The 144,179-nt window shown below is 44.7% G+C and overlaps 1 protein-coding gene across 1 annotated transcript; it reads left to right on the forward strand.

Moving 5' to 3' along the window:
• The first annotated feature begins 22,418 nt into the window (after positions 1-22,418).
• On the forward strand, positions 22,419-101,600 carry KISS1R (KISS1 receptor). The gene is made up of 5 exons (XM_069964462.1): positions 22,419-22,656; positions 56,669-56,793; positions 61,235-61,370; positions 99,696-99,934; positions 101,244-101,600. Exons 1-5 carry the CDS (start codon positions 22,419-22,421, stop codon positions 101,598-101,600), a joined length of 1,095 nt encoding a protein of 364 aa, XP_069820563.1.
• Positions 101,601-144,179: the final 42,579 nt, after the last annotated feature.

The raw sequence follows: 144,179 nt of genomic DNA on the forward strand, positions 1-144,179 counted from the left end.
GTCGGGGAAAATAAAGATCTTATTATTATTAAACTTAATTTCTCAGATTCCTCTTTTAAGTATGGAGTCCCTATCTCTGAAACTCAACAACTTAACCGCCATGGGTCTAGGGTTGTCTCCCTGGAGGGGGAGGTTTTCAGGGGACCCTATGTGCACGTTTATTGCAAAATTGTGCTGATATATTTTCCTGTCCAATATTCGTCAATATTCATTTATGTAGGAATGACACCAGATCACTCCCTTCAGCCCCCTCATTATCAGTTTTATCAGTTTGTACCACATCCTGGAGGCCTAGCGGCATTAGTATCAGCCATAGATGGGATGTGCAGCTGTTCCTTTCTCTCCATGTCGTGTTTTACAGTTCTCCCTTTTCTGAACAGCTCGCACTCCTTTATAAGACCCACATGACCAAAATTAGCAGGATATGTCTGTGCTCACATGTCAGTACCTTATGTCTTCCTCATTCTGTGTGAGCAGCAGTGGTGAGTGTAATACCTTATTCATACTTGTGTTGTTTGGAGGCAGCCTTCCCTGCCGGTGGTGCTGGCCGGGTTCTGGTGGGGCATTTTGGGTTTGGTCCTGTGACATTGGGGTTGCAGGGCCATTCCATGGCCTCCCTTCCCTGCATGTGCACGCTCTGCAGGGTTGGCGGTCACTGACCGACACGGTGTGGCGTTAGCGTAGGGACCCGTGTGAACCAGGGGACCTGCACGTGGTACACGGGGCTATTAAGGTTTAATAAAATTATATACAGACACCCTGGTGTTGAATTTTAAAATAGGCCTAGCGGCATTAGTATCAGCCATAGATGGGATGTGCAGCCGTTTCTTTCTCTCCATGTCACATCCTCGAGATTGATGATTCTTTGTTCAGCTTCCCCAAATCTCTCCCGTATTTTACTAATGTCATTCCTAATCAAGTACTTCTAGCCTGGCGGGGTGTTCTGAGCCTTCCTTTTCATTGTCTCTGGGAGTCTAACAACCCGGCTCACTAACTCGGGCAGTCACAGGATTCACACGGCGGTACCATGAAAGAGGTATGTCTCAACCTTGCCTCATAGTCTGCAACCGCAATATTTAAATTCAATAATTAATTATATACTGGGGACCCATATAGAAATTATTCACTGTGCCCCTACATATTAATGAATTATACACACTGCCCCATATATGAATTTTTTATGCATTGTGTCACTATATGTAAGTTAATGATACAGTATGCCTCCCTCCCTCCCTCCTTTGCCCCCAGCACCTCTGTATAACATATTTAAAGGGGTTATCCAGCTCTACAAAAACATGGCCACCTTCTTCCAGAGACAGCCCCACTCTTGTCTCCAGCTTGGGCGGGGTTTTGCTGCTCAGTTCCATTGAAGTGAATGGAGCTTAATTGCAAACCACACCTGAACTGGAGACAAGAGTCGTGTTGTCTCTGAAAGAAAGTGGCCCTGTTTTTGTAGCACTGGATAACCCCTTTAACTGTCCTGTGATTGCTCCCATACTGTCCTCACTGGGTGCTGATCTGGCCACAGTTTGCCAGGTCTAGCCCCTAGATATGGATGGAGGCAGTGTGATTACATTACCTAGGTCCTGGAGGGAGTGCTGGCTCAGACATAACATGGAATAACATAAGCCAATTTTTTTTTTAAAAAGTCCAGTTTTGTACCACCAGAACAGCTCTGACCCTCCAATGTTATTTTATTTTATTGTTATGGCTGATTGATAAATATATTCATAAATGCAAACAAATGTGAATGTCTCTTTTCAATAGCACATGAGTTACAGATTGAATAGCGGCGGCATAAAACCCTGTCAGTGCACACTATGGGGCGAGCGGCTCCGGCTGCACGCTCCATAGTGTTCAGTGGGGAGTTCTGATGCGAGCGGCATGGATGTATGCAAGGGGTGCGGAACTCTGCTAAGGGACAACCGAGTCTGCTGGCTAAGTGTTAACTTTATAATTTTTCAATTAAGTTAGTTTGCTGTGCTCTCCCGGCGGTGTCTGGATTCTGCGGTTAGTATAGTGGTAAGATATAGTGGTGGTGTAAGTAAACTGGGATATACTGATGGTAAGGGGAAGATTTTAGATTTTAGATAGTACCTGGTAAAGGGATGGATTGAGCCCCCTGGTAAAATCCCCTCCGGACCATAATGCTGTTTGGTTATGTTTTATAAGGGATGGTAATGAACTAGACCGGGTATTTTTAGCAAATGGAGATTGTATGGGGTAGGATGTGGATAATTGAGGTTTTAACATGACTTTGTACTATGAAAAAAAAAAAAAAAAAGATTATCCAGCCATTACTGCAGTACCGGCAGGGATGATCTTTTCTGAGACCGGCCGTTCTGTGAACCAGCCGGGTCACGGAATGGCCAGTCTCATACTAAGTGTGCACATAGCCTTAAACAGAAAACACAAGCTTATTATATGTCCCACACATTGAGTTTCACAATATACTGCCATTAGAGAAGAGTCATGTGATTTTAGAATCTTATTATTTTGGGTGATAATATAAAAGTGTGCTATTTTATCTGTGAAAAAAAATATTTTCAGTCAATGCCAACAGAAAGAAGTATAGAAGAATATAGGAGAACATTTTTAATTAAGCTGTACCCATTCGACTGTAGACTCGAACTGATATTCTCTGTAAATGAACCCTCTCCATTTAGACTTGCCAGCTGTAAATCCCTCAATGCTTTGCTTTACAATTGTACAGGCTTTCAATGGCAAAAACCTGAGTAGGAAATGTCATTTCTTGTGTTAAGTGCTTACATCATTGGAATACTGATGTAACCATAAATCTCCCGTGGAAAGTGAAAACACAATGTACATGTTACAGATAACCTGCTAATGCAAAGCAAAAGATTGTCTCTTAATCCCCATAATAATTTTAAATACCAATATAAAATTGTCAGCTTTTATATAGGTTCTTTGATATCTTCTTCATTGTGTTGTTCAAGTTTTAATATAAAAATTTCACATGCATAAACAGATGTTCCTTTGCAAGATTTCACAGGACTTACCATACCATACCATATAATTCCACCTGAGTTTATTCCATTTCTGTTTTCCAATATATCTCTTGTCCCTTTCAGGTTGTTTTTTTTAGGACAAATACATTTAGTATAAAAGTCATATATAGGCCATGACCACACAATGGGGGATATTTATGAAGTCCGGCATTACGCTGGGCTTACAAATGTCCCTGCAGCTCCGGAGCTCAGGGGTTTTATGTAGAGGCGCATTGCCTCTACATAAATCCCGATTGCAAGGAGCCTGCCGAAAATTTTGAAATCTATGCCAGCTCACAGCTGGCGTATTTATCAGTATCATTTTTGCACAGAAAAATTATAAATGCAGCGGACACAGAGGCCGGGCCCCCTCTGCTTGCTGCCACAGCCCCCGTAACACTCCCTCTCCCCCCCCACTGGCAAAGATAGGGCAGATGCGAAATTTTTTTGGGCAAAAATACCATATGCAAATATTCTGCCCCAACTGGGTCTAAAAAATGCATTTACGCCTTTTATACATGTCCCCCAATGTCTTTTTTTGGCCGTTTGATGGATGGACGTAATTTCGCAGCAAAATAACATTCATTATTCTAAATAATGCCCATTAGTTCATTAGTTTGAAATATGTCAAATGGCCCAAACAAGACGTTGTGTGGTCATGGCCATATGTTGAAACAATAGGAGTAATTATGTCTAAGATAGGATTTTACTAAGGTCTGTTCTTACACAGTAAAATACCAAAATATGCCCATAATCTTAAATAAAAATAAAGCAATGTGTGAACAACTTTTTTTTTGCAAAAGCAGGTGTCTTTAAAAACCTAGGTGTAGATGAGGCTGTCTGTGCAGCAAGCACAGAGCTGGTGTAGATTTCCACTACAATTGCACCAGCTAGCAGGCATACATTTTATTGAATTCAGTTAGTGCCGTGCCACAGCCCCCTTATGCAAAGCCACACCCTACCAAGTCAAGTCACACCCACTTGATTAACAAGGAGGAGATTGGTCAAAGTTTGCTAAATTCGGCTGAAGCTAAAGAGTCAAAATGTTTTGGATTTTGGCCATTTTCAAGAGGTTTTCTTTAGACAAAAAGTAGAAAATAATCTGTTTTGCATAATACTATGTAGTGGCTAGAATATGTATGCTTTGTTTATTTATGTGTGTATTGCTTGCACTCATTCACCAATTACCCTAAAACAGGGCCGGATCAGTGCTCCCCAGTTCTCTAAATGACCTTACTAGACACAGTATTAAACTGAAAAATACAAGGAAACGGGGCAGAGGATGAAAGTAAAAGACTGTCATAGAATCCTAACCAAAATCCTTAAACAGTTATTATTAACAGAGTGGTTATTATCAATGTTTAGGGCAGCATTTCTTATTGTGCTCTTACAATTCAGTGGATGTCAAAAATACTCCTCCTCATATTTTGTGCACTGACAATGCATATCACATATGAGGAGGGCAGATAGGCATGTCATAAGTCACTGCTCTATGATCTGAAAAAGGCAATAGTTTTTTTTGTGCAACTGAAACATTGCAAGAGTGAAATAAAGCATGGGGATTTTTTTTCAACTGGTTATGCTGCCTACTCTCTTTTGGATTCATGGACATTTTCTTATAATGTAGCGGTTAAACTCGATGGTAATATAAAGTGTATGGTTACTAATGCCAGAAGTCTAGCCAGCAAGATGGGGGAGCTAGAGGCCTTGGTTCTGGAGGAGTACATTGATGTGGTTGGTGTAACTGAGACATGGCTGGACTCCTCATATGACTGGGCTGTCAATATTCAGGGATTTGCGTTGTTCAGAAGGGACCGGGTGGGCAGAAGGGGAGGAGGAGTATGTCTGTATGTCAGAAATGATATTAAAGTAAGTGTAAAAGATGCAATAGTGGGCGATGACTGTGATGATGTGGAAGCATTGTGGGTAGAACTACAGAAGGAGGTAAAGAGTGAAAAAATTATTCTTGGTGTAATCTATAGACCCCCCAACATTACTGAGGGGGTAGATGGTCAGTTGAATAGACAAATAGAGCGGGCTGCCCAGGAGGGGACAGTAGTGGTAATGGGGGACCTCAACTACCCAGATATAGATTGGGGTCACGGTTCAGCTAAAACCACAAAGGGAAGGGAGTTTCTTAACCTCCTGCAGGATAATTTTCTGGGCCAGTTTGTGGAGGAGCCAACTAGAAGTGATGCCTTGTTGGATCTGGTTATTTCTAACAACGCTGAGCTGGTTGGGGATGTCACTGTCCATGAACACCTGGGTAATAGTGACCACAATATAGTGACTTTTAGCTTAAAGTGTATAAAACAAAGACATGTTGGGAGGGCAAAAACTCCTAATTTTAAAAGGGCCAATTTTCCTGGGTTAAGGGCTGAACTTCAGGGCATAGACTGGGAGCGGCTGCTATCACATACTGATACTGCTAATAAATGGTAAATCTTCAAATCCACATTAAATAACTGTACTGCCAAATATATTCCTATGGGTAACAAATATAAACTGTTAAAATCAAATCCCACATGGCTTACAACCGAGGTTAGAAAGGCTATAAATAAAAAAAAAAGGGGCATTCAAAAAATACAAATCAGAGGGGTCAGCTGTAGCCTTTAAACATTACAAAGAAGTCAACAAAACCTGTAAAAATGTAATAAAAGCAGCAAAAATTCACAATGAAAGACAGGTAGCCTTAGATAGCAAAAGAAACCCTAAAAAATTCTTCAAATATATTAATGCAAAAAAACCAAGGTCAGAACATGTAGGACCCCTAAATAATGGTGACATGGAGTTAATAACTGCAGATCAGGAGAAAGCTGAGTTACTTAATGGCTTCTTCAGTTCTGTATATACAAAAGAAGAGGATGGAGCTGTGGTGGGTGGGGCCAGTACTGAGGTGGGTGGGGCCAGAGCTGCTAACACATGTAATGTACTGAACTGGTTTACTATAGATATGGTCCAAGATAAATTAAATAAACTCAATGTAACCAAAGCTCCAGGGCCTGATGGATTAGACCCCAGAGTTCTTAGGGAACTCAGTTCTGTAATTTCTCTACCCTTGTATGAAATATTCAGTGATTCTCTGCTTACTGGTATTGTGCCGAGGGACTGGCGTAAGGCAAATGTAGTGCCGATTTTCAAAAAGGGCTCTTGAACTTCCCCAGGTAACTATAGACCCGTAAGCTTAACGTCCATTGTGGGGAAACTATTTGAGGGGCTTATAAGGGACTACATCCAGGAATATGTAGTGGCTAATAGTATTATAAGTGATAGCCAGCATGGTTTTACTAAGGACAAAAGCTGTCAAACCAACCTAATATGTTTCTATGAAGAGGTAAGTAGAAGCCTGGATGGCGGCGCGGCTGTGGATATCGTGTACCTGGATTTTGCAAAAGCGTTTGATACAGTTCCTCATGGACGTCTGATGGGTAAGGAGAAGAGATGTCTAGGGGGAGATATGATTAATTTATTTAAATATATAAATGGCCCCTACAAGAAATATGGGGAAAAGATGTTCCAGGTAAAACCCCCTCAAAGGACAAGGGGGCACTGCCTCCGCCTGGAGAAAAAAAGTTTCGATCTCCGGAGGCAACAAGCCTTCTTTACAATGAGAACTGTGAATCTGTGGAACAGTCTACCGCAGGATCTGGTCACAGCAAAAACAGAAGAGGGCTTCAAAACAGGGCTAGACTAGTTCTTAGACCAAAATAATATAAATGCATATGTATAGAACCTATCATCCCTCCCCCTTCCTTGTATCCATCCCCTCCTTGGTTGAACTTAATGGACATGTGTCTTTTTTTAACCGTATTAACTATGTAACTATATATAACTATGTTACATACTATGGGACCAGGTCTGAATGGGCATGCACCCTACCTAAAAAACTGTTTCTCTGTTTGAGTTCTGCTGTTGTACTGACCTTTAGAAACAATGGTCTAGATTAGTCATGTCAAACTCTGGCCATTATTTTTGGTCCACCAAACAATTCAAGTCCAAGCTAATGGGACAATTTGTCAAATCTCGACAGCCACCCGAACACACCCTACCTCTGGATACAGCCCCCCATACTTACATAAGAAGATGAGTGGGCATATCTCCGTGGAGGGATCGGCATCATGAGCTGGACTGGCAGGATGGGGTAAGTATGAGGGGCTGTATCCAGGGGTGCGGTGATTTTGAGGGGCCATCCATGGATGACAGGTTCCCTTTAACAATTGTTCTAGGGGCTCGCTACTATAAAAGAGTCTATTGGGGAGAGCTGGCTACTATATGAGACTATTAGGGAGGGCTGGCTACTATATGAGACTATTGGAGAGGGCTGGCTTTTATATAAGAGACTATAGGGGAGGGCTGTCTACTATATGAGACTATGAGGGAGGGCTGGCTAATATATAAGATACTATGGGGGAGGGCTGGCTACTATATGAGACTACAGGGGAGGGCTGGCTACTAAATGAGACTACTGGGGAGGGGGAGGGCTGGCTACTATATGAGACTACTGGGGAGGACTGGCTACTATATGGGACACTTGGGGACTGGCTACTATTTGGGCACTATTGGGCTGGCTTATATGTGGGGCAATTTTGGTTGGGTTGGCTACTACATGGGGCGATATTGGGGTGGTTGGCTATTACATGAGTTGTGGTTAAATCATGTCATAGCAATTTATCAAGTCATTTATCATAGTGCACAACACTGGGAGACGCACACCACTGACTGTCTCAGGAACACTGCACGCTGTTCTGACAGTGCCAGATTGGCCCTCGACTTTTTTTATTTTGGCCCACTGTACTTGAGTTTGACAATACTGGTTTGCTAGATTTGCTAAAACTGATTCCTAGACATTCCTTGACTAGAGTGTTAAAGAGGACCTGTCACCCCCCCGTGTCGGGGTTGACAGGCTCCCGACCCCCCGCTGGAGCACCCTATACTCACCTGATCCCGCCGGGTCCCGCTTCTGGAGGTGGTCAGGTGACTGAGATACAGTATGAGCGCCCGAAGCCCGGCGCGCTCTCCTCAGATGAGTCCAACGCTCATAGAGAATGACAGACGAGTCCGACGCTCCGTCATTCTCTATGAGTGCTGGACTCATCTGAGGAGGCTTCGGGCGCTCATATCTCAGTCACCCGACCACCTCCAGAAGCGGGACCCGGCGGGATCAGGTGAGTATAGGGTGCTCCAGCGGGGGGTCGGGAGCCTGTCACCCGGCACGGGGGGTGAAAGGTTCCCTTTAACTGCACAACTATTAGTTAGCGTACTTTAAGCCAGAAAATCATGCACCAAAATGTTAGCACATTTTTGGTGTATTTGGGACATCCACTGGCCCAGACTGAAAAATAGAGACAAGCGAACCGAACTTCACAAAACGAGATTTGTTTCAAATATTTCAAAAAGTTTGGTTCGTTAGCAAACAAATTAACTTCAAAATCGCGGCCGCACATGTAGTAGTACTTTGAAATAAGAGAGCGGGTACAAAGGATTAGCCATATCGGCAGCAAGCCATCCCCCCTGCAACATCACATTTTCTCCTTCCATATATATGCAAGAGCGTGCTGTCAGCCTGCCATTTATCTCCTAATAAGTGAGCTGAACACATACACGCACATTGTAGAGTAAGAAATAGGTTGAGGCAGAGAAAGGCAGGGAGGCAGGAAGAGAAAAGGTTGATTAGGTAAAGGAGAGGAAAGATAGAAGAAAGTGTGAGGAAAGAAGTTGTGTAATTTTAGTAGCTGTGAAATTGCTCCTGTCACTTTGTGTGTCACTACATTGTGTTCACTGCTGTCCACAGCTCTCCTCTGTTATTTTAACCCTTTGAATCAACTGTCAGGTTAACTCTTCAGTGCTTTCTTAAAACATGGGCTGAAAGGATAAAAAATTTAATTTATATGTCAGGTTTAAAGTGACTCTGTACCCACAATCTGACCTCCCCAAACCACTTGTACCTGCAGATAGCTGCTTTTGTGATTTAAAATTTTTTTTTAATTAATTTTCAAACTTTACAGAAATTTACATTAATAAGGTATATACCTTATACTCATGATACAAAGCAAACACATAAACAATTATAAGCAATACACTAAGTCCCTCCCCCCCCCTCCCCGACATCTGATTCTCTATATTAGCCTATTATTTTATATATCACTAATTCTCAGTATATTTTACCTTAATTTTTATGTCTCTTATCCTAACTTCTATTGGGGTAAAGCTGCAAATAGTACATGCACCATTTTTGCCAATGTTTATGGGATCTTATAATCCCATCCATTCCTACAGCTATTGCAGTTTCCATCTTATAATTGTGTTGTACCTTAGCTATAACCTCTAGTGTAGATGGGATTTCACTAGATTTCCATCTTCTAGCTATGCTGCTTCGTGCTGACATTAATACATGCAGCAATATTACCCTGTCTTGGGGTGGAATGTTCTCAGTTTCCATTGAAATCAATGCCAGACCTGGACCCCAATTTGGTTGGTAGCCAAGTATACTCCGTATGAGGTCCTCTATTTGGGACCAGAACATCTTAATTAAATGGCATTCCCACCATATATGAAGCAGAGTGCCATTACTCTCATGGCACCTCCAACATACCGGGGACATATTTGGAAAAATTTTTGCTAACTTATATGGTGTTCTATACCATCGGTATAATAATTTGTGGGATGCTTCTAGGTGTCCAATACAGTGTGATACTCTAGATGGAATACTATATACCGTGTCCCATTCATCCTGTGTAAATATATGATCTAGGTCCTCTTCCCATTTCTTTGTAAATCAACCTAAAACCTATAGATAGACGAGTTATGGCTATCCACCACGTCTTTGACGTTCATGGCAGAAATCGCTAGCATGGACAGTATCCATTATCCTAATATCAGGTCTCCTGGGGATTTTAGGAGATGAAACGCGTTGAGACCGCTACTGAGGGTGTTCAGATGAGTATAACATCTACACACATCTGAATTGTCTCCTCCCTACCTGTTGTTTATTCGGTTGCAATTTGCCTATACTGATTTGTTGGTCCTCTATGCCGGTTTAAACCCGTGGAGCCGTGGTTATGTTTGGCCTATACATCTCATTTGCCATTATGCGGTTCACATGCAGTTTTTGAGATTAAGTTATTTCATTTTTTGTGACTGACTTTGTGTTCTCTGTGCTTCACTGCTCTGTTGCCCTGTTGCCTCTAAATATCAGCGGCCATATGCCGGCACATATGCAGTTTTTGGTTGATGAACTATCAATCAGCGGTTTTGGTGACGCACTTTGATGTTTGGCTATAGATTGCTCTGTATCACTGAATCTGTGTCCATCCATCAGAGTGACCATATTGCAGCTTGCATGCGTATTTTTGAACAAGGGAGTATTACCTGGTGTATACGCCTTGTGTCTTTGCCGAATTTGTGCTCATCCATCAGAGTGACCACATTGCGGCTCGCATGCGTGTTTTTCGAACAAAGCCGCATTATCCCGCTATTATACTCTATTTTACCCTGCTTTGTATACTAGCGTGTTATAGGACAGGGCTTACACTACATCATATCTCACTCCACAACACCTTATTTTGCTGGGATTAATACTGAGTATATCTTCCCAAAACATCGAGGTGGTTACAGGAGATTCTGACTGCCAGGAGGCAATAATTACTATTCTAGCAGGGTCAGTTCATCACCCTTAATGCATCATATTTAACAGACATTGTTTTGCTTTTGCTTTATTGTTATTCTTCCTGCATGTACCATAGCTTCTAGTATAGCTGCTGTCCATTAGTACATATCAGTTTAGACAGACATACGTTTAGTGAGTCAGTTAGTCCCTATTATATATATAGAACCCTTAGACCTGCAATCATCGTTATAGTTTTCTCACCTTGCCCACATACTCACAGCACTATCATATATAGGGCCAACCAAGGGTAGGTTTATATGTGCCGATTACCCCGAACGGGGTGAAAATTTTTTTCTTTCTGTGATAGTCTTTTTATCTCGGACTTGATCGTTATATTTTTTGTTCATACCTTGTTGCAAGAGTGTTTTAATATTTATGAATAAAGGTTACATTTTATTTCCATTTCTGTGATTAGCTGCTTTTAATCCAAGATTTGTCCTGTGGTCCGTTCGGCAGGTGATGCAGTTATTGTCATGAAAAACAACTTTTAAACTGGCAGTCCTGTGCCCTTTGGCCGTGGCTTAGGTTGTGTATGCATTAGACTAGCACAACCTCTGCGTCCCTCCTCCCCGCCCTCCTCACCATTTTTCCTATTCCTCTGCAGTGAAAACTACACAGGTGTCTTAACGATTCAGCCCATGGCAGATTCATTGCGGCAACGTTGGTCCAGAGATGGCAGCTACCTGTGGTCAAGCTTGTCATATCACTGACTATTTGCTGGTTCTTCCTTGGCTGCAACTGCATTCTCCCACTTTAGACTGGAAGACCAGGGAAATTCTACGTTGGGGTCCGGATTGCTCGAACCGGTCTCTGAAGATCAAGCCACTATCTGGCCTCCCGGCTGAATATCAAGATCTGGCGAGCGTGTTTTCTGCTTAAGAGGCTGACACACTCCTCGTGGTAGAGTGTATTCTCTCTCCGTTCCAGAGACTGAGGCCATGTCCTCCTACATTAAGGAGAATTTACAGAAGGGCTTTATCCGCAAGTCCATGTCTCCTGCTGGCGCAGGATTCTTCTTCATTCGGAAGAAGGACAGTTCTCACCGCCCATGTATCGATTATCGGGGCCTTAATAAAGTGACTGTGAAGAATCAGTATCCACTTCCGCTAATTTCTGAATTGTTTGATCGCCTCCACGGAGCCCGGATCTTCACCAAGCTGGATCTCAGGGGAGCTTATAACTTGATCAGAATCCGTGAGGGTGACGAGTGGAAGACCGCCTTCAACAACAGGGACGGACACTATGAGCAATGGCGGATTATAATGTAGGCGGTTTGGGCGGCCGCCCGGGGCCCGAGGCCCCGGGGGGCCCATGCCTTGCCGCCCACATTATAATGCCGCCCGGGAGGCCCCCTTCCCCCCGCCACTGCACTCTTGTGACCGCAAGCATTGTTTCGCTTGCGGTCACAAGAGTCTCCGGCTGATGCGCGGCTGCCGGGGGTGTCCCGTCCTCTCCCCGGCAGCGCGCGCATCTCACAGCTCCTAGTGCCGCCTGGGGCCCTGACTTCCGGTACTGGGAGCGCACGTACCGGAAGTCAGGGCCCAGGCGGCACTAGGAGCTGTGTGATGCGCGCGCTGCCGGGGAGAGGACAGGACACCCCCGTCAGCCGCGCATCAGCCGGAGACTGCAGACGGAGAGAGGATCGACGGGGGAACGCAGGGTAGGTGAGTTGTATTTTGTTATTTGTGTGTTATTTACTGACTGGGGGGGCTTCTATAAAGGGGAGAAGAGGGGGACCAGCTATAAGGGGGGGGGGGGGAAGAGGGGGGCCAGCTATAAGGGGGGGGGAAGAGGGGGACCAGCTATAAGGGGGGGGGGGAAGAGGGGGGCCAGCTATAAGGGGGGGGGAAGAGGGGGACCAGCTATAAGGGGGGGGGGGGAGAGGGGGACCAGCTATAAGGGGGGGGGGGAGAGGGGGACCAGCTATAAGGGGGGGGGAAAGAGGGGGACCAGCTATAAGGGGGGGGGGAAGAGGGGGACCAGCTATAAGGGGGGGGAAAGAGGGGGACCAGCTATAAGGGGGGGGGGAGAGGGGGACCAGCTATAAGGGGGGGGAAGAGGGGGACCAGCTATAAGGGGGGAAAGGAGGACCAGCTATAAGGGGGGGGAAAGAGGGGGACCAGCTATAAGGGGGGGAAGAGGGGGACCAGCTATAAGGGGGGAAAGGAGGACCAGCTATAAGGGGGGGAGAGGGAAGAGGGGGACCATCTATAAGGGGGGAAAGAGGGGGACCATCTATAAGGGGGGGAAGAGGGGGACCATCTATAAGGGGGAAAGAGGGGGACCATCTATAAGGGAGGGGGGGAGAGGGGGACCATCTATAAGGGGGAAAGAGGGGGACCATCTATAAGGGGGGGAAGAGGGGGACCATCTATAAAAGGGGAAAGAGGGGGACCATCTATAAAGGGGGAAAGAGGGGGACCATCTATAAGGGGGGAAGAGGGGGACCATCTATAAGGGGGAAAGAGGGGGACCATCTATAAGGGGGGGAAGAGGGGGACCATCTATAAGGGGGGAAAGAGGGGGACCATCTATAAAGGGGAAAAGAGGGGGACCATCTATAAGGGGGAAAGAGGGGGACCATCTATAGAGGGTGAAAGAGGGGGACCATCTATAAAGGGGGGAAAGAGGGGGACCATGTATAGAGGGGGACCATCTATAAGGGGGGAAAGAGGGGGACCATCTATACGGGGGGAAAGAGGGGGACAATCTATAGAGGGGGAAAGAGGGGGACCATCTATAAGGGAGGGGGACCAGCTATAAGGGGGGAAAGAGGGGGACCATCTATAGGGGGGGAAAGAGGGAGACCATCTATAAGGGGGAAAGAGGGGGACCATCTATAAGGGGGAAAGAGGGGGACCATCTATAAAGGGGGACTATCTCCTATAGGATTAGCACCCTCCTCTCCTGACATCCTCTGTGCTGCTGGGACCTCCCCTATAGATCAGCACCCTCCTCTCCTGACATCCTCTGTGCTGCTGGGACCTCTCCTATAAGATCAGCACCCTCTTCTCCTGACATCCTCTGTGCTGCTTGGACCTCTCCTATAAGATCAGCACCCTCCTCTCCTGACATCCTCTGTGCTGCTGTGACCTTGGGGGGGGCAACATCAGGGGACCAGGTGAGGTGGCAATATGTTTATTGGGGGCAGTGGAGGTGGGATTGGCAATGCTTACTGGGGGTAGCAGCAAGGGACCAAACATTATGTTTATTGGGGCCAGCAGGGAGGGGAGGCAGGCAGTGTTTATTGGGGACAGTGGGGGGGGGGGGAGGCGCAGTAGCAGATTATAATGTGGGCGAATTGACTGGGGGGGGGGGCCCAGGTTGGGTGGACAGCCCGGGGCCCAGGGTACATTTAATCCGCCACTGACTATGAGTATCTGGTCATGCCTTTTAGCCTATGTAATGCCTCAGCGGTTTTCCAAGAATTCGTCAACGCTATATTTCGTGACCTCCTCTATGTCTGTGTCATTGTGTATCTGGTTGGCATTCTTGTCTTCTCCCCTGATCTGCAGACCCACGTGACTCAGGTACGCCAAGTGCTACGACGACTGAGGGCCAACCACCTGTATGCCAAGCTGGAGAGGGGCATATTCCATCAGCCTAGCCTTCCCTTCCTTGGGTACATAGTTTCCAATCGTGATGCAGATGGATCCAGCGAAACTCTCAGCAGTCCTTCAGTGGCCACGACCCGTTGGACTCCAACTATTATCAACAGTTTATTCCGCATTTTTCCACCCTGGTCGCACCAATTGTGGCCTCGCTAAGAAAGGAGCGGACCCCAAGCGATGGCCTTCTGAGGTTGAGCAAGCCTTCACTAGATTGAAGTCAGCCTTCGCTTCTATCCCATCCAGATCCCGCCAGGTCATTTTCATTTGAGGTCGATGCGTCTTCTGTGGGTGCTGGAGCTGTTCTATCACAAAGGGACTCTTCAGGCAAGAGTAGGACCTGTGTTTTTTTCTCTAAGACCTTTTCCCCGGCTGAGAAGAACTATACTATAGGGGAACAAGAGCTTCTGGCGATTAAGTTGACCCTGGAGGAGTGGCATCATCTCTTAGAAGGGGCAAGGCATCCAGTCAACATCTTCATGGACCACAAGAATCTCTTTTACCTCGAGTCAGCCCAGCAACTTAATCCCAGGCAGGCCAGGTGGTCTCTCTTCTTCTCTCGATTCAATTTCATCATTCACTTTCGTCTGGCAGAGAAGAACGTGAAGACCGACGCCCTGTCTCGCGCATCTGATGTCCTGGGACAAGTCAAGTCTCCTCACCACATCGTACCTCCTGATCGCCTAATGCCAGTCGCCATCTCAGTTTTTCTGAATATTCCTCCCAGAAAGACCTATATACGCCCCGCACTCCGAAGAAGAATTTTGAAATGGGGACATTCTTCTTTGATTGACGGGCATCCTGGTACCCACAAGACTGGACAACTGATCTCCCGCCACTATTTGTGGCCGAATTTATCCAAAGACGTTAAGGACTTTGTGGCTTCCTGTACAATCTGTGCCAAAAAAAAATCCTCTCGTCTAAGACCAGCCGGGTTGCTGCAGCCCTTGTCTGTTTCGGATCACCCCTGGTCCCACATTGGCATGGACTACCTGTCACCGATCTACCTCCTTCTGCAGGAAACACAGCCAATTGGGTAGTTACAGACCGCTTTTCTAAAATGTCCCACTTCGTGGCTTTCCCTGGTCTGCCGTCTGCTCCTCGCCTGGCTCATTTGTTTTTCCAACATATCTTCCGTTTGCATGGGCTTCCTCAACATATCGTCTCGGATAGAGGATCACAATTTATTTCCAGATTTTGGCGTGTACTCTGTTCTCAACTTCAGGTGAAGCTAAACTTTTCTTCTGCCTATCATCCTCAGACCAACGGGCAAGTTGAGAGGTTCAATCAGATCCTAGGAAATTACCTACGGCATTTCGTCTCTGCACGCCAGGACAACTGGTTCAGTCTGCTTCCCTGGGCTGAATTATCATACAACCATCTGGACTCGAGCTCCACAAGCAAGTCACCCTTCTACATTGTCTACAGTCGTCATAATCGTTCCCCTTTACCTTTCTCTTCACCCTCCAGGGTTCCAGCCATCAAAGAATTAGTAACAGACCTTAAATCTGTCTGGGAACAGACTCGACAGTCTTTTTGTGTGCGTCCGATCGGATGAAGACCCAGGCAGACAAGAAGAGGAGACCCACTGCGATTTTTTTTCTCCTAGTGACAAAGTTTGGCTTTCCGCCAAATATATCTGACTCAAAATTCCCAGCTACAAGTTAGGCCCACGATACCTTGGACCTTTCACAGTACTAAGGCGCATCAATCCGGTCACCTATAAACTACATCTTCCTCCTACAATGCGGACCCCGAACTCCTTCCACGTCTCCCTCTTAAAACCAGTGGTCCTCAACCGTTTTTTCCAGTAAGTCTTCCTTCACTTCTCCGCAAGCCATGTCGGGTGATATCTATACCGATAAAGATATCCTGGCGATGATGACTATCAGAGGAAGACGCTTCTTTCTGGTTGACTGGAGGGGTTTCGGGCCTGAGGAGAGATCCTAAGAACCCGAAGCTAACATCCTGGATCGAGATCTTCCGATCCACCGCCGCACCCGCTCTCCCTCCCCTCACTCTGATGCAGCCCCCTGGAGCCCATGTGCAGGGGCTTGGCGCTGCTTTAGCTTTGGCCCCTGGGGGGCGTCTTACCATCCCTCGTGCCTGCTCCAAGCTGTCCCGGATTTATTGGGACAGGCCGCCCTTAATTGGTAGTTGCACCAAAACACACTGACAATATAAATATTCCCACCTGTCCTGCCCTGGCCTTGTTGGAGCCTCTGCATGTTGCGTGTGGCCCAGCTCTCTGTAGTTCCTGTCCATTGTTCCTGCCCGTTGCTCCTGCCAGTAGTCTCTGCCACTTGCAGTTCCGCTTGTGACTGCTATCTGTGTGACCACCTGCCTTCCTGCCCGGCTGCTTGCCTACTGTTCCTGCTACACCTCATCCGCGATCACTAGCAAGCCAAGCCAGGGGTAGCGACCTGGGGCTGGGGATCGCCTGCCACAGCAAGTCCATCCCGCCTTGCGGTGGGCCCTGGTGAAGACCAGCGACACCTTAGACTCCGCTCCCTGGTGCGGCTTACCCATCACAGGTGACGGTGCGGTGGATCCAAGACTCCAATCATTACATTCCCCTCCATGATATTAAACTTTCTCCTTCACTATACAATATATGTTTGAGCAAGTCAGCTCTTGTACAGTGAACTGAACACATGCATTTACACTAGCTAGAGAGAGATAGCTGGAGGCAGAGAGGTTTATAGAAGGTTGATTAGGTATAAGGGAAAGATAGAGGATAGTGTGAGGATAGCATTGGAAGCTGTGTAGCTGTGAAATTATTCCTGTCACGGGCCGGCCAGCAAGCACGGCTCCCGACACTGCTGGAGCGCCTGGGCCAGTTGCTAGGGGTGCACCAGTGGCAGCCCTAGTTACTCCTTGCCACTGTTGGGACTTCAACGCCCTCCCCCCCCCTGCCCCGGGCTGGACGCCACAGTTGCAGTCTATTGTTAATTGCTGCCTGGGGGCCGGCACCGCCACTCAGCTCTGATGTGCTGGGGGCACCTTGCATGTCAGTACACACTGTCCACAGCTATCCTGGGTGATGTCATCTCTCAGGTTACCTCAGGTCAATTGTTCTTAAATCGTGTCTGGCAGCAGCATAAACAACTTCACCCAAGGATAGCTGTGGACAGCTATGGATCACTAGCATACAATGACATCCTTGATGTTGGTAGGGAGCAATAGAAATCAGGCAATAGGAAAACTAGGCATTATCTTTCAACAGTGACTTTACTGGAACATCAGGTACAAGGGGTAAAAGTCTTTTATCTGTGGAGTACCTTAAAAATGGCCACCAGATAAAGGTGGATCAAGAAGTGCAGATTTCTCTCCTTTAAATACAGCACACACACCTATTCTATGCAATATAACAGCAGTATGGGTGAATATTTACAAATAAAGTGCAAAAAGCATAAATATTACAATAAATATAAATAGATAATATATACATTGAAATGTTCTTCTGCCCTATGGGAAACACTGTTAAAGGGGAACTCCAGGTAGAGGTAAAAAAAAATGAAACTTCTGCAAAAGCATAAAGCATTACTTACCTATCTATTCCATTTTTTGAAACTTCCAAAAATCCATTTGTTTTGGGGGGTTTTGTTCTGTTTTGTGTTTCTTCACTTCCTGGTTTATCAGTTGTACACAGTACTACAGATTCCAGAGTGCAATGATTTCCCTCAGCTGTTCATCACAGTCCTCCACCCTGCGTATTCCCCGACAGCTGTTGCAAAACATCTAGGCTGTGTTAACACATTGCTGTTTCATTGAATTATTTGCAGTTATTTATCATTTCATTGTTGTCCCACCCACACAGCACGCTGTATTCTCTACCTGTAACACCACACAGCACGCTGTATTCTCTACCTGTAACACCACACAGAACACTGTATTCTCTACCTGTAACACCACACAGCACGCTGTATTCTCTACCTGTAACACCACACAGCACGCTGTATTCTCTACCTGTAACACGTCACAGCAGGCTGTATTCTCTACCTGTAACACCACACAGCATGCTGTATTCTCTACCTGTAACACCACACAGCACGCTGTATTCTCTACCTGTAACACCACACAGCACGCTGTATTCTCTACCTGTAACACCACACAGAACACTGTATTCTCTACCTGTAACACCACACAGCACGCTGTATTCTCTACCTGTAACACCACACAGCACGCTGTATTCTCTACCTGTAACACGTCACAGCAGGCTGTATTCTCTACCTGTAACACCACACAGCACGCTGTATTCTCTACCTGTAACACCACACAGCACTGTATTCTCTACCTGTAACACCACACAGCACGCTGTATTCTCTACCTGTAACACCACACAGCACACTGTATTCTCTACCTGTAACACCACACAGCAAACGGTATTCTCTACCTGTAACACCACAAAGCACACTGTATTCTCTACCTGTAACACCACACAGCACACTGTATTCTCTACCTGTAACGCTGATATTGGAATAAAGTAAAGAACTTTTTGAATTTTTTTTCTTTTCATTTCCACGCACATATTATGATCAAGCATCTGTTATCTTTGAAGTTGAGCCCCACAATAAGGCTCTGATCCTCTCTGTTGTTTAGCATCATTTACTTGTGTAACTGCATCATTTTTGTGAATACGCTGCAGTACTGCAATGACACTCCAACATGTGTGAACACAGCCCTAATTTCACTGCACACTTCAGCACAATTAGAGAAAATAATGCAACACCTGCTACTGGCTGGTCAGAGATGGTGAATCACTCAAGGGATTGGGGGATCCAGCCAAGCCTCCTGGAACATCACGTCCTGCCCCCTGTCTGCATCATCAGCCTGATCTCAGCAAACACACACAATGTGAGACAGAGGCATGGAAGATTTGTCTCCTAAGGGGGAATAGCAGAAGAAGCAGGAGACAATGTGGATTTGCACAGGGGTAATTTTTTTTCACTTCCTGGATTTCTATCAGCTACCAGTGTGGCAGAACCGTACAGATACGGTAATACATTGTATAGACACATATATTTAACTTTTAGGCTATGTTCACACTTCGTATATTACTGGCCGTAGTGCAAACCGCGAATATACGCCCGTAGTTTTAAGGTTGATGCGTACGCTTGAAAGTATACAATGTACAGCCGCACAATGCACACTATGTATGAGCCTACGACCGGATCGTATACGGCGCCGTAAAAAATGAACAAGACCATTGTTTGCGGCCGGAACTGTTCCAACTCACGGCCGTGGATTTCAATGCGGCCCCATACGGAATACTTTTTTCAGCCAAAACGAACTTGATTTTTATATTAAAAGGTTCTGTGTGGTTTATTGGGCTGGGCGAAGATTTCCAAGTAAATGACCTGTTTCAGACCGCTTCGAAACAAGCTAGGAAGCATAACTATACTACAGGCATATATTCGCGGTTTGCCCGCATGTCTATTTTTCACACGGCCTTAGTTTCAGCCGCACATTTCCGGCCGCGTACGAACTACAGCCGGACATATACGTAGTGTGAACATAGCCTCAATGTAATTTTAATCAAAAACAAGTTTTTCTTATCTGGAGTTCACCTTGTAATCAGCATCCACTATGGTTCACAGTACTCCTTTAGCATTTAAGAGTCACTTTATACGGTGCCTGTATTACATTTATCCTATAAACACTTGTGATCAAGAGTCTGGTGACTGTCGTAGTGGTGACAAGATAACATAAAAGTCCTGGCACTATAAATCTGTATAGTGCCCTTTGAGTAAGACGTACATTTTTGTAGATAGAGGTCCCCTAGCACATAGCAAGTAGTGCCCATCTAGGCTATAAAATAGTCATGAAACATGATACTTTATTTTAAAAAAAGAGACAGCAGTATTAATCACAAAAGTAGCAATCTTAGCAGTGGTGTGTTTTTAACACACTAAACTCCAACAAATTTGATTCCTGGAGGCTGGCAATCAGCTGCATGCGGTAATTTCTGTCTTGCATGCTTCCCGAACTTCAGTGATTAGGAAATGAAAGTGCTCTTTTGTATGCATATTCTGCAAAAAGTGCTCATCAGCTAAAGCAGGCAGTGGACTGAGAAGACCATCATTCATTTCTGTTTCTTATTGCAGCAATAGAACCTACTTTCTCTCTCCTACCTTCTTTCTCCCATTGTCTCACTACCCCTGGTGGGTCATTAATAGCAGCCTGCATGTGTGCCTGCTTCGGGGTCTGTAAGGGGAGAAGCTGCAGCTTGGGAGAGAGTCCAGTCCCTATCTCTGAGTGGAGTTTGGGGGGTCAGTGGGGAACAGTGCTGCTGCTCTGCTGTGAGGGCGAGTGTGAGGCTCACAGTACCCTGAAATGGTGGCGTGTCCGGTGAGTTAAGGCCTACTTCCGGTCCCATCTCTATCTTCTGTCTTGGAAGTCTGAGAAGATGGACCCGCCGAGATCACTTGCTGGCTGGCCCTCAATAGAGGAAATTGAGAGGATCCAGGAGCGGGGAGCCCGAGTCGGAGGCTCTGTGTGCGCGATGGTGCCATGTTGGATTCTCCCGGGAGCTGCGCTTAGTGCAAGTAAGTGTCCATTGTCCCCAGATTTGAGCCCATCTGCAGGGTAGCATGGGTAGCAGGCTTCTGTGCGCTTCTTTTTCCCCATCCTTGGGTAGTTTGGTCCAGGTGTGTCAGGTAAAAGACTGCAGGGCAAGGCAGTATAGAGTGGAGCTCTGCTTTATGCGTCTGCTCTCATCTGCTTCCGGACACGTCCCCCTGAGATTGGTATAGTCTAAGGGCACTATTCCACAGGAACGATAATCTGCCGAATCGGCCCCATTCGGACCGATTCGGCCGATTATCGCTCCGTGGAATAGAGAGAACGATCATCCGATTGTGTCATCGGCTGATCGTTCGTTTAGGGCCAGACCTAGGGTCCTATTACACCAACAGATTATCTGACAGATTTTTGTAAGCCAAAGCCAGGAGTGGATTTGAAAAGACAAGGAATTTCAGTCTTTCCTTTATGACCTGTTCTCTCTTAATAGTCCATTTCTGGCTTTGGCTCAAAAAAAATCTGTCAGATAATCTGTTGGTGTAATAGTACCCCTAAAAAATCATTGTTTCCCCACCGCGCATCGCTACTGTGGAATAGCATTGCGCGGCAGGCGACCGGCGATTTGAGAAGCACAATACATTACCTGCAGGGATTCTCCTCCGCTCTGTCTTCCTCCCCGGGTCCTGTGCGCTCTAGCTTCAGAGTGGCCTGACAGAGCGCTCAGCCAATCAAAGGCCGGGACCGCCTGCTGTCAGATGACAGGCCATTCTGAAGCTAGAGCTCGGGACCCGGGGAGGAAGACAGAGCGGAGGAGAAGCCCTGCAGGTAATGTATTGTCCCTGCAGCCCTCGCTCAACAATCATCAGGCCGTGGAATAGGCCCAGGAAACGAGCAGTGATCTAGCAGATCGGTGCTCGTTTACATCGTTGATCGGGCCCTGCTCGGCCCGTGGAATAGGGCCCTAACATCCATTAGAAATGAAAGATTATTTCAATGCAGACAGTCAATATTTACGAATACTAGATTCATGCATTCTTCTAGTGCCTGAACTGTCATAAATAAAATGACTGTGAACCTTGTAATCGCCCTATAGTGTGCAGCTATAATGCATTTGTCAAAAGGCTAAGAGAGATATATGTGTATAGTAGCAGGGCTGTCCACAGTAGCTGCTGAAGTGCTGTAAATAGGAGAGAGTGGGAGTTGTATTTTCCAGTCTACAGTCTGAGCTCATTACTGTAGTGCTGAAAGGACAGCTCCTAACTACCAGCCGTGCAGCTCCTGCTATTCCTGCGCCTTATACTCATTACATTTACGCCAAGGCAAGAGAGGATAATCTGCTTCTCCTGGGAGTCTAATGATAAAGCTTGTGCATTCTCACTTCAGTGTAACTATCCAGATGCAGTGAATCATCAATCGGCCAGCGAGTCAGGGCTGTGAGACATATGGCAATACCAAGAACCAGGACAAACAGACTCCAGAACCTGCAGTGACTGCAGCCATCAAGTGTCACCCAGGTTCCTTTAGACCTCTTACTGGATAAATGTCCTTATCATCATAACATTGCTTGGCATAGTACTGCCTGAAATGAAGCAAGACTTCTCTATTGGCGCTTTGATGGATAACTATTCTGCATTATTCTTAAATGACTCTTGTATGGGGTTCCTGCTGTACTCATGTGTCAACATCTCAAATGAACTAAGCGAGTCCCCTAAACCACCCCAGCTGGTGGATGCCTGGCTAGTACCCCTCTTCTTTGCTATGCTCATGGTAGTAGGACTTGCTGGAAATTCTTTGGTTATTTATGTGATTTCCAAGCACAAACAGATGAGGACTGTAACTAACTTCTACATAGGTAAGTGAATTCATAGAATGACTCAATAGTATCCAATGGATATCTTTAGTTTACCGAGTGGATGGTTTGAGAATGGATGTTATTATTATACAAGGAGGATAAGATGATCTGTTGAGCATATAACTATTTGTTGGGTGCAGTATATGTATGTATGTATGTATGTATGTATGTTGTTCCATAGGTTACCCAGCTGCCTACTACAAATTAAAATATCTCTAAAGAAATGCAAATGTCCCTGCATGTATTGGGGTGCAGTACTTGAATTTTCTAGGCAATGGTCAAATGCAATAATATTGCTTAAAATATAAAATTGTTATCTAAATATAATTAAAGACACTTGTAAAAATAAAATCATGGGTCTTTTATTTACAAATACCAGTTTTTAAATTATTTTTAAAGTCCAAGCCTAGGAAGAATTCAACTGTCAAGTGGCTGTGATTCCTGCTGCTGCATAGCAATAGGTACTAAAACATACATAAAACCTACAAATAACTCACACCAGTATGACAAGAAAAGAATAGCCATATGCTGCTTCAATGTCGAAACTATACTATAACGCTAAATGTGGGGACAATGATGCCCAGCTTTCAATAGGGTATTACAGAAACTAAAATATTGTCCATTTAAATAATTAGGCATGGGTGAAAACGTGTATAGTTAAAAATAAATTTCTATTTAATGATATGTAAAGTTTTTCCCAATTACAGTCTACTGATACCCTACACCTCCGGGAGATTCCATAGTTCTAACTTATTTGTGTGACTATTTAACCTTCACCTCGAGGTTGACTCTTCCCATCAAATAGGCAGGTGTCATCATCATCCTCCTTCCTGGGGTTTGGCTTAATAATGTCTAGCACCTGCATATAGAGCAGAATTGTGATGCGCATTTTACCTGATGGGGGGCAAGGGTGTTAATCAAGCAGAACTGTCAGGTTGACAGTTATAAAAAAGGAATTACAGAGCCTCAGAGGAACTAGTTAGGAAAGGGCTTACATATAAAAAAAGAAATTTAATTATATCAATAAAGAGCTTAATTATGCCTAATGGATGAATAGTGTTGGGTCCCTGGAATAACATTTTAATCTTTTTTATATAAAAGTATTCTGGCTAGGGATGGTCCGAACCTGCTGAGGTTCGGGTTCGTATGAACCCGAACGCTCGGCAGCAGATTCTGTGGAGCGGGCGGATCCAGCGGGAGTAACGCCCTGAAAACTGGGATACATGGCTGTATCCCAGTTTTCCAGGCGGTCCTCCCGCTGGATCCGCCCGCTCCACGGAGCGGGCAGACAGCGGGAATCATTGCCGAGGGTTCGGGATCGCACGAACCCGAACCGAACTCGGTTCGGACCATCCCTAATTCTAGCACTTTCTGTTCATTAAAGTAGTCTGTATGTAAATGGAAATTCCAGATTTACTTCATAACTAACTGTGCATGGAGTGCAGTTAAATACAATAAAAAAAATCCTATACTTCATTTCCTTGTTTCCCCACTGCCACTGTCTCAGTGTTGGTGTTGGCACTTAACCAATAGCAGAATACAGATGTATTCCAGAATACCACTTTTTGAAATGTCCCAGTGCTTTTCAGTGCGGGCAAACATCTATTACTAATTCTGTAACCAGGCTTTAATCCTATAAACTCTCCACATATATAATAACCCTTTTACAACCATGGGTCATTGATGCATCAATGCCGAGGTTGTTTTAGGACATCAGCTTATGGGATCATAATGATCCAATAAACTGATGTCCCTAAGTCTGTCCCCTCTCTTCTTTCCCCTGTCGCTGTTACAATCTTGTGGCAGCGGCTGGGGAGAGAGGGAAGGGGGCCGAGCTCACTGGCCGCGCCCCTTGCACCCAGCCTTCCCTTCCTCCCCCCGCCGGCCTCCGTAGCCAGGAAACCGGATGTCTTAGGCTTCCGGTTTACATGGCTACCATCAGGGCTCTGCGATCCCTTTGCAGAGCCCTGATGGACAGCAGACAGAGAATTCTCCCTCTGTAAAAGGGAGAATTCTCTGTCAAAAGCCCTATAGATGCTGCAGTCGTGCTGGGTATAGTTGCAGCGAGTCTCCGGCTATCACTGATAGATGGGATCCGCCGCGGATGACACAGACACAGCTCCTGCGCTTGTGTCATTCTGCGGCTAAATTAACATCGCTGCAGCATCAGGCATAGGCTGCAGAGAAGTTAATTTACAGTGCAGCGGCCGGAGGGGGTTAATATATTAATTAGGCTGGACAATGATGATGTACTCAAGGTTCTTCATGTTTACTCTTATTTGGAGAAATCATACTCACACCACAGGTTTTGTGTATAACTTTCTGTAGTTTTTAATTTGTATCCATAGTTCAGCACCAAACATTGGTTTAGGGCTGATGTGTCCCCACACATCCCCTAGCCTTAAAGGGGATCTCCAAGTAGAGGTAAAAAAAAAAAAACTGCTGCAGGAGAAAATAGAATTGCTTACCAATCTAACCCAGTTTTTTTTTTTTTGTTTTTTTTTGGGGGGGGGGGGGGGGGCTGTTCTGTATTGTGTCACTGTGCTTCCTGGTTGAGCAGTTGTACACAGTACTACAGGTTCCATAAAGCAATGCTTTCCCTCAGCTGTTCATCATAGTCCACCACCCTGCCCATTCCCCGCCTAAATCTGTTGCAGAACATCTAGGCTGTGTTCACACATTGTAGTTTCATTGTGTTACTGAATTATTTGCAGTACTTTATCATCACATTGTGTACTGACCCGCCCCCCACAGCACACAGTTACAACCTGCAACACCACATAGCACACTGTTACTACCTGTAACACCGATATTGGAATAAAGTAAAGAAGTTTTTTAATGTAATTTTTTCTTTCTTCTCATCTTCACAAACATATTATGAGCGAGCATCTTTTATCTTTGAACATGAGCCCCATAAAAAGGACTTTATCTGGTATTATGTTATGGGATATACTGTTTGTGACTTGTTTTTTGTCCAGGTGGGATTGGTAGTGTCGGCCCTGATCCTCTGTGCCTTTTGGCATGACTTAATTGTGTTACTGCATCATTTTTGTGCAGACGTTGCAGTACTGCAATGAAACTCCAACAGAGGGAGGAGACAATGTGGATTGGCAAAGAGGCCAGTTTTCTTCACTTCCTGGATGCCAATCTGCTACCAGTGTGGCAGAACCACACAGATATGGTAATACATTATATAGACACATTTATATAACTTTTAATTTACTTTCAGTAGAAAAACAGTTTTCCGTTATGTGGAGTTCCACCTTAAGTATCAATGTGCATGAGGAAGGAGGCGTGGTCCTCCAAAATGTTGTGCAGCAGAGCGCCGTGTATGGGTCATGTACGGGGATACATCAGCCTTGAGCCTCTGTTTGGTGCAGTACTATAAATGCAAAATAAAGACAAAGTATAGCATCTGTGAGTACGGTATGATGTGAGTATGGTTTCTCCAAAAAATAAGTGACCTGTATAAAGAACTTATCGTGAGTACATCATTGTACAGCCATTGTACATGTCTAGTCATTCCCATCTGACTAGTAGAAGAAAAACATCTGCACTGCACAATACCAAAGAGAAACTGGATATATTCTAGAAATAGGACTAGAAATGTAGCAGAAATCTTTTAAAGAATACAAGTGGTGCCTTGGATAAGGAGCATAAATCGTTCCAGGACTATGCTTGTAATCCAAATGACTCTTAAACCAAAGCAAATTTTTTAAGAAATAATTGAAATGCAAACAATTGGTACCACAACCAAAAATAATGATTTTTTTTAATTCTAAATGACATGTAAAACAAATGAAACAAACATTTATAAAGCTGGATGTGTCATATTATAAGTTACTGTACAGCAGTGCTTCTCAAACTTATTCTACTGGAGCCTCACCCAACAGACCAAGGCAATGCCTGGGCCTCACCAGACCGACCAAGAGGATGCTTGGCCTCACTATCTGTGGTGAAAGTCCATTTATAAGCTGAAAATAATACTAGGGCCACCTTTCACCCATCTTCCAAGCTCTATATGCTAATAAAGTAAGTACAAAATAAATTAATAATGTTGCTAAAATGGAGATTTTTGCAAACAGCCAAAGGACTGTGCAGATCATAGTTACTTTGTGAAAACTGGCTCCCCAGCTGGGCCTCACCAACAAATAGGGGGCGCCTCACTGGTGAGGCCCGCCTCACAGTTTGAGAAGCACTGCTGTACAGTATAGCAATCAGCATGTGGTGTGTAACGTATAGTAAGTGCATAAACCTAAAAAAACAGCAGCAGTTTGTAGATACAGGATAGAACTGCAGATCCCCATAATGCAGTAGCATAGTACAACAGGCTAGAATAGAGAAGCAGGGCTGCTGTCAGAGGTCTGTGTGGTCACATGACAGCAATGGGGAAGGGGTGCGTGCTCAGCATGGACCAATCAGGAAGTGTGAATCTCAGAGCTGTTGTTAAGACACCGTTCAGCCCGGTTGCTAGGGGCGTGCCAGCGGCGTCCATAGCAGCCAGACTGCTTCTTGTTTTCTGCTCAGCTATTCCTTAATGTAGCAGTGGCCAGGGTGTTACTTCCCCGGCCCATTAGCATTAGGTGTTGGTGATCTCAGTGATTTTGATTGACAGCTGACACTACCAGTGAGCTGTCGGTAACTGGGCCGGGCTGTGACTTCTAGTTCCACTAGTACCTGCACTTGTATCAGGTCCAGTGCCTGTGAAAGAGCCTAGTAACCCTAGTGTATCTTGACCTAGCATTCCTCTTACCTGTTTACCTGTTTTCCTGACCTCTGGCTTTTGGACCGTGACTATTCTTTTTGGACTCTGATTTTGTACCTGACTATACTAAACATTGCTGACTTGGATTGCTGACTACCCTTTATTGTGTGTATTCTTCTTGTCTTGTTTTGTGTGTTTCACTTTACCGCAGGTGGTGGAACGCCAGCAAGTTGTCCAATGGCGCCTAGGGCAGAGTGTGGCAAGCAGGTAGGGACAGCTGGGGCAGGTGTCAGCGACAGGGACTGCACCGTCTATTTGTCTTCCCAGTCTCTGTCCTAAAAGCTGTGCAGGAGGACAGTGACAGAAACTTTTCTATACAGCAATGTGAATCGCTGAGTGTAAGTGGAGGCAGATTATAGCAGCAGTGTCTACAGCAGAGTATAGCAGCAGGAATGGAGAGGATGGGAAACACAAGGGCTGGCAGAGACTGCAGGGAGCATGAAGGAACGGGCAAGGCATATGTGGGCACAGTATAGCAGCACTCTCTGTCCAGGGAGAGAGGGGTTACAGCTATGAAGTGATTACCTCTACAGTCCTGTCCCCTGATGCAAGCCCCAGCCTGAAGTAGCCATGCTATGGTTTGGAAGGTGAGGGAGACTTCCTGGGTCAGGAAGGTACAGTGCTGTAGACCACGCTATGCAGATCATGCCCCTCCCCGACTTTCCCTCCCACCCAGTACAGTGAGCTCTTAAACCAAAGCAATGCTCTTAAACCAAGTTACAATTTTGAAAAACTGTAAGCTTTTCTTGCAAAGCGCTCTCAATCCAAGTTTCTCTTAAACCAAGGTACCACTGTAATGTGAAGCCACTAGATTTTGTCTTGTACTACTGAAGTAACACAAGAGAATTCCAAACAATATAGCATTTCTTTGTTCACTTTCTTGATGTACTTTCTTGGTGAACCTATCATGATAAAACACCATCCCTCCTTTGCCAACTATATGTATATAAAATTGTTGTCAGTTTCTTTACATTTGCTCTCTCCGTGTTTGCTGAATGGGCAAGTCTGAGCCCTTTTCAGAAGACTGTGGTTGACAAGGTATAGGGACTGGCACTGTTCAGAGGTATGAAGTCATACTGTTGTTGGAATTATATGGAAGGACCACTTTGGTAGCTTTATGTAGGGGCATATTCTAGGTGGTACTGTAAAATATTTAAAACATTTCTCAACTTGACCCCATTTTTAAATTGTTTGCTTTATTTATTTTTGATTGACATGAAAAATTACTTAAAAATAAGTTCTGCAGAAGTTGCAGTCTTTATAAGATGCAATAGGGTATACCTATAAATGATTAAGGATATTAGAAGCAGGACCATATTTAGAAAAAGCTGGCTCCATTCTTATACTAAAATACATTAAAACATACTTGCACATATATGCATAGACAGTTCATGCATGCAGCACTACATAAAAACATACATTATCTTACTGTACATATATGTTACATACATGAGTAGGCTCTTAATGTACATGTAGACACACATACACCTTACCATAGACATAGACACATGCCAGATTTACCATGATCTACCCCTGCTAGCAGAAATCTCAGGTTTAGATTTCTGTACCAGATGTGCTGCAGGTGCAGATCCTGCCCTATTTACCAATGAGGTGTGTGTCTCTTAGTAAATCTGCATGGGAAAAGGAGATGGGGCTTCATCTAAGACTAGCATACGAATATGCCAGTCTTGATAAATGTTCCCCAGCAGGGGAAGAGAAGAAACTAGCAATGAAGCATTGCTTACCTCTCAACATGCCCGCCATGCACCATCTGACTGACACAGGAAACCCCGCTAGAAGGCATCCCGCCCCAGTGACTGACTCGCTGAGCAACCAGTCCATCAGCCGGGTCATGATGTCTGCTCTGTTGGAGATCCTGGAGCCCGGCAGGGGTCCAAGAGTGGTGATCCAGCGCTGAAGAGGCACAGGGAGAGGTGAGTACCATTTGTTATTTTCCCCTTTGTGCCCTGCCATTTCCCATAAAAAAAACTTGAGGCTGGACTTCTCTTTTAAAAGCTGATTCACCTGCAGTGCAAAAGGTGAATTTTAAGAGAAAGTGGAGGTGTTGGGAATAGACCTGAGAGTACAACTGATGATCCCAGCACTTCAAACTATTAAAAACTGGATACTTTATTGCATTACAAAAACATAAAAGTGATCACCCAAAAATCACTCATGGTGCTGTGATGTATAACCAACACTTTTATGCGCATGCATGCTTAATAGTGATGAGCGAGCATGCTCGTCCGAGCTTGGTACTCGATCGAGTATTAGGGTACTCGATGGTACTCGTTACTTATTCATCTTGCGATACTCGAGAAAACCTCATCATCCATTTCCTGTAAGTTTGGGCACTATTTCTCAGCCAATGAACATGCAGGAGACTCTTTGGAACATCCTGCGATCACATGGGACCCACACATGTCGATAGCTGCGATTGGTTGCCCAGATCAGATGACCCTGCCATATAAAACGTGCAGCTTGCAGTACTCATTTCAGACGCATGCTGTGAGAGATTAGGGACAGAGCTGCTGCTTCTCAGGGAGAGTGTCAGTGTAGGATTTAGCGTTCCAGTAGGCAGGGAATACTAGCAATACAAACAAACAGCCCTTTTCAGGGCTTCAAATCGTTATTTAATAGTATTACTACAGACTGCTGGCTGGGACTTGCAGTGTTGCTACCACGATTTCAGCAGCACACTGTGGTGATCGGCTGCTGGCAGAAAGGGTGTTGCATACAGGTGTTGCATACACACCCCTAAGAAGTGCTCAGTGTACTCTTTTTTGATTTTGGAGCTGGTGGTCCTGCTGTACTACATTGGATTGCTGGGATTTGTAGTACACCTTTATAAAACTTCACTGCTCATTGGACGGGGGTATCACAGCGTGTATCTAGGTCCAGCCAGTACCAGATAGTACCGTACAGCCCCCCCGCAGCAGTGTGAACAGGTGATCACGTGGATAGCGGATAATGTGTCCAGTAACTTATCCAACATCCAGTCTTCCACACAGTCCACCCAGGCTACACAAGGGAGTGGAACCCTTGTTCCATTAGCTCTGCCTCCTTCCCCACAGCCTGGCCCCTCCAGGGAAAGAAGGGATTCAGATCCACCACCATGCTCCCAGGAACTCTTTTCTGGACCTTTCCCTGAGTCAGAGCAACCGGAGCAGTCGATCTGTCCCGATGCCCAAACTATGCAGGTCACACAGTCAGTGGGTGATGAGAGTAGGAATTGCAAGCAGGGTTGGAAGAGGTGTCTGATGATGACGATGAGACCCGGTTGTCAGACAGTGAGGTTGTTGTCATGGATGTAACTCAAAGTGAGGAGAGTGAGGAAATGGAGGAAGAGCTGGTGGATGAGGACAAGGTGACTGACCCGAGCTGGGTGGATAAGCCTAGTGAAGACCGTGCTTCTGAGGGGGAGGCAAGTTCACCCACAGGACCGGTTGGAAGAGGAAGAGGGGTAGGCAGAGGGAGAAGCAGGGGTAGAGCGAGTAGATCAGCAACTGTTTCACAGAGTCAAACTCCCGTGGCCAGGGCTAGATGTTCCCAAGTCTGGAGGTTTTTCAAAGAAATTGCGGATGACCGACGGAGTGTAGTCTGCAATGTTTGCCACGCCAGGATCAGCAGGGGAGCCACCACTACCAGCCTAACCACTACCAGCATGCGCAGGCATATGAGTGCTAAACACCCCAATCAGTGGAACCAAGGCCGTTCAGTGACTGCAAGTCCTACACCTGCTCCTTCCCCTGTGTCATGTACTGGCTCTGTCAGTCCCCCCGCCCAGGCCCCAGGCATGAGGGCCTCCCGCCCTACACGCACCCCGTCAAGGTGTCCAAGCGCAGCATTCAACTGTCCCTGCAGCAACTGTCCCTTGCCTCCATGTTGGCTACTGCTGGGCCTTAACTGGCATCCATGTTGACTACTGCTGACTACTGCTGTGCCTGCCCTTGCCTCCATGTTGGCTACTGCTGGACATTAACTGGCATCCATGTTGACTACTGGTGTGCCTACCCTTGCCTCCTTGTTGGTGGGCCTTAACTGGAATCCATGTTGACTACTGGTGTGCCTGCCCTTGCCTCCTTGTTTTTGGGCCTTAACTGGCATCCATGTTGACTACTGGTGTGCCTGCCCTTGCTTCCTTGTTGCTGGGCCTTAACTGGCATCCATGTTGACTACTGTTGGGCCTTTACTGGCATCCATGTTGACTACTGGTGTGCCTGCCCTTGCTTCCTTGTTGCTGGGCCTTATCTGGCATCCATGTTGACTACTGGTGTGCCTGCCCTTTCCTCCTTGTTGCTGGGCCTTAACTGGCATCCGTGATGACTACTGGTGTGCCTGCCCTTGCCTCCTTGTTGCTGGGCCTTAACTGGCATCCATGTTGACTACTGCTGTGCCTGCCCTTGCCTCCTTGTTGCTGGGCCTTAACTGGCATCCATGTTGACTAGTGGTGTGCCTGCCCTTGCCTCCTTGTTGCTGGGCCTTAACTGGCATCCATGTTAAATACTGGTGTGCCTGCCCTTGCCTCCTTGTTGCTGGACCTTAACTGGAATCCATGTTGACTAGTGGTGTGCCTGCCTTTGCCTCCTTGTTGCTGGGCCTTAACTGGCATCCATGTTGACTACTGGTGTGACTGCCCTTGCCTCCTTGTTGCTGGGCCATAAAGGGGTAGTGCGGCGCTAAGAAATTATTCACAAAATAACACACATTACAAAGTAATACAACTTTGTAATATATGTGAATCGCCCCCTTTCCCGTGTCCCCCCACCCCCACAGGTGGACCCGGTCTTTAGCTGCTCAGCCGCGATTGGCTTAGCACAGTTATGCTCAGCCAATTGTGGCTGAGAAGCCGAAGACACGGCAGAGGGGGCCAGCAGAGGGGACGGCTGCAGCGATTTGGCCAGCCTCCCGAAGATGACGTCGTTGACAGAAGATCGGGGACAGGGACGACACGTGTCAGGTATGTATGGTACACTACACTTCGGGGTCCACGTGCGGGGGTGGGGGAACATGGGGAAGGGGGCGATTCCCATACATAACATACATTACAAAGTTGTATAACTTTGTAATGTGTGTTATTTTGTGAATAATTTCTTAGCGCCGCACTACCCCTTTAACTGGAATCCATGTTGACTACTGGTGTGCCTGCCCTTGCCTCCTTGTTGCTGGGCCTTTACTGGCATCCATGTTGACTACTGCTGGGCCTTAACTGGCATCCATGTTGTCTACTGGTGTGCCTGCCCTTGCCTCCATGTTGCCTACTGCTGGGCCTTAACTGTCATCCATGTTGACTACTGGTGTGCCTGCCCTTGCCTCCATGTTGGCTACTGCTGGGCCTTAACTGGCATCCCGGGTTCATGTGTAATTAGCAGTGAGCTTGGTTGCGTGCGACAAGGGGCGAAACCTGGTGGCGGCTCTGCAACTCGGCAGCCTCACACATGTACCATGCCTGGCCCACGTCTTCAACCTAGTGTTGCTGCGGTTCCTTAAAACTTACCCCAATGTCAACCAGTTCAACTAACCCCAACTACTACAGTCAAATTCAAACTCAAAACAACGGTGGTGGGAGAAGTGGGGAGTCAAATGATGCAGGGAATGTTACCCCAACTGCTAGAGTCAAATTCATAGTCAAATTCAATTTACCTTCCTTGTCTTATCTATTTCGAAGCATATTATCTGTGGAAGCCATCTTATCTTAGGGGTGTCCTCTGCCATCCTTTCACCAGTACCTTCTACCTTTTTTCAATGTTGTAGCCGTTTTGAAGGCAGGATTGACCAGACCTTTCACCAGTTCCGTCTACCTTCCTTGGATGTTGTAGCCTTTTCGAAGACAGGGTTGACCAGGTCTTTTTAATGGACACTTGCCCTCTCTTAGAGACTCTTTAAAGGATTGAAAGTGTATTCATTCGTTCAAATCAAATTCAGGGGATTCTTAAGAAGACTGTATTGTTATTCTTCGTCTCTACCTCCAAAGATATGCCTCTCACGCACAACTGCAAGTGGGTGTGAGGCTAAATCTAGCCATAATTGTATTGTCCATCTTGGTCTGGGTCTGTCGTGTCAGGCTAAGTTTTTGGGTGGTCCATATGCTACCGGTGTTTGAATAGTTCCATGTGTTCTCACCACCATGCTGTGTCAGGCTAAATTTTGGGTTGGTTCAAATGCTAACTCTGCTTTAATGAAACTCTGTGTCCTCACTGCCATGCTGTGTCAGGCCTAATTTTTGGGAGGCTCACTTGCTACCTCACTTTTAATGGTTCTCTGTGTCCTCACTGCCATGCTCTGACTACATCTGCGGAGGAGCGGGACTGGTTGCCGGGGGCCCGCTGATCACGCCCTCGCCAACCAGCCATCTGTTTTATTTTATTATTATTTTTTTTTGTCTAGCCGTGGCCAGGGCCTCACCATCCCCCTGTCGAGAGTCATCAGGTGTACCCTTGATGGTGACTGACAGCTGGCCTAGCCAGTTAACTGTCCGCAGGTAGGTTTGTGTCCACTAAAAATCCCTGCCCCTGGACTCACTCCAATTTTTGGGTGGGCTCACTTGCTTCCTCACTCACTTTTAATGGTTCTCTGTGTGCTCAATGCCATGCAGTGTCTGGCCTAATTTTTGGGAGGTTCACTTGCTTCCTCACTCACTTTTTATGGTTCTCTGTGTGCTCACTGCCATGCTGTGTCTGGCCTAATTTTTGGGAGGCTCACTTGCTTCCTCACTCACTTTTAATGGTTCTCTGTGTGCTCACTGCCATGCTGTGTCTGGTATAATTTTTGGAAGGCTCACTGGCTACCGCTTCTACCTTGTTCACACTGTCCTCACCACCATGCTGTGTCAGGCTAAATTTTGGGGTGGTTCATCATATGCTACCTCTGTTCTCACGGCCATGCTGTGTCAGGCTGAGTTTTTGGGTGGTCCATATGCCTACCTCTGTTTTAACCAGGCTGTTGCACAGAATTAGGCATAATGGTGCCATCAGGCAGCCTCAGAGGCATGCATACATGCTGCCCCTGCTGTTTCCTGTCCATTTCCATTGTGTTTCCATCGATTTCTGAGGTTGACAGGTTTTCACACGACCTTCCCTCTACCGAACTTGAGTCTCCTGCAAAAAATGCTCGAGTCTCCCATTGACTTCAATGGGGTTCGTTACTCGAAACGAGCACTTGAGTCTCGGGAAATACTTGTCTCGAGTAACGAGCACCCGAGCATTTAAGTACTTGCTCATTACTAATTATCTGCCAAAGATTTGAAGCCAAAGCCAGGAATTTATTTCAGAAGAGGAGAAATCTCAGGCTTTCCTTTATGACCTGATGTATGTTTATAGTCTGTTCCTCGCTTTGGCTTCAAATCTTTGGCAGATAATCTGTCAGATAATCTTTCTGTGTAAATGGACCCTTGGTTTTAATAATTAGGCAGGCTAACAATCTGGACAGTAATCTCACAGTGTAACACAAAAAAAACTATATTACATAGTACATGCAATATAACAGTATTATATAGTATACTGATACCATCAGTGGTACAGTATACACATTTGTATACTGTTCTACATTTTGTTTTATTGGAATATGCGGTAGGGTTACTAGCATTAATATGTAACTACCCAGAAGTGATTTTAAAGACACAAAAGAAGAAAGAATCTGTCTGATATACAGTATAATATACCAGTATTAGATTATTGACTTTTACCTGATAGTGGTACAGTGTACAGGCTAGTACAGCCAGGACAGTATTAACAGCTGCTGCTGCCCTAGGCACTAAACCTGAAGACGCCCCCATCTTGGGGAGCGTGGGGGAGAGTGGTTTCGGCCACACGCATCTCTCTATATGTGGAAACATTGTCTAAATCACATTTTTTTGTTTTTTTTTAACGGCTTTAAACATAAATGAATTTGCATATTGTCTGATGGAATTCTCACCACTGGATTAGTAGGTAATAGCTTCAGGCATTACATTTAACACAGCCATACCAGACCTGATTAATACAACCATAACTCAACACCCCCCCCCCCCTTGAAAAGACACCAGATTTACTGGCAAGTCTGAAGGGGAGGTTGGAGACTTAAAAAAATAAAAATAAATAAAAAAAGGTGTTTCCTTCCCCCTGCTCCCTGGTGCTGCCCCCCTGCAAGGTGCTGCCCTAGGCACCAGACGACGGGTGTCTAGTGGTAAATATGGCCCTGAGTACAGCTAATACAGCAGCCTGGGAGTCTTACATGTATCCATATACTCTCCCTCAAATAGGAGCTCCTGCAAAAATGCTCTAATCGATCAATGACTTTAATGGGGTTTGTTCATTCGGGTATTGAAGAACACTTGACACAAATAATGAACATTTGAGTATTTTAGTGCTTTTCATCCTTATTAATTAACATTCATTCTAAATTGTCTGTGTTAATTTTTTTACATTATGTAGAGAGCAGCAGTTTGTATTTCTGCAGCAGACAGTTTTTGTTTTCTATGAACCCAGTGAGTGACTTTGTTCAGTAGTGTAATTACAGTACTGTAACTGATGCCTAATGGTGCGTTTATACAGAGAGATTTATCTGAAAGATTTTTGAAGCCAAAGCGAGGAACAGACTATAAACAGGGTGCAGGTCATAAAGGAAAGACTGAGATTCCCTGTCCTTTCAAGTCCATTCCTGACTTTGGCTTCCAAAATTGGTCAGATAAATCTGCCTGTGTAAACGCACCATTAACCATAGATTTAACAAGTCTGTTTTATGTTGTTGTCTTTCCTTTTTTATAATCCCTATAGATATATAGAATTATTAGTGCAAAAAGCACCTCACATTGTCAGAAAAATAGAGAACTGTATTTTATGTAATAGGAATATATATATATATATATATATATATATATATATATATATATATATATATAAGGCTTGTATTTTTACGTTCTGCGCAGTTAGGTGCATAATGCCTTTATGAATCATGCTTATTATTTTAGTAAAACGGACTGGCTAAAAAACTACTCCGCTGGGTAGGATTGGAGTACTGCTGCAGATTTTTGCGCAAAAACTGAAAAAACGCAAATGCCTTAATAAATCTTGTGCAAATTTGTACTAAAATTCATTATTAGACAAAATAGTAGTGCAAATTCAGTGATACATGTGTCCTCATTCCTAACTACATGGCCTTCCATCTTTCTCTGTACTGCAGCTTCTAATGATTATCATTTGAGGCTGCACCTTCCTCTCTACTGCAGCCTCTAGTAATTATTACTTGATCACTACAGACTGCAGTGCAGAGTAAAATACCGGGCCTTACAGGCAGAAATGAGAAGGGATGAATATTTAGGTTGTGTTTCAATAAGAAAACTCCTGATTTTTTGTCACTTACTAGAACAAAATGGAATATAAAGTGATTGAAAAATCTCAATTATGGCAAAATGCTATGGATTAATGGTATGGATCATGATGCAAAAAAATAACCCTCAAATAGCTCTGTAGGTGAAAAAATTTAAAAGATGTTATAGGGTCTCTTGCCAATGTCATCTCTGTATTTCATAGTTCTGTTTTGGTGGGTATAATTATGTCTTTGATGTCTTTTATATCCGTTAAATATAATTTTTACATAAAATCTCGTTTTTATTGTTTTTGCCTGTGCCTTCAGTAGTTATAGTTAGAGATGAGCGAAGCGAATCTGGGAAATCAAGAGTCATTGCCAATCAAGCTGTCAATTGGCTTTGTTCAGCAGAGCGAATTCCTGCCGATTTGATAAGGAAATTAGTAAAAAAACTAAATGGCAGCCACACATGCTGTCTGGAGCATCACTGGGCGGGAGAAAGGGATTAATCATAATTCCTAGCGTCGGTCCAATTAGTTGCAGGCCCCTCTGTGATGTCAGCACCTCACCTTCTATTATAAGGCGGTTCATTAATGGAGGTAGCCAGTCGGCTGCATGTGGAGAGAGCAGGATTGCAGCAGGCAGTAAGAGCAGAGCAGGGAGAAACTAACAGAGTGATTTAGGGACAGAGAGGAGAGGACAGGAAATAGGGCTGATTGTGGGTGATGTCAGCACCTCCCCCTGTATATAAGTTGGTTCGTAAATGGAATAGGCCACTCGGCTGTGTGTGAAGAAGAGAGCAGGATGGCAGGAGGCAGTTAGAGCAGAGCACAGAGAGAGACTAACAGAGCAGTTTAGGGACAGAGAGGAGAGGAGGGCTGATTGTTGGTGATGTCAGCAACTCACCCTCTATATAACGCGGTTCATTAACATAGGTGGTTAGTCGGCTGTGTGTGGAGGGGAGAGCAGGATCGCAGCAGGCAGTTACAGCAGAGCAGGGAGAGACTAACAGAGCGATATAGGAACAAAGAGGAGAGGAGAGCTGATTGTTGGTGATGTCAGCACCTCTCCCTCACCCTCTATATAAGGTGGTTTGTTAACGGAGGTGGCCAGTCGGCTGTGTGTAGAGGAGAGAGTAAGACTGCAGCAGGCAGAGCAGAGCAGGGAGAGACAAAGGGCCCTTTTCAATGGGACGATTATCGTTCACATAATCCTTAACGATAAACGATCCAAACGACCGCTATTACGAAAGACCTGAAATCGTTTACCCATTTACATGGAAAAATAATCATTACTTATGATCGTTCTTGCGGTCGTCTTGTCGTCGCTATTGCGTTCACCACTACTGCGAACGACCGAATGACTTCTTATTCATTGCGAACGATTTGCAAACGAGCAACGATAAAAATAGGTCCAGGTCTTATTAAACGATCAACGATTTCTCGTTCGTTCATCAGTCGTTAACTGCTATTCAACCGAACGATTATCGTTTAGATTCAAACGATTTAACGATAATCTGAACGATAATCATCCAGTGGAATAGGGCCCTAACAGAGTGATATAGGGACAGAAGGGGGAGGAATGACGGAAACTGGATGATTGACTGGCTGATTGACTTTTTTTTTTAAATTGTGATTTTCCAATTTTTACACTTTTACAACATGCTTTTTAAAAATGTTCCATTCTGTAAAAGTCCCAGTATTGTAGCTACTATAGTTTTGTCTGTTTTTATGAAATTCGTTAAGATTCGATTTGCAAATCTTAACGAGTTTGACCGAAAATATGCGACGCTTGCGAAACGAATTTCCGACTACTTTGCTCATCTCTAGTTCCAATATTTTATTTTGATTTTGTTTCTCTAGCCCAGATGTGTCAAACTCAGGCCCTCCAGCTGTTTTAAAACTACAATTCCCATCATGCCTGCACAGCCAAAGCTAAAGCTTTGGCTGTCCAGGCATGATGGGACTTGTAGTTTTGCAACAGCTGGAGGGCCTGAGTTTGACATCCCTGCTGGCATTGAGCTGCAGATTCTATAGTCAGGTTATTTTTCAGGCTCTTTATTTATAATGCCGATCCTTTGTATGCACACAAATTGTGTTATTGTCTTGAGCCTGCTTTTGTACATTGTATTGTATTGTATTGTATTGTATGTACCAGTACCGTATCTTTTGCAATTCTTTTGACCTTTTTTTGCTTTCTGTACCCTTCTTTATTTAAATAAAATAATTATAAAACTTCATACAAGAAAAAAGTTAGGGTAGGTGTCAAAACTGTCTTACTAAAAAAAAAAAATGTAAATTATACAAATGTGGTATTGTTGTAATCATATTGACCCACAAGATAATCATGACATGTAAATGGTACCAGTAAAGAATACTACTCCAATACTAATTCCAAAGAATCACTTAAATGTTTATTCACTTACAGCTGTAAGAATTACAAAGTTGTTAGAATAATTGATTTATTTTACCCTTGTAAACTTCAGCATTTACATTCCAGTGAACTTTCCTAAGTAGAGTTCTGATTTCCACCTTAGTAGCATGTCAGCCAGCTATTGTTTTATTAACAGTGCAGTCAACGAGAGAATGACCTTGTATATGACATTGACTATTTAATTTGTTGTACGCAACATTCAGTTCTTTCATAATGCCATTGAAGGAACATTTACATTAGAATTGGACAGCCCACCAGTAAAGGAAATAGAAAGAATTTTCCATGACAACAGCATAAGGAAACATTGCATAGAAGTGTGGAAAAATAGAAATTACTTGTCATTTAGCAGCTTTACCCAACCAGTGTGCAGCTGGAAAATTGAGTAACCAATAGAGATGAGTGCAACTCGAGCATGCTCAAGTCCGATTCCTCAGCATTTGAACACCAGTGACTAAGAATGTTAGATGCATCCCTAGGGAGTCCAGGAAAACATGGATACAACCATAGTCTGCACTCCCTAAGGCTGCATACAAAATCTTCAGACATTTATATTCAAATGCTTGACAGCTAGACTTGGGCATGCTTAAGTTGCTCTAATCTCTAGTTACGATGGATATTTCCATGTCGGGTAATTTCCTTCTATGAGCCCCAGTGAATCACAAAAGCAAGCCCTGGACACTTACCACCAAACCTGGCACTTGAGGAGCTCTTCTAGAAGGAGGTGGTATAGTCAAAACTGTGAGTATGAGTATCTTCTATCAAGTCACAATTATTCACTCTCAGTTGCCCCAGCAGACTTCTTTACTAATAGACAAGGTCCCTTAGCCTTCCTACACAGACCTAACTCAACCTTCAAGCCAAGTACACTGTCCTGCCGCTACACACAGATACCCCAAATACCCAGGCTAACAGCTCTGTGTTGTCCATCAGGAGAGAGGACTATTCTATTGCTTTTAGATGTGTATTTTTGCACTTTACGGACAAAGTTTACCTCGTATTGCACTAAAAATCTTATCGGTAAACTATTCCTGGTTAGGTACTGGACCCAGTGGTTACTCTACACTTGCACCTGCACCTACACTGATTCTACCTCTACAAAGCCTAGTGTTAGTATACCCAGGGGTGGGCATACCACAAGTGCTTAGTTGGAACTTGGTACCCCTACACCTAGTCCACTACTAACAACACCTAGAAACCCCAGGTTACTGCTCCTGTACCACATGCAGAGCTGAGTGTGTATGAAAGGGCTTAATTTTTGGGAGGCGAGTCAATGTTTTCATCTGTGGTATTTTGGAGCAAATTTCATTTTATGGAAGGTGGTATGAAAACACCAATTCTGACACTTTTTATTTTTATGGTTTTCTTTATGCAGTCTAAATGACATGATAACTTTATTCTGCACAATGGTACAATTGAGGTGATACCCATTTTTTTGTACTTTATTTAAACGGTTTACTACTTTTATGCAATAAAAAAACAGTAATTTTTTACTTTTATAGCCAGGACATGGGTGGCCTTAGAGTGCCCTGACAACTATTGTCTTGTAATCGCATTGCAAAGCAACAATGAAAAACAGAGGTTTTTCCCTTTTTACCCTGTTAATTGCTGTGGTCAACTGTCTGGATTGGAGTGCAGATCAGGTCCTGACAGTTGTGGCAGGTGCTTGGGAATGAGTAACTGTAACAGTTCATCCATTTGCAGGAACTAATGCTGTGTCCCAGAGAGGGGTCCACTGTCTTTTCCTAGCAGGTATAGCTAACTAACTTCAAAATTATGTCCAGTTACATCCATATACAGGAAGTGGTTAAATCATTAGAACAGTCAGGTGTATGTGTTGTTTACCTAGGAGATAACACAAAATGCACTATAGGAAGGTGACAGAGTGACCTAAGCAGTGTCCTTTCACAAAATATTACCTGTACCGAAATATTACCTATACCACAAGCCACACCTCAAAGGCAGCGGTAGATTAGGGAGGTAAATAAGTGGCTCAAGAGCTGGTGTAGGATAGAGGGGTTTGGGTTCATGGAGAACTGGGCCGACTTCTCTGTACGGCTCGACGGTAGGGACGGGCTGCATCTCAATGGGGAGGGTGCAGCCGTGTTGGGGGAGAAGATGGCTAAGGGGTTGGAGGAGTGTTTAAACTAGGAACTGGTGGGGGGGAAGTAAAGGGTGTGTCACAGAGTGTGTATAGGTGCAGCCACTAGCGGATTGTATCCCACAGCCCCCCAAAACTAGTGGGACCATAACTATTTTTTCGCTACCGCTTTTACCTTGTTCATTGTCCTCACTGCCATGCTATGTCAGGCTAAATTTTGGGGTGGTTCATCATATGCTACCTCTGTTTTAATGGTTCCCTGTGTTCTCACTGCCATGCTGTGTCAGGCTGAGTTTTTGGGTGGTCCATATTCCTACCTCTGTTTTAACCAGGCTGTTGCACAGAATTAGGCATAATGGTGCCATTAGGCAGCCTCAGAGGCATACATACATGCTACCCCTGCTGTTCCCTGTCCATTTCCATTGTGTTTCCATCAATTTCTTGTAGAGGGGCTACAGAGTAGAATCTCCATTTTTGCAGATGATACTAAACTGGGTAGAGTAATCACCACAGAGGATGATAATATCATATTACAGAGAGATTTGGAGAAGCTGGAGGCTTGGGCGGTGAAATGGCAAATGAAGTTTAATGTGGATAAATGTAAGGTTATGCATTTGGGCTGTAGAAATAATAAGTACAGTTACGTGCTAAATAATAAAACACTGGGTAAAACTGCTTCTGAAAAGGACCTGGGGGTATTGGTTGACAACAAACTCAACTTTAGTCATCAGTGCCAGGCAGCAGCTGCCAAGGCTAATAAAATAATGGAGTACATCAAAAGAGGCATAGATGCCAAAGATGAGAACATAGTTTTGCCTCTATAAATCACTGGTCAGACCACACATGGAATACTGTGTACAGTTTTGGGAAACGGTATATAAGAAGGACACAGCTGAACTGGAGCGGGTGCTGAGGAGGGCAACAAAGGTCATTAAGGGAATGGGTGGGTTACAGTACCCAGACAAGTTATCAAGCTTCGGGTTATTTACGCTAGAAAAAAGACGTCTTAGGTGCAGTCTGATTACAAATATATGAATGGACAGTACAGAGATCTTGGTAGTGGTCTTTTTACTCCGAGGTCTGTAACCATGACAAGGGGGCATCCTCTATGTCTAGAGGAAAGAAGATTTCACCATCAGCATCGACGCAGGTTCTTTACTGTACGAGTGGTAAGACTGTGGAATGCTCTGCCACTTGATGTTGTCATGGCCGATTCATTAAAGGGGTATTCTGGGGGAAATCAATAAATTAGCATGGGAAAGGGTTATCCAAGGTTAACCCTTTCCTAATATACTTACCTGTCCGTTTTTGGCCCCCCAAGGAGATCTCCCGTCTGGTCACGTGATGGTCCAGGCTGTGACTCGCGGATCCTCTTCTCCTTCCGGTTCGGTGATGTCACCATACCGGGCCGGCGTCTGGCTCTCTTTCTTATTAGCAACAGAGCACTGAACCCTGACTGGCTTGGTAGCGTGTAGCCAATCAGGGTTTAGTGCTCTGAGTCCCCCCCCATCTGCTGTACAAAGTTAGCCGGGTGCTGATCTCCCCGGCCCCCTCCTTCCTGCATCCATACCCGATCATGCCGCCCCCTCCCTGTGCTAAAACCCTGATCCTGCTGCCCCCTCCCTGTGCTAAAACCCCGATCCTGCCGCCCCCTCCCTGTGCTAAAACCCCGATCCTGCCGCCCCCTCCCTGTGCTAAAACCCCGATCCTGCCGCCCCCTCCTGTAATGTGTCCTGTTCAAAGATAGCTCACTCGCACCCCCCGGTGTTAGTGTGATGCGGCGCTGGCCCCAATCTCCACACCTATTGTAATCAGCTGTTCTCAGCTGACAGGCTCTGGGTGTGTGAGACACAGGAGAGAGTTCTTGCTTGCGCTGTGTACGACTGGGGGTGGGTAACAACACCACTCCAGGCTACCGTGACAAGTGCCCAAGTGACCCACACCCCCCTAGCAGCCACAACATCGCTAAGCTAACCCCAGCTACAGGGCAGGCCACCCGCTAAACTGCACTTAGACATGCGCTAATAAAGAATGCCATAGTGAGACTAAGTGCTGACATATGCAATAATAGCGATTTTTAGAACAGTCAAAAGACGAGCAGGGGGTTAATACCACCGATGGAATTGACAAAGTCCCCTGACATGTGTCCAGAAATAATGCCTCTTTAAAGACTTGGGGAGACATTTATCAAGATCGGCGTATGAGTACACCAATCTTAAATAAAGCCCCGCCCTATTTTTACTGTCCAAATTTACTAAGAAGCAGGTGCAGGAAAAGGCCATGCATCCTCTCCACCTTGCCGATCCCCCCCCCCCCCAGCCATCAGATTAACGGGGGATACAGCAAGCATAAGCCAGGGAGAAAGGTTGAATCTGTGCCTTCTCCCTGGCGTACACAAGGAAATATATACCAAAAAGAAAGGGGGGGGGGCCTGCACTACCAATATGTAAAAGAAAAGGGTGCTTCCTAAGACACACCAATATACAGTATATGAGCCACTAAAGAAACAGAAATTTATTATATAGGAGCACACCAACAATGATTGAGAAAATGCTAAAATATTTTATTTTATTAGTAATTAACACACAAATTTAAAAAATGGCAAAGGAAACCAGATCCCTGCACATTAAAAACATTTAAAATTCCCAAAGAGGGAAAAACACGGTGGGACCCACACAATAATGGGAACCCACAGGCCAGCAAACGATCATGGAGTTTAGCCCTATAAACCCTCAAACAACATAAAGTGAATGAACAACATAAACGTAATTAAAGGTATCCACATAAAGAAACCAAATTGTACGCTTGTGCTGTGAATGGTGATAAAATATGAAATGTTGAAAAATAAATAAATCAATAATGCATGTCACCAAACAAAGAGGGAAAGGAGCGACTCGTTGCGGCCCATGATACCCCTACGCGTTACGTTCCACCGAAACTCCCTGACGAAGTTCCGGTGGAACGTAATTAAAGAGTGACGGCCGTTTCACGTATAAAACGCTTCTCTGCTCAGAAGCCGAGAAGAAGCGTTTTATACATGAAACAGCCGTCGCTCTTTAATTTTTGTGGAAAGCACCCTTAGCTGATGCCTTTACTATCCCAATAAAGCATCTTTTAACCGATACTGGTGAGTGCCGCCTTTGCTATATTCTCTATCGCCAAGGTATTCATATAAATGACTGCAGTACGCTATGTCTGTTTCGGGGACAACCCCCGTTGTCAAACTCTTGACAAAGGGGATTGTCTCCAAATCGGACATAGGGTCATTTATCCATCCAGAGAGTGAGAGTTTCTAAGGACTGAGAATACCGTCCAGCATTGCAGCCGCAGTGCGAAGATTGGATACCTGATGTCCTCTTCACTGTGGTGACTTGCTTTATACTTTTCATGCTTGTTATATTCATGTGAATAATTTTTCAAATACAAGAAGAGAATTATTTTGCAACTGAGAGTTGTCTGTCCTGCTTTATATGAATATTGGATTCCAAGTTGGGCGTCTCGGTTTCAGGACGGAGTCAAACAGTGCGATTAGGCACTAGTCTAAATACGTTTTTGTGTATGAAGTGTAACAACCCAAAGTGTGAATACACAAATACAGGTGTGGCAACATTGTTGTTCTGAAATTTAGAGTATAAGTGTAAAAACATGCGCATTGCCTGTAGACATGATCCAATTTGCCAAAGTTCGGGTTCGTATGAACCTGAACTATCGGCTTCTGATTCCTGCTGTCTGCAGCCTCCATAAACAGGGTGGATACAGCGTAAGGACCGCCCTGTTCACGGAGGCTGCAGACAGCGGTAATCAGAAGCAGATAGTTCAGGTTCATACGAACCCGAACTTCGGCCAATTCGCTCATCTCTAATTGCCTGTCAACACTGCCGAAACAGTTCCAGAGATCAGGAGCTTGTACATACTGGCCAATATGATGGGAACGCAACATCACTGAGCTGAGGAACAAGGTCGCAAACGAGCATATTAGTATCTCGTCTTGGCGTTCTCTTTACCATTTCCACTTTGATAAAGCTAGGGGATCATAGCGAAATATGTCAGGAGGCATGGAATAACTTTTAACCTTAGCCACCAGGTTGGGTATCAAATCACTGAGACAGTTAGAGCCAGCACTGCCACTTATCTACAGCTTAGCTAATAGGATCTCTATATACAGTGGTTTGCAATAAATTAGAATATCAACAAATTTTGTTTTTCAGTATTTCAATTCAAAAAGTGATCTCATATATTCTATAGAGGTATTACATACAGAGCGAACTTTTTTAAGCGTTTATTTCTGTTACAGTTGATGATTATGGATTACAGCCAAGAAAAACCCAAAAGTCAGTATTTCAGAAAATTTGAATAATTAACCCAAAACACCTGCAGTGGCTTCCTAAGTGTTATAAAAGGTCCCTTAGACTGGTTCAGTATGTAACACAATCATGGGTAAGACTGCTGATGTCCAGAAGGCAGTCATTCACACACTCCACAAGGAGGGTAAGCCCCAAAAGCTGGCTGCTAAAGAAGCTGGCTGTTCTCAGAGTGCTGTATCAAAGCATATTAATGGAAAGTTGAGTGGAAGGAAAAAGTGTGGTAGAAAAAGGTGCACAAGCAATCGGCAGAACCTTAGTCTTAACAGGATTGTAACGAAAATGCCATTCAAAAATTTGGGAGAGATTCAGAAAGAGTGGACTGCTGCTGGATTCAGTGCTTCCAAAGTCACCACATACAGATGTCTGCAGGACATGGGCTGCAAGTGTTGAATTCCATGTGTCAAGCCACTCCTGAGCAATAAACAACGTCAGAAGCGTCTTATCTGGGCCAAGGAAAAGAAGAACTGGACTGTTGATCAGTGGTCCAAGGTGCTGTTTTAGATGAAAGTAAATCTAGCATTTCATTTGGAAATTAAGGTCCCAGAGTCTGGAGGAAGATTGGAGAGGCACACAATCCAAGCTGCTTGAGGTCTATTGTGAAGTTTCCACAATCAGTGATGGTTTGGGGAGCCATGTCATCTGCTGGTGTTGGTTTACTGTGTTTCATCAACACCAAAGTCAACGCTGCCGTCTACCAGGAAATTTAGAGAACCTCATGCTTCCCTGTGCTGAAAAGATTTTTGGAGATGGAATTTTCATCTTCCAGCAGGATTTGGCACCTGTCCACACTGCCAAAAGTACCAATACCTGGTTTACTAACTACAGCATCACTGTGCTTGATTGGCCAGCAAACTCCCCAGACCTTAACCCCATAGACCCAACAATGCAGACGAGCTGAAGGCCGCTATTAAAGCAACCTGGGCTTCAATAACACCTTTGCAGTGCCATCAGCTGATCGCCTCCATGTCACGCCGCATTGATGTTGTCATTCATGCAAAAGGTGCTCCCACCAAGTATTGAGGGCATTTACTGTACAGACTTTTCATCTGGTCGACATTTCTATGTTAAAAACATTTTTTTCAGTTGGTTTTATATAATATTAAAATTTTCTGAAATACTGACTTTTGGATTTTTCTTGGCTGTAATCCATAATCATTAACTTTAACAGAAATAAACGTTTGAAAAAGTTCACTCTGTAAAATGACTCTATAGAATATATGAGGTCACTTTTTGAATTGAATTACTGAAAAAAAATTTGTTGATATTCTAATTTATTGCAAACCAGTGTACATTCCTGTCATTAAGAAGAGGTAGGAAGTATACATGATCGAAGCGCTGGAAAATTCACTTAGGCTGGGTTCACAGTGCGTTTTTGCAATCCGGTCAACGTATCAGTTCTTAATTGGTTACTTTTAACAGACAGAAAAACGTAGTCAACACTACTTTGTGTCCATTTAAAAAAACATATAGGTTTTGATCCATTTTTTTTTTCTATAATGGAAGTAAATGGGAAAACGGATCCCAACGGATGACACATAATAGTATCCGTTTTTTCCATAAAACGTATATGTTAAACGGATTGCAAAAACGCAGTGTGAACCCAGCCTAAGTAAAATTTGTGAAATTCACCCCAAATTCACAAATATTTGTGAATGGAACCTAAACGAACCGCACTAAAACATATTTTCATTTCAGTTTTGCTTTTGTAAATGAAAAATAACAAACTGTAAACTAAAATGACAGTATGGGGATCGTGTCTAATGCATAATACCAAAAGTCATTTTAGTTTATATTTACTTAAAGGGGTTATCCAGTGCTATAAAAACATGGCCACATTCTTTCAGAGACAACACCATTCTTGTCTCTAGTTCAGGTGTGGTTTGCAATTAGGCTCCATTCACTTCAAAGTAACTGAGCAGCAAAACCCCGCCCAAGCTGGAGACAAGACAGGGGCTGTCTCTGGAAGAATGGCCATGTTTTTGTAGCGCTGGATAACCCCTTTAATACAGAATATTTTCGGCCCAATTTTGCTATTTTTCCTTTACAAAATCAAAACTGAAATGAACATATACTAAAAATATGAAAAAAAAAAAAATCATTTCTCTCTCTTTGGGTAGTGGAAGGGAAGAACTTGCCAGCCTAGGTCATGTAAGTAGCCTCAGAACAAGCATGGAGCATTTGTCAGCAGGGATGGGTATCTTTATGCTGGGATTGCTGGCCTAAGGAAGCAAAGTTCAGAAACACTTACAAAGGTAATGATTGGGGCTATTCACTGACAGCCGTGCTGTGAATTAGGATCAGTCACTACAGAAGACGGAGACGCTGAACACCTAGGAGAAGCCTGTATCCAGAAGGGTGAGAGGTGCATCAAACTCACTTTGAAAATTCCCCTACCATTAAAGAGGTAGTGCGGCATTTAAAAAATATTCACTAAATAACACACATTACAAAGTTATACAACTTTGTAATGTGTGTTATGTAAGTGAATGGCCCCCTTCCCCATGTCCTCCCACCCCCGGAATTGTTGGTGCATTATACTCACCAGATTACTGTCGACCCCGGCCGCCATTTTGGGTCGAACAACATCATCTTCGGGAGGCCAGACAGCTCCAGCCGCCCCTCATGCCGCCCCCCCCTCTGCCACGTAATCAGCTGCTCAGCCACGATTGGCTGAGCATAACTGTCATCCGGAAGATGACGTCGTTCGACCCAAAATGGCGGCAAGGGTCAACAGTAATCTGATGAGTATACTGCCCCACACTTCCGGAGAAGGGGGCCATTCCGTGTGACACACGTTACAAGGCTGTGTTCACACTACGTAAAACTACGGCCGTAGTTCTCGCTGCAGAACTACGGCCGTAGTTTTGAGGGGTGGAACATAACCCTATTTTCAATGGGATCCCGGACAGAGCGTACACACATCGTATGCGCTCCGGATCACATGTGGCGCCGGAAAAAACTGACATGTCAGTTTTCTGCTTCCGGAATTCACTAAATTCTAGCTGCAGAAGGACCTGTCAGTTCACACAGTGAAGCAAGCGGCTCCGGCCGCTTGCTTCACTGTGGGCTATGGGAAGCTCTGACGCGGGCGCACGTTGATGCGCCCGCATCAGAGCTCCGCGGCCGGAAAGATCAACCGGCCGGTATTTACATCCGTGTGAACATAGCCCAGAGTTGTATAACTTTGTAATGTGTGTTATTAAGTGAATCATTTTTAAATGCCGCACTACCCCTTTAAGAATCTTTATCTTAGGGAATTCATTTAAGTGATTTTGCCTCCTGCCTGCTGCTAACTGATTTGTACAGTCATTTCATTCATAAATATACCGGAAATTCCTAATTACAGATACATTTATGAATGAAATCATATATTTTTTTACACTGTTAGTATATTTTCGTTTAAGTTTTGCCTTTGTAAACGAAAAATAGCAAAATTCCAACGAAAATATTCTGTATTAAGTAAATATAAACTTTTAGTTTATAGTTAGTAGTAAACGTTTTACTACTGTACCTCCAGATGGTAACTTTAAGTCCGGACACGCAGTGTACATATAGCACACCAAATGCAGTGCTATGAACAGTTGGGAACACTAGCCCAATCTGGCACTACAGCAGTGATACAATCAGGGCCAGCCTTAGAGAAGATGACGCCCTGTGCGGAACTTGCTTATATGCTAATTAGCGGGTTCGGAGCATTTGGAACGTTCCCCATGTTCCCGGAGCGACCGCTCGGGCCGCCTAGCCTGCCCCCTTTAGGCCCGCCCACTATGCATATTCATATATGCATAGTTAGGCCGCTTTTTACGACGCATGTGCAGGAAGCAGCCCGTAATAAGTGGCCTTACTATCCATATAAATGAATATGCATAGTGGGCGGGCCGGGAGGGGGCAGGCTAGGCGGCCCGAGCGGGTGCTCCGGGAGCATGGGAAACGCCCCAGATGCTCCAAACCCGCTAATTAGCATATCAATTAGTGGAAAACAACAGTGTAACGGACCCCACAGGAATAAGAAGGACACCCCGGGAATCCTGAGGTAAATAGTGGCTGCTTTAAGAGCACACTCTAAGTATCCACACACAGTTTAATGCCCTCAATGCTATCTTACAACATTGTTGACAATAAATATTACCACCATACAGTGGCTACATATTGCCTCCATCCTGCAACTGAACAAAACAGACAGACATTACCAATGATACCATTACATAATACTGCCACACCATGACCACTATTACTACAGACCTTATAAGAGAGTGCAGTTACATCCAGTGACTTACAGGAGGCGTCTTCCCTGATCAGAGTCGTTCACTTTTTCTTTTTCTCTCCATTTTGCCTGGGCCATCTTGCATTCCTCTCCTGGCCATGAATCCTCTCTCCAGAAACATTTTAGGCTACTTGTTCCAGCACATATAATAGTTAGATCCCCTGTGCCCCTATATAGTAGTCTGACCCCTCTGTGAAGCCCTTATATAGTAGGTGGCCCCCTCTGTGAAGTTTTTATATAGTAGGTGCCCCCCCCCTTCTGTGCCATCCCCTATAGTAATGCCCCCCGGCTCCTATAGTTAGTGGCCCCATGTGCTCTCCTTATATTAATGCCCCCCCCCCCCCCGGTGTGCTCCCTTTATAGTAATTCCCCCCGTTTGCTTTCCCCATAGTAATGTGTAACCAAGATGTTATACCCACACCATAGCGACCGGGGTCATAGTTTCTCAAGCCACAGCAAGGTGCCAGTTTGAAGGCTGAGATGCCCTGTGACATATACCTGCAGGCACAGTCTACTCTACAGCATTTGTTGCGACGGTACCAATTACACCTCTTCTGTACTTGAATTTATTGGACATTGACGGGTACCTATAGCCCCATTATCTAAAATACTAAAAGTGCCCCGTTAGGAGCACTGTCCCACCCCCAGAGCGTGCTGGCTAGGCTCTTGATTCTAATTTGCATAATAACTATTCTTATTAGGAGTTTAAAAAAAAAAAAAGAGGAAAGACATAAAAAGGTTGAATTAGAAAGCACAAACAATGCAGGGGAAATCTGCCAGCAAACTAATAGCACTGGTGTTTTGAGTTCAATTCTACCCAACAGCACCAAAAAGTTTTCACCCACATTGAAAAAACATACAAAATACTATCAGTATTGATCCAAATAGCAAGATTTTGTCCATTGTCCATTGCTATTGTGAGATTCAGTATTTAGCTTATCTGAATCTCCTAAATTATGTTTTGTCAATCCTAGGATACCTACAGTATTATGAGGCCTATTCAGTGTCAATATACAATGGAGCTAGCTTCTTTATAGCTTAGAAAACAACATTCAATATGAAAGTGCCAGACTATTTCATGTTGTCATATAAGAGAGTATTGTTCAAAGATGAACTTAAATTCAGACACCATGTTTTAGAAGAGAAAAAATCAATAAAATATCAACAAAATGCATGTAAGATTGTAAAAGTGGGAAATATATGGGACACAAACATTGTATGTATTTCCATTTACTAATACAGTTCACTGAATGATTATAGTCCTAGTTCTCAGAAGAGCTGTAATTTAAAGTTTCTGGCGCCTGATACTAAATTTATATTGGGACCCCTAAATTTACATGCACTTTGAAGTACAGTTATCATCATCTGTGGCAGCGCACAGAAAAAATTATTTCAGTAGTAACACAGTCCTGAAATACTCAATGCAGTGGCATCCCACCACAGGCCTAATAAGCATAGTATGGTCATAATGGTAGCATAATAATCATGGTATAGATACAATAAATACAGTGATATTATCGTACAGACATACCATACAGTACTGTGGAAAAAGAGGAATCTGTGACCACCCTTTGCCCTCCAAACAGATATTCTCTTTCCTAATTTTCTCTATGTGACCAAGACTGAAATGACATATCAATCAATAAAGCAGATCATAGACCAGATCCCTAAATTAAAGGGTGGGGCTCTGACCACTTGGACCACTGACTTTCATTTTGATGAATGGTAGGGTTTACAGTGATTGATAGATATACAGTAGATAACTGTAAACAATATACACAAACATGAGGAGCAGGAAGGTCATTATGCATAATTTTCAGGCCTTGTCATATGGGGTGGGAGCCCATGCCTTGTACTGCAGGGTTATCTATCCCAAAGAAATCTGTAGACCTGTAGTTCCCCTTGTGCATAAGCGCATGTGGATGTTAATAAAAGTACAGGCCAAAATGTGTTGCAATTAATAAATGATATACCAGTCGAAGCTGTGGTATTGTGTTCCACTGGTCAGATCACTGAGGAGTACTCTTCCCGTGCGCTTATCCACAAGGAGAACTACAGGTCTACTCATCTCTTTGTAATCTATCTTCACATTTAGGTGTTTAAGCAGAGGGATAGGGAACCCAGTGTCAATTATTAGCACCTCAAAAAAATGATCATGGGCTATAACTGAGTTGCCATAACTGGTAGGAGCCAGTGGCCTCCAAGCTTGCCATTTATGTATTGATATTAAGTCATGGCTGTCAGTTTACTACTAACATGAAATAATGCTTTGCAATCACTGTGAGATTCCTTAGTGGGACTAAATAAATACCAAACCGCTAGTACCATCCATTTAATGCGCCTGGTGCCGTGGTTAGAGCAAAAAAATTATCTTTTAATCTGTAGCAGGCAAGTCAAACTGGTGCGGCCTAGAGCATCCTTGCCCCAGGTCTGCTATACCTCTCCTATCTTCTTCCCCACCCTCCTCATCATTAGGAACACCCCCAGGCAGGATTTCTTCTATTCATCACCTTGTCTAAACTGCACCTGGGCTGTAGCTACACAGGTGCAGTTTAGACAAGCCATAAATAGAAATCTTCCATGGGCAGGAGGAGGTTGGGGAGGAAGAAAGGAGAGGTGTCACAGACCTGAACCAATGACACTGTAGGCCACAACAGTTTGACTTGCCCTCACATTTTGCCCTCTAACCAAGGCACCAGGCGCATTCTAAGGCTGGGTTCACACGCTGTAACTGTGCGGCTGTATTTTTTATGCGGCTGTAAATGTGCGGGTGAAACTACTGCCGTGGGAAAAAATAGACATGCGGCTCAAAACATACGGTCATTTACTTGGAAATCTGGTTCAACTAAAAATAACAAATAAAATGTTAAGAAAGTGATGGAAACACCTCTGGATGCATCTGGGAAAGCAGGGAAACAGTTTACATGAATCGCTATTACCGGGGTTTGCGATCCTCTGCACTATAGCCGATGTCTCTCATGGTTAATATATTGAATTAATAAAACACATTTTCTTTGTAATAAAGTCCCTTTTATTGTTCAATAATTAAATGTAAACGATTCCATCATTTTGCAATTAAATATACTGTTAAAATAAATATATATAAATAAATGTATATTTATATATATATTTATTTTTTGACAGTATATTTAATTGCACAATGATGGATTCGTTAGAATTAAATTATTGAACAAAGAAACTGTATTTATTTAAACGAAAATGTGTTTTCTTAATTAAATATTAATTAGTACAGGAAGCTCTATAAGCCGTTAATTCATATTGCCGGCAAAAGAGCTTTCTGTACTAATCATCACTTTACTGTAATTAAAACATCAAATGTTTCTTCTAATTATATTATCACAATAGCATTATTAGAAGAAACATTTAGAATTATATGTGCGCTCAGCTGATTGGCTGTTCGGCTGAACGCACATATAATGAGCCGGTCCGCAGTACAGTGACTTCATTGTGCTGCGGACCAGCGAAGAGGACACATCGGGGTGAGTATAGAGCTCTCCCCACCCCCTCCCCGGCACTGCACCCCTCCCAGCAAGGAAGGGGGGTCACTTAACCCCTTCCTTGCTGGGATGGGTGCAGTCTGACATCAGTCTGGCCCCCAGGGGGTTAAGGGGGATACGATACATCCTCCCTTAACCCCTTGGGGGCCAGACTGTAAGCAGCGATCTGTAAAGATGCTGCATACTGTAAGGTGCACAACACCGCTCACAATGATGGGTGTTGTGCTCCTGTTTGTGTGTTTTTTGTGTGTTTCTCCCTTTTTGTTTTTCAGATATCGGTATCCTGGGGATTACGTCGGATTCCATGGACTACGTCGATGACCAGCGGTTGTTCTTTGAATTTTTTTTAATAAAATGGTCAATGAGGGGTATGGGGGTGTTTTTATTTGAATAAAAAAATTTGTAAACTTGTGTCTTGTCTTTATTTCTTTACTTTATAGACTTAGTAGTGGAAGCCGTCTAATAGACGGAATCCATTACTAAGTTGGGGCCTAGTGTTAGCCGGTATAAAATGGCTAACACTAACCCCCTATTATTACCCCAGTACCCAATGCCACCAGGGGTACTGGGAAGAGCCGGGTGCCAGTGGTCCCGGAGCGTCAAAATTGGCGCTCCTGGACCGGGCGGCAGCTGGCTGGTAAGATTTAGGCTGGGGAGGGCCTAAAACAATGGCTCTTCCCACCCTGGGGTTACCAGGCTGCTGTCGTTTGGTTTTTAACCCGGCTGGTTATAAAAATAGGGGGGACCCTATGCGTTTTTTTTTAAATAAATAAATAATTAAAAAAAACCACATAGGGTCCCCCCTATTTTTATAACCAGCCGGGTTAAAAACCAAACGACAGCAGCCTGGTAACCCCAGGGTGGGAAGAGCCATTGGTTTAGGCCCTCCCCAGCCTAAACCCTTACCAGCCTGCTGCCGCCCGGTCCAGGAGCGCCAATATTGACGCTCCGGGACCACTGGCACCCGGCTCTTCCCAGTACTCCTGGTGGCATTGGGTACTGGGGTAATAATAGGGGGTTAGTGTTAGCCATTTTATACCGGCTAACACTAGGCCCCAACTTAGTAATGGATTCCGTCTATTAGACGGCTTCCACTACTAAGTCTATAAAGTAAAGAAATAAAGACAAGACACAAGTTTACAAATTTTTTTATTCAAATAAAAACACCCCCACACCCCTCATTGATCATTTTATTAAAAAAAATTCAAAGAACAACCGCTGGTCATCGACGTAGTCCATGGAATCCGACGTAATCCCCAGGATACCGATATCTGAAAAACAAAAAGGGAGAAACACACAAAAAACACACAAACAGGAGCACAACACCCATCATTGTGAGCGATGTTGTGCTCCTTACAGTATGCAGCATCTTTACAGATCGCTGCTTACAGTCTGGCCCCCAAGGGGTTAAGGGAGGATGTATTGCATCCCCCTTAACCCCTTGGGGGCCAGACTGATGTCAGACTGCACCCATCCCAGCAAGGAAGGGGTTAAGTGACCCCCCTTCCTTGCTGGGAGGGGTGCAGTGCTGGGGAGGGGGTGGGGAGAGCTCTATACTCACCCCGATGTGTCCTCTTCGCTGGTCCGCAGCACAATGAAGTCACTGTGCTGCGGACCGGCTCATTATATGTGCGCTCAGCCGAACAGCCAATCAGCTGAGCGCACATATAATTCTAAATGTTTCTTCTAATAATGCTATTGTCATAACATAATTAGAAGAAACATTTGATGTTTTCATTAAAGTAAAGTGATGATTAGTACAGAATGCTCTATTGCCGGCAATATGAATTAACGGCTTATAGAGCTTCCTGTACTAATTAATATTTAATTAATAAAACACATTTTCGTTTAAATAAATTCAGTTTCGTTGGTCAATAATTTAATTCTAACGAATCCATCATTGTGCAATTCAATATACTGTCAAAAAATAAATATATAGATAAATATACATTTATTTATATATCTATTTTTTTTAACAGTATATTAATTGCAAAATGATGGATTCGTTAGAAATAAATTATTGATCAACGAAAGTGTCTTGATTACAAAGAAAATGTGTTTGATTAATTTAATATATTAACTATTAGAGGCATCGGCATTCGGCATCATTGCCGGCTATTTTTGAAGTACTCCGTACGGACCGCCTGTCAATCCTCGGCCGCATGTTCAGCCGCAAACAATGGTCTTGTTCATTTTTTACGGGTCCGTTTACGATAGGGCCGTAGATTCAGAGATAGTGTGCACTGTGCAGCCGCATATCCTATACTTCCAAGCATACACACGAACCACCAAAAATACCGCCGCACAATTACAGCCGCAAATACAGCCGCACTCTTACAACGTGTGAACCGAGCCCCCAAGACACGACAAGTAAGGATTTACTCTCATCAAATGGATGGTACTAGTGGTTTGGTGGGTAATGGTGATGATGAAACCTGTAGTTTTTCCTCTTGGCAATATCAATAATTAATAAGCTTCTTGGCTTTAGACTTCCATATGTTGTACTAACTCAGTCTTTGATGAGCTGACTCCTGTTAATCTCCTCAGTATCTTCATAAGTTGATAGTCCCCTCTGTTAATGATGTTAAAGCTACCACTGCTACACTTAACTAGTCAGGGAATTCTTGTCACTACTTCCTCTTATGGAAAGCTCAGAATAGAATAGAAGCTTAGAATAGCTTTGCCCACTTTCTGGATGTTTCTCCTGGCTAGTGTAATACACTAAGGAGGCAGTTGGTGTTAGTGCTATCTAAGTCCCTGGAGGTGGTGTGTGAAAATGAAAGTAAGGACCTGTCTGTATGGTAGCCCCTTTCTATAATGCATAGTGAAACATTTACATATTAATAAACTATATGTATAATATGTACTGTTTTAGTGTCATTTTGTGCCATTTTGGTTGGTGATGTGCCCCGGGATTTTTTAAGTATAAAAAGTGTGCCGTGGCTCAAAAAAGGTTGAAAATCACTGCTTCAGTACACTGCAAGAGCATTACATTTTTAAAACCACTTTGTCTCTAAAAATGTTTTTATTTATGAAAAGTGTTAAAACCCCCACTTTATTACAGTAATCTTGGCGACCTATAAAACAAATGTTATTTTCATTATGTTATTTTACCATATGGTACATGTCATCATAATATACGTGACTGCAACCCCCCCCCCCCCCAAAAAAAAAAAAAAACTCAGATAATCAATACATTATATCTACACCAACATGGTTTTACTGCTCAAATATGACTCAACATGCAAAAGGGTCTAACATTTACCACTTTTCTTTTTTTGACAGCTAACCTGGCAACCACTGATATAATATTTTTAGTGTGCTGTGTGCCTATCACCGCTGCTTTGTATCCTCTTCCTGGGTGGATATTTGGGGAATTTATGTGCAAGTTTGTTAACTATATCCAACAGGTAGGTGTTTAAAACAGCAAAAAAAAATTTTGCTTATGTTATTTATGTACACAGTGATCCAACATTTTGTTATTAAGCTATTATAAGTAAGATATTTAGAAACAAATATTTGTACTCGCTTATTGGATTCTGTGTGTTGTTATATAATATTCCATCAGGTGTTTTATGTGGGAGTTATTCTGCCTTTTATATGTCTTCAAGGGGAACCTGTGATCATTTGTATGCTGCCCGAACCACAAGTCATCAGGAAAATTCCTGTCACTTTCAATCCACCCTACCAGTCTTGACTGATAGATCTCTCCTTGCTTGGGTATAGGGAGAGTTCTATCAATTAGAGCAATGGCGGATTATAATGTGGGAAGTTTGGGTGGCCGCCCAAGGCCCGAGGCTCCGGGGGGCCCATGCCACGCCGCCCACATTATAATCCCGCTGCGGCCCGGCCCCCCCCTCGCCACTGCAGGCTCTTGTGACCGCAAGCATTGTTTTGCTTGCGGTCACAAGAGTCCTGCTCTTACTGTCCCCCGGCCGTTGCACAGCTGACGGAGGTGTCCCGTCCTATCCCCGGCAGCGTGCGCAACAGAGAGCTCCCTGTGCGCTTGTGGCTGTGACTTTCGGTGCACGGGGAGCTCTGTGATGCGCGCGCTGCCGGGGAATAGGACGGGACACCTCGGGCAGCTGCGCAACAGCCGGGGACAGACGGAGCCTGCAGGACAGGAGAGGATCGGCGGGGGAACGGGTTGTAAGGTGAGTTTTTTTTTTTCAAATCTGCCTACATGGAGGGGGGGAAAAGAGGGGGGACCATCTATAAGAGGTGGGGGGAAAGAGGGGGGACCATCTATAAGGGGGGGAAAGAGGGGGACCATCTATAAGAGGGGGGAAAAGAGGGGGACCATCTATAAGAGGGGGGGAAGAGGGGGGACCATCTATAAGAGGGGGGTAAAAGAGGGGTACCATCTATAAGAGGGGGGGAAAGAGGGGGACCATCTATAAGAGGGGGTGAAAAGAGGGGGACCATCTATAAGAGGGGGGAAAAGAGGGGGACCATCTATAAGAGGGGGGGGAAAGAGGGGGACCATCTATAAGGGGGGAAGAGGGGGACCATCTCCTATAGGATTAGCACCCTCCTCTCCTGACATCCTCTGTGCTGCTGTGACCTCCCCTATAAGATCAGCACCCTCCTCTCCTGACATCCTCTGTGACTGCTGGGACGCTGTGACCTCCCCTATAAGATCCGCCCCCTCCTGACATCCTTTGTGCTGCTGGGACCTCTCCAATAAGATCAGCACCCTCCTCTCCTGATATCCTCTGTGCTGCTGGGACCTCTCCTATAGGATTAGCACCCTCCACTCCTGACATCCTCTGTGCTGCTGTGACCTCCCCTATAAGATCAGCACCCTCCTCTCCTGACATCCTCTGTAACTGCTGGGACGCTGTGACCTCCCCTATAAGATCAGCCCCCTCCTTTCCTGACATCCTTTGTGCTGCTGGGACCTCTCCTATAAGATCAGCACCCTCCTCTCCTGATATCCTCTGTGCTGCTGGGACCTCTCCTATAGGATTAGCACCCTCCACTCCTGACATCCTCTGTGCTGCTGTGACCCTGTGACCTCCCCTATAAGATCAGCCCCCTCCTCTCCTAAAACCAAGTGGCAATATGTTTATTGGGGGCAGTGGAGGTGGGGTGGACAATTCTTACTGGGAGCAGCAAGGGACCAAACATTATGTTTATTGGGGCCAGCAGGGAGGGGAGGCAGGCAGTGTTTATTGGGGACAGCGGGGGGGGGGGGGGGGGGCAGTAGCGGAGTATAATGTGGGCGGATTGCCCGGGGGGGGCAGGTTGGGTGGACAGCCCGGGGCCCAGGGTACATTTAATCTGCCACTGAATTAGAGGCATACAAAGATACAGAAAGGCTGCATACCTCAATGTTTAACCCTTTTCCCTTTTACAGCCCATTTAAACACAAAGCCATAATGCAGCTTTGTGCATAAAGTCTATGGGGGAGATTTATGAAAGGGTGTAAATATACTCCTGGTGTAAACTGCCCACAGTAGCCAATCATAGCTCAGATTTTAGCTCTGGTAAAAAAAAGAGGAGCTGTGATTGGTTGCTGTGGGCAGTTTACACCAGGTGTATATTTACACCCTTTCATAAATCTCCCTCTATAACTTAAAGGGGCTGTCCAGCGAAAATCTTTTCCTTTCAAATCAACTGGTTTCAGAAAGTTTTATATATTTGTAATTTACTTCTATTAAAAAAATCTTAAGTTTTCCCATACTTATCAGCTGCTGTACGCCCCGCAGAAGTGGTGTATTCTTACCAGTAAAGGAAAAAACACTAGAGCATAGGAATAGTGTAATCCCAGGTGCAACTCTCTATGAATAAGAACCAATGATTTCACATACAATGAACACAGAAATACAGTAGGAGCTGCTGCTAATCCACCAACCTGTCACCTGCAAAACAACACACAGCAACTCACTCCAGCGTAAAAAAAAACAAACAAAAAAAAACAAAAAAACGACAAAGCGACAACACCTGGATATCTTGAAGCACTAGCGGCAGTTCAGACTTGGCAGGAGATGGTCCGTGGCAGCAGTGTGTATCATGAGGATCTCAGTTTACATGTGTTAAAGTCCATATGTTATATTGCAGGGGAGCCAATTAAGAGGCTCAAGGAGCAGAATCCTGGTTATGGGCACGCTCCAGCCAGTAGCATGTTCCAAAAAACTGGTAACTGATTTTAAATGCTTGAAGATAAAGAAAATCAAGAAACAATAGAAATAAAAACAATGGAGAAAAAATGTAGGAAGCCTTGGTTATCTGCACACTCACAGAGAAGGCAGTCATTTGATTGACTATTTGAGCTGTGACACTCTGTACTGGCCGGGACTTCCTGTGTTTAGTCTCTTTTTTTTTTTCAACCAGCACAAGACTAAAAAGCTCTCTTCCGGAGACTGAACCTAGATACAAGTAAGTATAGCTTTGTTTTCAGCATGGTTACTAAAAGAAATAATGTAAATTGCAAACTTGCTTTATTTCACATCTACTGTTGATTTAGGTTTCAAAAGTTACAACGACAGTGGCACTTTTATATAAAGGCTTAATATAAAGGGAACCAATCGCCTAAAAAAAAATTGTAACACTATTAATTCCCCCTAATCCACCCCCTAACACACTTTGGAAATGTATAATAATATTATAATAATAATAATAGCATTATAATCCACCCTCTAACACACTTTGGAAATGTATCTGTATAGCCTGGCTGCTTGCCAGGTGTACCCCGAAAACGTACTTATTTCAAGCCTCGTGCTGTGTGCAACTAGCACTGACATATTAGCCTCAGTTTACATGAGCAGTACAGCTGTGCCCTATTTTAACTGTAAGGCTACGTTCACACAGAGCAAAAGGGGCGGATTACACGAGGAAATATTTCTGCCTGAAATCAACTGACGCTGAATTTCGAGCAGAATATAAGCAGAATATAAGCAGAATCCCTGCGTATTCCGCTAGGAAAGTGTTCAGCTCGTAATCAGCTCTTGACAAATTCAGCGCGGAATACTCAAGGAATCCACGCTGAATCCGCATGCATTCAGTGCTGAAATTCAGCGAGTATTTGGCGAGTAAACTAGACTATACCAGAATATATACTAGAATCCTCCTCCCCCCCTTTTTTCCCCATTTCCGCACTGATTCAGCGCGTAATTTCCGCTTGTATTACGCTTGTATTCCACGCGTATTCCGCGCTGAAACAGAAAATATGAGCCCCATTGGTTTGTATAGGCTTCCGCTAGCGGAAGAATGAACATGTTCATTCTTCTGGCGGAAAGCGGATTAGTTCAGTGCGGAAATTCCACCGTGTGAACTGCAGAGCAGAATTTCCATTCAATGGAAATTAGCTCTGCACCTATTTTAACGGCTGAAATTTCAGCGCAGAAATTCAGCTGCTTTTGCTCTGTGTGAACGAGCCCTAATGAAATTTCTTTTGTTTTTTTTCTTCAAGTTTGCACTAGGAGTGGACTGTGATAAATGTGCCCTTAAATGTTTTTAAATATAATAAAATATTTACTGTACAAATTAAGTCATACAAGGGATGAAAAGATCAGTTCACAAGGGATAGTTTAGACCTGATCCAACAGTAACTACCTCTTAGTTGTGAGAGATATAAATGTATAGATGTGCAGAATACGGTGTGAATTCCTTTACCATTATAATAAAACTGACCTTCTGCCATGAACTTCTACTGAAATGCATTATTACACACTTGTTTCCAGCTGGCTTTACTATGTCATTTTAGTTACAAAATGAATCTACCTGAAACACTTACTAGGACTGCACTGACAAGACCACTTAGAAAGTACATACTTCCTACTTTAAAAGTGAAGAGGGATAAAATTGTCCTATTTTGTCACTCTCATATATGGCTTTTTATTTTCTTAGGTGTCGGTACAAGCTACATGTGTGACCCTAACAGCTATGAGTGTGGATCGTTGGTACGTGACTGTGTTCCCATTACGTTCTTTGCGTCAAAGGACTCCACGTGTGGCTGCAGCTGTAAGCCTAGGAATCTGGATAGGTAACATTTCATTGAATTTAATAGTAAAAACTGAGAACGGTAAAAAAAGAAGAACTGTGTGTGAAGAACTAATTAAAAAAACATCCGCTATTTGCAAAAGACGTCCGAAAAAAATCATCATGTTCATTATTTTGACGTCCGCGGTAAAAAGGTCCGTTATTCAATATATTGTGTGCATTGGACGTACGTCTTTTCATTGAGTTCAATGCATTGCCATTGCAGTCAGTTAAATCTCGGCAAAAACGGACGTTATTTTAAATTGCAAAAGTGTCTGCCTTTTATCTATTTTTGACGTTGTGTGAACATAGCCTTAACCCCTAGACGACCCTGGACGTAGGGTTACGTCATGGAAGTCTGTCCCCAGACGACCCATGACGTAACCTTACGTCATGGGTGGTATTCCCGCTATGAAGCGCGCTCCGGAGCGGAGCGCGCTTCATAGGAGGTGGGGGCCGGCTGCAATCAGCAGCCGGGACCTCACCGGTAATGACACGCTGCAGCGATCGCGCTGCCGCGTGTCATTAACCCCTTAAACGCCGCGATCGCGGCGCGACCGCAGCGTTTAAGTGTAAGTGACAGGGGGAGTCCCCTGTCACTTACCGATCGGGACCCCCGCAGTGTGACTGCGGGGGTCCCGATCGTTGAAACGGACTGCTGGAGGTCTCTTACCTGCCTCCATGCGGTCCGATCGGCGATCTGCTACACTGAGCCTGCACAGGCAGGCTCAATGAGCAGAGCGCCGATAACACTGATCAATGCTATGCCTATGGCATAGCATTCATCAGTGTAGAAATCAAACTAATGTATGTACAAGTCCCCCAAAGGGACTTCAAAAGTGTAAAAAAAAAAAGTTAAAAACACTAACACACTACCCCAAAACCCCTCCCCCAATAAAAGTCTAAATCACCCCCCTTTCCCATTATATAAATAAAACATATAAAAATAAATAAATAAATAAACATATAATATACCGTAGCGTGCGTAATTGTCCGATCTATTAAAATATAACAAGCGTCATTGCGAACGGTGAACGGCGTACACGAAAAGAGGGGAAAAAGTGCGCAGATTACCGATTTTATGTTACATTATATATTAAAAAAAATCAATAAAAAGTGATCAAAACGTCCGATCTTCACAAATATGGTATTAATAAAAACTAGAGATCATGGCGGAAAAAATGACACCCCATACAGCCCCATAGGTGAAAAAATAAAACCGTTATAAGCGTCACAATAGGCCCATTTTATTAATATTTAATTGCCAAAAAAAAGGATTTCATAAAAAAATATATATATAACATTAGAGAATCTGTGTAACCTGCATATGGTTGTGTTCGGACTGACCTATAGCATAATGGTATCATGTCGCTGTTACCATATAGTGCATTACGTAGACACAGGAACCCCCCAAACGTTACCATATTGCATTCTTTCTTACGATTTCACCTATTTATATCTTCATAAATAATATATTTGGAATTCCATCATACATGTTATGGTAAAATGAATGACGCCATTACACAGTACAACTATTCCTGTAACAAATAAGCCCTTACATGGCCTTGTAGATAGAAAACTGAGAGTGCTGGAGCTCTTAGAAGGGGAGGAGGGAAAAACGAAAACACTAAGATCAAAATTTGCGCGGTCCACTGGGTCATTTTGGGCCTGGTCCTCAAAGGGTTAAGGAAACATTTAAATGTACTGTGTTTGCTGTGGATTTATGCTACAGACTATGCTGGGTCAAATGAATGTCCCTAATTGTGTTGTTTAAAGTTTTCATTAATTGATGTATCCCCAGCCCCACATGCTATAATCCTTTCCTGTTTTTCAAAACATTTTGATGTACTTAAGTGGATTTCAAGAGCTCCTCAAGCTATATATTGAAGCTTGGAAGAGGGAAATGTGGGGGCATTGCCCAGGCAATGGATATGAATAAGCCACTAATGAAGAACAACAATCTCCAATCAGGAGCATGAAGCTGTCATTGTCCACTTCAATACTTCAGTAATAAATTTATGCAGAAGTAGTACAGAATATTTAGGAATACAGACAAATAAGGAAAAATCACAAGTAATTACAAACAAAGTCTTCATTAGTCAACTGGAAGACAATTACCATCTTCAGATGTCAGATCAAGCACAGTAAAGACAGAATAATGTCTCATTACAAGTTCATTTAGTCACAATTCAGTGTAACTTCATGCATCTGGATTTATGTGGACATAGGAAGCTTTTAACATATCAGATCTACTGTATAGATTGCATATACATTTATTTATTATGATAATGTGATTATTGTTCAGCATATGAAATTAGGTTTGGTTTTGGATCTTTATCATTTATTCATTTAGGATGTTGTTACATTAAGTGGTTTGTATAGGTTGTGTACTATGTGGACACAGCTCTGGTGTCTGTATGATCAAGAACACAGTTGATAGCAAAGTAATTGCAGAAGTAAACAAATGACAGGAAGGTCCGATACTAGGGTTTTTTTTGGAGCGGTCACGGGTTGGACTGAGAGTTGATGATTCTATGCGTTCGGTGGGGGTGAATGCATCCAGATAACAGCAAAACTGTGCAGAATCCATAATAACTTTATATTGGAAAGATGAAAAGCTGTAGGTGGGTAACATATTAATGCAAAAATAATTTTTGGGGGAATACCCCTTTAAACACACCAACTCTGGTAAAGCCAACGTGATATACAGGCCAAATAATAAGCAACTATTGCCACCATTAAGTAACTAAATATCATCACCTGTCAGGTAGGCAGTCTGGGAAAACAAGACGAGTGTAGCCCTAGAACTGGCACCCACCCAAGCTGGCCCTACCTACTTGCCACAACAGCCCTAAGTAGCTGCGGACAACTGGGTGGCGTTCCCTAACCTGGCAAAGTGAATACACGAAAAACAGAGACAAGACTAACAAACAAGCAAGGGAAAGTCAGAGGTCCGAGTCGGTAACAGACGGTCAATATAGGTACAAAATCGTGATCCAAAGAATAGTCGAGGTCCAAGCCAAAAGGTCAGGTATCAGAAGTACAAAGTCAGAGTAATGCTAGGTCAAGACACACAGGAGGAACCAGGTTCTATCGCAGGCAAGAAATGAGACCACAGGGCTGATATTTATGAAGCCTGGAGTCCCAGACCCAGACTTGATTGGGGCTGAGGCTCCAGGTCCTGTCTAGATACAGACAGCTAACTGGTAAGTCAGCTGTCAGTCAATAATCAGTGAACACTCAAAACACCTATGCTGACCAGCCAGGGGAGTGAAACCCTGGCCTCTGCTACAACACAGAACAGCAGAGCAGAGTATGTGAAAAAACATAAAAAGAATTATGGCTGAATTGGACGCCGAGCCGAACGCACGGCCCGAGTCCTAACATCACCATACTGTTACTACATGAACCCTAATATACCATTTTTATTATCACCAATATACTATCCAAGGCATGAACAATACTGCAACATCGTGACCACATATATCCACTAGGGATGCATGATGCCCGGAAAAATCTATTCTAATATTGATTCTTGGGGCAAAATATCGGTTCAATACCAGGATTCCCTGGTAGTTGATACTTTATGTTAAGCCGCGCTTTTGTGCAGCTTAACTTAGAGTATACTGCAGAGAATGTGGAGAGAGCAGAGGCAGAGCGGGGCGGCTGGGAGAGGAGAGGAGATCGCAGGAGAAGGATGGACATAGAGCGGGAGAGGAGATGTGACCACTACACCTGAGAGGATGCAGCACGGCTGTGAGGTGGGGAGGCAGGCCGGGACTTTGAGGAATCTATCGGATGGGAATAACATGTCACCACACTGACCGGAAAGCAGGGTGTGAGGAGAACGCTGCAGCCTCCCGACAGCCTGCTGAACTGTGTGCCAGACAGTTCATCACGACATAAATCAGTCGGCTGTGTGTGGCAGCTACAGCGATATCTGTAGCACAGGCCGTGCTTCCAGGGCAGTGTCGTGACCTGTGACCTCTGCCCGGCTGTGTACCTCCTCCCTGCTTCTCAGCCTCCCTGTGAAGCGTTCAGGATCCACTGCCCCTGCTGTAAGCCTCCCTCCCTTCTATCTATCAACTGCCCCAGCATACCCCAACAGCTGAAACAGTGCATAACTACTACCTTCAGCATACTCTGATATATGAAGTGTTATTGTTCAAACTATAAAATGATCACATTCCTGATCTTGCACGGTAAGTCCAAATTTGTTGATTTTTAGTGAAATCACATCCTAGAAAAATTTTTAAAAAGGGATTAAAAATGGGGGGGGGGGGATTATATTTCTATTGGGGTTTTTTCAGTTCTTTATTAAGTATTGACTTAATATACTGGTATCAAACTCAAAATTCTGGTATCGTGACATCACTAATATCCACTGCCTAATGATTGAAAAATGCCCCCAAACTGCTATTGAAGAGAACCACAACACACAGACCAATTTTACCTCCACATAGTGATAATACAGAATTTACAGTACAGCTACATCTACAGCAGGGGCGTAACTAGAAATGGTTGAGCCCCATAGCAAACTTTTAAATGGGGCTCACTTTTCTTTTTCCTCTCCATTTGGCCCAGGCCATCATGAGGACTTCTCTCGGTCATAAGTTGTCCCCTTAGGATCTTCCATATGGCTCCTCACTCGTTCTCCACATCATCATCCTCCACATCATCATTATCCTCCACATCTATTTGCTCCATCTGTTCCCTCTTATAATATTAAGTCCCCACTGTATCCATATAGTAGTTAAATCATTGTGTCCCTCATATAGTAGCCAAATCCTCTTTGCCCCCCATACATATAGTAGTTAGGCATAGTATATAGTACATATAGTAGTTGTACATATGTAGCTAGGCCTCCCTGTACAGGTAGCCCCCCTAGTAGGTAGTATCCTCATGTAGCTATTTCCCCTATAGGTACTGTCCCTGATAGGTAGACATCCCCCTGTAAGGTACACCCTCCCCAGTAGAAAGCCCACTCACTAGTATGTAGTATAACATATCTAGGCACTTCACTGTAGCTAATCATGCCCTGGTACTTACCCCCATCCATGTAGTCATCTCCCATGGTAGTTAGCCCTTTCTGTGGCCATCTCCTCTTGTAGTTAGTCTCCTCCCTCCATACAGTTGTTTCTCCTGGTAGTCCACTCCTCCTATAGTTATCTCCCCTAGTAAGTTAACCCTCTGCAAGTTAACCCCTAACCCATGTAGGCAATCCAGTTAGTTAAACCCCTCTCGTGTAGGCAATCCCATGTGAATTAATCAATTAATTAGGGACCAGGTAGTGGACAGGAATCAGGAACAACAGGGAGCTGGGCCAAACGCTATGGGAAGCATGTAGAGGCTCCAACACCTGTAGTGGGGCAGGGCTGGAATTTATAGGGAGTGATTGTGCACATGGACCAATTAGGAGAGCACTGCCCCTTTAAATCTGAGACAGCCGGCGCGCGCGCGCCCTAGGGGGCAGGGACGCGCGCGCCGGCCGGCACAGCGACGGACAGGAGCGTGGAGAGGTAAGGCGCCCCCCCGGGGCCGAAGTGACAGCAGCGCCGGGTCCCTGCCTACGGACACCGGCTGCTGCATGGGGCAGTGGGGAGTCGCGGCGGCGGCCCGGAGCACGGGACGCCGCCGCGGCCGTGACAGTACCCCCCCCCTTTGGCCTCCCCCTCTTTCTGGCCTGTAGGAACCTCTTGATGAGGTCTTGGTCCAGGATGTTAGCCTCGGGTTCCCAGGACCTCTCCTCAGGACCAAATCCTTTCCAGTCCACTAGGAAGGATCGTCTCCCTCTGACAGTTTTCATAGCCAGAATGTCTTTGACAATGTAGACGTCGTCAGAGACGGCTTGTGGAGCAGAGAGCGAAGCCTTATCGGAGAACCGGTTGAGGACCACTGGCTTTAAGAGGGAGACATGGAAGGCGTTTGGAATCCGCATCGTAGGGGGTAGGCGGAGTTTGTAGGTGACAGGGTTGAGGCGTTTTAGCACCGAGAAAGGACCGAGGAATCGAGGACCCAACTTGTAGCTGGGAATCTTGAGTCGGACATATTTGGCCGAGAGCCAGACTTTGTCACCAGGGAGAAAATTCATGGCGGGTCTTCTTCTCTTATCCGCCTGGTCCTTCATGCGGACAGATGCCTTGAGCAGAGATTGTCGAGTCTGTTCCCAGATTGACTGCAGGTCAGATAACAACTCCTCCACGGCTGGGACCTCAGAGGATGGAGAGAGAGGCAGAGGAGGACGAGGGTGACGTCCATAGACCACATAGAAGGGTGACTTGCCTGTGGAGCTCGAGTCCAGATGATTGTAGGAAAACTCTGCCCAAGGAAGCAGACTGGACCAGTTGTCCTGGCGAGCGGAGACGAAATGTCGAAGATAATTGCCAAGGACCTGATTGACCCTCTCCACTTGCCCATTGGTCTGGGGATGATAGGCCGAAGAGAAGTCCAGCTTCACTTGGAGTTGAGAGCAGAGAGCACGCCAGAATCTGGAAACAAATTGTGAGCCTCTGTCAGAGACTATATGAAGAGGAAGACCATGGAGGCGGAAGATATGCTGAAAGAACAGCTGGGCCAGGCGAGGGGCTGATGGTAATCCAGGAAGAGCCACGAAGTGGGACATCTTGGAGAAGCGGTCCGTGACAGCCCAGATGACTGTGTTACCCGCAGATGGAGGTAAGTCTGTGACAAAGTCCATGCCTATATGACACCAGGGGCGGTCTGGAACTGGAAAGGGCTGAAGTAGGCCGGCAGGTCTTTGATGAGAGGACTTGTTTCTGGCACAGATGGGACAGGACGCCACAAAGTCTTTGACATCCTGGAGTAGGCTAGGCCACCAGTAGTGGCGGGAGATCAGTTGCCCGGTCTTTAGAACTCCCGGATGCCCAGCCACCATAGAGGAATGACCCCATTTCAAGATGCGTTTACGGAGTGCGGGGCGCACATAAGTCTTACCGGGAGGCAACTGCTGCAGAGTAGAAGTGGCAACTGGTACTAGGCGATCGGGAGGTATTATGTGTCGAGGAGATTCCTCTTGCCCCATAACATCGGATGCTCGGGATAACGCATCGGCCTTGATATTCTTCTCGGCTGGACGGAAATGAATGGTGAAGTTGAACCGAGAGAAGAAGAGGGACCACCTGGCCTGCCGGGGATTGAGGCGTTGAGCCGATTGGAGGTAGAGGAGGTTCTTGTGGTCCGTGTAGATGTTAACGGGATGTTTAGCCCCCTCTAGGAGATGACGCCACTCCTCCAGTGCCAGCTTAATAGCCAGGAGTTCCCGATCTCCTATAGTATAGTTCCTCTCGGCAGGGGAAAAAGTCTTAGAAAAGAACCCGCAGGTTCTGGTCTTGCCTGATGTGTCCCTTTGCGAGAGGACTGCTCCGGCGCCCACAGAGGAAGCATCAACTTCAAGAGAAAACGGCTTGGAGATATCCGGGCGAACTAGAGCAGGAGCGGAGGCAAAGGCAGACTTTAGGCTATTGAAGGCATGTTCGGCCTCGGGAGGCCAGCGTCTAGGATCCGCCTTCTTCTTTGTGAGAGCCACTATGGGTGCAACCAGGGTAGAGAAGTGAGGGATGAATTGCCGATAGTAGTTGGCAAATCCAAGGAATCGTTGGATAGCTCTAAGTCCCTCAGGACGAGGCCACTGGAGAACAGCTGAGAGCTTGGCAGGATCCATCTGTAGGCCCTGGTCGGAGACAATGTATCCAAGAAACGGCAGGCTGCGCTGATGGAAAACGCACTTCTCCAGCTTGGCATACAAACGGTTGGCCCGTAGTCTCCGTAGAACCTGTCGTACATGGGACACGTGGGTCTGCTGGTCGTGGGAGAAGACCAGGATGTCGTCAAGATAGACAATGACGCAGACGTAGAGGAGATTGCGGAATAAATCATTCACGAATTCCTGGAAGACCGCTGGGGCGTTGCATAGGCCGAATGGCATGACCAGATATTCGTAGTGCCCATCTCTGGTGTTGAAAGCGGTCTTCCATTCGTCTCCTTCACGAATACGGATCAGGTTATACGCTCCCCTGAGATCCAACTTGGAGAAGATCCTAGCTCCACGGAGACGGTCGAATAGTTCTGGGATTAGCGGAAGAGGATAGCGGTTCTTGACAGTCACCTTATTTAAGCCCCGGTAGTCTATGCATGGGCGGAGGGAACCGTCCTTCTTCTGCACAAAGAAAAATCCAGCGCCAGCGGGAGACGTGGATTTACGGATGAAGCCCTTCTGTAAGTTCTCCCGGATGTAGGAGGACATGGCTTCCGTCTCGGGCACAGAGAGAGGGTATACTCGACCACGTGGGGGAGAAGTTCCAGGAAGAAGGTCTATAGGGCAATCATAGGACCGATGAGGTGGTAGAGAGTCTGCCTCCTTGGCCGAGAAGACATCAATAAAGTCTTGGTATTCATGCGGTAGACCAGACAAAGGCTTGGCATTAGCAGGTGGCCTCGTAGAGCACTTGGGTTGAGGAGGTCTTAGACACCTACTTGGACAGTCCTGGCCCCAGCTGAGAACCTCCCCAGTTCTTCAGTCCAGCTTAGGGGTATGTAACTGCAGCCAAGGAAGACCCAGCAAGATGGCGGAAGAGGAATGGCGCAAGACGTAGAAGGAGATCCTCTCCTGATGTAAGGCGCACACCTGGAGGACTAGGGGTTCAGTCTGGCAGTGCACAGCTTCAGTAAGAATCTCGCCCGTGATCGAAGAGATAGACCGGGGTTGGGCTAGCTGTATCACGGGTAGCCGCCATCTTTGGACCAACGAAGCAGAAATGAAACTGCCAGCAGCGCCAGAGTCGATGAGGGCAGTAGTCTGGAGAACTTGCCCTGAGGGTGTCTGGATGGAGACTGGCATAGTCAATCTTGGAGAGGTGGCATTCACACCTAGGGAGACCTCTCCCACTGGACCTAGGTGCGAGCGTTTCCCGGACGCTGAGGACGTTGGGGACATCTCTGCCGAAAGTGATCAGCGCCACCGCAGTATAGGCAGAGATTCAGCTCTAGTCGACGGGCCCTTTCTTCAGGCGTCAAGCGAGCTCGATCCACCTGCATAGGAACTTCTGGAGACGACTGGGGCATAGGAGCAACGGGATTTTGGAATACCGGTGCCAACCGAGGATGGCGACGGGGCAGACTCAGACGCCGTTCTTGTCGGACCTCCTCCTCTCTCTCGGAAAACCTGGTGTCGACTCTGGTAGCCAGTAGAATGAGTTCGTTCAAGGAGGTAGGAAGGTCTCGGGCAGCGAGCACATCTTTCACTCGAGTGGAAAGGCCCTTCTTGAAGGTGGCTAATAGGGCGGCCTCGTTCCAGTCCAATTCAGCTGCCAGGGTGCGGAACTGGATGGCATAGTCACCAACAGAGGAGCTCCCTTGAGAGAGGTTGAGGAGAGCTGTCTCAGCTGAAGTAGCACGGGCAGGTTCCTCAAAGACGGAGCGAAACTCGGCCAGGAAGGTTCGGAGATTGGCAGCAACAGGGTCATCTCGGTCCCACAGCGGCGTGGCCCAGGCCAGAGCTCTACCCTCCAATAGGCTGATGATGAAAGCCACTTTAGAGCGCTCGGTGGGAAACTGACTACTTAAAAGTTCAATATGCATGGTGCACTGAGCCAGGAATCCCCTGCACAACTTGGGATCGCCTCCATATTTAGTCGGGAGGGCCAGTCGAAGTCTCGAGGTGGCTGCTGGTGGTGGTGAGCGCTGGGCTGTAGCATGCTGCTGTAGGGCGGCAGTCAATTGCTGGATTTGCTGCGACTGTTGCTGGATTTGTTGAGCCTGTTGCGCGACCACTCTGGCGACGTCACGGAGATCAGGCACCTCGCCGGGATCCATGGTTGGAGCCTACTGTAGCGCCTGGAGTAGTGGATCCACTGGACCGTCACCAGCGATGGCACTAACCTCACCAGGGAGCAGAGTCTAAGGGGCCGCTGGTTTTCACCAGAGCCCGCCGCAAGGCGGGATGGACTTGCTGCGGCAGGCGACCCCCAGGTCGCTACCCCTGGCTTGGTTGCTGGTGATGGCAGGCGAGGCATGGCAGGAGCAGTAGGCAGGAGATGGTAGTGGCAGAGGTCTGTAGTCGTGACCGCAGGTGACAGGCTGAACACAGGAGCAATGGAGTAACGGGGAAGCAGGAACCAGGAACAAGGACTAGGGACCAGGTAGTGGACAGGAATCAGGAACAACAGGGAGCTGGGCCAAACGCTATGGGAAGCATGTAGAGGCTCCAACACCTGTAGTGGGGCAGGGCTGGAATTTATAGGGAGTGATTGTGCACATGAACCAATTAGGAGAGCACTGCCCCTTTAAATCTGAGACAGCCGGCGCGCGCGCGCCCTAGGAGGCGGGGACGCGCGCGCCGGCCGGCACAGCGACGGACAGGAGCGTGGAGAGGTAAGGCGCCCCCCGGGGCCGAAGTGACAGCAGCGCCGGGTCCCTGCCTACGGACACCGGCTGCTGCATGGGGCAGTGGGGAGTCGCGGCGGCGGCCCGGAGCACGTGACAGTTACCTCTATTTGTGCTGAGAGCAGGGACAGAGCCCCACTCCAACAGCCAGTTGCCCCCTGCAGTAGTTCCTCTACAATGCTACTCTTTTCCTTCCCAAAAGTGTGACATCACACAGACACCACCCCTTCCTCTTCTGCCTGTGCTGCACTCAGCTTGTTTCCAGCAGTCATGGCCTTTTTGGTCTTGTGATTTGTGTCCCACATTGCTGAGCAATTGAAGAAAAAGAGATGGGTGAAGGAGGCAGTCTGTAGGCAAAGAATAGGGGAAACAGGAAACTTTAAGTCCTGTACCCTGCTCACCCCTCTAGCTGTCCTCTGGTTACATGTTACGGGAACGGAATGCAATGCATAGGGTGGTTTTGCACTACACTTATATATATCAGATTGCTGCCTCTTGTTAGAACTAGTCATCTTATTCACAGTTGTGCTTTGTGTTGCTTCTTGTTATAGTGCTTGAAAAAGCACTATATTATAATCCGTATTCTTCCGTTTCTTCTTCTTCCAGCCATTCTTCTGCGATTAATACAGAGCGAACCGCTTTGCGCACAGACTCTGTTCAAACTGCGTTTCGAAGCCCTCGGCGCTGACAGGTGTTCTATCTATTTTTGGTTTTGTTGTTTTTAAGAAATTTATGTTTAAAGACCTCTAATTTCCCATAGAAAATAATGGCCCATTGGAAATAATGGCCACACTCTAACCCACACGCTAGCAGCCAATCACAGCACATATGCAAATAGCTGAAATATAGCAGCCAATAGAAATTCTAAGGTCAATGCCTCACAACATCCACACAGTCACGTGTCCACTATTGGCCAATAGAAGATGTAGAAGATGGAAGGTCCTTAACGATTTTGTCTCACTGACACGAGTAAGATTGTCATGGTAACCAAGTAAGGATCTTTACCATTATAAGTAGCAGAGTCACTCTTAAAGAGACGATACCCAAGTGGCTCTTAAAGGGACGGGACCCAAGTCGCTCTTAAAGAGACAGGACCCATGTTGGTCTTAAAGGGACGTTACCTAAGTCGCTCTTAAAGGGACCCAAGTCGCTCTTAAAGGGACCCAAGTCACTCTTAACCCCTTAAGGACCAAGGCAAATTTTATGAATATGACCTGTGTCACTTTAGTCATTAATAACTTCAGGATGCTTTTACCTATCCGGCTGGTTCTGAGACTGTTTTCTCGTGACATATTGTACTGTACATTTCTGGTAAATTGGAGTCGATACTTATAATGAATCTTTATGAAAAAATCCAAAATAACGGTAAAAATTGTGAAAAATTGCGATTTTCTACCTTTAAACCTTTCCGCTAATACAGAAAATGGTTATTCCACATAAATTATATATTAAATAGCATTAGCAACATGTCTACTTTATGTTGGCAGCATTTATTAAAAAATCTTTCATTTTTTTTAGACAATGGAAAGCTTAAACCATTAGCAGCAAATTTCCAAATTTTCAGTAAAATTTCAAAATCAGATATTTTTAGGGAACTGTTCAGGTTTAAAGTGTATTTGAGGGGACTGTGTGTCAGAGAGCCCCACAAAGCACCCCATTTCAGAAACTGCACCCCCTAAACTCTGCAAAAGCATATCCAGAAAGTTTTCTAACCCTTTAGGGAAGGCACAGAAATAAAAGCTAAGGGAGGCATTTATTAAGTCCGGCGTTTTTTACGCCGGACGTAAAAATGCCCCCGCAGCTTCGGCGCTACGGAGATTTATGTAGAGGCGGACTGCCTCTACATAAATCCCGTGCGCGCCGTTGCGCACCGCTGAAAACCTACGCCAGCTGAGGACTGGAGTAGGTTTTCGGCGTACATTTTGACGGATGATAAATCGCAAGGACTCTGAGTCCGCGCCCTCCGTTCCGCCCACTCTCCGCCCCTTTTCCGCCCCCTTTCCGCCCCTGGCGTACTCGGCGGAAAGTGCCGATTTGCGAATATTTTATTCGCAAATCCGCCATTTTTGCTTAAAAAAAGACGCAAATCGGCACTTTCCGCCGAAAATCATCCATTCGCCGGATGATACATGTGGCCCTAAGTGTGTAAGAAATTTGAAAATTTTAATTTTCTGTGCAGAGATTTTACTGTAATCCAATATTTTTCATAATTATAAACTTATTACCAGAGAAATGCAACCAAATACTGATTGCCTCGTTTCTGCAGTTTATAGAAATACCCCATATGTGGCCCTAATGCGCTATTTGACGCAACCACAAGCCTCAGATATATAGGAGCGCCTAGTGAATTTAAACGTTTTATTTGGTCATTTTTGACTGTACCACTTCAGGTTGGCAGAGGCTCTGGGGTGCCAAAACCTAAAAAACACCCCTAAAGGGACACAATTTAGAAAACTACACCCCTCAAGGAATGTAACAAGGGGTGCGGTGAGCATTTGGACCCCACAGGTGCTTCACAGATTTTCAGAACAATGTGGCATGAAAAAAGAAAAATTTATTTTTTACACTAAAACGTTGTTCTAGCTTTCAATTTTTCATTTTCTTAAAGGGATAAAAGGAAAAAAGTGTGTAGTGCAGTTTCTTCCGAGTTTGTAAATACCCCACATGTGGACATAAAGTGCCAAGTGGGCGCAGGACGAGCCTCCAAAGAGAAGGAGTGCCAATTGGCTTTTTGAAGCTGAATCTCACTGGAATGGATTTCAAGGGCCATGTCGCATTTACAGAGCCCTCGTGCTGCCAAAACACTGGAAACCCCCCACAAGTGACCCCATTCTGGAAACTACACCCCTCAAGAAATCTATCAAGGGGTGCAGTGAGCATATGGACCCCACTGTTGACGGGCACAAATGTGGAACAATGTGACGTGAAAGTGAAAATTTTCATTTTTTCACTTTCACGGCACAAATGTGCCCATCATCAAGGGGTCCATATCCTCATTGCACCCCTTGTTAGATTCCGTGAGGGGTGTAGTTTCCAGAATGGGGTCACTTGTGGGGGTTTCCAGTGTTTTGGCAGCACAAGGGCTCTGTAAATGCGACATGGCGTTCATAATCCATTCTGGCCAAATTCAGCCTCCAAAATCCAAATGGCGCTCCTTCCCTTCGGAGGCTTGCCCTGCGCCCACATGGCGCTTTATGTCCACGTGTGGGGTATTTACGGATTTGGGGGCTAAACCAACATTATAGTGTAAAAAATTTTATATTTTATTTTCACGCCACATTGTTCCACATTTGTGCCCGTCACCAGTGGGGTCCATATGCTCACTACACCACTTGTTACATTCCCTAAGGGGTGTAGTTTCCATAATGGGGTCACTTGTGGGGGGTTGCAACTGTCTTAGCAACACAGAGGCCTTTTAAATGCAACATGGCCTTCGAAATCTATTCCAGCCAAATCCAGCCTCCAAAAGCCAAATGGCGCTCCTTCCCTTCGGAGGCTTACCCTGCACCCACATGGCACTTTATGTCGGTACTCAGGGAAAATTGCGTTTTGTGTTTTTTTTTTTCTTTTAACCCCTTGTGAAAATGAAAAAATCAAGACAAGATCAATGATTTAGTGTAAAAATGTAAAAAAAATTACACTAAATGTTGGTCTAGCCTTGATTTTTTTTCCATTTCCACAAGGGGTTAAAAAGAAAATGAATGCAAAACGTGTAGGGTAATTTTCCCTGACTACAAAAATACCCCACATGTGGACATAATGTGCCATATGGGCACAGAGCAAGCCACCAAAGGGACAGAGCGCCATTTAGAGGCTGGAATGGAGGATGGAGGCCATGTCACAATTACAAAGCTCCTGTGCTGCCAGGACAGTGAAAACCCCCCACAAGTGACCCCATTCTGGAAATTACACCCCATAAAGAATCTAACAAGGGGTGCAGTGAGCATATGGACCCCACTGGTGATGGGTGTAGAACATGTGCTGTGAAAATAAAAAATATATATTTTTTCATTTTCACAGCACAAATGTGCCCGTCACCAGGGGGTCATATCTCCGTTGCCCCCCTTGTTAGATTCCTTATGGGGTGTGATTTCCAGAATGGGGTCACTTGTGGGGGGTTTCTACTGTCCTGGCAGCACAGAGGCTTTGTAATTGCATCATGGTATCCTCTAATGGGAATGGCAGCCATACCTATTTAGCTGGGGAAAAGGGACAATTCTAATTTATTTGGGAGTATTAGGCCAATTATTAGTTTGAAAGGTTGAAAATGACAGGTGTGCATCAAATTCAACCTATGTTGATCCAGAGGAAGGCAAAAAAAACCCTTGTGAGGCAGACGACAGTAGCCTCATCACAGGGGAAAAATTCCTTCCCGACTCCATAATGGCAATCAGAATAATCCCTGGATCAACGTGACCCCTGAAATAGGAATAAGAGACAGAATTTAAAAAATGTAGATCTCCAATGACGTGTGGTACGCTTGAAGCGATCCTGTATGCAGAGGCTGGGGTGATCAGGACAGGTGTCACACTGGAAAATGGTGTCCCTCCTGATCTCCCTGTTACGCCACACTCTGCACTTCTGGGGTCTTCCGTTCTCCAGTGTGGGGGACGTCACCTGGAAAATGTTGTCCTGGTGCGATATGGGGTCCTTCATATCCAGAAGCACTGGGTCCGCTCCATGGCTGCTAAATATTAGGGCTTTATTACTGCTTCTGCTATTTTTGGATCGTGCTGCAAGCTACAGTAGCTCGGGCAGCGAGGGACCGGAAGAGGGGGTGCTGGTATAAAAGTTATCCCCGTACCGGTGGTAACCTTTATCCAGCTGTGGGAAGATCAGTTCCCGAACAATCTTCCCACTAACTCTTTCATACACTGTAATGGTACATGTACACTGCGGAATGGCGAAGGATAACCCTTTGTGCATTCCGCAGCTGGCACCCACCGGCGGACTGATGCAGGCGCGCATCTCCGTCCGTGTCACACTCCATTCTATGCACAGGCGGATTCCGCCCTCTGTGCAAAGAATGAACGCGTTCATTCTTTGGACGGACGACGGAATCCACCCATGCATAGAATGGAGTCTATGACATGGGTGGAGACGCACGCCTGCATCAGTCCGCCGGTGGCTGCCAGCTGCGGAATGCAAAAAGGGTTATCCTTCGCCATTCCGCAGTGTGCACGTACCCTAAATTTGTAAGTGTACCCTGAGGTACTCTCACAGAGTTTGTAGAATTTCACGCCATACCGTCATCTCTTATTGGGACGGTACTGGCGGGAAAGACGTGTCTGGGGGGAAGCATACGCTACGCTACCCCCAGACACGTCACTGGATGATGAGGATGATGAGGATAAATGGAGCAAAAAGGATCCCCCCATTCATCCTCAATGGCTGTTTCAGTGTCGGAGGCAATAATAGCGTATGCGTCCGACGCTGAAAACACCCTGGGGGCCATCTTTATACGGGGATTGGTATACGGGTATGTAAATGTGTAGTGGTGTAGTGTAAAATTTTATTTTGTGTAATGTAGTGTTTTTTTACTTTTTTTTTTTACATTAAGTATAAAAAAAAAAACCTACGACAAAAAAAGTGTTGCTGATAAATGCTGCACATATGTGCGGTACTTAGAAGACCGTGGCGGTAGGATATAGAAAAAAACACCCTACGCCAAAAAGGAGGAGTCGCTGGTTAGCAGCGCACTTATGTGCGATGCTGATCAGCACTCAGCGGCGGTAGGGTGCGGAAAATAAAAAAAATAAAAAAATTGGAAAAAAAACCAAACATTTTCTACATGCTGAACATCCCTGTAGCTACTGATAAGTGTATAATATACACTTATCAGCCGCTAGGGGGCAGTATTCCGGAAAAAGATGAAGTTAGACGACGGGGGACCCGAAAAAAGCCGAAGGGGACCGCCGGAAATAGCCGAAGAGGACGACGCAAGAAGAGGCCACCGTGGACCCGGAAGACGCTGATCGGGACCCCGGATACGGTGAGTATGGCCCAAATACCTGCTTTGGTCCCCTCAGCTACCTAGCTGAGGGGTCCAGAGCAGGTATTTTACACTTTGGGGGCACTTATTTCGCCGTGATCGGCCGGTCGGTCCTGGCCGGCCAATCACGGCGATCGGGACCGTGGCATCGGGCCACCATTACTTTTATCAGTAATGGCGGTCGGTGCTGCAGATCGCCGCTATTGGCTGATCTAAATTGATCAGCCAATAGCGGCGATCGTCAGCACGGGGGGGGGGGGTTAACCACCCCCCATGTCGACAAGCTAGGATGGCCTGCTATACATTATAGCAGGCCATCTTCCCCGATCGCTGTGTGTGTACACACACAGCGATCGGGGAAACCGTGGGCGTACATTTACGTCCATTTGCGTTAAGGTACGGACTTCGGGGGCGTAAATGTACGCCCGCGGTCGTTAAGGGGTTAAAGGGACGGGACCCAAGTCGCACTTAAAGGGACGCATGTCGTTTTTAAAGGGACGGGACCCATGTCGCTCTTAAAGGGACGGGACCCATGTCACTCTTAAAGGGACAGGACCCATGTTGCTCTTAAAGGGACGGGACCCATGTCTCTCTTAAAGGGACGGGACCAAAGTCTCTCTTAAAGGGATCCAAGTCGCTCTTAAAAGGGACAGGACCCAAGTCACAATTAAAGGGACGGGACCCATGTTGCTCTTAAAAGGGACGGGACCCATGTCACTCTTAAAGGGACGGGACCCATGTTGCTCTTAAAGGGACGGGACCCATGTTTTTTTTAAAGGGACGGAACCCATGTCTCTCTTAAAGGGATGGGACCCAAGTCGCTCTTAAAGGGATCCAAGTCGCTCTTAAAGGGACGGGACCCAATTTGCTCTTAAAGGCACCCAAGTCGCTCTTAAATGCACGGGAACCCAAATCACTCTTAAGGGACGTGACCCAAATGGCTCTTTAAGGGATCCAAGTTGCTCTTAAAGGGACGGGACCCAATTCGCTCTTAAAGGGACCTAAGTCGCTCTTAAAGGGACCCAAGTTGCTCTTAAAGGGACGGGACCCGATTCGCTTTTAAAGGGACGGGACCCAAGTCACTCCTAAAGGGACCCAAGTCGCTCTTAAAGGGATCCAAGTCGCTCTTAAAGGCACTCAAGTAGCTCTTAAAGGGACCCAAGTCACTCTTAAAGGGACCCAAGTCGCTCTTAACCTCTTAAGGACGGAGCCAATTTTCGTTTTAGCATTTTCGTTTTTTCCTCTTCGTGTTTAAAAGGCCATAGCACTTGCATTTTTTCACCTATAAACCCTCAGTGTAGCTGTATAACACAGCACCGATCCATGAGATTGATGCTCTATTGCTTTGGCCTGCTGCAAGTCAATACAATAGAAAACCGAGCTGGGATCAGTGTCATTACGTCACTGAGGCCCGGCCCGGTAAGATGAAGGGATCCCCCTCCGCGATCGCATCGCGGGGGGGAGATCCGCCACTTGACACCAGGGATGGGCTGCATTTAACACTGTCAGATGCAGCTGTCATGTTTGACAGCTGCATCCAACGGTGTTAATTAGCGGGAGCGGCGATCGGACCGATCCCGTTAATAGCCGCGGTCCTGTGCTGCAGATAGCAGTCAGGATCGTGGCAGCTCAGAGTGGGGTCGCGGCGCTGCCCTGCTCTGAACTCCTCTTGCGAGCATATGCCATACGGGTACGGCATATGTCCTTAAGAGGTTAAAGGGACCCAAGTCGCTCTTAAAGGGACCCAAGTGTTAGGATCCAGTCCTGGTTTTATGTTTTGCTGTGATTTTGGGCATGTCTGCCTCTTTGCAAGATGGCCACCGCAGCTTCAGTGGCCATCTTACCTGCTCTCTGAGGCTACAATAATGTGTGCACCTGTGCCCCTCCCTGCCTCAGTATCAGTTAGAACTTAGCTTCTGTCTGCCTCTAGCTTACAGACTCTCCTGTTTGTATATTGCTGCGGTCCTCTTATTCCAGAGTCCTGCTACTAGACCTCCTGATTATTACTACTGCTGCACATGGGATCACTCTGCTGTTTAAACTCCTCAGCAAGGTTTACCTAGTGCTACACATCCTGCCTGCTGTCTGTCAGCGGCACTGCCGCTCACCTACCCAGGACCCGCTCCTGCTGTGTGCTATCTTCCTACAGATCTGTTAGTGGAACAGCCGCTTACCAGCTCCAGCTCTGCTGAACCACACTCTGCTCACCTGGCGGACATCATCCAGCGCTGCTGCAACAAAACGTGAGTCTGCATATACTTACTGTGACTGTTATCTGCTGTGTACACCCCTACCAGCCATAGGCTTCCACAAAGTATCCACACAAAGTGTAACAGGATACTCAGGCCTACAAGATGGAGGCCGCTGGGTTTGGGGATTTGGAAGCCAGTATTAAGAGACTTCATCAAATCACATCTTCTATACATACTGAAGTGCAGTCGCTAAAGACTAAAATAATTGCTCTGGAGACACAAGCAAATGAAAATGCGCATGAACTAAACATAGCAATCCAGGATTTGCACGCTCGGACCACCTCTGTTGAGGCGCAGATGCCAGCTCACCCTGCTGCAGTACTGGGTCCTCCGAAATTGCCACCGTTCAAGTTTGGTGGAGATCGTGACAAGTTCCGTGGCTTTGTAAATCAGTGTCAGCTATACTTTGATGCACACGCCAGCCAATTTCCGAATGATCGCGCCAAAGTACTCTGTATCATCATGCTTTTGACACACAAGGCGCTAGCATGGGCGAATCCGCTAATTGAGACCGGTGATCCCTGTTTGAACAGTCTGACTCAGTTCCTTGCTGGCATGAGACTAATGTTTGATGATCCAAATCGTCGCATCACCGCAGAGACCAACTTATTGGCACTCCGACAGGGCCGACGTTCCGTCACGGAATACGCCATGGAATTTAAGAGATGGGCCATTGATACAGCTTGGAATTCTGAGGCACAACTCCCTCTGTTTAGAAAGGGATTATCTAGCGCCATCAAGGATGAGCTGGTCCGTAGTGAGGCTCCCTCAGAATTTGGAGATTTTGTGCATCATTGCATTCGGATAGATATCCGCTTATCTGAACGGAGACAAGAGAAGTGGGCAGCACTGAATCGAAGGGACAGTCCATCAGCTTCCCCATCTGCATATCCCAGGGAACCTTCCAATAGATCCCCACAGGAGATCGAGCCGATGCAATTAGATGCAGTACAGAGATCAGAGAGTAATGCTCGCAGAGAGCGCAGGCTGCGGGAAGGTTTATGTCTTTATTGTGGAGAGTCTGGCCACTTTCTTATAAATTGCCCTAATCGGCCTCGCAGAACAGCTGCAGCCGTGGCCGAAGGTGACCTGTCTGACTCTGAATCAGAGCTCTCAGAAGCATCACAGCAGTTGAATGCAGTAATTCAGACCCTGTCTTCTGTGGCCCCACACCTTGAAAAGAAGAAGAAAGACACCCACTGCTTCCTGCCTATTCAGATTTGGACCAGCACTTGCTGGGTCCCCACCTCAGCTATGGTGGATTCCGGAGCCAGTGGCAACTTCATGGATCTTGCCTTTGCTAAAGAACATGGTATCGCTACACAACTAAAAGCTTCACCTGTGCTTATGGAGACCGTGGATGGTTCCCCCCTGACCTCGGGGCCGATAGATCGGGAAACTAAACTCGTGAAGGTCTCCATGCCACCCGACCATCAAGAGACACTCTCTTTCATGCTCATCTCCTCTCTTCATTTTCCAATCATCTTAGGCCTCCCATGGTTGAGGAAGCAGAACCCAGTTATCAATTGGGAAACTAGGGAGATACGCTTCCCAGCAAGTAAAACCTCAGCCATTTGCCTAGCCAAATCCGGTCCTGAAAGTATCTCTACTAATTTTCCATCAGTCTATCATGACTTCTTGGATGTATGCGACAAGCAAAATGCGGATAAGCTTCCTCCACACCGGCCATATGACTGTCCGATTGAGCTTTTGCCCGGTGCAGCGATACCCTTTGGTCACATCTATCCCCTAGCCGGACCAGAGTTAAAGGCCCTCAAGGAGTACATTGAGGAGAACCTGGCGAAGGGATTTATCCGTCCTTCTTCATCCCTAGCGGGCGCTCCGATTTTCTTTGTAAAGAAGAAAGATGGGTCTCTTAGACCATGCATTGATTATCGGGAGCTGAATAAAGTTACAGTCCGAAATCGCTATCCACTTCCTCTTATTCCTGAACTTCTGGAAAGAGTTCGCCATGCCAAAATTTTCTCCAAATTAGATCTCCGTGGAGCTTACAATTTGGTGCGGATTAGACCTGGAGACGAGTGGAAGACTGCCTTTCGGTGTCGCTATGGACATTTTGAGTACCTCGTGATGCCATTTGGGCTTTGCAATGCCCCAGCTACTTTCCAGCACCTGGCTAATGACATCTTCCGGGATCTCTTGGATCAGTTCATGGTGGTCTACCTAGATGATATACTTATCTTCTCCAATTCCCTGCAAGAGCATCAGGAACATGTGAGAACTGTTCTGGACCGTCTTCGAGTAAACCATCTTTACATCAAACTCGAAAAATGTGAGTTCCACAAGACTGAGATCCAGTTTCTGGGCTATGTCATCTCGCCACAAGGGTTGCATATGGATACAAGCAAGATCCAAGCAATTATTGATTGGCCAGTCCCAAAAAACATCCGGGAGGTACAACGTTTTATAGGCTTTGCCAACTTTTACCGGCGCTTCATCAAGCACTTTTCAGAGATCGTCAGTCCTATCACCCAACTTACCAAGAAGGGGACAGTATTTCATTGGACACCTCAGGCCCAGGAGGCTTTCACCCGTCTTAAATCAAAATTCACAACTGCCCCAGTATTAATACATCCTGATCCAGAGTTGGCATTCATAATTGAGGTGGACGCCTCAGATTGTGCCGTGGGGGCTGTCTTATCCCAGAGAACAGGAGAAAAAGGTCTGTTGCACCCCTGCGCATTCTTCTCTCGAAACTTATCATCTGCTGAGAGGAACTATGATGTTGGAAACAAGGAACTATTGGCGATCATCTCTGCGTTCAAGGAATGGAGGCATCACTTGCAGGGAGCTTCTCAGCAAATTGTTGTACTCACTGATCACAGTAATTTAGAATTTGTTCGATCGGCAAGATGTCTTTCTCCCCGACAAGTTCGCTGGAGCCTATTCCTAAACCAATTCAATTTCATCATCTCCTACCGACCAGGTTCACGTAACAGCAAAGCTGATGCTCTTTCCCGGATGTTCTCTACTGAATTAGATTCTACACCATCATCTAAGACCATAATACCAGATGCTAATGTGGTAGGAGTGATACAGAATCAAGACCTAATCAATATCTTTAAGGAAGCCTATGCCAATGACCCTCTTTTGTCACGGCCAGCTGATGACGTGCACTTAACTTTCAAAAATGGAGTGTGGTTCCATGGCCAATGCCTTTACGTGCCTAAGACTGCTAGATTAAGAGTGCTGAAACTGATGCATGACTCAAAGGTGGCAGGTCATAAAGGGGTACAGAAGACTCAGGAGTTTGTTTCGCGATTCTTCTGGTGGCCTGCCTATCAGGTGGATGTTAAGAGTTATGTCCGCTCCTGTGATGTCTGTGCCAGGTGTAAGACACCCAGGTCTGCTCCGACTGGACTACTACAACCATTGCCGGTGCCTTCTCGTCCGTGGGGCTCCATCTCTATGGACTTCATTGTCGAATTGCCCACCTCTAAAGGAATGAACACCATTCTAGTAGTGGTTGACCGATTAACCAAGGCTGCTCATTTCATACCCTGTTCTGGACTACCATCTGCGAAGGACACCGTGGAGTTAATTATTCAAAATGTCTTTCGGCTACACGGGGTCCCCGATGAGGTCATTTCAGACCGAGGAGCCCAATTTATGGCAAGATTCTGGCAAGGATTTTGCTCGGCATTGGACATCAAGGTCTGCTTGTCATCTGCTTATCATCCACAGTCAAATGGCCAGACTGAACGGACTAATCAGACCTTAGAACAGTACCTGCGTTGTTTCATCAGTCATTTGCAGGATGATTGGCTGGATCTTTTCCCTCTGGCGGAGTTCTCTTACAACAACTCCCAGAGTGCCTCCACAAAGATGTCACCCTTCTATGCCAATCTGGGGTTCCATCCCAAGATTCTGCCGAGACTCCCAGTTGATGTCGCCATGCCAGCAGTTGCAGAACGTGTGGCAACTCTTCAGCGAAACTTGGATGTGCTGAAGGAAACTTCAGCCCAGGAGAGATATAAAAGATCAGCTGATCAGTATCGTAGACCAGCACCCAGTTTCAAAGTAGGAGATTCTGTCTGGCTCTCCACTAAAAATTTAAAACTGAGAGTACCCTCTCCAAAGCTCGGACAGAAATTTGTGGGTCCATTCAAAATAAGTGCCATTATAAATGCAGTGGCTGTTCGGCTAAAGCTCCCCAAGACCATGAAGGTCCATCCAGTATTCCATGTCTCTCTACTGAAGGCTGCTGTCCCTAATCCGTTCCCGGGTCGCTCTGCCCAACCACCCGATCCGGTTTTGATTGATGGTGAGGAACAATTTGTGGTGGAAGAAATTCTCGACTCTAGGATCCATAGGAACCGGCTACAATATTTAGTCAAGTGGGAAGGGTATCCAACCGAAGAAAATTCTTGGGAACCTGTGAACAATATTAATGCTCCCCGTTTGGTGTCAGAGTTCCACCAAAGACAGCCCGGAAAGCCTGGCCAGAGGGTGTCCGGAGGCCGCTCCTGAGGTGGGGGTAGTGTTAGGATCCAGTCCTGGTTTTATGTTTTGCTGTGATTTTGGGCATGTCTGCCTCTTTGCAAGATGGCCACCGCAGCTTCAGTGGCCATCTTACCTGCTCTCTGAGGCTATAATAATGTGTGCACCTGTGCCCCTCCCTGCCTGAGTATCAGTTAGAACTTAGCTTCTGTCTGCCTCTAGCTTACAGACTCTCCTGTTTGTATATTGCTGCGGTCCTCTTATTCCAGAGTCCTGCTACTAGACCTCCTGATTATTACTACTGCTGCACATGGGATCACTCTGCTGTTTAAACTCCTCAGCAAGGTTTACCTAGTGCTACACATCCTGCCTGCTGTCTGTCAGCGGCGCTGCCCCTCACCTACCCAGGACCCGCTCCTGCTGTGTGCTATCTTCCTACAGATCTGTTAGTGGAACAGCCGCTTACCAACTCCAGCTCTGCTGAACCACACTCTGCTCACCTGGCGGACATCATCCAGCGCTGCTGCAACAAAACGTGAGTCTGCATATACTTACTGTGACTGTTATCTGCTGTGTACACCCCTACCAGCCATAGGCTTCCACAAAGTATCCACACAAAGTGTACACCAAGTCGCTCTTAAAGGGCTCCAAGTCGCTCTTAAAGGGACCCAAGTCGCTCTTAAAGGGCTTCAAGTCCAAGTAGCTCTTAAGGGATCAAAGTAGCTCTTAAAAGGACGGTACCCAGGGTTAAAGTTTCTCTTAAAAGGAAGTTACTGTTAAAGGGGCGCTCTTTTCAAGCATTATGTATTTCCCTGGAAATGCAAATCTAGTTTGCTTTTGTCATTAATGGCTATAACTTTTTGCATTTTCATTTTGAATTGTTAATATATTTCTACATATTTTGAGGCTTCTGTGTGATCCATTGACCTCTTTCCATGTGGGAGTGCTATGCCCCAAATGTATTGGTTTGAGTGTTGTACATTGTTTTGGTCCCTCAGTGATGCATTGATTTTAATTGTTTTCAAATTAGATTAGGGTCTTGCTTTGTTTATTTATTGTCTAATAAAGAATATATTTAATTTTTTTTTTTCATCAATAGTGGTGTGCCTAGTATTTTATCACATACACTGTTTTCTTTTTCTTTATTATGGTGTTATATTGGTATATCAGGCTATGAGCACCTGTCATTTGGATGTGCAGCTCCCCTAATTAGTTTCTTGTCACAGAGACATGTCAGAAGCTTTGATCTGTCTACATCTGAGTGTTCAGAACGATACTGATCGTGAAAACGAGTGAGAAGCACTGGGCTCCGTAGAGTCACATTTGAAGCCCAACTCATCATGTGACACAGAGCCTTGAGTAAACAGCGCCTAGCGCCGTCTCCTCCTCGCTCATTCTCACAATCAGTACGGGTCTGAACACCCAGATCAAAACTTCTAACATGTATCTATATCCACCAGAAAGATAGCCCAGATACTGAGCATCTCTTGAGAGCGCATTGGTTTCATTATTACTAGAGATGGGCAAGTACTGTCTGTAAATGAGATTGCAGGTGAACCCCCTAGAATTGGAGCCTGGCACACCTCGGTGGTGAACCCCTAAATTACATAGTTTGACTGAGATTGCAGTTTACGGCATTGGGATGAATGCCAGGGTGACTTTTTAAGACTGAGATTGCAGTTTACGGCATGGCGGTAAACCCCACAGTGGCTTGGTTAGACTGAGATAGCAGCTAAACCACCCAAAAATTTAGTCTGACATAGCATGGCAGTGACAACAGAGTAACCAAGTTAGATGAGGTAGTAGGTGAACCACCCAAAACTTTAGCCTGACACAGCATGGCGGTGACATCAGAATAACCAAGTTAGATGAGGTAGCAGGTGAACCATCCAAAAATTTAGCCAGACACAGCATAGCGGTGAAAACAGATTGGCCAAGTTCGACTGAGTAAGCAGGTAAACCACCCAAGAATTTTGCCTGACACAGCAAAGCGGTGACAACAGAGTGACCAAGTTAGATGAGGTAGCAGGTGAACCACCCAAAAACTTAGGCAGACACAGCATGGCGGTGACAACAGATTGACCAAATTCGACTGAGGTAGCAGGTGAACCACCCAAGAATTTTGCCTGACACAGCTTGACGGTGACAACAGAGTGACCAAGTTAGATGAGGTAGCAGGTGAACCACCCAAAAATTTAGCCTGACACAGCATGGCAGTGACAACAGAGTGACCAATTCAGATGGGGTAGGAGGTGAAGCACCCAAAAATTCAGCCTGACACAGCATGGCGGTGAAAAAATAGTGATCAAGTTAGATAAGGTATGCAAAACAAGAGTCCGTGGAGCCTCAGTTACGAGTCTCAAAACACGGGATAGCCAGATATCTCTAGCCTGTTGCCAACAGGGTGCCTCCATGATGGGGAGAGCACCACACCACCCTGATTAATAACCCCTTAAGTCCCACTCGGTTGCGAGTATTGGAACATAGACAGGGAAACAGTGATTACTGTGTTTTGTTGGTTTATTTGTCATTGCCCCAACTAGCCAGAATCCTACCCCACACTGACGAGGGGCAAATACCCCAAAACGGCTGTCTGTGGGTGGAGGCCTGCCTTTGCAAGCCCTTGTCATGATCGCAATACTCGCACCTTGAGTTAGACATTGACAAAAGGGGCCACCCTGTTGTTTCCCTGTCTATGTTCCAATACTCGCAACCGAGTGGGATTTAAGGGGTTATTTATCAGGGTGGTGTGGTGCTCTCCCCATCATGGAGGCACCCCGTTGGCAACAGGCTAGAGATATCTGGCTATCCCATGTTTTGAGACTCGTAACTGATGCTCCACGGACTCTTGTTTTGCATATTTAAATTACTGGGGGCATTAGTGGAGACTCTTGATTGAGTACTTCATTGGAATTTTTTTCGCTGTTCTCCTTGAGTTCAGTGATTACTGTGTTTTGTAAGTTAGATAAGGTAGCAGGTGAACCACCCAAAAATTCAACCTGACACAGCATGGCGGTGACAACAGAGTGACCAAGTTAGATGAGGTAGCAGATAAACCATCCAAAAATTTATGGTGGTTTTACACAGAGCGATAATTCGCCCAATCGCACAATTAACGATATTGAATGAACAATTTTTTCTAACGATCGGCGTTTAGACGGAACGATACATCGTACGGAATATTCGTTTTGCGATCGCTTAAGCCTATCTCACATATAGGGGAAATGCGAACGATCAACGACGATTTGAGAACTTGTTGAAAGATCAAAATGAACAATTTTTCGCTCGTCGCTTGATCGTTCACTGCGTTTACACGTACGATTATCGTTCCAATGCGACCGTTATCGTGCAAATTCGAACGATACATTGTTCCGTGTAAAACCACCATTAGCCAGACACAGCATGGCGGTGATAATAGATTGACCAAGTTCGACTGAGGTAGCAGGTGAACCAACCAAAAATTTAGCCAGACACAGCATAGCGTTGACAACAAATTGACCAAGTTTGACTGAGGTAGAGCAGTCATCAATGAGATTCCAGTTAAAAGGCTATAGTTGACCCTCCTAAAAAATTGTTTTTGAGTGTCTTTAGTTGACCCTCCTAAAAAATTGATTGGTCACTCTGTTGTCACTGCCTGGTGTGGCACAGGTTGCACACCACAGTCCGTAGGTCATCCTTACTTTCTTCAGACTTACTGCCCTGACAACAACATCACTGTCTGACAACCGTGTCTCATCACCATCCAACACCTCTTCACACACTACTTGCAAGTCCCCACTCTCATCACCCACAGACTGTGAAAGTTTGATATTTTGGGCATCGGGACAGAGCAACTGCTCAGGTTGCTTCTGAGCAATGGTTTGTGACTCTCTGAGAAGGTTCCTGGGAGTATACCAGATCTGAATCCCTAATTTCCATGGAGGGGCCAGGCTGGAGGTTGAACTGGAGGAGCCACATTTCCACTCCCTTGGCTAACATAGGTGGACTGCGTGGAAGACTGGAGTTAATGTAACTGAGAAGACACACTGATTCACTGAACTGGAGTGAAAGTAACTGGGAGGACACACACACACTCCAGTGCAGTGAATCAAACAGATAGCAAAAACTTTTTTACTAGACTGTGTTTGGTGTGCCGCAGAGCACACACACTTGTTGACTAGACTGGAGTGAATGAAACTGAGAGGACACACTGATTCACTGGGCTGGAGTGAATGTAACTGAGAGGACACTCTCATTCACTGGTATGGAGTAAATGTAACTGAGAGGACACACACATTCACTCCAGTGCAGTAAATCAAACAGATAGCAAAAGCATATTCACTAGACTTTTGAGAATAGTGCGGAAGAGCACGCACCAGTATTAGTATTTGGCGAGCCTAAAATGTACCGCTAAAATGCTTTGATAACTAACAGACAGCACTCATCAGTATTAGGCAAGCCAAGAATATACCACTAAGGTGGGTTTTTTTTAACCCCTTAAGGACCAGGCCTGAAATGGCCTTAAGGACCGGAGCAAATTTTATGAATATGACCTGTCACTTTATTCATTAATAACTTCGGGATGCTTTTACCTATCCAGCTCATTCTGAGATTGTTTTCTCGTGACATATTGTACTTCACATTTCTTGTAAATTGGAGTCGATACTTATAACGAATCTTTATGAAAAAAAACAAAATAACGTGAAAAATTGTGAAAAAATTTATTTTTCCAATTTTAAAACTTTTCTACTTATACAGAAAATGGTTTTATACAATAAATGGCATTTATTAAACTACATTTCTTTAACTATATTTAATAAACTATATTTTTTTAGACAATAGAAAGCGTAAAACATTAGCAGCACATTTCCAAATTTTCAGTAAAATTTCAAAATCAGATATTTTTAGGGACCTGTTCAGGTTTAAAGTGTATTTGAGGGGACTGTATGTTAGAAAGCCCCACAAAGCACCCCATTTCAGAAACTGCACCCCCTAAACTCTACAAAAGCACATCCAAAAAGTTTTTTAACCCTTTAGGGGAGTCACAGAAATAAAAGCTAAGTGTGTAAGAAATGTGAAAATTTTTATTTTCTGTGCAGAGATTTTATTGTAATCCAATATTTTTCATAATTATAAACCTATTACCAGAGAAATGCACCCCAATATTTATTGCCCCATTTCTGCACTTTATAGAAATACCCTAATGCATTGTTTGACGGAACCACAAGCCTTAGATATAAAGGAGCGCCTAGTGAATTTCAATGGCTCCGTTATATTTGGTCATTTCTGACTGTAACACTTCAGGTTGGCAGAGGCTCTGGGGTGCCAAAACATAAAAAACACCCCTAAAGAGACACCATTTAGAAAACTACACCCCTCAAGGAATGTAACAAGGGGTGAGGTGAGCATCTGGACCCTACAGGTGCTTTCCGAACAATATGGCGTGAAAAAAGACAAAAGTATTTTTTACACTAAAACGTTGTTCTAGCTTTCAATTTTTTTATTTTCACAAAGGGATAAAAGGAAAAAAAAACACAAAACATGTAGCGCAGTTTCTCCCGATTACGGAAATACCCAAAATGTGGACATAAAGTGCCAAGCGGGCGCAGGTCCAAAGGGAAGGAGCGCCAATTGGCTTTTGGAAGCTGGATTTCACTGGAATGGATTTCAAGGGCCATGTCGCATTTACAGAGCCCTCGTGCTGCCAAAACTACACCCCTTAAGGAATCTAACAAGGGGTGCAGTAAGCATATGGACCCCACTGGTGACGGGCACAAATGTGGAAAAATGTGATGTGAAAGTGAAAATTTTCATTTTTTCACTTTCACGGTACAAATGTGCCCGTCATCAAGGGGTCCATATCCTCATTGCACCCCTTGTTAGATTCCTTGAGGGGTGTAGTTTCCAGAATGGGGTCACTTGTGGGGGTTTTCCACTGTCTTGGTAGCACGATGGCTCTGTAAATGCGACATGGCCTTCATCATCCATTCAAGCCAAATCCAACCTCCAAAATCCAAATGGCTCCTTCCCTTCGGAGATTTGCCCTGCACCCACATGGCGCTTTATGTCCACTTGTGGGGTATTTACGGACTCAGGGGGAATTGCTCTACACATTTTGTGTTTTTTTTTCTTTTAACCCCTTGTGAAAATGATAAATTCAAGGCTAGACCAACATTATAGTGTAAAAAATGTAATATTTCATTTTCACGCCACATTGTTCCACATTTGTGCCCGTCACCAGTGGGGTCCATATGCTCACTACACCCCTTGTTACATTCCTTGAGGGGTGTAGTTTCCATAATGGGGTCACTTGTGGGGGGTTTCAACTGTCTTGGCAACACAGGGGCCTTTTAAATGCAACATGGCCCCTCGAAATCCAATCCAGCCTCAAAAAACCAAATGGCGCTCCTTCCCTTTGGAGGCTTACCCTGCACCCGAATGGCGCTTTATGTCCACATGTTGGGTATTTCTGTACTCAGGGGAAATTGATCTACACATTTTGTGTTTTTATTATCTTTTAGCCCCTTGTGAAAATGAAAAAATCAAGACAAGATTAATGATTTAGAGTAAAAATTTAAAACAAATTACACTAAATGTTGGTCTAGCCTTGATTTTTTTCCATTTCCACAAGGGGTTAAAAAAGAAAATAAATGCAAAGCGTGTATGGTAATTTCCCCTGTGTACGAAAATACCCCACATGTGGACATAATGTGCCATATGGGCACAGGGCAAGCCACCAAAGGGACAGAGCGCCATTTAGAGGCTGGAAGGGAGGATGGAGGCCATGTAGCAATTACAAAGCTCCTGTGTTGCCAGGACAGTAGAAACCCCCCACAAGTGACCCCATTCTGGAAATTACACCCCATAAGGAATCTAACAAGGGGTGCAGTGAGCATATGGACCCCACTGGTAACAGGCACATATGTAGAACATGTGCCGTGAAAATAAAAAATACCATTTTTTTCATTTTCACGTCCCAAATGTGGCTATCACCAGGGGGCCATATCCCCGCTGCCCCCCTTGTTAGATTCCTTATGGGGTGTAGTTTCCAGAATGGGGTCACTTGTGGGGGGTTTCTACTGTCCTGGCAGCACAGAGGCTTTGTAATTGCATCATGGCATCCTCTAATGGGAATGACGGCCATACCTATTTAGCTGGGGAAAAGGGACAATTCTAATTTATTTGGGGGTATTAGGCCAATTATTAGTTTATAAGGTTGAAAATGACAGGTGTCCATCAAATTCAACCTGTGTTGATCAAGAGGAAGGCAAAAAATCCTCCTAAGGCAGACAACAGTAGCCTCATCACAGGGGAAAAATTCCTTCCCGACTCCATAATGGCAATCAGAATAATCCCCGGATCAACGTGACCCCTGAAATAGGAATAAGGGACAGAATTTAGACAATGTAGAACTCTGATGACGTGTGGTACGCCTTGAAGCGTCTCGGACAGCCCCGGCCGCCATTATTTTCCGGGTCATCGGGTCACCGATGGCCCGGAAAGGTTCCGATCGCCACTATTGGCTGATCTGAACTGATCAGCCAATAGCAGCGATCGTCGGCATGGGGGGGGGGGGGGGGTTAACAACCCCCCATGTCGACAGGGAGAGATGGCCTGCAGTGTATTTCTGCAGGCCATCTCTCCCGATCGCATGCGGCCAGTCTGCGGCGCCCTCTTAAAGGATTCACGTACCGGTACGTCATGGGTCCTTAAGTGACAGTGATCCATGACGTACCGGTATGTCATGGGTCCTTAAGAGGTTAAATAGCCCTACATGTCCCAGCAAGCCAAGATGCTGCAGCAAAAAGGAGTACTGAGAGGACTTTTGGTGTAATCTATGGAGTCTGTGTGTACCAGGTGCTATATGTTTTAGAGCACTCGTTACACTGCACAGCAAGTAGTGTCGGACTGGGGCATCTGGGGCCCACCAGAGGAAATGGTTCTGGGGGCCCACTAATGAAGAACCAGTGAGAAACAACATGTCAGTCTGTATTTGTGCAGGTTCTAAATCTGGGGGCCCTCGGAGGATCCTCTGGTCCTCTGGTGGGCCAGTCCGACACTGACAGCAAGGATAGGTGTAGCTGCCTTACAGGTCCCAGCAAGCCAAGATGCTGCAGCAAAAAGGAGTACTGAGAGGACTTTTGGTGTAGTGGTCCATGGAGTCTGTGTGTACCAGGTACCAGGTGCTGTATGTTTTAGAGCACCCGTCAAAATGGACACTGCACAGCCAGGAAAGGTGTAGCTGCACTACAGATCTCAGCAAGCCAAGGAACAGCAGCAGCAAAAATGAATACTGAGAGGACTTTGGGCAATTTCTTTTGGGTCTTTGTGGACCACCTGCTGTCCCCTTTCTGGCACCTGTCGCTCTGCACAGCGTGCAGCCAGATTGGTGGTAGCTGCACTACAAGCCCCAGCCAGCAGCCAAGAGGAGGCCAAAAAAATGTAGAAGGACTGTTGGGTCCTTTGTGGATGATTCCTGCCTAATGGTGCGTTTATACAAAGAGATTTATCTGACAGATTTTGGAAGCCAAAGCCAGGAATGGATTTGACAAGAGGAGGAATTTCAGTCTTTCCTTTATGACCTGTTCCCTGTTTATAGTCTGTTCCTGGCTTTGGCTTCCAAAATCTGTCAAATAAATCTGTGTAAAAGCACCATAACAGACACTATTTTCCCCACCCTAACACTCTCTATGACAGACAGCAGCTCTCTCCCTAAGCTCATCCAGCCTGCGTCTGAAGCAAGCATTGCGGGACCTGATTCTTATTTGCCCAGGTCATCTAATCTGGCCAGCCAATCACTGCTATCGACGTGCAGGAGTTCACATGTGATGGTAGGAGGTCCCATAGCCTCCCCTGCATGTTGATTGGCTAAGAAAAAGCCGCCAAACATGCAGGAAGATGAAGATGCCATTTCCTCAAGTATCGCCAGATGCTCGCCCGAGTACTGAGCACCTTCAAGTACCCTAATACTCAAACGAGTACCAAGCTCGGACGAGCATGTTTGCTCATCTCTAGTTATTACCAATTTCTTAGTCATGCGTCTGTTTTTGGTAAAAAGTATTGTATTGGTGGATTACCTACATCAGTGCTGCAGTATAACCGGAGAGTATTACGCAAGCCTCCTTAACCCCTTAAGGGCAGAGTGCCCCAAAGGACCGCGCCAATTTTCAGTTTTGCTTTTTGTTTTTTCCTCACCTACTAAGAGCTATACCTCTTTTATTTTTCCATCTACAGGGCCATGTAAAGTCTTGTTTTTTTCAGGAACCGGTATACTTTGTAATGGCGCCCAAAATATTATTTATTGGGGGAAAAAAATACAATTCCGCAAATTTTGTTTTTGGGGGGTGTTAGATATTTACGTAATGCATTTTACGGCAAAACCCACATTATATCTTTATTCTATAGGTCAGTCTGAATACAGCAATATGCTTGTATAGCTTTTTATTGTTTTACAGGTTTTTTTTTTAACAGTAAAACTTATTTTTTGCATATAGGTATGATTACAATTGCCCTATTGTGACTCCTATAACGATTTTATTTTTTCACCTACAGGGCTGTATAGGTTGTCATATTTTGCGCCATTATCTCTAGCTTTTATTAGTACCATATTTGTGTAGATCGGACATACTGATCACTTTTTATAATTTTTTTTAAAAATTAATAAAATGTAATGAAATGTAAAAAAAATCATCAATCCCTGCATTTTTTTTTTACTGCTTTTTGATTACACCGTTTACCGTGCTGGAATAATAGTTTTATTTTAATAGATCAGACAATTACGCAGGAGGAGGGCCCATATAATGTTTTTTTTTAAATTCTTTATTTTTTACTAGTAACCCTTTTTACATTATATTACTAACACTGATCAATACTATACCATAGCATAGCATTGATCAGTGTTATCTGTGATTAATGCATAGAGCCTTCCTGTGGCAAACTCTATGCATGGATCCTCCATCTGACTACCGGGAGGAAGGTAAGGGACCTCTGACAGTCAGTTACAATGATCGGAATCCCGCATTACACTGAGGGGGTCCCGATCTGATAGTGACAGGAGCGAAGCTCCGGTCACTGACACTTAAATGCCCATCATTAGCATTAGGAGTATAGTGAAGGGTGTAGTTGTGCTGATTGGGTTGCGTGTTGAGAGGTACAAAGAATGAGAGGAGCAGAGAGGAGGATGTTGTGAGAGTCCCAACTTAAGTAGTACTTTATTTGGTCAGGATGTTGGAGGATGAGGTAGAAGAATACTTAAAGCGTAACTATAAAATATTTTGACCTTTCAGTTTTAGTTAGCTTAGGGCATGATAACAATTTTTGCAATATACATTAATAACCTAAAATGAACCGTTTTTTAAATACATAAGGCTGATTATCCCCTTTCAGCTCTGTCTGGCTCTGAGTTATTTCTGCATTCCTGCTGGACACGCCCCCTCCCTGCAGATCCGTACTTAGAGTACAGACTCTGACAGCAGCATCAGATAACAGCCCTGACAGAAACATAAAGAAAGCCTCCTCCCCCCTCCCCTCACAGAGATCAGCAGAGCTGAGGGTGTTGTGTGTGAGGAGCAGCGCAGGGGAGGAGATGGATGGAGGGACAAGTACCCAGTGCTTCAACAAGGAGGGACATGCCAGCCATGACTCCAATGTACTGCATGAGGGAGAGTGGGTGAGTCACTGAGGGGAGGACTACAAGTCCCAGCACAACACAGCTGTAGTCCTTCCATAGTACATATAACACTCACTATCAGATGTCTGCAGCAGGTGCGCCCACCTACAAGGCTGATATTATCCTACAGTGTAATGAGAGCAGATGACTGTATCTAATCCCATTGTGTGTGATACCATCGGCTGGTGCAGGGCAGTTTCTAGGCCATTTTGGCAACAGGGCGACTCTGAAGAAAAATCGCCCCCCCCCCCCCCCCCCCCCCCCCCACACACACACACACACACACACACCTCCTCTGGAGCAGGCGCAGGTCCCACTGAATTTACTAATGCTGGGTTCACGCTATGTTTTTGCACTTGTGTGCATTTATTTTGATTCGTTTTTCCACTGACTTCCATTATAAAAAAAAAAAACGCATCTGCTTTTTTAACGTACACAAAAACGTGGTAGACTGAATTTTTGTGTACGTTAAAAAAAGGATGTGTTCTGAGATGATTGACAGGAAAAGAGGCTTCTAAGTGACCTCTTTTCCTGTCAGTCATCCTGCAGAGTTCGCGGACAGGCAGAGAGCCGTGACTAGTTCCTGGCTCTCTGCTTGTTTCATGTGCCAAAATAATAGACTTCATTTCAGCAGCTAAACATTCTACAGAAGACAGAGAACACATGGTAAGGGAGCGTTCTGGCATCTTCCGGGCATCGCTAGTAGCGCTACCGGGACTAAGTGATTGGTTTGCTTTATCTTTTACAAGTCTATGGCACTATACATTCTTCCAGCAGAATGAAAATCCGCCTCAAGAATGGAGTGCCATAGACTGTAATAGAAATCAGTATCGCAGCAGATTTCACTGTGATACTCCCAGCATGAAATCTACCTCACATGTGGTATGTGTGGATGTACCATAATAAACCTATGGTAAGTTTAAACCAGAACTGGATGTTCTAGCTGTATCTTTTTTTTTCCAGGCTGCATTATTCAACAGCTGCACTATCTGGGTCTGGTTGTGGAACTTACTGTAAGGGTGGATTCACAGTGGATTTCACGCTGTGAGTTTGCAGCGAAATCCGCTGCGAATCCTCGTAGTGTGATTTTCAATGGGGTTACATATCCGCAGCAGAATTTACATCCTGCTGCACGTATGTAACCCAACCCCTTTAACCCCCCCCCCACCACCCAGCATATATTACCTGCTCAGTGCCGCTGCTGCATGTGAGGCTCCCGTCAGTCCTGCTCAGCCAATCAGTGACTGCAGCGCGGCTGTGCACTGATTGGCTGAGCTGGACCGACTGAGGTAATGTATGCTGCGGGCAGCAGGGGGTTAAAGGGGGCTGGGTTACATACTTGCAGGGGAAAGTAAGTTCTGCTGCTGGTATGTAACCCTATTGAAAATCACACTACCAAACTCGCAGCTTGAAATCCGCTTCGAATCTGGTACGTGTGAAGCTACCCTAAGTTCTCTCATCTCTAGTATATATACAGACAGATCAATAGATATGTACTTAGGGTACAAACACACACAGCAGATACGCAGCCGATACGCAGCAGATTTGATACTGGGTTCAGTTATTTAGATCGTATCTGCTGCGTATCGCAGCAGTAAATACACAGCGTATAAGCCGTGTGTGTTTGTACCCTTACATACATTTATATATATATATATATATATATATATATATATATATATATATATATATACACACACAAACATACATACATACATATACATACACACACTAGTATACTACACAGTATGGACATCACACAACACAAATAGCACAGTATACGTAACATAGGACATCACACATACATAGAGCATTAGCAGCACACTATACATACCATAAGATATCACACTTTGCACATTGAACTCTTCACACACATAGTGCAGTAACTTTTTGTAGCTGGGTGCAGTCTAGAAAGGGTTAAACCATCAGGCAGAGGTCCTATGCTAATTACCCTCCCCCTCCTCCTCCTCCCCACTGAAGCTGCAGAGGCTCCTGAGCTAAGGTGGAAAGGATGAGAAAGATGAGAAAGTATAGACTGTGGGGTATGAAGCTGCCCATCACCCTCCACCCTACAATTACATACACCCCAACACTGTACTGCTGATCCCCCACAGTTACCCCCCCCCCTCCCCCTGCAGACAGCAGCAGCACTTACATAGACTCTTTCTTCAGCCTTGTGCAGGCCGGGTTGGGGGAGGAGACGCCTCACACAGGAGCTGCGGCCTGTGCTGGATGCTCTGCAGAGCCGCAGGGGGGAACGTGGGGAAGACCCTGCTGCCTCCTCTATCCTCTTCAGTTAACTCCCAGGCCACAAAGGAGCCCCCAGGAGCCAGGTGCTGTGTGTGGGGGCGCATCAGACATCAGAGCCTGCTACCCTGTGCAGAACGTCACTGATGCTGCGTGTGGTGAGGTAGGAAGGGCGCCCCCTAGCTGTCAGTGGCCCGGCCTGCACTGTGCTAGAAACGGCCCTGGGCTGGTGCTTTGTATCTAATCTTACATTGTGATACTGTATGTTGGGGCTGTATCTAATCCCACTGTGTGTGATACATCTGCTAAGGTGCTGCTCAGTGAATGGAGGGACACAGCCAGGGAGATGAGGGATAGGCCACCCCCACTTTCTCTCAGCCAGAAGAAAAATTAATTTATTCTTCTGAGCCAAACAACTGGGGATATCTCAGCGAGCGTACATGCTATCAACACAGTTTAGGGCTCTTTTTAAAGGGTAACACATGGGCTTTTTATATGAGGAGTTTCATTTTTTGGCTACTGAAATTATAGTTACGCTTTAAGAAGAAGAAGAGTGTACTTGTGCCCGTGTTTTCACCTTTGAGTCTTCGCACCACCTTATGCCCCACAGTGTCGGTTGACCCGTCCTCCTAGGGTGACACAAGCCCCAGACCCTGTTAACTGGGATGAGCAGCTCCCTGCTAACAACCACTTTGCTCTTTCCAAATCAGTTCCTAGCTGTCCTAGCTGATAGGACAGAAGAAAAGACTCCTATAGGTTCACGGATCCATGTGACACACAAACAAGCAATAACCCTTTCCATACTTCAGCCATGTGGCATCTGAATACATACATCTACAATAGCGACATCTAGTGCCGAAACTATCACTACTTCATCACCACTTACTTGCAATAAGTACAGGCTTTTGGTGTAACCAATAGCAACACCCGTGGTGGGACACCTCAATATAAAGTGAGCTCAGCTTCTGAGCTCACTCCATAGTGCCGCCAGACCCACTGGCAAACCGGTACGTCATGGGTCTTAAACCCTTTGAGGACCAAGCCCAAAATTACTCAGTGGACCGTGCTAAGTTCCATTTTTGCGATTTTGTTTTTTTCTACTCCCCTTCTAAGAGCTCTAGTACTTTCACTTTTCTATCTACAGGGCGATGTAAGGGCTTGTTTTTTTTTTTCAGGAATAGGTGTACTTTGTAATGGCGCCTTTTATTCTACCGTAACATTTATGATGGAACCCCAAAATATTATTTATGAAAATATAAATTGGTGAAATTTGAAAAAATAATGCAATATGGTAACTTTTGGGGGGTTCCGGTGTCTATGTAATGTACCTACGGGGCCTTATGAGGTATTATTTTTTGTGCCATGATCTCTAGTTCTTATTATTACCATATTTGTGTAGCTCGGGAATCCTGGCACTTTTTTCCCTCTTTTCTCCCTCTTTCCCTCCGTTTGCCGTACGTGATAACGATGGTTATATTTTAATAGATCAGACAATTACGCACGGTAGGGTATATAATATGTTTATTTATTTAATTACTTCTATATATTTTATTTATATAATGGGATAGGGGGTGATTTTAATCTTTATTGGGGGCTTTGAGGTATTTTTAAAAACATTTTTCTTTTTTTGTTACACATTTTAAGTGTCCCTGGTGGACTTTTACATACACTGATCATTGCTATGCCATAGGGTGCAGCCTGTCATTAACCGTGAGGGCCCGGCTACTGTCTGCAGCTGGCCCCCACCTGCTATGGAGCTCTCTTCATAGGTCCTTAGAGACCCATGACGTACAGTTACGTCCATGGTCCTCTGGTGACAGACATCCATGACATAACTGTATGTCCAGGGTTGTCTAGGGGTTAAGGGGTTAACCAGCTGAAGGAGGCAATTAAGAGAATCCTTTTGTTGCAGGACAATGCACCTTAGCACACCTCCAAAGTTGTGGCTGCCAAATTGAATACCCTGGGTTTCCAATTGGTCTATCAATCCCCCTATTCACCTGATCTGGCTCCTTCTGACTACTATCTGTTTTCTAACTTGAAGAAGCACCCGAAGTTTTGTCATTTTGATGACCTTACTGGTGTCAAACATGCTGATGAGAGCTGGTTTGGCCACCTATCACATGAACAGAGTAGAAAGGCAAGTGCATCAGCCTGAGCGGGAAATATGTTGAATAAATGTGTACTTTCTAAACTCTGACTTGATTTGTTCTATGCAAAGCCAGGAACTTCTTAGCACCCCCTCATACCATAGCCTAACTGTCATACAGTTGTGTATTAGTTTTTGTTATGTCTTACCTGTTTAAGTATTTTTTTTTTAATCCACAGGATCATTTATTGTGTCTATCCCAGTGCCCATTTACAATAAACTAATTGAAGGCTATTGGTTTGGGCCACAGATGTACTGCATTGAATCTTTTCCATCGGTTTCTCATGAAAAGGCTTTCATCCTTTACAACTTCCTAGTGGTGTACCTGCTCCCACTGCTCACCATTTGTATCTGTTACTCTGCCATGGTCTATCAGATGGGACGGCCCTCTGTGGAGCCAGCTGATAATAGCTACCAGGTAAAATGATGAGAATCTTGTGAGACATTGCAAAATGTAAACTACCGTATACTGTGGGTATTAACTCCAATTATGTAAATTTAGAGAATATCATAAGCAAATGGCTTGAAGTGATTGTCACCCCATTACTTTATGTGCACACCATCTACAAGCTGTATCTTTTTTTCTGATCTAAAATTGCTTTATTTCATTGGTGGACAGTTTCACCTAGTCAGGGCTTCACGGCATTGGGCCCTCTCCCTACTGGAGAGGTGGGGCCCAACTGCTGTGATGCCCACCTAAGGGGACACTATCCACTGATGAAATAAGGTGAGAGTAAGGGTGACGACAGTATCACTTTAAAGTGCCATTACACCTTCAGCCATATATTAATTTGTATGGGTGAAACATTAAAGATTGCTGACAGCTATCCCTCTCCTAGCTCCTCCCTCATATCAATGAACATTTGGCTTGGGCAAACATTCTTGTGTTGTGAATGAGGCGGTTGTCTGGCAGCAGCTTATCTCCTGGAAAACAAAAAAATGTGTCAGACAGTTGAAATCCAACATACGCGACCGTTCTTTCCCCCAATATTATCTGTTAGGGGAGAGTTCAGAGACCCCAGTGTGTATTAGAGAATTGGACACTTAGAGGGCCCAGATGACTTTCACCAAAGTGTGTGGGGCAGGTAATTCTTTTTCCTGGCATCTATTAAAGAGGCAAACTACATGCCACCACAGCCTGCACTCCACTATTCTTAATGGGTTCTTTAAACACCTTTACCAGCACTGAACTTGGAAGCATTTGGCAGTGCCATAGAGAATGAATGAAGCGAATCATACAGTGGCTGCACAAGCATAATAAGCATTTCATTAATTGCAGGGATTATTGCATCCTCCTTCTTGGGATCAGTGGGGGTCTGTTGTATGTCAATGTATAGGGGGATAGCAAGATGAGATGGGAGTACCTCTTTAAGGCATATCCCACTGCTGGACTCAAGTGTCATTACCAAGAAGATGGTCAGGGCTAATTTCTGCTGCTCGTGTCACTGACTCTAATAGGGCACTGCTAGTTAGGGCCTTATAAGAAGGCCCAATGCTCGCTGTAAACAAGCAATGATCTTATAGCTCACACTCATTTAAAGAGCCTTGAGCTTGGGGCATGGAGAGCATACAAACAATTACTGCTTAGTTCATGCGACTCTTTGCTTCCATCACTTGTCAGCTTAATGTTGCTGTAATCATTTTGTTGGGTAGATAGTTTGTTTAAAGCTCACTGATAAATTAAATTGTTTTAGTGTTTCCATTCCTGATCTTTCTTTTTGTTCCAGATACAACTTCTGGCTGAGCGCTCTGAGGTTATACGCACTAAAATTTCACGTATGGTGGCGGTCATCGTCTTGCTTTTCACCGTCTGCTGGGGCCCAATCCAGCTCTATATCCTGTTTCAAGCCTTTAGTCCCACCTTCAAACGTGATTATTACACATATAAAGTAAAGATATGGGCCCACTGCATGTCCTACACAAATTCATCTATAAATCCAATCGTCTATGCCTTTATGGGTGCCAATTTCCGTAAAGCTTTTAACAAGGTCTTTCCTTTCCTCTTCAAACAACGAGTGGGCAGTACTGGGGTGGCTAATGCTAATGCCAATACTGAAATGCATTTTGTCTCCTCTGGAACTTAGGAGACTGAACAAAGACGTCAAAGACATCATATACACCATTGTATTGCATATACCAAAAGAAGTGGCCATATTACATTCTTAGAAACTTTTCCAGCAGATATGACAGGTTACTGAAATGAGTATGAGATTTTTAGGGCACTTCAATAAAAAATAATTTTGGGGGGGAATAAGTAATAGGGCTCACAATCATTTTTTTTCTATTAAAACAGCTTTCAAAGCTGCAATAATGCTGAACAGAAATACTTAAACACAAGCAATGCTTTTCAAACAGGACTCAATTGCTATCACTGAATTGCCTTTTTGTTTACGAAGACCATAGCTGATACTCTACTTTGATATTGTAGTGTTATGATATTTGGATTTGTTTTTAGTTTATGTTGTTAATATCCTATATACATCTCAGGTAATGTCCATGTAAAGTAAAAGTATTGGCTGTTTTTTTTTTATGTGCTTATATGTTTTTGCATTTATATTATAAAGACACATAGGATAAAATGTGTTACTTAATAAAAGAAAAAAGCAGAGAAGGATATGTGACTAGCGGTATGGCAACCATGGAACTATCCATTAAGATAAACACTGAATACAGACTCTTGGGGAGATTTATCAAACTGGTGAAAAGTAAAATAGCCTTATTTGCCCCTAGCAACCAATCAGATTCCACCTTTCATTTTTGAAAGAATCTGTGAAGAATGAAAAGTGGAATCTGATTGGTTGCTAGGGGCAACTAAGACTATTCTACTTTTCACCAGTTTGATAAATTACCCATATATGTATACAGACTCACATGCCAATAATATGCCCATTAATTACCAGCCTAGTAATTTATCATAGTTGGCATTTTAAAGGGATTTGTTTTATGAAATATGAAACACAGCTACAATGGGTGTCTGGAAAGATTTTCATAACGTTCATGACCTTGTTAGACGTATAAAGCACTAACTCAAAGTTTTTTGTTTTCAGTGATTATCACAAGATTGCATCCAGGGGATATATGCACTGTTGTTCTCTGTTTTCATCCATTATCAAATATTCCTGGCCTACTTAAAGGCTGTGTAAACAAGTGGTGTTTTTGTGCATTTTTATGCATTTTTGTAATGATTTTCCACTATTTTGCTGCTAATTAGGGTAAAATAGTACAATTTTTTCTGAGGGACATATCTTCAGTTGCCAGGTACGTCTTTAGGCAGCTTGACACCTTAGTAGCCAGATATGTCCCTAGGCAGGAATTCACTAAACCAAAAATATGCAGAACCAACCCCACCTCAGTAATTAGGCAATCCCCTCTTTGTGATGTCATGGGAGATCAGCAGGAATATGTACGCCAGCTGAAACTTTTTTGCCAAACAGTAGTTGCTGTCGTGTCCTGCCGCCATTCTGCTGGTTAGTGTAGGGAGAGGTTGGCATTAACTGCCAAGAGAAGTGGCTGAAAAACATCTACAGATTTAGACCTCCTTTCACACTGAGGCTGGCTTCACACTACATATATTTCAGTCAGTATTGTGGTCCTAATATTGCAACCAAAACCAGGAGTGGATTGAATACACAGAAAGGCTCTGTTCACACAATGGTGAAATTGAGTGGATGGCCGCCATTTAATGGCAAATATTTGCTGGTATTTTAACCCCTTAACGACATCGGGCGTACGTATACGCCCCCGCAGGGTGGGCTTTAACGCGAACGGGCGTATACGTACGCCCGATGTTTCCCCGATCGCTGCGTGTTCGCACACAGCGATCGGGGAAGATGGCCTGCTATAAATCATAGCAGGCCATCTTAGCTTCACAGCACGGGGGGTGGTTAACACCCCCCGTGCTTACGATCGCCGCTATAGGCTGATTAATTCAGATCAGCCAATAGCGACGATCGGAACCTTTCTGGGTCATCGGTGACCCGATGACCCGGAAAAAAATGGCGGTCGGTGCTGTCAGAGGACGGCACCGACCGCCATTACTGTAAAAAGTAATGGTGGTCACCGTGCCACCGGCCCGATCGCCGTGAACGGCTGTCCGGTACCTGTGGCACGGCGATCAGAGTCCCACAAAATAGTAAATACCTGCCCTGGACCCCTCAGCTAGGTAGCCGAGGGGTCCAGAGCAGGTATTTGTACATTACTCACCTGTCCCGGGCTCCTGATCGGCGTCTTCCGGGTTCGCGGCGTCCTCGTGTTCGTTCGGGTCTTCGGCTTCCTCCGTGACGTCACGTTCGGCTTCTCTCGGCTATTTTCGGCTCCAGCGTCGGCTTTTTCCGTATTTTGCGCTCTGCTGCCCTCTAGCGGCTGATATGTGTAATACACTTATCAGCAGCTACAGGGATGTTCAGAATGTAGAAAAAGTTTTTTGTTTTTTTTTCAATTTTTTTTTTTTCTATTTTCCGCACCCTATCGCCGGTGAGTGTTGATCAGCATCGCACGAAAGTGCGCTGCTAATCAGCAACTCCTCCTTTTTGGCGTAGGGTGTTTTTTTTCTATATTCTACTGCCACGGTCTGCTTATAAGTGCCGCACATAAGTGCAGCATTTATCAGCAACTCCTTTGTTGGCGTAGGTTTTTTTTTTATACTTACTGTAAAAAAACACGTAAAAAACACTACATTACACCACACTACATTGAATAAAGTTTGACACTACACCACTACATACCCCATATACCAATCCCCGTATAAAGATGGCCCCCAGGGTGTTTTCGGCGTCAGAGGGATACGTTATTGCCTCCGACACCGAAACAGCCATTGAGGATGAATGGGGGGGATCCTTCTTTCCTCCATTCATCCTCATCATCCTCATCATCCAGTGACGTGTCTGGGGGGAGCGTAGCGTACGCTGCCCCCCAGACACATCTTTTCTGCCAGTACCGTCCCAATAAGAGATGCAGTATGGAGTGAAATTCTACAAACTCTGTGAGAGTACCTCAGGGTACACTTACTGATTTAGGGTACGTGCACACTGCAGAATGGCGAAGGATAACCCTTTGTGCATTCCGCAGCTGGCACCCGCCGGCGGACTGATGCAGGTGCGCGTCTCCACCCGTGTCATAGACTCCATGTTATGCATGGGCTGATTTCATCGTCTGTCCAAAGAATGAACACGTTGGACGGAGAGCGGAATCAGCCCATGCATAGAATGGAGTCTATGACACGTGTGGAGACGTGTGCCTGCATTACTCCGCCGGCGGGTGCCAACTGCGGAATGCACGAAGGGTTATCTGTCGCGATTCCGCAGTGTGCACGTACCCTTAGAGTGTATGTAGGAAGGGACACCCGAATCCAGCCCCCAGATGCCCCCTCCCCCCCCATCCTCTGAACAAGTGGGAAGATCGTCCGGGAACTGATCTTCCCACTGTTAGATAAAGGTTACCACCTGTACGGGGATAACTTTTATACCAGCACCCCCTCTTCCGGTCCCTCGCTACCCGAGCTACTGTAGCTTGCGGCACGATCCGAACATATCAGAAGTAGTAATAGAGCCCTAATATTTAGCAGCCATGGAGCGGACCCAGCGCTTCTGGATATGAAGGACCCCGTATCGCACCAGGACAACATTTTCCAGGTGACGTCCCCCACACTGGGAAAACAGGAGACCCCAGAAGAAGTGCAGAGTGTGGCGTAACAGGGGGATCAGGAAGGACACCATTTACCAGTGTGCCACCTGTCCTGATCCCCCCGGCCTCTGCATACTGGATCGCTCCAAGGCGTACCACATGTCATTGGAGTTCCACATTTTCTAAATTCTGTCCCTTATTCCTATTTCAGGGGTCACGTTGATCCGGGGATTATTCTGATCGCCATTATGGAGTCGGGAAGGAATTTTTCCCCTGTGATGAGGCTACTGTCCTCTGCCTCACAAGGGTTTTTTGCCTTCCTCTGGATCAACACAGGTTGAGTTTGATGGACACCTGTCATTTTCAACCTTATAAACTAATAATTGGCCTAATACCCCCAAATAAATTAGAATTGTCCCTTTTCCCCAGCTAAGTAGGTATGGCCACCATTCCCATTAGAGGATGCCATGATGCAATTACAAAGCCTCTGTGCGGCCAGGACAGTAGAAACCCCCCACAAGTGACCCCATTCTGGAAACTACACCCGATAAGAAATCTAACAAGGGGGGCAGCGGGGATATGGCCCCCTGGTGACGGCCACATTTGGGACGTGAAAATGAAAAAAATTGTATTTTTTATTTTCTCGGCACATGTTCTACGTAAGTGCCCGTCACCAGTGGGGTCCATATCCTCACTGCACCCCTTGTTAGATTCCTTATGGGGTGTAGTTTCCAGAATGGGGTCACTTGTCGGGGGTTTCTACTGTCCTGGCAGCACAGGAGCTTTGTAATTGCAACATGGCCTCTATCCTCCATTCCAGCCTCTAAATGGCGCTCTGTCCCTTTGGTGACTTGCCCTGTGCCCATATGGCACATTATGCCCACATGTGGGGTATTTTCGTACTCAGGGGAAACTACCCTACACGTTTTGTGTTCATTTTCTTTTTTAACCCCTTGTGGAAATGGAAAAAAATCAAGGCTAGACCAACATTTAGTGTAATTTTTGTAAAATTTTTACTCTAAATCATTAATCTTGTCATGATTTTTTCATTTTCACAAGGGGTTAAAAGATAAAAAAAAAAACATTTCATGTGTAGCGCAATTTCCCCTGAGTACGGAAATACCCCACATGTGTACATAAAGCGCCATTCGGGTGCAGGGTAAGCCTCCGAAGGGACGGAGCGCCATTTGGTTTTTGAAGGCTGGATTTGGATGGAATGGATTTCGAGGGGCCATGTTGCATTCAAAAGGCCCCTGTGTTGCCAAGACAGTTGAACCCCCCCCCCCACAAGTGACCCCATTATGGAAACTGCACCCCTCAGGGAATGTAACAAGGGGTGTAGTGAGCATATGGACCCCACTGGTGACGGGCACAAATGTGGAACAATGTGGCGTGAAAATGAAATATTACATTTTTTACACTATAATGTTGGTTTAGCCTTGAATTTATCATTTTCACAAGGGGTTAAAAGAGGGAAAAAAAACAAAATGTGTAGAGCAATTTCCCCCGAGTCCGTAAATACCCCACATGTGGACATAAAGCGCCATGTGGGCGCAGGGCAAGCCTCCCAAGGGAAGGAGCGCCATTTGGATTTTGGAGGTTGGATTTGGCTAGAATGGATGATGAACACCATGTCGCATTTACAGAGCCCTCGTGCTGCCAAAACACTGGAAACCCCCCACAAGTGACCCCATTCTGGAAACTGCACCCCTCAAGGAATCTAACAAGGGGTGCAGTGAGGATATGGACCCCTTGATGACGGGCACATTTGTGCCATGAAAGTGAAAAAATGAAATTTTTTACTTTTACGTCACATTGTTCCACATATGTGCCCATCACCAGTGGGGTCCATATGCTCACTTCCCCCCTTGTTAGATTCCATGAGGGGTGTAGTTTCCAGAATGGGGTCACTTGTGGGGGGTTTCCAGTGTCTTGGCAGCACGAGGGCTCTGTAAATGCGACATGGCCCTTGAAATCCTTTTCAGTGAAATTCAGCTTCCAAAAGCCAATTGGCGCTCCTTCCCTTTGGAGGCTCGTCCTGCGCCCCCTTGGCACTTTATCGCCACATGTGGGGTATTTCCGTACTCGGGAGAAACTGCGCTACACATTTTGTGTCTTTTTTTGCCTCTTATCCCTTTAAGAAAATGAAAAATTGAAGGCTAGAACAACGTTTTAGTGTAAAAAATAAATTATTCTTTTTTCACGCCATATTGTTCGGAAAATCTGTGAAGCACCTATGGGGTCCAGATGCTCACCGCACCCCTTGTTACATTCCTTGAGGGGTGTAGTTTTCTAAATGGTGTCCCTTTAGGGGTGTTTTTTAGGTTTTGGCACCCCAGAGCCTCTGCCAACCTGAAGTGGTACAGTCAAAAATGACCAAATATAACGGAGGCGTTGAAATTCACTAGGCACTCCTTTATATCTGAGGCTTGTGGTTGCGTCAAATAGCGCAATAGGGTCACATATGGGGTATTTCTATAAACTGCAGAAACGGGGCAATAATTATTGGGGTGCATTTCTCTGGTAATAGGTTTATAATTATGAAAAATATTGGATTACAATAAAATCTCTGCACAGAAAATTAAAATTTTCAAATTCCTTACACACTTAGCTTTTATTTCTGTGACTCCCCTAAAGGGTTAAAACACTTTCTGGATATGCTTTTGCAGAGTTTGGGGGGTGCAGTTTCTGAAATGGGGTGCTTTGTGGGGCTTTCTAACATACAGGCCCCTCAAATACACTTTAAACCTGAACAGGTCCCTAAAAATATCTGATTTTGAAATGTTACTGCAAATTTGGAAATTTGCTGCTAATGTTTTAAGCTCCCTATCGTCTAAAAAAAATGAAAGATAGTTTAATAAATGCCGCCAACATAAAGTAGACATGTTGCTAATGCTATTTAATATATAATTTATGAGGTATAACCACTTTCTGTATACGCAAAAAAGTTTCAAAGTTGGAAAAATGCATTTTTTCACATTATTTGTTTTTTTTTCATAAAGATTTGTTATGAGTATCGACTCCAATTTACCAGAAATGTAAAGTACAATATGTCACGAGAAAACAATCTCAGAATCAGCCGGAAAGGTAAAAGCATCCCGAAGTTATTAATGAATAAAGTGACACTGGCCATATTCATAAAATTTGTCTCTGTCATTAAGGCCATTTCAGGCTCTGTCCTTAAGGGGTTAAAACAACGGCTGTTGTATTGAAATAATGGCCATTATTTACTGTTATATGGCGTCCATCAACTCAATTTCAACATTGTATGAACAGAGCCTTTCTGTGTTTTCAATCCACTCCTGGTTTTGGTTGCAATATGAGGACCACAATACTGACTGAAATATATGTAGTGTGAACACAGCCTGAGGCTATGTTCACACTACGTAAGTCTCCGGACGTAGCGCGTTCCGTGAATAAGCGGCCGGAGAGTTACGTAGTTTGCGTACAATGGAAAGTATACGATGTATGGCTGCACAGTTCACACTATGTACGAACTTAGCCCGGATTGTACGCGGCGCCGTAAAAAATAAACCAGACTATTGTTTTGAAGACAAAAATGCTGTAACTTACGCCCGTAGAGTAACATGCGGTCCCTTACATAGTGGCGATTTCTTAATTTTTCCACTTTTCTTTGCCGATCCAAAAGGTTCTGTGGGGTGTCCGGGGCTAGCTGAAGATTTCCAAGTAAAAGACCGCTGTCAGATCGCTACGTAGGGCGCTCGGGAAGCGTAAGTAGACTACGGGCGTAAGTTCGCCGTCCGTGCGTAGTCGGACGCAACTTGCATAAATCCCCGGCCGGAGTTTAACACATATATGTCCGGCCGCGAAAATATGCAGCAGGACATATACGTAGTGTGAACATAGCCTTAAGGTAGAAACACACACCAAATCTTCTTTTTCATGAGAATACATACTCGCAGCGGGAATCACATTCCCGCTCAGCCAATAAGTAGCTGTGGCAGGGCAGTGCACAGATTAGCAAAAATGAAAGGTGGAATCTGATTGGTTGCTAGGGGCAACTAAGACAATTCTACTTCACACCAGTTTGATAAATCTCCCCCTATGTCTTTTCTGAATAAAGGGAACCAGGGTGTTCCTAGTTTGGCCAGTGACCACAGACTTGGCTAAATGGATGTGTTATATCTGCATATTTTTGTTTCTTTATTTTTTGTATACTGAAATGTCTACCAGTTGACAGTATTAGCACAACAATTCCATTTGAGATAACTGCTCAAAACATTTTAAAGGCGGAAGATGATGTTATGTGTCTGCATTGAACAACTGGAGGTGCCAGAGCCTGCAAAAGAACTTTTTCAGATTTGTCTTTTACAATTTACTTGTATCCTGCCTAATTAAAATTACATTTCAAATAAAAATTTTTATTCAATTATTTTCAATTTAATTTAACTTAAAGTATACCTGTCGTTTGTAAAAACATTTGACATATCATGAGTTAAGTCATGTCAAAAGTTTTGATTGGTCCAGGTCTGAGTGTACCAATCGGAAGAATGTGCAGGAGAGGAGCACTGCAGCACGGTCCACTCCTGCTCTGCGTTAGAAGAAAAAAAAAAAAAAAACCAGCTGATAATGTAAGTCTATGGAGCCCAACTCTTTTTTTTCTTTTTTTTTCCCTGTTTGTTCCCTTGATCAGTACGGCTGTGAACAGTCAGACACCGACAGATATGTCTCTATGACATGCCAAAAGTATTTTTTTTTTTTTATAAATGACAGTTACACTTACAGTTAGGGGCAATATACAGTCTTTTCGAGTGTATTCCAAAAAAAAAAAAAAGGTATATGCTGCATGAGTGTAACTACAGCTGGGTTGATGGAAAAGAGTTGTGGGCCAGTGACAGAGTCTTGTGCAGTATATTAAAAAAAAAACAGGTGTTCATGTTGAAATTGAACCACAGCTGGGCTAATAAAAAAAGAGTTTGTGGCCACTTAAAGTGTTGGCCAGTTTATAAAAAAAAATGTATTTCCTGACCACAAACTTTTTTCAGTCTTGGCTAAATTGATGTGTTATATCTTCAAAGTTTTATGTATACTTAAATGTCTACCAGTTGACAGTACTGGCACATCAATTCCTTTTCAGAAAACTGTGTCCAAGCACTTTAAAGACATCAGATGATGTTATGTGTCTGCAGTTAACAATTGGAGTGTCTGTGCAACAAAGTGGCTTGCATAGTTTCAATCACAATTAGAGATGAGCGAACCGGGTTCGGTTTCGAGTCCATCTGAACCCGAACTTTCGGTATTTGATAAGCGGGGGCTGCTGAACTTGGATAAAGCTCTACGGTTGTCTGGAAAACATGGATACAGCCAATGACTATATCCATGTTTTCCACATAGACTTAGGGCTTTATCCAACTTCAGCAGCCATCGCTAATCAGATGCCGGAAGTTCGGGTTCGGATGGACTCGAGCATGCTCGAGGTTTGCTCATCTCTAATCACAATCCCTCCACCCCCGTTACAGTGTCTTGACTGGACTGGACTGGACTGGATCATCTGATTCACTTGCTGATAAGAGACCTGGTGTTTGCAATAATTAGGTCATCTAGGTACAGTACAAGAAAAATGTCTTAGCTATGCCACAAGCTCTATCATTTTTGTAAATATGCAGGGAGCCGAGGCTAGGCCAAAAGGGAGAGCCACAAACCAGTTTTGCATTATCTTTCCACCATCTTTCTCTGCAAACGTCAGAAACGTCCTTTATGGTCAGTTGTGTCATTTTTATTTATCAGAGGAATAGTGGTCTTTAAGGTATCCATCTTGAAACCCTTGTAGAATACTGATTAATTGAGGGCTTTTAGGTTTATTATGTGCCTGGAAGTGCTATTTGGCTCCAAAAAAGGGGTGCAGTAATGACCTTTCCCTACCTTTTGAGGAGGGGATTGGGACTACTGCTCCTAACTGTAGCAGGTTTCGAAATCCATTCAATTTTTTGTTCATTTGAAATAATGGGAGGTTTGTCACACAGCACTTCTGGGAAGGCAGAGAGGAGAATTCTATTCTGTAAACTTCCTTTAACAGAATCATAACCCATAGATTTAATGTAACTTTTGCTCACAGATGGTAAAAATGAGCGAGTCTGCCCTCTACAGGCTATGTTTCACTGTTTGCGCTTGAGGTTAAGCAAAAAGTTTTCCCCTTGCCTCCCTTCTGACAGCTTCACCTTTCTCTTTTGCCTCTGTAAACTCTTCCTCTTTTACTTGAGGGACGAAAATGATCACTTTTTTTGTTTTTTTCCTCAGGAAACCCCTTCTTCTTGTTAGAAGCCACTTCAAGAATCTTGTCAAGGATAGATGGACAGAGCCAAACAGCAACTTTTCTTTAAGCTGGGTTCACACTACGTATATTTCAGTCAGTATTGTGGTCCTCATATTGCAACCAAAACCAGGAGTGGATTGAAAACACAGAAAGGATCTGTTCACACAATGTTGAAATTGAGTGGATGGCCGCCATTTAATGGCAAATATTTGCTGTTATTTTAAAACAACGGCTGTTATATTGAAATAATGGCCGTTATTTACTGTTTTATGGCGGCCATCCACTCAATTTCAACATTGTGTGAACAGATCCTTTCTGTGTTTTTAACCCACTCCTGGTTTTGGTTGCAATATGAGGACCACAATACTGACTGAAAAATACGTAGTGTGAACCCAGCCTAATTAAACTGTATGGTACAAAGCTTGTTTTTGGAATCTGTAACCCCTTGCCAATTCTTCAGCCACCAAGCCCTGTGGGCTGAATTAGACAAGACTGCACCTTTATCTGCCATTCTTATGGATTCTGATGATGTGTCCACCATAAAACAATAATCTAACAGTCGGGGGGGGGGGGGGGGTCCAGTTTCCAGCTTCAATCTGCCTACACTAGTGGCTGCAATGTTGGGATTCAAAACTGAGGTAGAGGCTTCCCATGCCTTCTAAAGGAGAACCTCCATCTTGCGATCCATGGGATGGGAGTTGGAAGGTATCTTCAAATGGAAGTGCAGTCTTCTTGACTACCTTTTATATCATTGGGAATGAGCAGGCGACTTTCTGGATTTTTCCATTCATCAAGAATGAGGGATTTGACATTTTCATGAATGAGAAAACATTTTGATTTATGTTTAAGCCTTCCAAATGTCTCCTTTAGAGATGAGCAAACCTCGAGCAATGAGAGAACGTTCGGCACTTGATTAGCAGTGGCTGCTAAAGTTGGATAAAGCTCTAAGGTTGTCTGGAAAAAAAGGATATAGTCATTGGCTGTATCCATGTTTCCCAGACAACCTTAGAGCTTTATCTAACTTCAGCAGCCACCGCTAATCAAATGCCGAACGATGTGATTTGGATGGACTCGAGCATGCTCGAGGTTCGCTCATCTCTAGTCTCCTTTTGAATAGTTTTAGGCTCAAAATCTTCTATATTCATATAGTACTGACAGCTTTTAAGAGGGAAGCCAATACAATATGGTGCTGACCTTCTAAACACAAATATGTTTACATTCCTTAAAGCTTACATAAGTAAACACTACCTTAGCCAATGATGTACTGAATCAAGTCCTAAAAGAAGAACACTCCCCTTAGGATATATACTCTTAGGCTATGTTCACACTACGTATATGTCCGGCCGCATATTTTTCGTGGCCGGACATATACGTGTAAAACTCCGGCTGGGATTTACGCAAGTTGCGGCCGGCTACGTACGGTCCGCAAACTTGCGCCCGTAAGCTACATACGCTTCCCGAGCGGCGTACATAGCTATCTGACAGCGGTCTTTTACTTGGATATCTTCGGCTAGACCCGGACATCCCACAGAACCTTTTGGATCGGAAAATCAAAGTGTAAAAATGAAGATACCACCACTCCGTACGGGAAAGCATGTTACGTTACAGAATTTCCGTCCCGAAACAATGGTCTGGTTCATTTATTACGGCGCCGCATACGATCCGGGCGTAAGTTCCTACGTAGTGTGAACTGTGCAGCCGTAGATCCTATACTTTCCATTGTACGCAAACTACGTAAATCTCCGCCCACTTATTCACGGAGCGCGCTACGGCCAGAAACTTACGTAGTGTGAACCTAGCCTTAAGGTGCATACATTTCAATCTTAAGACAGTTTACCCTCTTCAACAGACAATATGCCATCTAAATCTCAATCTGAAAGCTTCAACCACTGCCTTTTTGCCGGTGGAATAGGAGTGGAGGGAAGATTAGAAGATAGAGAAGACATAGCAGACATGAACTCCCCAAGTGATCAGATACTCACTGGGTTGGCCAAAGCACTAGGCTGCAACGGCAAGAAGAAGGATCCATACTTAGAGATGCTACTACACAAAGAAAGAATTCTGAGCTCACACAGAAGATAAAGTAGCCCCAAGTGAAGAAACAATTGCAGGGCAAACAATGCACTGAAAATCTTCCCCTACCTTATATGAAGAGCTCAGACCAGACAATTTCAAATCTGGCACCTAAACTGCTATGCTTGCCATTGCTTTCCCATGCCGGGAGACCACAAACACCGGGAGTCCATAGAAAGAACCTCCGGCCACAGGGTACAGCATGTCTACGATGCCAGAAGCCTCCCCCACTGACATCCCACGCATACGCTGTTGCTTTCACACACTGCACGCCAGCAAGGAGGCCCGAGCATTCTGGCACATTTAAACAGGGGCCTGGGGAAACCGGATGGGTATAGAAACCCAACTTCTCCTAACATATCAGCCCACAGACCACAGCAAGGGCATAGACACCATGGCGGGACTGTAACGAGCAGACCGGACCAGCCTTTCCATCAGATAACAAAGTTTAAAACTTCAGAACCTCCCCAATGGCCAAAGGATCTAGAAACCAGTCTGCGCACCAATCCTACATCAAAACAGGAAAACACTGAGGTGGACTTGGGGAAGGGCCCTTTTTAAATCTGTGTTCTTGTTCCTATATAGGGTTAAAGGGCAATTTCTCTGTGATGCTGTCATGATGACATTAAGTCTAGCTCTAGGGTTTATAACAACTATAAAAAATAGAAAATGTTACTTTAAAGTGCAAACCACCTACCCGCTTCCTCATAGTGGTCACATGAACAGTAAGTGCCACTTTAATAATCCGTTCAATTTGCACTGTGCATCTGCATAAAAACATGTAATTTCTGTCTTTCTTTTAGATTGCTGTTTATGTTACACCGAGCTATATTCTAAGAATGAGTCACTCAGACTAATGATCTTTTATGCGTGTGGCACAACTATTCAGGGTTGTTGTTTTTAATGTAATTTACATTTAATGAAGTTGTGGAGCCCCATGCTGTGTGCTATTTTTATTGTCTCATTCTATACATACCATTGTATTTTTTTATTTTTACACTTTATTTTTGTTTTGTTTTTACCATTACATAATTGTAAAAGAATTATAAAAATGAAGAACATATAATTCATAGAATCAAAAAGATTACATGCCAATCCTACCATGTTTAAACAAAAATGCTTTCCCCAATGACAATTTGGGGGGGGTAAAGAGAGAAGAAAAAAACCATGCTTAACTATAAAGGAATTTAGAGTCCTCTGTCGCTATTTATGCTCCCCATATACAGTAGCTTGGTATTTTTTTTCCTCCATTTAATTATAAGCGTACCTTTTCATAGTTCTGTATTTTCTTAATTTCATTCCTCCACTGGTTCAGTGTCAGAGTTAAAGGGGTTAATCCAGTTTTAAAGGATCAATAATCTTGCTATAGACAGTAATTTCAGCAGGTGTTGTTTTGTGATTATTTGCAAAGAGAATCCCAGAATCAAACATATGAAATTATATGGAAGAACCCTCCCTAATCTCTCCCCTTCCGTCACTCTCCTCCAGTATGTATAGATTTTGGCGTAACTCCAAAGCATATGTTTATAATCTGCTTTTGATTCTCCACACTTCCTGCAAATGTCGTTCTGGGCACATCCCATCTTAAATCGTATATATGGAGTGTAATCTAATATATTTATCCTAAATTGTGTGATCTGCTGATCTTTGTCAATTGAAGAATTCTCTGGGCATCCCAAAATGTCATCCTATTCCTCCTTTGTCAGTGGGCCAATGTCCTTCTCCCAACCTTTCTTCTTTTTAATCCTTCCCAGGTTTACCCCTAACCCTTCTTATCAATCAAAACACACACACACACATACACACCCTGAAAAAGCCTCACTGTTTGTTGTGTGGTGTACTGCATGTATAAATGCATATAATAAAATCTGTATAGTTTCTTAATACCATATTCCATCTGTAAATCCTCAGACGTTTTGATATTACCTTAAAAAGAAGAAAAGTCACTTTAACCCAATTCTAGTCCATAATGTGTTGCTTCCTTTTTTAATAACTTCCACTAAGGTATAATTATTACACAGTGTAGTGAATATAGTGCTGTTATTAATTGCCAATATGTTTTTTAACTTTCCCCCAAACCTTGCACCATAGAGAACAAAGTTCCATAGCACACTATTTGAAGCAACTCTGTAGCCACAATCTGACCCCCAAACCGCTTGTACCTTCAGATAGCTGCTTTTAATCCAAGATCTGTCCTGTGGTCCGTTTGGCAGGTGATGCAGTTATTGTCCTAAAAACAACTTTTAAACTGGCAGCCCCGTGCCCTACAGGAGTATCTGTGCCCTAACTTTGCACCACCCCTCCGTCCCTCCTCCCCACCCTCTTCATCATTAGGAATGCCACTGGAACATTTTCTCCATGCTGAACATTTGCACAGGTGTCTTAACGATCCAGCACATGTGCCGGGCTGACACAGCTGACGAATAGTAGGCAATCTGCCTGGAGCATTCCTAATGATCAGGAGGGCGGGGAGGAGGGACAGAGAGGGTGTGCCAGCCTAATGCATACACAATGTAGGCCACTCCCATAGGGCATGGGGCTGCCAGTTTAAAAGTTGTTTTTTAGCACAATAACTGCATCACCTGCCGAACGGACCCAGGGAAGGTCTTGGATTAAAAGCAGCTATCTGAAGGTACAAGCGGTTTGGGGGGTCAGATTGTGGGTACAGAGTCGCTTTATTGCAAAGTCAATTCAGTTTACTTTACAGCAAAAGGCCAAGCCAGGTGATTATTTACAACAGCATCTATTTGGTGCAAAACATTGCATACATGTGATGATTGATACACGGACACTCCTGGAGCTCCTGCCACCTACCTCCTCTTGCTACATTAAGAAAGACCACAGTTGGGGGGGCGGCACCCGCAGGGAACACTTTTTTTTAGGCGAGAGGCTGGGGAGGAGACGGAGCGTCCGGGAGCAGGATGGGCAGGCAGGCTGGTTCCCTCCCCCCATACAGCACCAAGGTCCGGGGTCCGGGGGCGGGGGTGAGCTTCCGGCACACACAGCCTGACAGAGGTCGGAAGCCCACAGCTGCAGCCCCGCGATGCCCGATCTTCTCTCCTGCTCGGCGGCGCTCACATGATGTGACGTCATCGCCGAGCAGGAGAGAAGATCCGGGACCGCGGGGCTGCAGCTGTGAGCTTCCGGCCTCTGTCAGGCTGTGTGTGCCGGAAGCTCACCCCCGGCCCCGCACCCCGGACCCTATTGCTGCATGGGGGGAGGAAACCAGCCTGCCTGCCCATCCTGCTCCTGCTCCCGGCTGCTCCGTCTCCCCCCCAGCCTCTCCCCTCTGCCCCCCCAACGTCTGCCTGCCCCCCAGCCTTTGCCCCCCAGCCTTTGCCCCCCAGCCTCTCCCCTGCCCCCCAGCCTCTCCCCGTGACCCCCCCAGCCTCTCTTCTGCCCCTCCAGCCTCACCCCTGCCCCCCCCAGCCTCTCCCCTGCCCCCCCAGCCTCTCCCCTGCCCCCAGCCTCTCCCCCTAACCCCCAGCCTCTCCCCCTAGCCCCCAGTCTCTCCCCCTAACCTCCAGCCTCTCTCCTAACCCCCAGCCTCTCCCCCTAACCCCCAGCCTCTCCCCTGCCCCCAGCCTCTCCCCCTAGGGGAGTCCTAGGTGCATTATACACTGGATGCTTTGTGGCATATAAGAATACATAGATCTGTGGGGGCTCAGTATAGGGAAGTGACCCCAGAACATCACTGATAGGGGATAGGAGGAGATGTTTTTGTTCTATCCCCTATCAGTGATGTTCTGGGGTCACTTCCCTATACTGAGCCCCCACAGATCTATGTATTCTGATCTCCCACAACGCCTCCAGGACCCAACTACAACAGCTGCAGGCACTACAACTCCCAGAACAGTCTGCAGCCCTCAGGATATGCTGGGAGTTGTAGTTCCTGCAGCTGTTGTAGTTGGGTCCTAGGTGCATTATACACTGAATTCTTTGTGGCATATAAGAATACATAGATCTGTGGGGACTCAGTGCAGGGAAGTGACCCCAGAACAGCACTAATAGGGGATAGGGGAAGATGTTTTTGTTCTATCCCCTATTAGTGCTGTTCTGGGGTCACTTCCCTGCACTGAGCCCCCACAGATCTATGTATTCTTATATGCCACAAAGCATCCAGTGTATAATGCACCTACAACCCAACTACAACAGCTGCAGGCACTACAACTCCCAGCATTTACTTCAGTCTGCAGCCCTCAGGATATGCTGGGAGTTGTAGTAAAGTAGTACAATCCTCTGATAGCTGCTGCTGTAGACAGATGTGTTGCTGGACCATCAGGGCTGATGGTTGTCACCCACAGATTGCAGCCACCGGGAGACTCTGCACACAGGGATTTATTATAGGGTTGTCCTCTCAGAGACTACAACTCCCAGTATACCCTGACAGCTGTATAAATGGAGGGTGTTCTGAGATTTGTCACAGATACAGATGAATCCAGGAGAGGAGCGGGTCAGCATGTCGTGTCTCACTGGTTATATATTGGTGGGCCCCAGGTGCCCCAGTCCAACATTGGACAGACCGGTCCCCAAACTAAGTTGTCCCCGGCCTCCTTCCTTCCTCCATCACGTCTGCTTGATGAGAACAGCGGGCATCGAGCGGAGCGGCACCCAAGTGCCAGGGTATATACTGTGCATGTACAGTAACGGGCGGGGGGGGGGGGGGTTGCGCCTCAGCGTGCAAAGTGCCTAGGGCAGCATGAACTCTAAATACAGGCCTGCTTGTCGCATATCAATCATCATGTGTATGCAATGTGTTGCACCAGATAGGTGCTGTTGTAAATAATCATCTTGCTTGGCCTTTAATCATGCTGTAAAATAAACCGAATTCACTTTGCATTAATAAGTGTGCTATGGATTCTTGAACTGCATTGTTGTTATTGAAATGTCAATGCCATGCAGTGCACCCATAAATCCCACCAAAAAGTGTTGTAAAAACATTGCCGTAGTCATACAAAGTCTAAATAAAATGTTTCCCCCATAAGGGTACGTGCACACTACGGACTGGCAACAGAAAGCCTGTAGTGCATTGAGCAGCTCGCACCCGATCGCGCACTGTGGCGGGCGCACGCGTCTTCACCCGTGTTATAGACTTTATTTTATGCATGGCGGATTCCGTTGTCTGTCCAAAGAATGAACACGTTCATTCTTTGGATGGACGACGGAAACCGCCCGTACAAAGAATGGAGTCTATGACACAAGCGGAGACAGGCGAGCCCGCCACAGTCCGCGAGCGGGTGTGAGCTGTGGAATGCGCAACGGGTTTTCCGTCGCCATTCCGTAGTGTGCACGCACCTTTACAGTGTCATCCACATTGCATCCATCTGTTCCAGTCATAGAACACTGACTGCGATAGTACTGAGTGCCATAGTACACAAAAAAAAAAAATAAAAAGCAAGTGGCAGTTATCTATGTGGTGGTAAATAAATACAAAAATTGGATTTTTGAGTGGTACTTTTGCCAGCTAACTAGAAAAATTCCATTGGCTCTGTGGTCTCTAAGTGGCCTCTGTGCTCTGGTAAGTGGTTAGCCAATAAATGTATCGCCCCTCTAATATGTTTGTCGTCCTTTTTGGCACAAATATATTTAACGTCACATAGATAGTATGTGCATCAAGTGCATCTCAGCAGAAATAGCAGTATGATTGTTTAGAGATAGACACTTTTTTCCCCACTGCTACAGATTAGTTAACTGAATCCTAATCTGTAAAACCTGGGTTTGGTCCAAACTTTGTTTTAAGTTTGGTTCCATATAAACCTTAACCTCAGTTGTTTTATTTTGGGTGAACCTATTTTGGGATAAAATGTTGTCAGCCAAATGGCAGAAAGGAGACGGAAGAAGGGTCCAGTGACCTCAGGGTAGCCCATATTGCCATGCAAAGATCATTCCAAGCCAGTCCAGGGGCAGTATAGGGAATAGAGATGAGCGTATCACTTGGAAATTCGTTTCACGAAGTTCGCGAATATTCGAATATACAAATGAATCTCACACAGAACATTAGTAGTTAGTTACGATCGTTATAACGTTCGTTACTGTGATCCTTTACTCCAACTGATTCCAGCAAAAGAATGAACAATGTAGAATTACACTGAATGATTAGTGAACAAATGCGCAATTACAGCGAATGATGTGCAATAACAGCGAATAATTAGCAAATGATTACCTAAGTGAACCTGGTGAATTCATTTAACGCCCGATTTGCTGCAAATCTGAATTTGTCAGATTTGCTTCGCTCATCTCTAATAAGGATGATGTCAGAGCCAGTAACTTCAGTAGCCATTTTTGAGATAGCAGGTAGATAGCTTCACACTCTCCTTGTAGTGTGTGGGACATGTGAGGGGAGCGCCATTTTGCTGAAATGTCTCCCAAACAGCATGAGGAGAGGGGATCAGAGATGGTGCCCGTTGCACAGTCAGGCACTAACAGCCACCAAACACTGCTCCTTGGCAACCGGACTATGGACCCAGCTGACATGATACTACGTGCCCTTAAAGGGGTTATCCAGCGCTACAAAAACATGGCCACTTTCCCCCTACTGTTGTCTCCAGTTTGGGTGGGGTTTTTAAACTCCGTTCCATTAAAGTAAACAGAGCTTAATTGCAAACTGCACCTGAACTGGAGACAACAGTAGGGGGAAAAGTGGCCATGTTTTTGTAGCGCTGGATAACCCCTTTAACAAGTCCTGTAAAGCATTAGCAATAGAGGTGGCTAAAATATTAGCACCAGATATTAAAGCTTCTTTAGATTGCACTATTGCTGATACTTTCGGCCAGATACAGACAGGAGTCTAGGCATACAGTGCAAATTACTGAGAATGAAACGAAAACAAATATATCTGAAAATGACATTTCAGCCATGAAATCTCAAATAAAATGGCTAACATTATTTAACCAAATACTGAAATTGAAGGCAGAATATTTAGGGAATCGTTTAAGAAAAAGTAATTGACGCATGTTTGGTATACCTGAATCAGTTCCGCATAATCAGCTCCTAAAATTCTTCTAAGAAGAGCTCCCTCATGTATTAAACCTGAAAGGCCATTTTATAATTGAATGTGCTGACAGAGTGGGCCATCCACCATCTAGTGGCCGCTCTATTAAAGGGGTTACCCAGCACTACAAAAACATGGCCATTTTATTCCAGAGACAGCCCCACTCTTGTCTCCAGCTTGGGCGGGGTTTTGCTGCTCAGTTCCACTGAAGTGAATGTGAATCACATCATGGTGCAAAAATTGACACCTCAGACAGCCCCACAGACCAAAGGATAAAAGCGCTATAAACATGGGAATAGAGCGATTTTAAGCAATGTTTATTTTCTGTAAAGGGTTTTATTTTTTTACGAGCCATCAATTAATATGAAAGTTATGCAAGTTGCATATCGTTTTAATCGTACCGACTTGAGGAACATATATAACATGTTAGTTTTTCCATAGGACTCACGGCGTAAAAACGAAGCTCCCCCAAAGGAAAAAAATTGCTTTTTTTTTTCAATTTCACCGCGCATATAATTTTTTTCTGGTTTTGCAGCATATTTTATGCCAAAATTAAGTATGCCATTTCAAAGTACAATTAGTGACACAAAAAATAAGGGCTCATTTGGGTCTGTAGGTGTAAAAAATGCAACTGCTATGGCCTTTTAAGCAAAAGGAGGAAAAAATGAAAGTGCAAAAACGAAAATTAACCCAGTCCAGAAGGGGTTAAAGGAAAATGACAAACAATGTCCTATACATTTTATTATATACCTTTTTACTTTCTGCAAAACTATAAATGTAGGAGTAAATAAAAAATAAAATACTGCTAAATATATATAAAAAATGTAAAAATTATAAAGATATATAAATAATTGTACATAAAATATAGTACTATACAAAAGAGATCGACATATTAACAAGATTGTTATACATGATTGAAATATTTATGTACAAAGTAAAATATACATTTTATACATTTAGTATATTTGGCTATTCACAAGTCTGCCTCTGCCTCACATTGTGTGTGTCTGAGCACAGAATGATGATGCAGACAGGGGGCAGGGTGTGATGTACCATCTCTGACCAGCCAGAAGCAGGTGCTTGCAACTTCACTGGTAGTGCAAAACTTTGCAGTAAAATTAGGGCTATGTTCACACATGTTGGAGTTTCATTGCAGTACTGCAGCGTATTCACAAAAATGATACAGTAATGGTGCGTTTACACGTAAAGATCATGCGAATTTGCGCGATAACGATCGAATTCGAACGATAATCGTACGTGTAAACACAGTGAACGATCAAACGACGAATGAGAAATCGTTCATTTTGATGTTTTAACATGCTATCAAATCGTCGTTCATAAAAAATTTGCCGATCGTTCCGTGTAAACAGTCGTCGCGCGATAGTACGGCTGCCCGCCGCTCGCAGCCCGGCCCCCCCGCTCATCCATAGCCCCCTGTGCCGGCTCGATCGCCACCTCCGCCGCCACGCTCTGATCGCGCCCCCCCCCCCACCGCCCGCCACTCCGATCGCCCCCCCCCCCACCGCCGCTCCGATCGCCACTCCCCCGCCGCCGCCACGGCTCCGATCGCCCCCGCCACGAGCATACGTTACCTGCTCCGCATAGCAGGTCTTCGAAATCCCCGACTCCCCTCTTCAGTGCATTGATTGGCTGAAGAGGGGAGCCAGGAATTTCAAATGGCTCTTCTTCAGCCAATCAGTGCTCCTCTTCAGCACTGATTGGCTGAAGAGGAGCAGTTTGAAATTCCCGACTCCCCTCTTCAGCCAATCAAAAGAACGGCAGCACTGATTGGCTGAAGAGGAGCCGTTTGAAATTCCCGACTCCCCTCTTCAGCCAATCAAAGCACGGCAGCACTGATTGGCTGAAGAGGAGCCGTTTGAAATTTCCGGCTCCCCTCTTCAGCCAATCAGGGCGATTGGGGCGGCGCAGGGGGCTGCGGTTGACCGTGGGGCCGGGCTGCAGATGAGCAGGGGGCCGGGCTGCGAGCGGGGGGGCGGGCTGCGGGCGGGCGATCGCAAAATGATTTTTCAGTATGATTTATCGTACCGTCTAAACGCTGATCGTTAAAAAAAAAAATTGTTACTGCGACATCATTAATCGTACGATCGGGCCAATTATCGTTTTGTGTAAACGCACCATAACACAATTAAATGATGCAGGGGCGTGACTAGAAAAGGCTGGGCCCCATAGCAAACTTTTGATTTGATAGGTTCGAGAGGCAGCAGGAGCTATTACAGTTTTAGTAAAGGCAAAATTTTATAGTGCCAAAAATGTTATTCCATAGCAGGGCATTTAACTTTCACAATATCTGTCACAGATGCGGCCATCTCTCCAGACCTGCAGGGTGACTCAAGGATCTACACTTCTGCTCCTCTCCCCACTGTTGGCGTATGCTTGCTGGCTCACTTAGATTAAAAGGGCCAGTGCGCCCTTGATTGGCTGCAGCCTTTCAGCCTTTCATTATTTAAAGGACAAGTGCCATGAAAAACTTTTTCCCAGTAATTGAAGCACATTACAACGTTATATAACTCTGTAATGTGCTTCAATCACCTATCTGCCTCCCTTCCCTGTCTTTTCCCCCCTCCACCCCCCACCAGGAAGTGTCCTAACTCACACAGACCTAATTACTGTCGTCACCGTCACCAGGCAGCTCCTTCTTGTGAGGATGAGTCATCAGCAGGAGGGCTGCTCTAGGTCCTGTTACACCAGCCTCCCCCTCCCCCTCCTTGTCAGGTGACTCTGCTTGCTCAGCTTATCTTCTCTAGTGACATGACTCCTTCACTGAGTCCACGGCAGCAGGAGAGAGGGTATGAGGGGAGAGGGGAGCTGCCTAAGTGCCGGAGTCAGTCGGAGGGAAGATAAGCAAGTGAGATGTGATAAGTGATGGCTTGCGTTGTTCAGCCAATGGGAGCTGAGCAAGCCTGTCACCTGACAAGGCAGGGGAGGGGGAGGCTAGTGTAACAAGAGAAGGAGCTGAGAGAAGAGCTTGGTGACGGTGACGACAGTAATCAGGTCTGTGTGAGTCAGGACACTTCCTGGTGGGGGGTGGAGGGGGGAAAAGACAGGGAAGGGAGGCAGATAGGTGATTGAAGCATATTACAGAGTTATATAACTTTGTAATGATAAGGCCAGCGATACGATTTTACCTACCTGCACCGTACCTATATGAATACACATATATATAGGCCTCTTGCTCAGAAGCTCCAGCATATTAGAGAGTCCCTGATAGGGTTAACTTATAGTTGGACCATTTCTTACCTTGGAAAACTTCTGATATGGACACTAGAAAGAATGTTTTGTCTCAAGAACTATTTCCCTCAGAGACATGTTTATCAGCGTTCAAGGCCGTTCTCATAGGAAAGCTGCCTGTCTGTTACAGTGGGAATAATGTGAAAGTATCATTGCACAGAATGTATTGTTCTAACCTTTTTGAATAATAATAATGAATACTAATATAGATGCCATTGCGCATGACTGAATATCTAAATCACTAGCACCGCCTCATCTATGTCTTATTAGCATTTGTTACCACCCTATATTTTATCTGTCTATAAAATGTGATGACCATAATAAAACTTGGGCCATTTTCTCCAGGCTTATAATCATGATACATTGTCTTATCTGTGTCCATGACGTATAAGTAACGAGCTGGTAATACTGCAGGATTCCAACTCTAGATATAATTTAAAAACCATCCTTTACCTGGGTTTTTGGCTTCTCTCCATAGAGAGAGGTCAACATATAAATTTAACCTTAACAGTAATGTGCTTCAATTACTGGGAAAAAGTTTTTCATGGCACTTGTCCTTTAATCCCTCGCACTCCTGTTGGAGTTGCTATTGCTATTGCAACCTTGCATAGTGATCCCAGCTTTCCTGCCCGGGTTTTCTGCCATCTCTGACTGTTGCCCAAGTTCCAGCAGCTCAAGCAGTTGTCGGCAGTTGCTGCGGGTGCATGCTATCACAGACAGCCACCCCCCCCCCAAATTCCCCCAGAATCTCACAAGACCCCACATAAAATTGGCTGAAAATAACAGATTGATAGATACTGTATTTTGTTTACAGTGTAAAACAGCAGCAAATTGAGTCATAAGGGTAGATACTACAAGATAAGTAAGATACTTGTTAGCAGTTGGCTCTGAGGTGCATTGCATGCTGGGGAATGGAAAATTACTGCATTTTACAAAAAATTGTAGCTGAGGAACAGTGGCAGCTAGAAAGACTGGATATTGCCCAAAATACTCAGGGGTCTTAGTAAGTAAAACCAGCTAGGTTTGGGAGGATTTAATTTTTACCTCTTGGGTAGAATACTCCTTTTAATGTGGGCAGCATTAATTACTGCTATCAATGCTGAACAGATCTGCGTATTACTTACTGTCAGGATCAGCGGACGTTAGCCCACTGTGTTACATACCGGTCTATTCCTAAGGGCATTGTTTAAGCGTATCATCTGTTCTTCATAAGATACTCCAGATGGTGGAGATAGACTTTCCTAGAGGATACGCCAGGTCGCTACCTCTTGACATAGACAAAACACGTGAAAGTTGGTCTGGGCAGACCAGAAGGCATGGTTGGAACCACCCGCATTGCCAAACTGACAGTACAGAGAAATATGCGAACACAGAACACACCGGATGAAACTAACGGATGCAGATGACAGATGCTGGGGACAAGACACAGGTGCAATGCACGGTAAGTGGGTAACTTGAAGCAGGAACAGTAGCAGGTGCAAACACGGTTTGGGTGAGATTCAAAATCAGGACAGGAACACACTACACACAGGTATACTAGAAGCAACTGGGAGTGAAGGATCAAACAGCAGGACACAAGGACACCACAGCAGAAACACAGGAACCAGGTTAGACAGGGCAGGAACACTGCAGCAGGAACACAGGAACCTGGACGAGGAATACAGGGACACAGAAATGCTTTTGCAAGAAAGACCTTCGGGGGATCATAGGACCTTGATGCTCAGTCAGAGCACATGTGTAGGAAGGCTCCCTAAATACCGAAGCCAAAGGTGCGGATTAAATAAGGCTCTGACAGCGGCATCTAACGCTGTTCCTAGTGAAATTGAAAAATTTCAAACTAAACAAACATGCTATTGGAAAAATGCAATTTTTTTCTTTTTTACTGTCTAATTTTGAATACTTTCCTCCAATAGCTGTGGGGTCAAAATGCTCACCACACCCCAAGATTAATTCTTTGAGGGGTGTACTTGGGGGCACTGCAAACGCACCTGGCGCTCAGAAACTTCTTCAGAAAAATCATGCACTGAAAATGCTAATTGGCGCTCCCTTCCTTCTGAGGCCTGCTGTGTGCCCATACAGTGGTTAACGCCCACATTTGGGGTACCGTTCTACTCAGGAGAACCTGCGTTACATATATTGGGGTGAGTTTTCTTCCCTCTTCCTGGTGAAATTGAGAAATTTAAAACTAAATGAACATATTATTGGAAAAATTCTATTTTTTCATTTTTACTGTCTTCTTTTGAATACTTTCCTCTAATACCTGTGGGGTCAAAAAGGCCACCACACCCCAAGATGTATTCTTTGAGGGGTGTACTTTCCAAAATGGGGTGAATTTTGGGGGGGGGGGTTATTCTGCTGACACTATAGGGGCTCTGAAAACGCACCTGGCGCTCAGAAACTTCTTCAGCAACATCTGAACTGGAAATGCTAAGAGGCGCTCCTTCCCTTCTGAGCCCGGCTGTGTGCGCATACAGTGGTATACGCCCACATATGGGGTACCATTGTACTCAGGAGAACCTGCGTTACAAAATTTGGGGTGCATTTTCTCTCATGTTTATTATGAAAATGAGATACTTTAATCTTAACAAATATATTATTGGAAAATTTCTATTTTCCATTTTTTTCTGGGATAACTGTGAATACTTTCCTCCAGCCCTTGTAGGGTTAAAATGCTCATTATACCCCTAGATTAATTCTTTAAGGTGTCTAGTTTCCAAAATGGGGTCACTTATGGGGGTTTCCAGTATACAAGCTTTCTAAATCAACTTAAAAATAGAACTGGACCCTAAAAAAATATCAGTTTTGGAAATTTTATGAAAATTTCATTATTTGCTGATAAACTTCTAAGCCTCGTAACACCCTAAAAAAGTGAAATATGTTTACGAAATGAAGCCAGAATAAAGAGGACATATTCATAATGTGACTTACTAATTAATTTATGTGACATGACTTTCTTTTTTTAGAAGCAAAGAATTTCAAAGTTTGTAAAATGCAAATTTTTCATGATATTTTGATGTTTTTCACAAAAAACACACAAGACAGTGACCAAATTTTGCCACTAAGATAAAGAACCATATGTTAGGAAAAAACAATCTCAGAATCGCTAGCATACGTTAAAGCATCACTGAGCTATAAGCACATAAAGTGAGACAGGTCAGATTTTGAAAAAGGAGCCTGGTCAATAGGCTTGGTCCCTAAGGGGTTAAGGACAGAGCCTGAAATGGCCTTAAAGAGAACCAATCACGGGCGAAAATGAATTTTTTTTTTATTCCCTAATTAGATGTAAATCCTAATTTTAACAATATTTGTAAATATAATTAATTAATTTTAAAGCTGCGTTTTTTTAAATATTTCTGTTTTACTTTCCTGCCTCGCGCCGGCTCTTTTCAAAAGAGCCGGCGCGAGACAGGAAACTCCCGTCATGCAGAGCGGCAGCAAGGCCGGTGGGGGCCCGCCATCTTGATGACGTCACTTGCGTTCCACCGCTGGAACGCAAGTCACGTCTTCAAGATGGCGCCCCCCCCCCCGGCCTAGCTACACCAAACAAGCGGATTAGGTAAAGTATAAGACTGTGAAGGCAGTCTGTATCTTCATGAAGTCTATTTATGAAGATACAGACTGCCTTTGCAGTCTGTATCTTATGCCTTACCTACTACTCTGTGCCGGTGCAGCAGGGCCGGCGCCGCCATCTTGATTACGTCTTTGCGTTCCACCGCCGGCCTTGCTGCACAGAACAGAGGATTAGGTAAAGTAGAAGATACAGACTGTAAAGACAGTCTGTATCTTCATAAATAGACTTCATGAAGATACAGACTGCCTTTACAGTCTGTATCTTCTACTTTACTTACTCTGTTCTGTGCAGCAAGGCCGGCGCCGCCATCTTGATGACGTAACTTGCGTTCCAGCGGTGGAACGCAAAGACGTAATGAAGATGGCGGCGCCGGCCCTGCTGCACCGGCAGGAAGTAGTAGGTAAGGCATAAGATACAGACTGCAAAGGCAGTCTGTATCTTCATAAATAGACTTCATGAAGATACAGACTGCCTTTACAGTCTGTATCTTCTACTTTACCTAATCCTCTGTTTCTGTGCAAGCAAGGCCAGGCGTCGCCATCTTGATGACGCAACTTGCGTTCCAACAGTGGAACGCAAATGACGTCATCAAGATGGCGGCGCCCGGCCTTGCTTACACAGATACGAAAGAGTAGGTAAGGCATAAGATACAGACTGCAAAGGCAGTCTGTATCTTCATAGATAGACTTAGGGAAAGATATACTTTAATATTAGGGACAGTGAAATTTAGATGATAGGTTCTCTTTAAGGACAGAGACAAATTTTATGAATATGACCTGTGTCACTTTATTCATTAATAACTTTGGGATGCTTTTACCTGTCCGGCTGATTCTGAGATTGTTTTCTCCTGACATATGTTACTTTACATTTCTGGTAAATTGGAGTCAATACTTATAACGAATCTTTATGAAAAAAAAATAAATAACGTGAAAAATTGTGAAAAAATGCATTTTTCCAACTTTGAAACTTTTCTGCTTATACAGAAAATGGTTATGCCACATAAATTATATATTAAATAGCATTAGCAACATGTCTACTTTATGTTGGCAGCATTTATTAAACTATCTTTCATTTTTTTTAGACAATAGAAAGCTTAAAACATTAGCATCAATTTTCCAAATTTTCAGTAACATTTCAAAATTAGATTTTTTTTAAGGGACTTGATTAGGTTTAAAGAGTATTTGACGGGACTGTATGTTAGAAAGCCCCACAAAGCACCCCATTTCAGAAACTGCACCCCCCAAATTAGAAAATTTTAATTTTCTGTGCAGAGATTTTATTGTAATCCAATATTTTTTAAAATTATAAACCTATTACCAGAGAAATGCACCCCAATATTGATTGCCCCATTTCTGCAGTTTATAGAAATACGCCATATGTGGCCCTATTGCGCTATTTGACGCAACCACAAGCCTCAGATATAAAGGAGCGCCTAGTGAATTTCAACGCCTCCGTTATATTTGGTCATTTTTGACTGTACCACTTCAGGTTGGCAGAGGCTCTGGGGTGCCAAAACCTAAAAAAAAAACCCTAAAGGGACACCATTTAGAAAACTACATCCTTCAAGGAATGTAACAAGGGGTACGGTGACCATTTGGACCCCACAGGTGCTTCACAGATTTTAAGAACAATGTGGCGTAAAAAAGGAAAAATTAAATTTTTTACACTATAACGTTCTAGCCTTCATTTTTCATTTTTACAAGGGGATAAAAGAAAAAAAAAAACACCAAACGTGTAGCGCAGTTTCTCCCGAGTACGGAAATACCCCACATATGGACATAAAGTGCCAAGCAGGCGCAGCACGAGCCTCCAAAGGGAAGGAGCGCCAATTGACCTTTGGAAGCTGAATTTTACTGGAATGGATTTCAAGGGCCATGTCGCATTTACAGTACAAAGCCTTCATGCTGCCAAAACACTAGAAACCCCCCACAAGTGACCCCCATTCTGGAAACTATACCCCTCAAGGAATCTAACAAGGGGTGCAGTGAGCATATGGACCCCACTGGTGACAGGCACAAATGTGGAACAACGTGACATAAAAGTGAAAACTTTCATTTTTTCACTTTCACTGCACAAATGAGCCCGTCATCAAGGGGTCCATATCCTCATTACACCCCTTGTAAGATTCACTGAGGGGTTTAGTTTTCAGAATGGGGTCACTTGTGGGGGGATTTCACTGTCTTGGTAGCACGACGGCTCTGTAAATGCGACATGGCGTTCATCATCCATTCTGGACAAATCCAGCCTCCAAAATCCAAATGGCGCTCCTTCCCTTCGGAGGCTTGCCCTGCGCACACATGGCGCTTTATGTCCACATGTGGGTTACTTACAGACTCGGTAGAAATTGCTCTACACATTTTGTGTGTTTTTTTCTCTTTTAACCCCTTGTGAAAATGAAAAATTTAAGGCTAAACCAACACTATAGTGTAAAAAATGTAATATTTCATTTTCACGCCACATTGTTCCACATTTGTGCCCATCACCAGTGGGGTCCATATGCTCACTACACCCCTTGTTACATTTCCTGAGGGGTGTAGTTTCCATAATGGGGTCACTTGTGGGGGGTTTAAACTGTCTTGGCAACACAAAGGCCTTTCAAATGAAACATGGCCCTCGAAATCCATTCCAGCCAAATCCAGCCTCCAAAAGCCAAATGGCGTGCCCTCCCTTTGAAAGGCTTACCCTGCACCCGCATGGCGCTTTATGTCCACATGTGGGGGATTTTCGTACTCAGGGGAAATTGCTGTACACATTTTGTGTTTTTTTTTTATCTTTTAACCCCTCTTGAAAATGAAAAAATCAAGACAAGATCAATGATTTAGTGTAAAAATTAAACATTTCTTACACTAAATGTTGGTCTAGCCTTGGTTTTTCCATTTCCACAAGGGGTTAAAAAGGAAATGAACTCAGGGGTAATTTCCCCTGAGTATGAAAAATACCCCACATGTGGACATAATGTGCCAAATGGCAAGCCACCAAAGGGACAGAGTGCCATTTAGAGGCTGGTATGGAGGATGGAGGCCATGTTGCAATTACAAAGCTCCTGTGCTGCCAGGACAGTAGAAACCCCCCACAAGTGACCCCATTCTGGAAACTACACCCCTCAAGGAATCTAACAAGGGGTGCAGTGAGCATATGGGCCCCCTGGTGACAGGCACATATGTAGAACATGTGTCGTGAAAATAAAAAAATACGCTGCAACCCTTGTTAGATTCCTTATGAGGTGTCGTTTCCAGAATGTGGGGGGTTTCTACTGTCCTGGCCGCACAGAGGTTTGTAATTGCATCATGGGAAGTCACTAATGGGAATGGCAGCCATACCTATTTAGATGGGGAAAAGGGACAATTTAAATTTATTTGGGGGTATTAGGCCAATTATTAGTTTATAAGGTTGAAAATGACAGGAGTCCATCAAATTCAACCTGTGTTGATCCAGAGGAAGGCAAAAAACCCTCATAGGGCAGACGACAGTAGCCTCATCACAGGGAAAAAAATCCTTCCCTACTCCATAATGGCAATCAGAATAATCCCTGGATCAACGTGACCCCTGAAATAGGAATAAGGGGAAGAATTTAGAAAATGTAGAACTCCAATGAGGTGTGGTACGCCTAGAAGCGATCCTTTATACAGAGGCCGGGGTGATCAGGACAGGTGTCACCCTGGAAAATGGTGTCCTTCCTGATCCCCTGTTACGCCACACTCTGCACTTCTTCTGGGGTCTCCTGTTTTCCAGTGTGGGAGACGTCACCTGGAAAATGTTTCCCTGGTGCGATACGGGGTCCTTCATATCCAGAAGCGATGGGTCCGCTCCATGGCTGCTAAATATTAGGGTTTTATTACAGCTTCTGATATTTTCGGATGGTGCCGCAAGCTACAGTAGCTCCGGCAGCAAGAGACCGAAAGGGGGGTGCTGGTATAAAAGTTATCCCGGTACAGTTCCCAAACAATCTTCTCACTAACTCGGAGGATGGGGGTGGTGGTATCTGGGGGCTGAATTCGGGTGTCCCTTCCTTCATACACTCTAACTTGCTGGGTTCACACTACGTATATTTGAGGCTGTATATTTCAGGCCTCATAGCAACCAAAACCAGGAGTGGATTGAAAACATAGAAAGGATCTGTTCAAACAATGTTGAAATTGAGTGGATGGCCGCCATTTAATGGCAAATATTTGCTGTTATTTTAGAACAATGGCTGTTATATTGAAATAATGGCCGTTATTGTTCACACAATGTTGAAACTGAGTGGTTGGCCGTCATATAACGGTAAATAACTGCCATTATTTCAATAAAACAGCCGTTGTTTTAAAATAACAGCAAATATTTGCCATTAAATGAAGGCCATCCACTCAATTACAACATTATGTGAAAAGAGCCTTTCTGTGTTTTCAATCCACTCCTGGTTTTGGTTGCTATGAGGATCTGACTTGAGGACCAAATACAGCCTCAAATATACGTAGTGTGAACATAGAAGGATAACCCTTTGTGCATTCCGCAGCTGGCACTCGCCGGCGGACTGATGGAGGCGCGCGTCTCCGTCTGTGTCACAGACTCCATCCTATGCACGGAGGCATTGCTGATCAGTGGCGCACTTACGTGCGATGCTGATCAGCATTCAGCGGCGTTAGGGCGCATAAAAAGAAAAAAGAAATTAGAAAAAAAAAACTCTTTTTAACCCAAAGCCACTGATCAATGTATAATATACACTGATCAGCCGCTAGGGGGCAGAAGAGTGAAGCTGCCGAAGATTGCCGAAACCCGAAGAGTCGAAGATTTCCGAAGTTAGTGCACCTACACTATACACACCTGTTCTGCACCCCTCAGCTACCTAGCTGAGGGGTGTAGAACCCGGGGACACTGTTTTTTAACTATTTGATCGCCGTGATGGGCCGGTTCTGGCCAGCCTATCGCGGCGATCGTGGGGTGGGACTGGGGCTATCTTTTCCCCGGACACTAATAGAGATTGGTGCCATTTCGGACAGCACCAATCGCCATTGCTTTCCGGGTCACCGGGTCACCGATGACCCGGAAAGCTGTTTTCAGCTGCTATAGGCTGATCTGTATTGATCAGCCTATAGCAGCGATCGTCGGCACGGGAGGGATTAATCACCCCCCGTGCCGACGAGCAGAGATGTCCTGCTATACATTATAGCAGGCCATCTTCCCTGATCGCTGTGTGTGTACACACAGCGATCGGGGAAACATCGGGCGTAAATGTACGTCCGTTTGCGTTAAAGCCCACCCTGTGGGGGCATACATTTGCGGGGTTAAATAGGACAGCATAAACCTACTGCTGACAGTCTCTTTAAGTTCTTTGTAAGGCACTTGTGCATCAGCATACATGTTAATACAAAGCATTCCAGCAAAGAAAAGTATAGCTATGACTGCTATTATGGTGAAAAAGAGCTTCAGGCAATGTTTAATCTTCATAACGGCCACTTTTAGAAATGTCTTTTTTCTTATAAAAAGAGTTCCTCTGGTACATAAACTAGCATCCATAGAGTCTCTAAGATAATTGCCCTCATTAATAACAGCAAGGCGGTCGACTTTAGTTGTGCGTTCTTAACATACCAAACCCCAAAAAATAGAACTCCCCCCCCCCCCACCTCCACACAATAGACCGTTTATCTACTGCATATACAGTACATAGTCTAGAGATTAGGCATTTATAGTTGAATGTTATGATACAAATGTGTTGCAACAAATACATAACAAATCTTGATCCTAGGACCAGGCACATAGCTTAAAGGGATTAGGCTAGGTTCACACTGCGTTTTCCTATCCGTTTAACGTATACATTTTATGGAAAAACTGGATGCAAAAAAAAAAGATGTAAAAAAGGATGCAATTGTGTGCCATCTGTATGGATCCGCTTGTCCATGGACAAAAAAAAAATTGATAAAAAAAAGGTGGATTTAAACAAATGTGTTTTTTTTTATGAACACAAAAATAGTGTTAACTAGTGTTTTTCTGTCCGTTAAAAGTAATCAATTAAAAACGGATACGTTGAACTAGAGATGGTCCGAACCTGCCGAGGTTCGGGTTCGTATGAACCCGAACGCTAGGCATCAGATTATCGCTGTCTGCCTGCTCTGTGGAGCGGGTGGATACAGCGGGAGGACCGCCTGGAAAACTGGGATATAACCTATGGCTATGGCTGTATCCCAGTTTTCCAGGCGGTCCTCCGGCTGTATCCACCCTCTCCATGGAGCGGGCAGACAGCGGGAACCATTACCGAGAGTTCAGGTTCGTACGAACCCGAACCAAACTCGGTTCGGACCATCCCTACGTTGAACGGATAGGAAAAATGCAGTGTGAACCCAGCCTTAGCCAGCAAAAATCTTTCAAAAATTCTTTCAAATCAACAGTCTTTCAGTACTTATCAGCTGCTGTGTGCACTTTCTGCAGGACATACAGCAACAGATTATACTGGAAGATTAGAGATTTTTAAATAGAAGTCAACTAAAAATGTATATAACTTTCTGAAACCAGTGGATTTGAAAGAAAAACATTTTCCCCTATAATTGTTACACACCATTCCTACTCTCTAACCCATTCATGTTAGCTAAATGTAGATATACGTTCCTTCTGCACATACCTAGTGCAGCAGGAACGTATATGCACGTACCTGACTTCAAGGGCTTTTGATGTCTGTGGGACCGCTGCAGTGAGAGCGGTCCTGCACACAACAGTGTCCGGGGAGCTGAAGAAAATGACAGGCAGCTGCGATCTTGCTGTTTATAATCCTCCTCCCACTCTTCATCCATCATGGCAGATAGCAAATCAAGGGGGAGTAAACCCAGATGGTTAACCCCTCAGAGCGGGGCCCACGGCGGCCGCGCTCTAAACCGCTGCGGTCCCGGGTGCCGCATGTAGCCCGGGACAGCGGCTATTAGCGGGCAGAAATTTTTTTATCAAAAGCGATTAAAAAGTTGCATATGCGCAATGAAGGTACCGATAGAAAGAATACATTATGGCGCAAAAAATTACACCTAACACAGCCCCATAGACAAAAGGATAAAAGCACTATAAGCCTGGGAATGGAGCGATTTTAAGGAACTTTTTTTGTTAACAATGGTTTGAATTTTTTACAAGCCATCACATAATATAAAAGTTATACATGTTACATATCATCAGGGCCGGATTAAAGGGAGGGCACAAGGGGCATGTGCCGAGGGGCCTCCACCACTAAGGGGCCCCCACCAGCCCAAACCCGGAAGTGGTGTCTGGGAGACAGTCCCACGAGCAAAAAGCATGTGGAAACCCTACCTAGACACAGCACTGGCCACACTGCATGCTGTCCAGGGAGGGAGGGAGGTGTAGGGTTAATCCTGTGTAAGCATCTCCCTCCTGGCAGGCTCAGACTCCCTGGTGGGTCTTTGAATGGATTCTTCCTGTGAAGCTTCCAGGTGCCTATCTCCTCACTCCCCCTTGCCCCTCCCCCTCACTGAGGAGAGGACTGCATGGGACCTTAGCAAGGAAACCTGATCTCTTCAGCAGGGATGTGACATCATGGAGCATGCTGGAGCATCTGTCACAGTGACTGACAGGCTGAAGGAACAGAGAAGAGCCAGAAGAGAGAAGACCTGTCATCTGCCCAGATCAGGTGAGTATCAGGTTTTGTTTTGTATTGGCACATCAGAGAAGGGGTATATACTATAGAGGCATATATCAGAGCAGGGATATATACTATAGGGGCATATATCAGAGCAGGGGTATATACTATAGGGGCATATATCAGAGCAGGAGGCATATACTATGGTGGCATATTTCAGAGCCGAGGGCATATATTATGGGGGGATATATCAGAGCAGGGGTATATACTATAGGGGCATATATCAGAGCAGAGGTATATATATAATTATATATATATATATATATATATATATATATATATATATATATATATATATATATATAGCCTGTGTGCAGTGTATGATATATAGCCTGTGTGCAGTGTATGGTATATAGCCTGTGTGCAGCCTATGATATATTGCCTGTGTGCACTGTATGGTTTATAGCCTGTGTGTAGCCCATGATATATAGCCTGTGTGCAGCATATGACATATAGCCTGTGTGCAGTGTATGGTATATAGCCTGTGTGCAGCCTATGATATATTGCCTGTGTGCAGTGTATGGTATATAGCCTGTGTGCAGCCTATAATATATAGCCTGTGTGCAGCCTATGATATATAGCCTGTGTGCAGTGTATGGTATATAGTCTGTGTGCAGTGTATGATACATAGCCTGTGTGCAGTGTATGGTATATAGCCTGTGTGCAGCCTATGATATATTGCCCGTGTGCAGTGTATGGTATATAGCCTGTGTGCAGCCTATGATATATAGCCTGTGTGCAGCATATGACATATAGCCTGTGTGCAGTGTATGGTATGTAGCCTGTGTGCAGCCTATGATATATTGCCTGTGTGCAGTGTATGGTATATAGCCTGTGTGTAGCCTATAATATATAGCCTGTGTGCAGTGTATGGTATATAGCCTGTGTGCAGCCTATGATATATTGCCTGTGTGCAGCCTATGACATATAGCCTGTGTGCAGTGTATGGTATATAGCCTTTGTGCAGTGTATGGTATATAGCCTGTGTGCAGTGTATGGTATATAGCCTGTGTGCAGTGTATGGTAGATAGCCTGTGTGCAGTATATGACATGTAACCTGTGTGCAGTGTATGGTATATAGCCTGTGTGCAGTGTATGGTATATAGCCTGTGTGCAGTGTATGATATATAGCCTGTGTGCAGTACATGATATTTAACCTGTGTGCAGTGTATGATATATAGCCTGTGTGCAGCATATGACATATAGCCTGTGTGCAGTGTATGATATATAGCCTGTGTGCAGCATATGACATATAGCCTGTATGCAGTGTATGATATATAGCCTGTGTGTAGCATATGGTGTATATATAGCCTGTGTGCAGCATATGGTATATATAGCGTGTGTGCAGCATATGACATGTAGCCTGTGTGCAGCTATATATGCCATGATCCTTAGAGTATATTCACATGTAGCATATCCGCTATAGATTATACACAACCTTTAAGTACTTTCTGCTCTTTACTGCTTCAGGTAGTTTATATGGTTAGGAACTAAAGATGGGACTTAGACTTGCAAGTCCAGGTTCTGCATGCGATTCACAACTGCATATGCTGCTGTGGGGGCTAACACAGTAGGCAAGAGAGCACAGAAAGTGCTGAAGTGCTGTGTTCTCGCATTGAATTAAGTGGGATCAGACAGCGATGCTCACCCCTCCCCCATCCTGTCTCTAGGGCCTGGCATCTTCCTCTGGACTGCAGCCTCTAGGGACCATCATATTCAGAACAGAGGAGGATGCTGAGCCATACAGCCAGGAGTGAGGAGGGGTAGGTGCTAAGTCCCTACAGTGATCAGCCACCTGTATAGATTGCTGTATGGTTTATTTGTGGGGGAAGAAAATGGGGGGGCCCCCAACAAAATTGTTGCCCAGGGCCTCCATCAACCTTAATCCGGCCCTGCATATCATTGTAATCGTAACAACTTGAGGAACATATATAACAAGTCAGTTTTACCGCGTTTTTTTTTTTCAATTTCACCCCACGTTGAATGTTTTTCTGGTTTTGCAGTGTACTTTATGAAATAATTCAGCCTGTCATTGCAAAGTACAATTAGTGGCACAAAAAATAAGGGCTCATGTGGGTTTCTAGGTGAAAAAATGCTGAGTGCAAGGAGGAAAAAACAAAAACGCAAAAATTGAAATTGGCCTCTAAGGGTTAAAGGCTACTGCCCACCATCCTCGTGGCTCTCTCATTAGGGTGTACTCTACCTATTCTCCTGGTGTCAAGTTGTGGAGGTGTCCAGGAAGGTAGTCCCACTTTACCGAGCTGGGATGCTGGGCGCCAGGTTGTTTTGAGGGTCTCTCCCTCCCTCCCAAAATAACAAGCAAACAGTGGGGGCCTCCGGGCTTGGAGACCTTGACTCGCGTGGGTGCTCAAGGGAATCTGCTTAATGTTCGCTGTCAACCCAGCTGGTCAAGATGGCCTCAGGGGAATGCAGTTGCAGAGAGTATGCGATAAGAGTGGGATCGGCTTGCCTGCACTGATCACTGCTCAGCACACTGGCGGCAACTGAACACACTCCTCCCACTCTACAGACGAGGCTATGATCTCTCATGGGAGCGAAGGACTTCCTGAACATGGCAGCGCCCTTAGGTCTCCAAAAGTTGCAGTGGTAGAGAAGCTTGATTATGGGCTTAGTAAACTTTTGTTCCCTTGAGGAGAGGCAGGTGTTGTGTCTTCCCGTGCTTTGGACAAACCTCCTGTTCTATATTGAATAGGGGAAGACTCTGAGCTTTAAGAAAACTAATAACAGTGATTAGGGGTTATTCCCCGCCCATACCACTGTCGTAAAACATCTTAAAACATTTTAAAACCCCATTTTTTAAGGTTCAATTGGTTTGTTAACTAACCAAATTTCTGGCAAAGTTTGAAACAAACTCTGGTTTGACAGGTTCGCTCATCTCTACTCTACACATATCTTCTATATCTTGATCTTTATTTATTATACCATCTCTAATTATTTAAGGGGTATTCTAATATATAAATATATATATATATATATATATATATATATATATATATATATCTGTTGAAGAACGTCTCCTATTTATAGTTATGTGTTACGAGATAAACTCTTCTTTGCCTCATTCTTTGTGTGGGCAGCGAGACCCACATGTAATGCGTAGAAGAAGTGAAGTCCTCTACTTTTCTTTATCTCACAAGTTCATGATAAAAATTTATTTCTGTTTTATCTACTTTTGACTTCTTAGATTTTATTTTTTTGTTTGTCGTCTTCCATGTGGCCAACCTGTCTTAAGCCCCTATTCCACGAGGTGATGCAGAGGAGCAAACGAACGCTGTCAGCGCTCGTTTGCTCCTCGTTCCCTGCTCGCTGCCGCCACTATTCCCTGTGTCAGCAACGAGCGGGTGAGTACAGGAGGGGCCACTGGGAGTTGCGGGGAGGCTGCCTGGGTGATCGCTAGATCATCTGGGCAGCCCACACAGGATAGCAGCGGTCTGCTGCCGCCACTCCTATTCCACGGAGCGATGGCAGCATATCGCTGCTAACCCAGTTGCTTGTTTGAAAAACAAGCAACACAACGATTAGCCGACATGAACAATGCCGGCTGACCGTTGGCTTCTATTCCACGGGACGATTATTGGCCATAACGGACGATATCGGCCAATAATCGTTCCATGGAACAGGGCCTTTACCCCTTCCACTTAGGTATTGCTCATGACTATATTACAAGACTCTTCTCATTTTTCTTGTAATCTTTTGGACTTCCCTTTTCTCTTTCTAACCTCCTGCACTCAAGTATTTCACATTCTTCAACGAGCAATAGACATAATCTTCTCATCAGGGATACAGTTGCTTCTTGGAAAACTATTAGGAAGATGTTTAATATTTTTCAGTATTTTTTACTCTTTGGGAATCTCCTTTTTTTTCTCTCTTTTTTTTTATTTCAGATTTAGAAACAGAATTGTATTCAAAAATTGGGAGATATTTTATGAGATAAAGATGGTAAACTGATGTTTTGGGAACAAATACAAAGCAAATACTTTTTACCCTCATCTCATATCCTTCAATATAACCGAATTAAAGGACAACTCCCGTAATAAGAAAAAAAAAAACATTCAGAAACATAGTTTTTATACTCATCATCCTTCCTGAGCTGTTACTGTTTGAATTTCCCATCGTCTGCATACCGTCTGAGCTCCAGTCTCGGTCTTCATTTCTTCTTTACTTCCTGGTTTCAGCTTTCCATGATGCACTTTGGCTGCTGTGACGTTGCAAGTGCCTGCCCCTCCATTCACTTCAACTCCCATCATACACTAAACATGACCCCCTCTCTCTCTCTCTTCAATCAGGCTGCTATATAATCACACAGGTTGTCAGCCCCTGCACTGTAGCTGCATACACATACTTTTACTTTGCAATGTAGTGTACATTGCAAAGTGAAATCTGCAGGATAGCTGTCCCTAATAAGGTCAGGGCAGCAGGGGAATGATAAGATGGGGGTCTGTGTAGCTCATCTGCCGGGAGTCAGTCACGGAGGGAAGATAAGCAAGTGACATGATTCATTCACTTACTGAGTCCACTCGGCAGCAGGAGAGAGTATGGGGGGAGGGGGGGGGCTGCCTATGTGCTGGGAGTAAGTTACGGAGGGAAGATGAGCAAGTGACATGACTCAGATGGCTTGCGGCTTGCTCAGCTAATGGAAGCTGAGCAAGCAGCGTCATCTGACAAGGCAGGAGAGGAAGAGACTGGACTAACAGGACCTAGAGCAGCCTCCCTCCTGATAACGACATCGTCACAAGATGGAGCTGAGAAAAGAGCCTGGGGTCGACAGTAATTAGGCATTTATGAGTTTAGTACACTTCCTGGTGGGGGATTGAGGGAGGAAAAGATAGGGAAGGGAGGCAGACAGGTGAATGAAGCATATTACAGAGCTATATAACTGTGTCCTTTAAAACTTTCTGTCATTCTCAAGTACACAGCTATCAAAACACATTTAATTCTGTGACTTCTCACAAACTTTTACCCTCTAACAAATCTTAGGCAAATATACGATATTCTTAAACACCATTTGCAATAGAAAACTAGTTTACAAGTCTTCAAATCCTGGGAAGCTGACTTTCCTAATCCTCAACTTCATCACAAACTTTTCATAGGTCTAAAAGCAATGATCGGTCATGATAAATGAACAATGGAGAGAAATACATTAAAAAATTCTCCATAAGGCAACATATGTGTTTAGTCGATCATTGAAAAAGGCTACTAAATAGAGATGAGCGAACCTCGAGCATGCTCGAGTCGATCCGAACCCGAACTTTTGGTATTTGATTGGATAAAGCCCTAAGGCTATGTGGAAATCATGGATATAGTCATTGGCTGTATCCATGTTTTCCAGACAACCTTAGAGCTTTATCCAAGTTCAGCAGCCCCAGCTAATCAAATACCGAACGTTTGGGTTCGGATCGACTCGAACCCGAATCCGGTTCGCTCATCTCTACTCCTGAACATTTTTTGAGACATTGTCCTAAATGCATTCTGCGAAAAGCAGATCTCCTTCAATGTCCCAAACTCCATAAATATTGGAATAAAATTAGACAATAAATTGAGTCCACTTGGGGGATTAAATTACCTGATGATCCTCTCCCTTGTTTTTTTCATTACTATTGCATAGCAACAAATGATGTTCCTTTACCACAAGGTGTTCATGTTACCTTACTAGCAGGGGTAAAATGTATTCTTAGGCACTGGATTCTAGATTCTCTCCTCACTATCGCAGAGGTAACAACTACATGTAAACACCTACTACATTTGGAAAAATTTAATGCGTTACCGTATCCTAATATTTGTTTACAACATTTTTCTGCCAAATGGAAAAAGTAATAACTAATAACTAGTGTTCTCCTTTTCTGAAATACAATTTGCAATGACCCAATTCAAAAATACCAAATAGTACTCGATATACCTCTGGAACTTTGGGTAAACTTAAATAATCGTTTCCCCTACCTAAGAAACTTATCGCCAATGAGCACGGTCATACCGTGATCTATTTACTATGGGGGACAGTATAGTCGCGTGAGTTCTTTTGTTCTTTTTCTGTTTATTTTAGTTCAGTTAAAGTTTTTATGTTTTGCTCATATATTTTTGTATGTAATATATTATATCCGATGTTATTTAATTTCTTTCATTGTCGAGCTTTCACACCTGGAATTTATCTAAAGGCTCTACTTGAAGGTTGTCTCAACACTGGAAATTTCTAATGGACTATCAGAAGCTACTTCTGATGGACTTTTCTGTAACATTATCTTACCTAACTTGGTCAAATTGTCACTTTATCTTATTTATTTTTCTGTCAGAATAGCAAAAAAGATTTGTTTTGGAAAAAAAAAAAATCTGATTTCAGATTCCATTGACAGTATTGTAAACATCCAGCAGGTGGAGCTTTTGTTCTTCTATAAAGTTTTACTATGCAACCAATGAGTCAGCAGCTTTACTTCTATGTAGCAGATGAAAAATTAATGTGTCCAGCGTGAGAAGATAAAAACTAAAGGAAAATTTATGAAAGGGTGTAAATATATACCTGGTGTAAACTGCCCACAGCAGCCATCCACAGCTCTGCTTTCAGCTCTGGTAGAATAAAAGCTGAGCTGTGATTAGTTGCTGTGGACAATTTACACCAGTTGTATATTTACACCCTTTCATAAATCTTCCCCTAGAAGTTTATTTCAATAATATAAAATGTACTCTGAGCTGTGCTCCTAATAGTACGTTAAACACAGGAAGATTTATCTGACAGATAAAGCCAGAAATGGATTTGAAAAGAGGAGAAATCTCAGTCTTTCCTTTATGACCTGTTCTCTGTTTATAGTCTATTCCTGGCTTTGGCTTCAAAAATCTGTCTGATAAATCTCTCTGTGTGTAAACACACCCTTAGGCTACGTTCACACAATGTTTTTTCAGCTCCGCTTAAAATGAAGTCTGTCATTTTGAGTCTAAAATGATGGACGTCGTTTTGCTGTTAGGCCGCCCCGACGGCTGTTGGTACATTATTCTAGTTTGTGTTACTAATTGGCCTTTGGCTCTGTCTTTAGTTGAACAGTTCATTGAATTGAATAATAAAAACAGTGAAAGGACAGGGAAAAAAGAAAAACGGTGTGTGTAAACAACAAAAAATATAACGTCCGCTATTTTCAATCAACGAAAATAATTGACATATTCATTTTTTTGTCTGTGCACACAACGTCTGTTATTTTATACACTCTATGCATTGGACATCTGTCATCCCATTGACTTGCATTGCATTGAAGTCAGTTAAATTGCAGAAAAAATGGATGTCTTTTTAAAAAGACAAACCGGAAGCCTTTTCTGTTCTTTTGACATTATGTGAACATAACCTTAGTCATGCCTTAACAAAATAATGCAATGAACATGGGTTTTATTCTTATTAATGAGCACCTGGGCCTCTATCCACTCCTACAAAGGGAGCTGTACTTATGGCAAGGCCTGTGGTGCTTAGGTGGTTAAAGGGAACCATTCACCCCGTGGCCCCCGTTAGAAACAGACATACAGTGACATAAAGGTCAATATACTTACCATATCGCTCCCGGTCCCGTCCCGGATCTCGTTGTTGACACGGAGAAATCGCCGATTCTTCTTCTCGCGCCCATTATGGTAATGAGCGCCGCCGGCCCGAAGTCCACCCTTCTCCCCGCCTCCGACACTTGATTGACGCCGGATCTTCTTCCTCCTCGTCTTCTTTCTTCTCGCCGGATCCCGCGCAGGCGCCGTGACAGTCGTTTTCGGCGCATGCGCAGTTCACAATTGAAGCCGCTCCGCAGCTTCACTGTTTACTGCGCGTGCGCCGATTGGCTCGAACACGTATCCTGTTTACCGCGCAGGCGCAGAAGAGATGACGAGACCATCGCAACGGCGCCTGCGCGGGAATTCGGCAGAAGACTGAAGACTGAAGACGTCAATCAAGTTCCAGGAGGCGTGGATGGGCGGCGACGAGAAGAGGACCTCATGAATAAGTTGGACTCGTCCGTCGTTTCCTATGGACGTTGGACTCATCTCAGCTCATTACCATAATGGGCGGGAGAAGAAGAATCGGCGATTTCTCCGTGTCAACAACGGGATCCGGGACGGGACCGGGAGCGATGTGGTAAGTATATTCACCTTTATGTCACTGTATGTCAGTTTTTAACGGGGGCCACGGGGTGAATGGTTCCCTTTAAAGCAGGTGGGCATTTGGTGTTTTCTTTCTGTTTCTTGTCACGGTGCCCAGAGTGGTGTTACCCACCCTCGGACACACAGGCACTGTAGCACAATGTAAGGGTGCTCATTAGTGATGAGCGAGTACTAAAATGCACGGGTGCTCGTTACTCGAGCCGAGTATTTCCCGATACTCGAGTGCTTATTTCGAGTAACGAACCCCATTGAAGTCAATGGGAGACTCGAGCATTTTTTGAGGGGACTCAAGTTCGGTAGAGAGAAGGTCATATGAAAACCTGTCAACCTCAGAAATTGATGGAAACACAACGGAAATGGACAGGAAACAGCAGGGGCAGCATGTATGCATGCCTCTGAGGCTGCCTAATGGCACCATTATGCCTAATTCTGTGCAACAGCCTGGTTAAAACAGAGGTAGGCATAGGGACCACCCAAAAACTCAGCCTGACACAGCATGGCATTGAGAACATAAAGAACCATTAAAACAGAGGTAGCTTATCATGAACCACCCAAAAATTCAGCCAGACACAGCATAGCGGTGAGGACAGAGTGAACAAGGTAGAAGCGGTAGCCAGTCAGCCTTCCAAAAATTATACCAGACCTAGCATGGCAGTGAGCTCACAGAGAACCATTAAAAGTGAGTGAGGAAGAAAGTGAGCCTCCCCAAATTTAGGCCAAACACTGCATGGCATTGAGCACACAGAGAACTGCCATGATCAGCAGTAGCCAACATGGAGGCCAGGCAGGAGCAACAGTAACCATTAGAAGTGAGTGAGGAAGAAAGTGAGGCTCCCTAAAACTAGGCAAGACACTGCAGGGCCTTGAACACACAGAGAGCCATTTCAAGTGAGTGAGGAAGCTAGTGAGGCTCCCCAAAACTAGGCCAGACACAGCATGGCATTTAGCACACAGAGAGCCATTACAAGTGAGTGAGGAAGCTAGTGAGGCTCCCCAAAACTAGGTCAGACAGTGCAGGGCCTTGAACACACAGAGAACCATTAAAAGTGAGTGAGGAAGCTAGTGAGCCTCCCAAAAATTAGGCCAGACAAAGAGAGCCATTACAAGTGAGTCCACCCAAAAATTGGAGTGA

The sequence above is a fragment of the Dendropsophus ebraccatus genome, chromosome 3 (genome assembly GCF_027789765.1).
Source record: "Dendropsophus ebraccatus isolate aDenEbr1 chromosome 3, aDenEbr1.pat, whole genome shotgun sequence".
NCBI classification, from domain to species: domain Eukaryota; kingdom Metazoa; phylum Chordata; class Amphibia; order Anura; family Hylidae; genus Dendropsophus; species Dendropsophus ebraccatus.

Coding starts and splice junctions, on each gene's coding strand:
- KISS1R (XM_069964462.1), top strand. CDS start 22,419: ATGGATAACTATTCTGCATTATTCTTAAATGACTCTTGTATGGGGTTC. Junction 22,657..56,668: donor TGTAACTAACTTCTACATAG/GTAAGTGAATTC, acceptor TTTTTTTGACAG/CTAACCTGGCAACCACTGAT. Junction 56,794..61,234: donor TTGTTAACTATATCCAACAG/GTAGGTGTTTAA, acceptor TTATTTTCTTAG/GTGTCGGTACAAGCTACATG.